We start from the raw sequence: 144179 nt of genomic DNA, 5'->3' as shown, positions 1-144179 counted from the left end.
CTATCCCTAGTCAAATTCTTCCTTTCTAGATGATTATCAATCCTATCTCTTATAATCCTTTCCAAAACTTTGCCCACAACAGAAGTAAGGCTCACTGGTCTATAATTACCAGGGTTGTCTCTACTCCCCTTCTTGAACAAGGGGACAACATTTGCTATCCTCCAGTCTTCTGGCACTATTCCTGTCGACAATGACGACATAAAGATCAAAGCCAAAGGCTCTGCAATCTCCTCCCTCGCTTCCCAGAGAATCCTAGGATAAATCCTATCCGGCCCAGGGGACTTATCTATTTTCACACTTTCCAGAATTGCTAACACCTCCTCCTTATGAACCTCAATCCCGTCTAGTCTAATAGCCTGTATCTCAGTATTCTCTTCGACAACATTGTCTTTTCCTGTGTGAATACTGACGAAAAATATTCATTTAGCGCCTCCCCTATCTCTTCGGACTCCACGCACAACTTCCCACTACTGTCCTTGACTGACCCTAATCTTACCCTAGTCATTCTTTTATTCCTGACATACCTATAGAAAGCTTTAGGGTTTTCCTTGATCCTACCTGCCAAAGACTTCTCATGTCCCCTCCTGGCTCTTCTTAGCTCTCTCTTCAGGTCCTTCCTGGCTAACTTGTAACTCTCAAGCGCCCTAACTGAGCCTTCATGTCTCATCTTTACATAAGTCTCCTTCTTCCTCTTCACAAGAGATTCAACTTCTTTAGTAAACCACGATTCCCTCGCTCGACCACTTCCTCCCTGCCTGACAGGTACATACTTATCAAGGACACACAGTAGCTGTTCCTTGAACAAGCTCCACATTTCAATTGTACCCATCCCCTGCAGATTTCTTCCCCATCCTATGCATCCTAAATCTCACCTAATCGCATCATAATTTCCTTTCCCCCAGCTATAACACTTGCCCTGCGGTATATACATATATATATATATCCCTTTCCATCGCTAAAGTAAATGTAACCGAATTGTGGTCACTATCACCAAAGTGCTCACCTACCTCCAAATCTAACACCTGGCCTGGTTCATTACCCAGTACCAAATCCAATGTGGCCTCGCCTCTTGTTGGCCTATCTACATACTGTGTCAGGAAACCCTCCTGCACACATTGGACAAAAACTGACCCATCTAAAGTACTCGAACTATAGCGTTTCCAGTCAATATTTGTAAAGTTAAAGTACCCCATAACAACTACCCTGTTACTTTCGCTCCTATCCAGAATCATCTTTGCAATCCTTTCCTCTACATCTCTGGAACTTTTCGGAGACCGATAGAAAACTCCCAACAGGGTGACCTCTCCTTTCCTGTTTCTAACCTCAGCCCATACTACCTCAGTAGACGAGTCCTCATCAAACGTCCTTTCTGCCACCGTAATACTGTCCTTGGCTAACAATGCCACACCTCTCCCTCTTTTACCACCTTCCCTGATTTTACTGAAACATCTAAACCCCAGAACCTGCAACAACCATTCCTGTCCCTGCTCTATCCATGTCTCCAAAATGGCCACAACATTAGGCCCTTCCTAATCTGAATGTCACTGTGCAATTGAACTCCGACCTTGGAATGTAGAAATATTGAGGGCAATTCTCCCCAAAAAAAACGAAGTGCCCAATGGGTGGGAAAATGGGAGATTTTCCTGCCTGCTTTTTTGGGTGCGCTTATTTGAACGAATCTCCGCCACTCTGTGCTCCATAGAGTGCCTCAGGGGGATTCATGCCGGTAAGTTGTTTGGGGGGGGGTGGGGGGGGTGCCACATCCCACTGGAGAGGCCAGAATTGGCACACTGAGTGGGCCACTGCATATACACTGATCTGTCAAGATTGCGCATGCGCACTGGTGCCTCCCCACGCCCTCCATCGGCAGCCTCCTGATTGCCAGCCTCCCTTTTTCCCTACTCCCGATCACCGGCTTCCCAATGCCCTCCACCCCCTCCCAATCTCTGGCCTCCCCGAACTCCATGCCCCACCCCCCACCGATCCCAAGCAAACCCCAATTGCTAACCCCCCCATGGCAAACCCCGATTCCCCTCACCATTTGCAGCCCCGATCCCTCCCTCTCCATGTGCAACCCCGATTCCCCCCTATGGCCAGCCCTGATCACCCTCCTTCCTCCCTCACCCACTGATCCCTAATGCAGAGTGCACGGTGGGCCTCCCCACCACCACCACCGATTGCTTCCCCCCCCCCCCCCCACCCAGTAAGCCCCTAGGCCTCACCCTCTTGGCACTGCCCGGTGCCCAGGGGCCGTACTGGTGTGCCTGGTGGGCAGTGCCAGTGTGCCTGGCTGGCACTGCCAAGGTCCCAGGTTGGCAGTGTCAGGCTGGCACTGCCCAAGCAGCACTCCCCCACCCCTGACCTCCCGGGGTGGGGCCCTCAATGGTTTTGATGAGAACCAGCTTTAATCCCCACTGCTGGGAACCTCTCCCGATGGGTGGGGGGGTTGGGGGGGTGGGTGGGGGGGCAGGTGGAAGGGGGAGACATTAGTCAGCCCGGAGTAAATATGAATTTCCATATGCTAATCAGGAACAAAAGAGTTGTCAGGGAGAAAATCAGACCTCTCAGGGACAAAGGAGGGGAATTATGCTTAGAACCCAAGGGAATAGGGGAGATCCTAAATGAATACTTTGCATCGGTATTCACGAAGGAGAGGGGCGTGTTAACCGGGAGTGTCTCGGAGGGAGGTGTTGACCCGTTAGAGAAAATCTCCATTACAAGAGAGGAAGTGTTAGGTTTTTTAGGGAACATTAAAACTGACAAAGCCCCAGGGCCTGATGGCATCTATCCTCGACTGCTCAGGGAGACGAGAGATGAAATTGCTGGGCCTCTGACGGAAATCTTTGTCGCTTCTTTGGACACGGGTGAGGTCCCTGAGGATTGGAGGATAGCGAATGTGGTCCCGTTGTTTAAGAAGGGTAGCAGGGATAACCCAGGAAATTAAAAGCCGGTGAGCTTGACGCCCGTGGTAGGGAAGTTGTTGGAGAGGATTCTTAGAGACAGGATGTATGTGCATTTAGAAGGGAACGATCTCATTAGTGACAGACAGCATGGTTTTGTAAGAGGGAGGTCGTGCCTTACAAATTTGGTGGAGTTTTTTGAGGAAGTGACAAAAACGGTTGATGAAGGAAGGGCCGTGGATGTCGTCTATATGGATTTCAGTAAGGCATTTGACAAAGTCCCACATGGCAGGTTGGTTAAGAAGGTTAAGGCTCATGGGATACAAGGAGAAGTGGCGAGATGGGTGGGGAACTGGCTTGGCCATAGGAGACAGAGGGTAGTGGTCGAAGGGTCTTTTTCCGGCTGGAGGTCTGTGACCAGTGGTGTTCCGCAGGGCTCTGTACTGGGACCTCTGCTATTTGTGATATATATAAATGATTTTGAAGAAGGTGTAACTGGTGTTATCAGCAAGTTTGCGGATGACACGAAGATGGCTGGAATTGCGGATAGCGAAGAGCATTGTCGGGCAATACAGCAGGATATAGATAGGCTGGAAAATTGGGCGGAGAGGTGGCAGATGGAGTTTAATCCGGATAAATGCGAAGTGATGCATTTTGGAAGAAATAATGTAGGGAGGAGTTATACAATAAATGGCAGAGTCATCAGGAGTATAGAAACACAGAGGGACCTAGGTGTGCAAGTCCACAAATCCTTGAAGGTGGCAACACAGGTGGAGAAGGTGGTGAAGAAGGCATATGGTATGCTTGCCTTTATAGGACGGGGTATAGAGTAGAAAAGCTGGAGTCTGATGATGCAGCTGTATAGAACGCTGGTTAGGCCACATTTGGAGTACTGCGTCCAGTTCTGGTCGCCGCACTACCAGAAGGACGTGGAGGCATTAGAGAGAGTGCAGAGAAGGTTTACCAGGATGTTGCCTGGTATGGAGGGTCTTAGCTATGAGGAGAGATTGGGTAGACTGGGGTTGTTCTCCTTGGAAAGACGGAGAATGAGGGGAGATCTAATAGAGGTGTACAAGATTATGAAGGGTATAGATAGGGTGAACAGTGGGAAGCTTTTTCCCAGGTCGGAGGTGACGATCACGAGGGGTCACGTGCTCAAGCTGAGAGGGGCGAAGTATAACTCAGACATCAGAGGGACGTTTTTTACACAGAGGGTGGTGGGGGCCTGGAATGCACTGCCAAGTAGGGTGGTGGAGGCAGGCACGCTGACATCGTTTAAGACTTACCTGGATAGTCACATGAGCAGCCTGGGAATGGAGGGATACAAACGATTGGTCTAGTTGGACCAAGGAACGGCACAGGCTTGGAGGGCCGAAGGGCCTGTTTCCTGTGCTGTACTGTTCTTTGTTTTTTGTTCTTCTTTGTTCTTGTTCTCGTGTTGATTTCCGATACAAGGCTGATTACATCAGAGAAAAGGGCCTTGGAGACTTGAGATCAGCTGGACGCCAATTGCAAGTCCTGCTACAGGTCCCTCTCCCCCATCGATGTCTCCTGGCCCACTGCACTACACGAGTTCTTTCCACATTATTTTAATGGCTTAGTGGCACAGAACTTGAGAATTGCTGAGAAGAAAGACAGGCTGAGAACGTTGTGCATTTTGCATATTCAGGACGGATATGCAAGAATACCAAATCTAAAGGAACGACTTACACTGCATGGGAAAAGGGTGCTGAATGATTGGCCAGTCAGCTCTGATTAGTCAAGGCGTTACCAGAGAGACTGCACCAGGGAGCTTGCATGTTGCTCCCTTTGAAATTTGGTATTCTCCCATCTGTCCTGATAGGATGTCTCTTTTTTTAGAATATCACTCTCCAGCTTTGTCACAATGGTCTGTTGCAGTTTTTTTATTAATTTGTTCATGGGATATGGGAGTCACTGGCTGTGCCAGCATTGATTGGGACATTTAAGAGTCAACCACATTGCGAAGGATCTGGGGTCACATTGAGGCCAGAACAGGTAAGGATAACAGATTTCCTTCTCGAAAGGGAATTGGATGGGTTTTTTAGGACAATAAATTCATGGTCATTGTTATGTATGTTGGGGCATATCCCCTTTAGGGGAATGGATCATGTGACCTTGGGTGTGGGATGATCTGGTTGGGATCCGCCCAGCGTGGGCAGTCAACTTTTGGAGTGCGGAACGAATGGACATAATAAAGGGCTGTGTTCCCTGATGCCAGAGTAATTATTGAGCAGAAGCCTCAGTATAACAGGATTTAACAGTTATCACTAGACTTTTAATTCTAGATTTTTATAGAATTCAAATTTCACCATCTGCCACGGTGGGATTCGAACCTAAGTCATCAGAACCTTGGGGCTCTGGACTATTAGCCTAGCGGCAATACCACTATGACGCTGCTTCCCTGTAAGTGTACACAGTACTGGGATTGACTGCTACTTGTGTAGTATTGTGTTGGATGGGTTTGTTTGATGATCAGTCAGATTTTCAGATGGAATTTGGTTTAGTGTGCTTAAAATCCGTCTCCATCCAATGTTGGCTACAGGCTAGACTGCCAGCCACTGGCTGGCACACATCACTCTTCCTTGGATGACACGGTGGCACTGCTGTCTCACAGCGCCAGGGACACGGGTTCAATTCCCGGCTTGGGTCACTGCCTGTGCGGAGTCTACACATTCTCCCCCGTGACTGCGTGGGTTTCCTCCGGGTGCTCCGGTTTCCTCCCACAGTCTGAAAGACGTGCTGGTTAGGTGCATTGGCTAAATTCTCCCTCAGTGTACACGAACAGGGGATTTTCAGTGTAACTTCATTGCAGTGTTAATGTAAGTCTACTCCTGATGTTAATAAATAAAATTCATACTTCATTTTTGATCTAATTGGAATAACTAGACTGAATCCTGCAGATGAAAGTAGATGCGGGGGTATTCGCAAGCATCTTCAACCTCTCTTTACACCAATCTGAGGTTCCTATCTGCTTCAAGAAGATGACCATCATCCTAAGAAAAACCAAGCAGCCGTGCCTTAATGACTGTCGGCCGGTGGCTCTGACATCCATCATTATGAAGTGCTTTGAAAGGTTAGTCATGGCGCAAATCAATTCCAGCCTCCCAGACTACCTGGATCCACTACAGTTTGCCTATTGCCGCAAGAGGTCCATAGCAGGCGCCATTTCCTTGGCCATGCACTCAACCCTGGAACACCCGGATAACAAGGACCGATGTCAGACTCCTATTTATTGACCACAGCTCTGCCTTCAACACCATTGTTCGTACAAAATTCATCTCCAAACTTAGTGGCCTGGGGCTCGGCTCCTCCCTCGGCGACTAGATCCTAACACACAGGCTGCAATCAGTAAGGATAGGCAACAGCAACACCTCCAAGATCATCCTCAGCACTGGTGCCCCACAAGGCTCTGTCCTTATCCCCTTACAATACTCCTTATACATCTCTGTGTGGCCAAATTCCCCTCCAACTCGATTTTCAAGTTTGCTGAAGATACCAACACAGTGGGTCGGATCTCAAACAATGACAAAGTACAGAAATGAGTTAGAGAATCTGGTCAACTGGTGCGATAACTATACTCTCTCCCTCAATGTCAACAAAATGAAGGAGATAGCCATTGACTTCAGGAAGCATAGTGGAGGGCATGCCCCTGTCTACATCAATGAGGACGAAGTAGAAGTGGTCGAGAGCTTCAAGTTTTTAGGTGTCCACATCACCTACAACCTGTCCTGGTCCCCCCATTCCGACGCTATATTTAAGAAAGCCCACCAACACCTCTACTTTCTCAGGGGGTGAAGGAAATCTGGCATGTCAGCTACGACTCTCACCAACTTTTACAGATGCATCATAGAAAACATTCTTTCTGATTGTATCTCAGCTTGGTATGGTTCCTGCTCTGAACAAGATCATAAAAAACTACAAAGGGTCATGAACGAAGCCCAGTCTATCACACAAACCAGCCTCCCATCCATTGACATTGTCTACACTTCCTGCTGCCTTGGAAAAGCAGCCAACATAATCAAGGACCCCACACACCCTGGACATTCTCTCTTCCACCTTCTTTCGTCAAGATAAAGATACAAAAGTCTGAGGTCACGTACCAACCGACTCAAAAGTAGCTTCTTCCCTGCTGCCGTCAGACTTTTGAATGGATCTACCTTGCATTAAGTTGATCTTTCACTTCACCCTAGCTATGACTGTAGCACTACATTCTGCACCCTCTCCTTTCCTTCTCTATATATATTGCGCTTTGTCTGTATAGCCGCAAGAAACAATACTTTTCACTGTATACCAATACATGTGACAATAATAAATCAAATCAAATCAGATCAAATCAAAATGCAATGTTCCATATCAGTGGCAGAGAAAGAAAGGCACATTGCTATTGCCTAGCTCATTGGCAGCTGGTGGAAGTCCTTCAAGCAATACTGCCTACAAGAGGTACAAGCTATTCCTGACGTACCCTGAAACGAGGGCCAACTCAGTCCCAGCAGCTTCCCAGTGGAAAGCAGCAGCCTGTCATCTCCCATACTATAGAGATGGACCCATGGAGAAGCATAATGGAGCTCATATACTCTGGCACCACAGTCGCAAGAAGCACCAGGCACACACTCAATAGGGCCAACGTACCCGGGTTCCCGTCTAGAAGGTCAAGAGGGGCAATGAAAGACCTGAAGGAAGCTAACTGCATTCTAAACATCAGAGGTAAGGCTTTTTAAATAGGAGCAACATACGAACATACAAACATCTCAACACTCCATTGGTGAAACAATAAGGGCTGAAGCATTTAGGGGCAGCATGGTGGCACAATGGTTCGCACTGCTGCCTCACAGCTCCAGGGACCCGTGTTCAATTTTAGCCTCAGGTCACTGTCTGTGTGGAGTTTGCACGTTCTCCCTGTGTCTGCGTGGGTTTCCTCCGGGTGTTCCGGTTTCCTCCCACAGTCCAAAGACGTGCAGGTTAGGTTGATTGGCCATGCTAAAATGACCCTTAGTGTCAGGGAATTAGCAGGGTAAGTGTGTGGGGTTATGGGAATAGGGCCTGGGTGGGATTGTGGTTGGTGCAGACTCGATGGGCTGAATGGCCTCCTCCTGTACTGTAGGGATTCTATGATTCTATGAAGAAAAGGAGCAAATTTTGCACAGCGGGAAATGTGACCAATACCCAGCACATCTGGGCACCTCTGCAAACATCTGGCATCATGTGGGAAATTCTGCTGTCTGCTGCACTCAGATTCCACCACTATTTCGGGACCTGCACATCTTTCTCACAGTTATGATCGTGCTAAAATTGTTGACCAAGTTTAGAAGTCACTTTGGACAGGTGACATGAATCGACGTGGTTTCTGCCCATTCATTCAACCAATCTGTGCTGTCGCCACCGGCCATGTGGAATGGGCAGCTTCCAGGGTATCACAGTGCCTGAGTGTTGCTGCCATGTCAAGCCAACTGCTGAGCATTGTGGGGAAAGTATTTGCCCGTGTTGCCCGTGAAGACTGGAGGATAGCAAATGTTGTCCCCTTGTTCAAAAAGGGGAGTCGGGACAACCCTGATAATTATAGACCGGTGAGCCTTACTTCTGTTGTGGGCAAAGTATTGGAAAGGATTATAAGAGATAGGATTTATAATCACCTGGAAAGGAATAATTTGATTAGGGATAGTCAGCACGGTTTTGTGAAGGGTCGGTCGTGCCTCACAAATCTTATTGGGTTCTTTGAGAAGGTGACCAAAGAGGTGGATGAGGGTAAAGCAGTTGATGTGGTGTATATGAATTTCAGCAAAGCGTTTGATAAGGTTCCCCATGGTAAGCTTTTGCAGAAAATACGGACACATGGGATTGAGGGTGATTTAGTGGTTTGGATCAGGAATTGGCTAGCTGGAAGAAAACAGTTGATGGGAAATATTCATCCTGGAGTTCAGTTACTAGTGGTGTACCGCAAGGATCTGTTTTAGGGCCACTGCTGTTTGTCATTTTTATTAATGACCTGGATGAGGGCATAGAAGGATGGGTTGGTAAATTTGCGGATGACACTAAAGTCGGTGGAGTTGTAGACAGTACGGAGGGAAGTGGCAGGTTACAGAGGGACACAGATAAACTGCAGAGCTGGGCTGAGAGGTGGCAAATGGAGTTTAATGCGGAAAAGTGCGAAGTGATTCACTTTGGAAGGAGTAACAGGAATACAGAGTACTGGGCTAATGGTAAGATACTTGGTAGTGTGGATGAACGGAGGGATCTGGGTGTCCATGTGCATAGATCCCTGAAAGTTGGCACCCAGGTTGATAGGGTTGTTAAGAAGGCGTACGGTGTGTTAGCTTTTATTGGGAGAGGGATTGAGTTTCGGAGCCAGGAGGTCATGTTGCAACTGTACAAAACTCTGGTGCGGCCGCACTTGGAGTATTGCGTACAGTTCTGGTCGCCGCATTATAGGAAGGATGTGGAAGTGTTGGAAAGGGTGCAGAGGAGATTTACCAGGATGTTGCCTGGTATGGTGGGAAGATCGTATGAGGAAAGGCTGAGGGGCTTGAGGTTTTTTTCGTTAGAGAGAAGAAGGTTAAGAGGTGACTTAATAGAGGCATACAAGATGATCAGAGGATTAGATAGGGTGGATAGTGAGAGCCTTTTTCCTCGGATGGTGATGGCTAACATGAGGGGACATAGCTTTAAATTGATGGGTGATAGATATAGGACAGATGTTAGAGGTAAGTTCTTTACTCAGAGAGTAGTAAGGGCGTGGAATGCCCTGCCTGCAGCAGTAGTAGACTCGTCAACATTAAGAGCATTCAAATGGTTATTGGATAAACATATGGATGATATTGGAATAGTGTAGGTTAGATGGGCTTTAGATTGGTTTCACTGGTCGGCGCAACATCGAGGGCCAAAGGGCCTGTACTGCGCTGTAATGTTCTATGTTCTATGTTCTATGTGTCAGACGGCTGATCCTGGCTGAACACATCTGCCCTGAATCCCAGTCTGGCTTCAGAATTGGAACATCTACAATCGAGGAAAAATTGACATGAGGAAAACATTTTTTACCCAGAGGGTGGTGACGGTCTGGGGAATGCACTGCCTGGGAGGGTTGTGGAGGCGGGATGCCTCACATCCTTTAAAAAGTACTTGGATGAGTACTTGGCACGCCATAGCATTCAAGGCTATGGGCCAAGTGCTGGCAAGTGGGATTAGGTGGACAGGTCAGGGCATTTCATGCAACGGTGCAGACTTGATGAATCGAAGGGCCTCTTCTGCACTGTAGCATTCTGTGATTCTGTGATCTATCGCCCTATTGCCCGCCCACTCTTTGGCAAATCAGACCACAAGGCTATGGGCCAAGTGCTGGTAGATGGGATTTGGTGGGAGTTCAGGTGTTTCTTGCATGTCGGTGCAGACTCGATGGGCCAAAAGGCCTCTTCTGTACATTGTGATTCTTAGTCCAGCAGCTGCAAGAGAAATGCCGTGATCAAAGGAGACAGCTGTGTCTTGCCTTCCTCGATCTCACTAAGGCATTCTGCCAGGTGAGTTGCTGAAGTGAATTGGCTGCCTGCTGAAACTGCTCAATGTAATATCTTTCCATAACATCCTGGTGGGTAAGGCCAGCAATGATAGGGCAACATTGGAGATTCCCAATGGGATCAAGCAGCTCTACGCTGGCAATGCTGCACTAACAGCTCATACTGAGGAACGCCTGCACAGACTGTAAAGTGTTTGGTCTGACCATCAGCATCTGGGACACAAATCTCATGGTCCAAGATGTTGCCATCCCGTCATCTATCAGCATTGACAATACGACACTGGAGCTTAGTGATAGCTCCACATATCTAGACTCCACAATCAGCAACAATCTGTCACAAAGCTGAAATTCACACACAAGGGTCGCTGCTGTTGTGTCCGAGTTGAGTAAGATAGTTTGGAACAACAGCAAGCTGACTGAGAATACCAAACTTCCGGGCTATCATGTCTGCATTATCAATGCACTCCTCTACAATGGTGAGGCCTGGGTACCATATAACACAGTAAGAACTCTAACAACACCAGGTTAAAGTCCAACAGGTTTATTTGGTAGCAAAAGCCAGTGGCTTTTGCTACCAAATAAACCTGTTGGACTTTAACCTGGTGTTGTTAGACTTCTTACTGTGTTTACCCCAGTCCAACGCCGGCATCTCCACATCATGATTACCATATAACAGGCAGGAGAAAAGGCTGAACAGTTTCCACCTTCGCTATCTCAGATGTAACCCTCTTGACAGGACAAGGTCACCAGCTCAGATGTCCTGGAGCATGCTAATACATCAGCTTACACTCATTGCTAAGCCAACATTGTCTGCACTGTCATGTTCATCGGATGAATGATAGCCATATACCCAAAAGCATTCTCAGCAGCGAACTGGTCGCTGGCTCATGGCCTCCTGGGGTCCATACCCTCCACTATAACAACACCAGTAAGTGAGATAGCAAGAAGGTGACATTGACGACTGGAAGACAGTTACTGACAACCATGGTCTCAGGAAGTTGACTGTTTGGAAGGGCTTTGGAAGAGGTGAGTAGAAATGAAAAGCTCAGCTGACCCGGGGTCTGGGGCCCAGAGAAAACAGGGGCCAGTGAATTGTCAGCCCACTGTCTCCCTCTGCAGCCAATGTGGCAGAGACAGCCATACCAGAGAGGGGTTCCTGAGCCACACCAGACAATGCTCAATACAAGAGTTGACCAGTACAACACAAACCATCCTCCTATAAGACAGAAGCCTGACACAACAAGTCAACTTATTCAACCAGATTATTTGACTTTGTTATTTTTGTGCCAATATGAATGGAATTCCGAGCCATGATTTAAGTGTCTCCCTCTTGTTTCTCACACCCTAGATACCCAAGACCGTTAACATGTATGAAAGATGCACAGGGTTAGTCTTAGGGCATCTGTCATTTGGGGCTCCACTATAGATGTCCACATGCTCCAGAATGGACGATTGTGCCACAGGGTCACCTGGTATGGCACAGCTCTCAACCCACCATCCAAACGCTCTGTCTGGCACAGTGCTTGTACACATGCTCTGCAAGAATCCTACTTTTAAAAGCAGACCCAATGGGTTCTGAATCCGCCAGCTCTCCAAAGTGCCACGTACCATGTCAGCAGAGTTGCCGTGCTTATGGTCCATCCGTAACAATGCTGCTCACTCTTGTGGTGTGATTCACTCAGCCATTTACTCAGGATGGATGTCTCAGCAATGGAGAGAGTGGCTCTGTGTTCATACTCCGTCAGGGATAAGAGGCAATGGGCAGGATTTTATGGTCTCGCTCGGGCGAGACCGGAAATTCCCACCCCAGGTCAACGGAGATTTCCGTTGTCGGACGCTCGCCCGTGCCAATGCCGTGGCAAGTGAGGTGGTGAGTTTTGGCCATTGTCTGCATTTGCTTCCTCTGACCCATCCAGAAGAAATGGAAAGGTCTGCTAACGGATAAAATTCACTGAGCACTTTGTGAAAGGAGCTGTTCAAGATGTCGTTTGCTGACAAGTTGAGATGGAGTAGTGAAATGTCGCTACAAATCTGCAACTGAAACGTGTTCTCCTACTTCCCTTTCTCCAACATCTCCTGTGGCTGCTTGCCCCACAGTTTTCCCCTTGTGGGAGATGGAACATAGAAACTAGAAGCAGGAGTAGGCCATTCAGCCCTTCGAGCCGACTCCTCCATTCATTTTGATTGTGGCTGATCATCTAATTCAATATCCTGATCTCTCTATCCCCTCAGATCCCTTGATCCCTTTAGCTCCAAGAGCTGTATCTAATTTCTTCTTGAAATCACACAACATTTTGGCCTCAACTACTTTCTGTGGTAGTGAATTCCACACATTCACCACCACAGAAGATGAAAAAATTTCTCATCACCTCAGTCCTAAAAGGTTTATCCCTTATCCTCAAACTATGACCCCCAGTTCTCATAGAATCATAGAAACCCTACAGTGCAGAAGGAGGCCATTCGGCCCATCGAGTCTGCACCGACCACAATCCCACCCAGGCCCTACCCCCACATATTTACCCGCTAATCCCTCTAACCTACGCATCCCAGGACTCTAAGGGGCAATTTTTAACCTGGCCAATCAACCTAACCCGCACATCTTTGGACTGTGGGAGGAAACCGGAGCACCCGGAGGAAACCCACACAGACACGAGGACAATGTGCAAACTCCACACAGATAGAAGTTCTGGACTCCCCCACCATCGGGAGCATCCTTTCTGAATCCACTCTGTCCAATCCTGTTAGAATTTTATGTTTCACCTCTCAGTCTTCTAAACTCCAATGAATATAATCCTAAACGATATAGTGTGAAGGATAGCCATTGCCACAAATCTGTCTCTGTTATGAGTTGTCTAAGAAAGAAATGTTAATAAATGAAAACTACTTTTGGTTAGCTTGCCAGAATTGTCTCTGCCCTGGGGTGCAATGCATAGGCAAACAGATCAAAGAAGCCCAAAATTTGTGGAAGCAGGAATCACCGGCTCTCTGTTCAGTAGAAGGAACAATCCCAATTCCTATTGGACCCAGAAAGAGGGGAAAATCCATCCATGATGTCAGAAGGAGACAGGCCTGGTAGAATGGTGTCCCATGCAAAATTTCACACATTCCACCTTCCTTTTGCACCCAATTACCTGGAGACTGGAGAAAAAACAGCAACCAAATCATTGGGAGGACATAATTGGTGGGGCAGTTCACTCCCAGCCTGATCATGAATACTCTGATGGGGGCATGATGAGAGGACAAGAAAGCAGCAAGTTCGAGGGATTTCATCTCCTACAACATGCAGTACATTCCATAGTGAGTTTGGTGACAAGTACACACACCAAACAACTAGATGCCATGTGAGGCAGCTAAACCCAGGGGTCAGAGTCTGAGGATTCAGGGTAGACCATTTAGGATGGAGATGAGGAGACATTCCTTCACCCAAAGAGTGGTGAGCCTGTGGAATTCATTACCACAGGAAGTAGTTGATGCCAAAATATTGAATGTATTCAAGAGGTGGCCAGATATAGTACTTGGGGTGAATGGGATCAAAGGTTATGGGGAGAAAGCAGGATTATGCTATTGAATTGAATGATCAGCGATGATCGAGATGTATGGCAGCGAAGCAGGCTCGAAGGGCCAAATGGTCTCCTCTTGCTCCTATCTTCTATGTTTCTATGTTTAAACTGCAATGAATAAATCCTAAGAAATTAAGTCAATTGGAATTTAGAAGAGTGAGAGGGGATCGCATAGAAACTTTTTACAGGGTTAGACAATGTAGATTCAGAAAGAATGTCCCCAATGGTGGGAGAGTCCAGAACTAGGGGTCATAGTTTGAGGATAAGGGATAAACCTTTTAGAACTGAGGTGAGGAGAAATTTCTTCACCCAGAGAGTGATGAATCTGTAGAATTCATTACCACAGAAAATAATTGAGGCCAAAACATTGTGTTCTTTCAAGAAAAAAATAGACATGGCTCTTGGGGCTAAAGGGATCAAGGGATATGGGGGGGAAGACGGGATCAGGATATTGAGTTTGATGACCAGCCATGATCAAAATGAATGGCAGAGTCGGCTCGAAGGGCTGAATGGCCTCCTCCTGCTTCTGTTCTCTATGTTTCTATGTTAGTGGGTAATTGTAAGATTGAGTGAAAGAATGCTTCTAAATGAAGGCAGGATTATGTAGAGTACTTAGCACTTACTGCTGAGCTTTGATAGTAAGGACTTTAACAGAGTGTGAGAGAAGGGCGTTTTAAAAGGTGATCGTACTCAGTACAGAGCGTTCTTGGAAGTTATTTTATCCTTTATTTTTTTTCGTTTCATGGAATGTGCAGGTGTCGCAGGTAAGGCCAACATTTGTTGACTATTCCTAATTGCCCTTGAACTGAGTGTGTTACTGGGCTATTTCTCAAGGGCAACTAGGGATGGACAATAAATCCTGGCCAGCCAGCAACGCTCATGTCCCACGAATGAATTAAAACATAAAATGAAATTAAGAGTCCACTACATTGCTCTGGGGCTGGAGTCACATGTAGGCCAGCCCGGATAAGGATAGTCAATTTCCTTCCCTAAAAGGACATTAGTGAACCAGATGGGTTTTTACAACAATCAGTGATAGTTGTCACAGTCAATATTACTGTGACCAGCTTTATATTTGAACTTTTTAATTAATTGAATTGAAATTCTACGAGATATTAGAGTCATGGAATCATAGAGGTTTACAGGATGGAAGCAGGCCCTCCAGCCCAACTTGTCCATGCCGCCCAGTTTTTAACACTAAGCTAGTCGCAATTTCCCGCATTTGGCCCATATCCCTCTATACCCATCTAACCCATGTAACTGTCTAAACGCTTTTCAAAAGACAAAATTGTACCCGCCTCTACTACTGTCTCTGGCAGCTCGTTCCAGACACTCACCGCCCTCTGTATGAAAAAATTTCCCTTCTGGATCCTTTTGTATCTCTCCCCTCTCACCTTAAACCTATGCCCTCCTGTTCTACTTTCCCCTACCTTTGGGAAAAGATGTTGACTAACTAGCTGATCTGTGCCCCTCATTATTTTATAGACCTCTATAAGATCACCCCATGCCACTAAAGAGAATGAGTTCAGGCCTCTGGAGTCCTAAACTAGTACATTACCACTACGCTACCGTCTCTCCATATATAGCAGGGTCTTCTTACCATGACCTGATAACGTTCACAATTCTTTCTCTGGCACCTCACTGCCACGCATCAGTGTTGGTATTGGCCTGAACTGCTCTGGCCTGCTCTTTCTACACTCCCTGATGAAAACTCTCCTTGGCAGGGTGGTGGGTTGGGAGAAGGTTGGGGGCGGCGGGGGTGGGATAGTGGTAGGGAGGAAGTGGGACTCATGGGAGACGAGTGACTTTTTAAAAATTCACTCGTGGGACATGGGCGTCGTTGGCTGGCCAGCATTTATTGCCCATCCCTAGTTGCCCTTGGAGGACAGTTGAGAGTTAACCACATTGCTGTGGCTCTGGAGTCACATGTAGGCCAGACCAGGTAAGGACGGCAGATTTCCTCCCTAAAAGGACATCAGTGAACCAGATGGGTTTTTCCGACAATGGTTTCATTGTCATCAGTCGATTCTTATTTCCAGATATTTTTTATTGACTTCAAATTCCACCATCTGCCATGGCGGGATTCGAACTCAAGTCCCCAGAACATTAGTTGAGTTTTTGGGTTAGTAGTTTAGCAATAATACCATTAGGCCATTGTCTTCCTGACTGCATCATGACGGCATCATTCTATTCTAAATGAACCCTTTCACCTCTGCATGACTTTACTAACTTCACATTGCTTCACCGGACCAAAGATCTCTCTCTCTCTTCCTGCTGACTCTGAAGTATATTTGTCAATAAAACTTTCTGCTCTTCTGCTAATCAGGGTTCCTGGATACTCATGCCTCTGAGCTCCTGCAAGCGTTTAAATCTTGTAGATTCCTGTCACCCCCTCCCCATTACTGATATTCCTGAAGTCCAGTGAATATTGAATTAGGATGCCCTCGCCTCACATTAGATGAAAATTAAAAGATGGTCAGTCTGAAACATATTCCATTCGCACCCCTGGAAGAAAAAACGTGGTGCTCCTTTTGGGTGGCACTGTGGCACAGCGGTTAGCACTGCTGCCTCACAGCGCCAGGGATCCGGGTTCGATCCCCAGCTTGGGTCACTGTCTGTGTGGAGTCTGCACGTTCTCCTCGTATCAGCGTGGCTTTCCTACGGGTGCTCCGGTTTCCTCCCACACCCCAAAGATGTGCGGGTTAGGTGGATTGGCCATGCTTAAATTGACCTTTAATGTCAGGGGGACTAGCTAGAGTAAATGCATCAGGTTATGGGGATAGAGGCTGGGTGGGATTGTAGTTGGTGCAGACTCAATGGGCCGAAGGGCCTCTTTCTGCACTGTCGGATTCTATGATTCTCATGAGGCCAAAGCTTATTGAAAATCTGACTGAACTGCATTTTTAGCAATGAAATGAAAGACAGGCAGCTCCTTAAAATATAGAAAGGGCGACTGCTGTCATTCACTGATACCGTGGTTCAGATCTATTTATATTCATGGTAACACTCAGAGGGGGTTTCCAACAGGATTGAAGGTTATAAAGAGACTTAGGTGATCAAACAGTCGACTCTGGTTGTAGTCCCATTGGAACCATGAAAACATCATCGTAGAGGAAGCTGTGGAATGTATTGGTCAGTGCTGAATAATGTGAGCTGGAGATACCTTAATTACCTCTGTGGGTCAAAGAGAAACTTCACAGAGCTTTCTCTCCTTACAGTCCTTGCCATGCCTAATAGATTACATAAGCTGGGAGAAGCACGTGGGGTTGGATCAGCTCAATGACCTTCTTCATTGCTCCTTTATACATCAGACAACAGAAATGATGTTTTGGGGTGGGTTTGTAATGAGCGTGGGTCCTACTGGTGAGTCCCCATATCTGGTCTGCTTCTCACAGGTGGTACATGTGTGTTGGGTGACAGGGGATGGGGGGGGGTGGGGGTGGGCGGTTTACCAAAAGCAGGCAACAGGCTGCTATTGTACCTCTTTCATTTCGGGTGAGGTCTCAAGTTGCTAACTTCTTATCATCTTTTTTATTTTTTAATTGACACGGCAATGAAGTCACTGTGGAAATCCTCCAGTCGCCACACTCTAGCGCCTGTTCGGGTACACTGAGGGAGAATTTAGCATGGCCAATGCACCTAACCAGCACGTCTTTCGGACTATGGGAGGAAACCAACACAGACACGGGGAGAACATGCAGACTCCGCACAGACAGTGATCCAAGCCGGAAATCAAATCCGGGTCCCTGGCGCTGTGAGGCAGCAGTGCTAACCACTGTGCCATCGTGTCTCCCCAACTCAGGGCAAGTATCAAGAAAGTTGTGAATGCATCAATGCGCTCCTCCCACAAATGATCAAGAAATATAACTGTCATCCAGACCGTACCCTGTAATAGATCCGTATGATGTTTTGCGGGAAGTTAACTTGGCACCAGAAATGCCACATTGATTTTTATCATGAGGAAACCATCCTGGCTCACCTGACCTTGGTTAGAAAAATGGACAATAACAGGGACAGTTTTAAAGTTTATTTAGTAGTGTCACAAGTAGGCTTACATTAACACGGCAATGAAGTTACTGTGAAAATCCCCGAGTCGCCGCACTCCTGCGCCTGTTCGGGTACACTGAGGGAGAATTTAGCACAGCCAATGCACCTAACCAGCACGTCTTTCGGACTGTGGGAGGAAACTGGAGCACCCAGAGGAAACCCACGTAGACACAGGGAGAATGTGCAGACTCCGCACAGAAGTGACCCAAGCCAGGAATCGAACCTGGGTCCCTGGCGCTTTGAGGTAGCAGTGCTAACCACTGTGCCACCATGCCGCTGGACAAATATGGAGAACCCCACTCAGCCTCAAAGGACCTAGACAAGCAGGGCATGTGAGGAGTGGGGGGTGTGGAATCATAAGTGAAAACCTAAAATGCTGGAATGTGACATCGATGAGTGAAGGTCTTTTCTGATGACAAAAGCAGGGACCAAAAAACCATAACTGATACCTTGATCTATATAAGGGCAAAATACTGCGGATGCTGGAATCTGAAACAAAAACAGAAAATGCTGGGAAATTTCAACAGGTCTGACAGCATCTGTGGAGAGACAATAGGGCCAACGTTTCAAGTCAGGATGAGAAACGTTGGCTCAAAATATTGTGGATGCTGGAATCTGATACAAAGATTGGAGGTGTAGTGGACAGTGAGGTGATGATACAAAGACTGGAGGTGTAGTGGACAGTGAGGAAGGTTTTCAAAGCTTGCAGAGGGATTTGGACCAACTAGAAAAATGGGCTGAAAAATGGCAAATGGGATTTAGCGCAGACAAGTGTGAGATATTGCACTTTGGAAGGACAAACCAAAGAAGAACGTACAGGGTAAATGGTAGGACTCTGAAGAGTGCAGTTGAACAGAGGGATCTGGGAATACAGGTACAGAATTCCCTAAAAGTGACGTCACAGGTGGATAGGGTCGTAAAGAGTGCCTTTGGTACATTGGCCTTTATAAATCGGAGTATCGAGTATAAAAGTTGGAGTGTTATGGTAAGGTTATATAAGGCATTGGTGAGGCCGAATTTGGAGTATTGTGTACAGTTTTGGTCACCTAGTTACAGGAAGGATGTAAATAAGGTTGAAAGAGTGCAGAGAAGGTTCACAAAGATGTTGCCGGGACTTGAGAAGCTGAGTTACAGAGAGAGATTGAATAGGTTGGGACTTTATTCCCTGGAGCGTAGAAGATTGAGGGGAGATTTGATAGAGGTGTATAAGATTTTGATGGGTATAGATAGAGTGAATGCAAGCAGGCTTTTTCCGCTGAGGCTAGGGGAGAAAAAAACCAGAGGGCATGGGTTAAGGGTGAAAGGAGAAAAGTTTAAAGGGAATATTAGGGGGGGTTTCTTCATGCAGAGAGTGGTGGGAGTGTGGAATGAGCTGCCGGATAAAGTGGTAAATGCGGGGTCACTTTTAACATTTAAGAAAAACTTGGACGAGTTCATGGATGAGAGGGGTGTGGAGGGATATGGTCCAAGTGCAGGCCAGTGGGACTAGGCAAAAAATGGTTCGGCACAGACAAGAAGGGCCAAAAGGCCTGTTTCTGAGCTGTAATTTTCTATGGTTCTATGGTTCTATGGAACAAAAACAGAAAATGCTGTGGAAACTCTGAAGAAGCTCTGGCAAAGTGTCATCCTGACTCGAAACATTAGCTTTATTCTCTCTCTCCACAGATGCTGCCCTGATCTATGTATCTAGGTAGTGCGGTACCTGGACAGAGGTGTGGGCCTCAGGAACACAGAGGTGCACAATCCTGATTCTTTGTATCATCAGGTGTCCACAATCCTGGGGCATGGGTAGTCACAGAGACAGGAGCAGGGGAGCTACAAGGCGCTTTTTATGGTGAGAGAGTAGGGAGAAGCAGAATGGTAGTTGCATCCTGGCACCTTTTCTTGTATTTTTCAAGCCTGATTCAGTGACTGATCTTGGGACCAAAGGAAGTGCAGGGTCCTGGGAGTGGTTGGAATGCAAGAGTTCACCTTTAATAAATCACCAAGTCCTCATGGCGGCAAGCATTCCTGTAACCATAGCTGATGCCACGTGATCAAGATAATAATGCCATTGATGTAAGAGTAGAAACTCTTCCAAGTGACCATTGTGTATAGAATCATACAGTACAAAAGGAGGCTATTTGGCCCATCGAGGCTGCACCGACAACAATCCCACCCCGGCCCGACCCCATAACTACACATATTTATCCTAGCTAGTCCCCCTGACAGGAGAGTCAATTTAGCACGGCCAATCCACCTAACCCGCACATCTTTGGACTGGGAGGAAACCAGAGCACCCGGAGGAAACCCACGCAGACAACGTGCAGACTCCACAGAGACAGTGACCCAAGCCAGGAATCGAACCCGGGTCCCTGGCGCTGTGAGGTAGCAGTGCTAACCACTGTGCCACCTTGCCACACGATAAAGGGGATTGGGCAATTTATGTTGAAATGCCCACAGTCACTCTGCATTTTGAGTTACACGGTTCCTTGTCACGGTGATGTATGATTTCTATCGGCTCACTTCCTTTTCCCTCCTTTGCTCCTTGCTGAAGCTTGGCGGGGCTGATTGCCTCAGACGTCCTCTAACACAGTCCGTTATTGGTTTAATTCCCCGTGGCTGCAACCCTACTCAGCCAGGGAAGGAGAGTATCAAAGAACCTGCCATGAATTAACTGACAGGAGAAAGTATATGCTGCCATGTAGCACAGTTTAACAGGGCAAGGTTTTGTTTCTCTCAGCTAGCATGATAAAACTTTAACAAGACTCACAGGGAAGCGGCTCTCTTCAGGACCCCACATCATGTGTTTACGGTGTAAACAAACATGGAAGGTTGGTGACCCAGAGAATGTTTTTTTTTATTTCACTCTACAATATGCGGTTGGCTTTTATTACCCTCTTCCTCTGCCATTTCCTCCCGCCTCTTAACTCTTGATCTTAGCAGTTTCTGCAAGCCATCAACATAAAGTGATCCCTCGTCAAGACCTCCCTCGCCACCCCTACCTTTTAATGTGTGCATCGGAACGCAAGACTGTTCAGTTGCTGAAGAGTTGAGCTCAGCTGGCCATGAAATCTTACAGATTTCGGATTCTTCTTTCATAACCCTCCAGGCCAAATCCGCTGCTAATGGTTCGGCGCACTTTGTGTGGCATATTCTGGCAAAAAAAGATAGAAAGAGACGGGCTTATCATTGTTGCCTCCTCAAGATGTACAGTGATGGTGAGGTGTAGCAGACAGAGGGTGTATCAGAGTCTTAGAGTGAGACTTGCAGATATAACACTCAATTCATTGAAGACTATAGGGCGAGATTTTATGGCCTCTCTCATCCCAAAACTGTAAAATCCCCCCCCCCCGAGGTCAACGGGCTTTCCCATTGCCTGCCCCTCACCCACTACGATTCCCGTGGCGGACGGGGTGGTAAAATTCCGGCCTATCATTTCCAGCACCCTCTTGTATCCCACTCTCATTATGGGCTCTCAGTTATAACACCAGAGGGGGTGTTATAACTGAGAGCCCCATAATGAGGGTGGGATACAGCTATTAGCTCTTTCGAGTTTTGCGTGGCCAATCTAGACAGCTGGTTGGCACACAAGCTTGAAGCCAAAGACCGTACTATAGCGAGGACAGAATGCACATTTCTAAAAGGCTGAATTTTAAAATATCATGAAGGAGATTAGTTACATGCAGCCAACAGCACTCTTGGCTTTTCCTACCCCACATTTCCTCGGGCTAATGAACAGCCACAGGTCTTTACCAATGATTTATCAAGCGTTGAGTGTAAACTGTAAGGTACTAATTTGCTGTGTTTGTCAGTGCGGTGTTCAAATGTAAACCCAGAGTGCTAAGCATTGCCTGCCAGTGTCAACATTCAAAATGTTGCTTGGCTAAAACAGCTTACACAAGAAGGCACCTTCATAACTGACTCACAAGGGCAGTAATTAAGGAAACTGGAGACCAAGGAGGCAGGGTTGTACTCTGATTTGTCAACACTGCAGCAAATAAGCACTTAAAAGCAGTTTTCCTTAAAGCAAACAGCAAAAATATAAGTCAAACCAGAAGATCCTGGAAGCACTCAGCAAGCCAGGCGGCGCCTGCAGAGAGGGAGAGTTAATGTTTCAGGTCGATGGTGACCCCTCAAGAGCAAAAATAGATTCCACGTGGTTCAGTTGGTGAAATGTCATGCACAATGTGGGTGGGTTATGATTTCCTTGTATGGATAAAGCATTTGGTTCGAACCCATAGCTCAACAATAGGGCATACCTTGGTGGGCGAATTCAGGTTAAATATCATCTGATGTATTTTCTGTCATTAACCTGTTGGCAATGCTCCATGCTATCTTGCTGATACTCGGTGCAGCAGGGTGGCGCAGTGGTTAGCACTGCTGCCTCACAGCGCCAGGGACCCGGGTTCGATTTCTGGCTTGGGTCACTGTGTGTGCAGAGTCTGCATGTTCTCCCCATGTCTGCGTGGGTTTCCTCCGGGGGCTCCGGGTTCCTCCCACAGTCTGAAAGATGTGCTGGTTAGGTGCATTGACCCAAACAGGCGCCGGAGTGTGGCGACTAGGAGATTTTCACAGTAACTTCATTGCATTGTGAATGTAAGCCTATTTGTGACACTAATAAATAAACTTTTTAAAAAAACAGTATTACCAAGGTGATATTAGACCATTTAAAAAGTTTATTTATTAGTCACAAGTCAGGCTTACATTAACACTGCAATGAAGTTGCTGCGAAATTCCCCCAGTCGCCACATCCCAGCGCCTGTTTGGGTCAATGCACCTTACCAGCACATCTTTCAGACTTTAGGAGGAAACCGGAGCACCTGGAGGAAACCCATGCAGACATGGGGAGAATGTGCAAACTCCACACAGACAGTGACCCAAGCAGGAATCGAACCCAGGTCCCTGACGCTGTGAGGTGGCAGTGCTAACCACTGTGCCACCATGCTACTCCTAACTTTAAAGAGTTGCATTTCAGAGTACAATGGATCATCAGGCCCTGAGGTAATATCTTGGTTATGACCAGCACTATGAGCAACCCTTTTTCTGAGGCATGTGCCACAATTATTTCCTTCCCCCTGACCACGCACTCACTCACTCCACCCCATCCCAACACCATCAGCTGAGACAGGCAGCATGGTGGAACCTCGGAGCCGGTCACTAATTTATAATTAGCCTGAGCCTTGAGAGATCTGTTGGGATCAGAACAGTGGGACAAGAAAGAAAAATATTATTCCTAGCATCCCCCATCCTGTAGAATTTCCCTCTGAACGTCCAAAACTCTGTGAAAAGAAACCTTCCTGGAAATCAGTCATTAACTTAATCCTTTGCCAGTTTGTACCCAGTATCCCCTTGTCCTACAGTCATGTAGAATAGTACCCAGGAATTCATGTATCTTTACAAGTTCCCTTTCCCACTTACCCCCCATTCAGGGCATACCCATCTTTCCAATCTTTCCTTTAAAATAACAACAACTTATACTTATATGAGATTTTAATGTATTAAACCATTCACAGGTGCTTCACAAGTATATTAGGCGGCATGGTGGCACAGTGGTTAGCACTGCTGCCTCACAGCATCAGGCAACTGGATTTGATTCCCAGCTTGGGTCACTGTCTGTGTGGAGTCTGCACGTTCTTCCCATGGATTGCCTCCGGCTGCTCCGGTTTCCTCCCACAGTCAGAAAGACGTGCTGGTTAGGGTGCATTGGCCATGCTAAATTCTCCCTCAGTGTACCCGAACAGGCGCCGGAGTGTGGCGACTAGGGGGTTTTCACAGTAACTTCATTGCAGTGTTAATGTAAGCCTACTTGTGACACTAATAAATAAACATATTATCAGACAGAACTTGATACTGAACCACAAAAAGAAATATTAGGACAGATAAGCAAAAGCTCTGTCATAGAGGTCAGTTCTGTTAAAGGAAGGAGGAGGGGATCGGGGAAGGAATTCCAGAGTTTTGGGCCCAGGAAGCTGCAGCCACAGTTGCCAATGACAGAGGGAAGAAAATTGGGGATGGGCAGGAATTGGAGGACTGGAGAGGTGACAGAGGGATTTAGGACTGGAAGGAGGCTAATCATTCACAATCAGCCTCGTAGCTCACCACTGTGCCACTTCCAGGCTGTGGATGTTAACCTAGTGACTCCCTTAGGTGAATAAAATGGAACTCACATCCAAGGTTGTGTGAAGAAACAAGTAGGAAAACAAATAAGCAGCATTGCTCACGTAATGGGGTGGCACAGTGGTTAGCACTGCTGCCTCACAGTGCTGAGACCCAGGTTCGATTCCCAGCTTGGGTGACTGTCTGTGTGGAGTTTGCACATTCTCCCCATGTCTGCATGGGTTTCTTCCGGGTGCTCTAGTTTCGTCCCACATTCCAAAGATGTGCGGATTAGGTTGATTGGCCATGCCAAATTGTCCCTTAGTGTCAGGGGGATTAGGAGGATGAATATGTGGGGTTACGGGGATGGGGGCCCGGGTAGGATTGTTGTTGGTGCAGGCTCGATGGACCAAATGGCCTGCTTCTGCACTATGACTCGGGTTCAATTCCGGACTCAGGTGACTGTGTGGAGATTGCACGTTCTCCCCATGTCTGTGTGGGTTTCCTCTGGGTGCTCCCATTTACTGCTACAGTCCAAAGATGTGCAGGTTAGGTAGATTGACAATGCTAAATTGCCCCTTAGTGTCAGGGAGATTAGTGAGGTAAATACATGGGGTTACGGGGAAAGGGCTTGGGTGAGATTGTTGTCGCTGCAGGCTTGATGGGCCGAATGGCCTCCTTCTGCACAGGAGGGATTCTGTGATTCTATGCTAAAGCACCCATCACACTCCAAAATGCTATTCATTGTGTGAAAGGTTTTGAAACATCTTCAATTAATTAGGCACTGTAAGGGTCAGTTTTACAGTTTAGCACTGCTGGAACCTACATCAACTGAATAGGAAACTATCTCAGCCATACCATCTTCCGGTTATTTGCAATGCAAGGCACCAAAGAGCATTTTCCACCTGCCTAGTTGAGACCAACTTCTCGCTAAACATATGTGTCTGAATATGTCACACTGCATGTAGATGAAACAACATGGTTGAGTATAAATCGTTAACATAACTGGAAAGATATGGCATTCTCAAGAGGATCCATTGTCTCAAATACATAGAGACAGCGACAAAAGATTTTTTTCAGCATCGCCTTCTGGGTCAGCATTTATTGCCCATCCCTCAGGCATTTACGAGTTAACCACATTGCTGTGGCTCTGGAGTCACATGTAGGCCAGACCAGGTAAGGACAGCAAATTTTCTTCCCTAAAAGACATTAGTGAACCAGATGGGTTTTTACAATAATCGACAATGATTTCATGGTCATCAGCAGATTCTTAATTCCAGATTTTTTTTGTTGAATTCAAATTCCACCATCTGCCGCGGCGGGATTTGAACCCGGGTCCCCAGAGCGTTGGTTGAGTTTCTGGATTAATAGTCTAGTGATAATCACTAGGCCATATTAAGCATTGGATAAGTTCTTTCATCCATTGGACAGCACAGGTTTATTCATATTTAGCACAGTTTTCTTACATCATGGAACAGTAAGTGTCAAATCATTTTCGTTAAAACAATTGCCAAAATCGGCAGCGAGGAGTGTAGCTAGTTTCTGTGTCTGAGTACGTGACTCGGTGTGTGGTGAGGAGGGGGATGGGAGAGGGATAGTTCGAATGTCCTGTTGTGGGGTCGTAGCAGTGAATTAGTTTCTGCTAACTTGTACCTAATGATCAAATCTGTCCCGAGGCAAGACTTCAGAGGGAACTGGGTGCGGTCCATTAGGAGATCACTGGTATGTAGTGTTTCATTGTTGATATGCGGCTTGGACTGGCGATGGAGTACCTTTGTTTTGGTTTTACATTGTTTAGGCACCTGGATAGTCCAATTTATTAACCTGCTATTGAGGTTGGGAGATGGGAGAACTGTCCTGTGTTGCTGCTTTCATCAGATCTGATTACTGTTGTCAGAATAGAAAAGCTATCAGCTAGCGAAGATCTGCCTGTCTAGTAAGTTGGGATAGGTCTGCATTAACAACCATCCAACATCACACTCCTCCGTCTGGCTGAACTTGTTTTCTTGCTGAACAATTTCTCCTTTAACTTATCTCATCTCCTCTAAATAAAATATGGGTACACGCATGGGCCCTAGTTTTGCCTGTCCTTTGGGAGGGTATATGGAACATTCCTTATCCCAGTCTGACTCAGGCTCCTTCTCTTTTTCTAGCAGATCGATGATTACAATAAGTCTCACAACACCAGGTTAAAGTCCAACAGGTTTATTTGGAATCACGAGCTTTCGGAGCGCTGCTCCTCCATCAGGTGAGTGGAGTAGCGCTCTGAAAGCTCGTGATTCCAAATAAACCTGTTGGACTTTAACCTGGTGTTGTGAGACTTCTTACTCTGCCCATCCCAGTCCAACGCCGGCATTTCCCCATCATCAATGCTGCTTCCTGATTTTGCTTGGAACTAGAAAATGTTCTCAAATTTGCTTCCAATTCCCAACCTTCTCTCAGCTTCGCATGGTCCATCTTTGGTACTTCCTTCCCCTCCTTGACTTCTCTGTCTTCATTCCTGGGCACAATAAGAAGTCTCATAACACCAGATTAAAATTCAACAGGTTTATTTGGAACCACGAGCTTTCGGAGTGCTGCTCTTTCATCAGCTGAGTGGAGAGGTAGGTTTCACAAACATGGCATATATAGACAAAGTCACAACTGCAAGATAATCATTGGAATGTGAGTCTTTTCGGGTAATCAAGTCTTTACAGGTACAGACAGTGCGAGTGGAGAGAGGGATAATCACAGGTTAAAAAGGTGTGAATTGTTTCAAGCCAGGACAGTTAGGAGGATTTTGCAACCCCAGGCCAAATGATGGGGATTACAGATAGTGTGACGTGAACCCAAGATCCCGGTTGAGGCTGTCCTCATACGTTCGGAACTGGGCTATCAGTTTCTGCTCGGCGATTCTGCCAACTCTTCATTTCTGGAGGTAGACTGTCTACAATATTGATTATAAGCCCACCAACTCCACAGCTACCTGGAACGTACTTCCTCACACCATGCTCCCTGTAAGGGCTCAATCCATTTTCCCAGTTTCTCTGTCACATCAGTTCCAATGATGCGACCTTCCACAATGACATTTCTGACGTGTCTTTCTTTTCCCTCAACCAAAGGTACACCACCACCTCTCCCACCCTCATTGACAGGGCCCTCAATGGTGCCTGACCCATTTCCCGCACTTCTGCCCTCACCCCTTCCCTTCCCTCCCAGAACCACAATAGGGTTCCCCTTGGCCTCACTTTCAACCTCCATATTCAAAGGATCATCCTCAACCATTTCTGTCACCTCCAACCTGATGCCACTGCCAAACACATCCTCACCTTCCCCACACCTATCAGTATTCCAAAAGGAGTCGTTTCCTCCATCACATGCTGGTCAACTTCCCCGAATCCCCTTCCCACAGCATCTACCAATGCAATCACAGGCGATGTAACACCATCCCCCCCTTCCTCTCTCCCCACTTTCCAAGGCTCCAATCATTCCTTCCAGGTGAAACAATGAATTATCATAAAATCATAGAATCCTTACACTACAGAAGGAGGCCATTTGGCCCATCGAGCCATCAACCACAATTCCACCCAGGCCCTATCTCCGGAACCCCATGTTGGAAATTACCCTACTAATCCCCCTGACACTAAGGGTCAAGTTTTTAGCACGGCCAATCAACCTAACCCATACATCATTGTTTTTTTTAAAGTTTATTTATTAGTGTCACAAGTAGGCTTACATTAACACTGCAATGAAGTTATTATGAAAATCCCCGAGTCGCCACACTCCGGCACCTGTTCGGGTACACTGAGGGAGAATTTAGCATGGCCAATGCACCTAACCAGCACGCCTTTCGGACTGTGGGAGGAAACCGGAGCACCCAGAGGAAACCCACGTAGACACAGGGAGACTTCGCACAGACAGTGACCCAAGCCAGGAATCGAACCCGGGTCTTTGGCACTGTGAGGCAGCAGCGCTAACCACTGTGCCACCGTGCCACCCATTTACTTGCACTTCCATCAATTAACTGAACTGCATTTGCTGCTCACAAAGCAGTCTCCTCAACAGTGGAGAGGCCAAAGACTGAGGGCCCGATTTTACCACGGACGCAAAATTGTGGTAAAGTTGGGCGTCGGGCCTATACAGCGATCTGCGCCCGATTCCGAGCAGATCGCGGCTTTACCGACACCCGATTCAGGCGTGGGTCCGGCCTGCGCCCGAATCAGGCGGCCCGATGATTTAAATGCATTAGCATGCATTTAAATCGACTTAATGAACCGCGCGCCCAACCCTACCGCCAAATCCCACTTTACCGTCTTCTGGCCCATTCCGAATCCGCGCTTTTAGCGACCTGCAGAATAAAAGTCTGAAGCGGATTTCTATTCTGCAGGGGAACCTCCGAAGCCCTCTCTGCCCTTGTGAAGTCACCATCCTCCTCGACCATCCTTCGCGGACCCCCCCGCTAACCACCCCGGCAGACCCCGCCCCCCCTCCCGCCCCCCCCCCCCCCCCCCCACCCCCCGGATCAGACCCCCCTGGGAGGCAGGCCCCCCTCGGCAGAGCACACCCCCAACCTACCTCGATCGCTGGTCTCCCTCCACCATCCTTCCGTTAGCAAGATAAGCTGCACGTTCCTTAGCTCGATCCATTTTGGTCAACACAAAGATGGTCCTTCTGCCTTGTGGGTCCATCTGGCTCACCCAGTCAGTTACAATACTGCGTTCAGCATCTACTGAACCATCTTGGATACAAAGGATAATGAATGGTACTGGTCGATCTTCCTGGTGTTATCAGTCTGTAACACCAGGAATGGCTGCCGACACCAAGGATATAATTTTTAGCATAAGCAAGGCTTACCTGCAGAACCCTAATGCCATTATCCTTTGTATCCAAGATGGTTCAGTAGATGCTGAACGCAGTATTGTAACTGACTTGGTGAGCCAGATGGACCCGTCACACCCCCTCTCCTCCTCCTCCCACCAGCCCCCCCCCCCGCCCCGCCCAGGAGCGTGATCTGGGTGTGTCCCCCGCCCCCCCCAGATGATCTTGGTCAGAGAGCTGCTCTCTCTGCTTTTTTCTCCCCGCCCGGGCGCGCTGCTTCGGATTTTTTTTCGAACTGCGCATGCGCAGTTCAGAGCTCCGATCGTTCCGGCAGCGCTAAGCCCCGCCCACTGCGCGAATCGAACCGGAGCTGGCAAAACGCGTATGGGCGCGCTGGGAAGAGGATTCCAGGCTCGGATCTATTTGACGCCCAGATTCAGCACTTAGACTCAAAATGGTAAAATCAGGCCCTGAGTGACTGCTTTGCAGAACACCTCTGCTCAGTCCACAAGCATGGCCTCACCTTCCGGTTGCATGCCATTACCTTCATGGCTCTCATGCTTACATTTCTGTTTTGGCTAATTTTCCTGTGAAGCCCAATGCAAGTGTGAGGAACAGCAATTCTTCCAATTAGACACTCACAGCCTCCTGGAGTCAACATCGAGATTTAAAATCGAGGCCATGCACTCTGTCCCTCAGTGCACCTGAACAGGTGCTGGAGTGTGGCGACTAGGGGATTTTCACAGTAACTTCATTGCAGTGTTAATGTAACCCTACTTGTAACACTAATAAGTAAACTTTATTACAAAATTAGACAGGGAGAGGTAGGCCATGGAAATATTTGAACACAAAGAGCCAATGTAAGTCAGTGAGAACAGGAGGGATGGGAGCACTGGATTTTGTGCAAGTGAAGATCGGTGCAGCGGAGTTTTGGATAGGCACAAGGTCAAAGACCTGCCAGGAGAGCAAGTAACAAGAAACTTGGAGACTGCCTACTCATTGTCAGCACCAATACTCTTGCCATTGTCTGCAGGTTTAAGTGAGTGGGCGAGGGTCTGGCAGATGGAGTACAATGTTGGTAAATGTGAGGTCACCCATTTTGGTAGGAATAACAGCAAAATGGACTATTATTTAAATGATAAAAATTGCAGCATGCTGCTATGCAGAAGGACCTGGGGGGTGTCCTTGTACATGAATCGTAAAAAGTTGGTTTGCAGGTGCAGCAGGTAATTAAGAAGGCAGATGGAATTTTGTCCTTCATTGCTACAGGGATGGAGTTTAAAAACAGCGAGGTTGTAGTGCAGCTGTATAAGATGCTGGTGAGGCCACATTTGGAGTACTGTGTACAGTTTTAGTCTCCTTATTTGAGAAAGGATATACTGGCACTGGAGGAGGTGCAGAGGAGATTCATTAGGTTGACTCCGGAGTTGAGAAGGTTGGCTTATGAGGAGGGAGCGAGTAGACTGGGACTATACTCACTGGAATTCAGAAGAATGATCTTATAGAAACATGTAAGATTCTGAAGGGAATAGATATGATCGAAGCAGGGAGGTTGTTTCCACGGCCGGGTGAAACTAGAACTAGGGGGCATGGCCTCAAAATAAGGGGGAGCAGATTTAGGACTGGGATTACCCCCCCCCCCCCCCCACCCCACCCCCACCCCCCCCCCCCTTCCATTTTATCCTAAATTAAAGAGACAGTCCAAAACATAACAATCTTACAAATGTCAGATTGGTAACATGTGCAATAAATATTGGCCTTGCAAGCACACCCACAACTTTTGAATCAATTAAAAAAAACCTTCTGTCAGTGGTCTCTCTTGTTTCTTCTGGGGCTCTGTATTTCCACAGAGTTCATGCTATCTGTCCATCATAACCTGAGTAAAAGGGCTGCAGAAACCCTGGAAAAAAGGCATAAGTGATATTTACACCATTTTCTTCGATGTTGGCATTTCCAGGCTACAAGAGAGAAAGGGGAAAACCCGTCCATAAATTACCTACCTCTATATCTTATTGATACTGCTACCATCATTGTTCCTTTGAATGCTTCTCTTGCACTATCTCAGCTCCATGTGTGCCACCCATACCTGTTCATTCTTCTCCCATTATCTTCAGTGTGTTTGCATTGAAACCTATTGCAGCAACTCGGACTCTAACTCATTCTTGAGCTTGCAAAGGATGTTAACTAAACACAGCATCAGTTTCATCAGGCACGGTGGCACTGCTGCCTCACAGCGCCAGGGACCCAGGTTCAATTCCGGCCTTGGGTCACTGTCTGTGTGGAGTTTGCACATTCTCCCCATGTCCGCGTGGGCTTCCTCCGGGTGCTCTGGTTTCCTCCCACAGTCCAAAGATGTGCTGGTTAGGTGGATTGGCCATGCTAAATTGCCCCTTTGTGTCCCAAGATGTGTAGATTGGGTGGATTGGCCATGCTAATTCACCCCTTTGTGTTCCAAGATGTGTAGGTTGGGTGGATTGGCCATGCTAATTCACCCCTTTGTGTCCCAAGATGTGTAGGTTGGGTGGATTGGCCATGCTAATTCACCCCTTTGTGTCCCAAGATGTGTAGGTTGAGTGGATTGGTCATGCTAATTCGCTCCTTAGCGTCCTAAGATATGTAGGTTGGGTGGATTGGTCATGCTAATTCGCCCCTTAGTGTCCTAAAATGAGTAGGTTGGGTGGATTGGCCATGCTAATTCACCCCTTTGTGTCCCAAGATGTGTGGGTTGGGTGGATTGGCCATGCTAATTCACCCCTTTGTGTCCCAAGATGTGTAGGTTGAGTGGATTGGTCATGCTAATTCGCTCCTTAGCGTCCTAAGATATGTAGGTTGGGTGGATTGGTCATGCTAATTCGCCCCTTAGTGTCCTAAAATGAGTAGGTTAGGTGGATTAGTGGGGTAAATACATGGGGTTATGGGGATAGGGCCTGGGTAAGATGCTCTGTCAGAGAGTTGGTACAGACTCGATGGGCCAAATGGCCTCCTTCTGCACAGTCAGGAATCTATGATTTTGATACCCAGAATGCTAACATTCATCAAGCGGGCTTACACATGAAGAATGAGTATTTTAGTATTTTGTGTAAGGTGCCAGAGATTCGCTGAACCCAATCCCACGTCTGCACGAAAGCTCTCGAGAACGAGGAGAGCAAAGGAAAGAAAAGACAAGGGTGACAATACAAGATATCATTCACAAGCATTTGAAGCAGATGAGGAGTTTTGAATACCAATCAAATACTGCTTGAATGTAGCTCGAATCCTCCAATTCCTTCGGAACAGATGCTTTTTACATGGTTTAGTCAGAAGTGTCCAACAACAGGTAGGGAAAGCTTCAGTTCTGGCTACTGTGTAAAATGCCCTCTGTTTTCCCCTTACAGTGGAGCCGACTGTTTTGTAGGAATGTTTAATGAGGGATCAGGCTGTTAATTGAAAAATAAAATCCTCCTGAAAAGGTTTTACAAGTGCCGAGGGAGGCTCGAATGCAGTTTCCTTCAGCACCAAGAGCTTGGAAAGAGCCACAGAGATTCTGTATAGCAGAATAAGCCAAGACCAAACACAAGCAGAAAGCTAAGAGCCAACTTTGTGTCACAAAATGAAAATGGTTTTCTGTCAGATATATTTGGGTGTATTATTTCGAAGTTTCTGGGTAGACTAGGTCGAGTAGGCCTGGTATGTTCAGCGATGTGGTGTGAATAGGCCTGAGTTTCAACTTGAGCCCTGTGCTAAATTAGCTGACCTCTGACAGGGTAGCAGGAGAGATGGTGGCGGGGGGGGGGGGGAAACAGCCAGGGACCCTGCTTCTGATCTTGAGCCTGGGTAACATGCTCTTTGGAATTTGGTGCAGACCCAATGGGCCAAATGGCCTCTTTCTGCACTGAAGGGATTCTATAATTCTAAGATGGCAGCACAGTGGCACAGTGCTGCCTCCCGGCACCAGGGACCCAGGTTCGATTCCCGGCTTGGGTCACTGTCTGTGCCAAGTCCTCACATTCTCCCCGTTTCCAAATACTGTTGAATAAAGTGCATTGGGAAAATAAATCAAAAGATAACATTGTAAATAACTATAGCAAACACGGAAGGATTATATTTCATGATTCTCAATAAAGATATATTCCATTGAAAAAGAAAAACTAGAAGGACGAATCATCCATGGCTAAGCTAAGGATGCTATCAAATTGGAAGAAAAGGCATACAACGTTGCAAAGATCAATGGTAGGTCAGAAGATTGGGCGGCACGGTGGCATAGTGGTTACCACTGCTGCCTCACAGCGCCAGGGACCCGGGTTCGATTCCAGCCTTGGGTGACGGTCTGTGCGGCGTCTGCACATTCTCCCCACGTCTGCGTGGGTTTCCTCCGGGTGCTCCAGTTTCCTCCCACAGTCCAAAGATGTATGGATTAGGTGGATTGGCCATGCTAAATTGCCCCTTAGTGTCAGGGAGATCAGCAGGGTAAATGCATGGGGTTATGGGGATGGGGCCTGGGTGGGATTGTGGTTGGTGCAGACTCGATAGACCGAATGGGCTCTTTCTGCACCGTAGCGATTCTATGGTTCTACGATGGCGGGTGGCATAACTCAGGTCAGAAATGTGCAGACCCACTTCCTGCCCAGCCATACTGGAGTTTTAGTAGGCTGGTTAATGTGTGGTAAATGTGTGTGGCCTAGTTTGAAGAGTTCAGTCCCTCTGGGGGAAAACCAGTCCATGTATGTCAACATCGTTAACACGTGCTTCTTGAATGTGTTTACGGTGGCACAGCACATCCTGAGTGGAACAGCTCTTGCCCCCCCCCCGGGGCCTGATATTGAGAGCTCTCAGTTTGGAAACACTAAGGGCAGTGGAGAATTTCAATCTACTTGGAGTGCACTGTGTCCTACACTGAGGAGCAGTTTATCATGTGGCACAACCCTCACATTCACACAGCAGACTCCTGAAAGAACATTGGCACTCATCATCCAGTGAGAATTCCTATCTCCCTATAAAAGCACTTTAAGGAACAAGCAGTTCTGGAGATCAGATATTTGCTTCATCATTGCTCCAATGACTGGAGTAATTATCCCACCATCCCAAATCCTCATTGTCCATGTAGACCCAGTGGTCATATGGGAACCTGATGACGTGGCTATAAAAGAGGTCACGAGGCAAGAGCATGAGCAGAGTACAAGTATTGTGTGTAGCTGTCGAGCTCAGGAGTAAACTTCCTTTGTTTGAAGTCCTTGATGTCTGTGATTTATGGAGCCCACAGCATTCTACAGTCCATTTGAAAACAAGTACACACACACACAAACACAGACACACACACACACACACACACACACGTCTACATGTATACACACAAACACATTAGGCGATGGTCTATTGGTATTATCACGGGACTATTAATCCAGTAACTCAGCTAATGTCCTGGGGACCCGGGTTCGAACCCTGTCATGACAGACGGTGGAATTTGAATTCAACAAAAAACCTGGAATTAAAAATCTACTGATGACCATGAAACAATTGTCCGAAAAACCCACATGGTTCATTAATGCCCTTTAGGGAAGGAAATCTGCCTTCTTTACCTGGTCTGGCCTACATGTGACTCCAAAGTCACAGCAATGTGGCTGACTCTCAGCTGCCCTCTGAACAAGGGCAACTAGGAATGGGCAATAAATGCTGGCCAGCCAACGATGCCCATGTCCCACGAATGATTAAAAAAAACACAAACATAGAATCAACAGTGGAGAAGGAGGCCATTTGGCCCATCGATCCTGCACCAACAACAATCCCACCCACATCCTATCCACATAACCTCACATATTTACCCTCCTAGTCCCCCTGACGCTAAGGCGCAATTTAGCATAGACAACCCACACACCTTTGGACTGTGGGAGGAAACTTGAGCATGCGAAGGAAACCCACGCAGACACGGGGAGAATGTGCAAATTCCACACAGGCAGCGACCCAAGCCGGGAATCGAACCTGGGTCCCTGGCACTGTAAGGCAGCAGTGCTAACCATTGTACCACCGTGCACATGTACACACATGCACAAACATCTACATACACATACACTGGCATGTGCACATAAACACACACACATACATACACATGTACACACAAATACATACACATGTACACACAAACATGTACACACATACACAAACACACACATATACACACATGTACACACAAACACGCATTTGTAGAGGCATGTATACAGAAACACATGCACATGCAAACACACACATGCACACACGCTCACATAATCATGCAAAAACACACATGTATACACACATACAAATTCCCCCCCCCACTCAACCCCCACGCTACCCAAAAAGGTTGAACACTTTGGATGGTCTCCTTCATCAGGATATCGAATTCTGCTAAATGATCCCACCTAAAATATTGGCTTTTCATTCAGGATCCCGATTGATTATCCATATCCTTCCCATAGTTTCCAGAATTTAAAGTTGGGGTTTTCCATTCTCGGACTGAGTCCTGTGGTGGGGCCAGGAATCAGGAGAGATTCCCACTGCAGAGGCCAGTGGGAATTCATGCCATATCGTTAGAGGGTGATCTAGTTAATTATCCAAAAAATCTAGAATAGGAGTCCACTGATGACCATGAAACCATTGTCGATTGTCAGAAAAACCCATCTGGTTCACTAATGTCCTTTAGGGAAGGAAATCTGCTGTTGTTGCCTGGTCTGGCCTACATGTGACTCCAGAGCCACAGCAATGTGGTTGACTCTCAACCGCCCTGAACAAGCGCAATTAGGGATGGGCAATAAATGCTGGCCCAGCCAGCGACACCCTTGTCCCACGAATGAATAAAAAAAAGTCAGGAGTTTCCCAGGGCTTTGCGCTGCTGGGTGGGCTGGATAGCTCATGCCCTGCCATCTTATCCGGGTGCCATATTTAAAAGGCACCGGACATCAACTTGGACATCACTGCTAAAGGAGCAGATCCATCTCCTGCAGTTGGAAGATTCATGTCAAAGATGCTGCGCCCACCCACTCACTCACTGCTGCACGTGGTGTTCCAGGGTCCCATCACTGAAACCTCCATCTTCCTTTCCCATCTCCCCAGGCCTCCCCAAGCTGCCCCAGGCCTTCTTGCAGCTAAGTCCAACATTTGCACAACACGTTGGCACAGACATGCTCTGAACTGGCATCAAAACCCGTTGCCGGTGCCAATGATTGAGTTCGGGGGAGGGATAATTCCGGTTGGGCCTTCACCTGCATCCTATTAATGGGAGGCAAAATGGTTTCACTCTGGCCTCTGGAGAGAATGGCGATTTGCCATGATGGACAAGGGTACACGTTCCCATCGTCATTTAACACCAGTGGGAAGCCAACTCTTCGGCTCCAGTCACATTCTCCCCCCCACCCACCCCCCAGCGCCATTAAACCCACCATACGGGGGGTCTGGGAAACTCCACAATGAGCACCATCACTAAGACCACCTATTTCCATAACACCATTGCCCCTGCCTCAGCTCAATGAATGTTGAAACCCTCATCCGCACCTTTGTTAACCCTCGACTCAACTACTCCAATGCACCCTTGGCTGGCCTCCCATGTCCTACTCTCTATAAACCTGACATTAAACAAAATTCTGCTACCCACGTCCAAAACTGGCAGCCAGTTCCATTCACCCATTGCCCCTCTCCTCACTCAACAATATTAGCTCCCGGTTAAGCTACACCTCTATTTGCAAGCTCTCATCTGCACGGTGGCACAGTGGTTAGCACTGCTGCCCTACAGTGCCAGGGATCCGGTTCGATTCTTGGATTGGGTCACTGTCTGTGCGGAGTCTGTACTTTCTCCCCGTGTCTGCGTGGGTTTCCTCCGGGTGCTCCGGTTTTCTCCCACAGTCTGAAAGATGTGCTGGTTAGGTGCATTGGCCACGCTAAATTCTCCCTCAGTGTACCCGAACAGGCGCCGGAGTGTGGCGACTAGGGGATTTTCACAGTAACTTCATTGCAGTGTTAATGCAAGCCTACTTGCGATACTAATAAATAAACTTAAAACTCATCTCTCTCAATTCCCTCCCGATCTCATGAATCTCTTCCAAAACTACAAACCTCTGAGATATCTGCGCTCATATAAATCTGGCCTCATGGGCATCCCTGATTTTAATAATTCCACCATTGGAGCCTTGCCCTAAGCTCTGGAATAGCCTCTCTATACATTTCTGCCTCTCTACTTCACTCTTCTCCATTGAGATACTCCTTAAAACCTACCTCTTTTGGTCATCTGCCCTAATATCACAGAATAGAATCCCGACAGTGCAGAAAGAGGCATTCAGCCCATCGTGTTTGCACCGACCACAATCCCACCCATGCTCTATTCCCATAACCTCACATAGTTACCCTCTTAATCCCCCTGACACTAGGGTCAATTTATCCTGGTCAATCAACCTAACCCGCACATTTTTGGGAGGAAACCGGAGCACCCGGAGGAAACCCATGCAGACATGGGGAGAATGTGCAAACTCCACACAGACAGTGACCCGAGGCCGGAATCGAACCCGGGTCCCTAGCGCTGTAAGGCAGCAGTGCTAACCACTGTGCCACCGTGCCGTCCTATCTCCTGATGTGACTTGGCATCATCCCTTGCTTCATAACACTTTATAAAGGATGCTCTATTGCATTAAAGGAAGCTGTTGTGGTTACATATGCTTCTGCTGTCTTCCCCGGAGCCTCAACCCATTTGACAGAATGAATTACACCGTGGAGAACTGAACTGCCTTGATGTGAGCCACATTACCCCAGTAAGCCCAATAAAATAAATCAGATTCACAAACTACCAAACTATATCTGAAGGGGAGTCTCCAACTCCCTCATCTGTAGGATCAGCCAGCCTCTAACCGCTCAGAGACTGAATCCAATTACTTGACAATGAAACTAAGACTGGCTGAAGGATCACAGTAAGCAAAATGTAACCGAGCTCGCACTTAATCAGATTAGGAGCTTGGAACACAGGGCTGGAATTAACATCTTAGTGGAGATGTCCAGTTCCTGTCAAAGGCCAAAGGAAGTACAAACCTCATGAAAACTATCCCAGCGCTACAAGTGCTGTGGAACAAGCGGGGGGAGTTAATCCTGTCGCTATTCCAGAGGTACTTTGTATGCTGAGATGGCCTGTTGTAGAATGAGATGAGCAGGAAGCAGCCCCGAGCTATAGGGAGAGGGTCAGTAGGGGCTGCAGGTGCAAATGGGCAACAGGCGGCTCGCAAAATCGGGGGAGTGGGCTCAGTGCTATTTCTTACAGGGCTGTAATTCATCAGCCTGTGTGTCTAGTTTTCACACCATAGTTTCATTATTATTTTAGATTTGACACAAGGCTGTATAAGTCAACTTTGCACTTTCTTGCACCAGGATTTCTGTGTGTTATCTTAGCTTGGGAGCAACAGAAACTCTGTGCTGAGCGCCACAAGAGGAATGTGTATTTTTTTGGGATTACACTGCACGCACTCTCTCTTTAGTACTTTGTTTCTATGAGAGATTTTGTATATTTCCAGCATCTCTATTAATAACATATTGATAGAAGGAAAAGGAAGAACTTTGGTTTGCTCACAGTGTTCTCAAGATGTTGTATGAGGATCAGGCATTAAAAGGAGGTCTTGTGGCGCAGTGGGTAGTGTCCCTGCCTCTGGACCAGAAGCTGCGGGTTCGAGTCCAATGCCAGGGCTTGTTGGCCACGGAAGGAGTGTTCAAATTGTGATTTAATGGGCTGATAATCAACTCAGGAATCCTTGTATCACTTCCCCAGCCTCCTCCCCCCATTCAGGAATCGCAGACTATTACCATTATTCCACAATGGGCAAATAAAACATTGTGGGTACTCAAGAGAGAGCTATGTTAAAAAGAAAGACTTCATTTATATAGCGCCTTTCATGACCTGAAGATGCCTCGAAGGCTTTAGAGTCAATGGAGTATCTTCCCAAAGCAGGCACGTTTGGGATGCTGAAAATGAGGCAGCTGACTGGTGCACAGGAAGATCCCACAAACAGCAATGAGATAGCGACCAGCTCGTTTGCTTTTAGGGATGTTGGATGAGGAACAAATATTGGCTTGCCACAATCTCCACCAGAATCTGGAAACCAAAAGAACCAGGTTTACCAAACTATCCCTTGGTAAATGAAACTAGCAAACAAAGTGTAACTTTTACTTCAACACGAATCAAATCAACATAAATTAAATGTAAATTGACAGATACAACAATGCTGCCCCTCAGGAAATTACAAGCACTCATTCACACTGCTCCCTGTATAAATGTGAAACCCTGTACAACCTCTGCCTGCACTATATTGGATCTCTTACTTTCCCCACTCAATGGATTTGATCCTCAAGTCACCTGCAACATTCGCCAGAGAGCGCCATCACCCAAAGGGCACACGCTCCTCCAGCTAGTTTTGAGACTATAAATAAAGAGGAATGATTTTGAGAAGCTACAGACTTGAACAGCCCACTTCAGGAGAATTGACAATCCCCAAACCCTATTTAGATACTGAGTACAAAACAAAACATGGTGGCAGCGCGTAAAAGACCCAGTGAACATTAGGCTGTGTTAGCTATGTTCACAGCGGCCTCGATGGCACAGAATTCCCAGAGACTTCTTCGTCTAACCACTTTAATAAAGCCTGTTAAATAGTCTGGGATACTCTGGCTAAAAGCTGAAGCAGTAGCTCCAGAATTGTGTAATTCATAATCTCTTTGTCTGACCTTGTCTTCAGCTTTTGATTCTCTTTAACTCTGTAACAAACACACACACACGCAAGCACAGACACACACACACAAATAAGAATTAAAAGCTTGGAGCATGGGGCAACACGGTGGCACAGTGGTTAGCACTGCTGCCTCACAGCGCCAGGAACCAAGGGTTCAATTCCGGCCTTGGGTGACTGTCTGTGTGGAGTTGGCACATTTTCCCCATGTCTACGTGGGTTTCTTCCGGGTGCTCCGGTTTCCTCCCACAGTCCAAAGATGTGTGGGTTAGGTTGACTGGCCACGCTAAATTGCCCCATAGTGTTCCAAGATGTGTAGGTTAGGGGGGTTAGCAGGGTAAATACGTGGGGTTACGGGGATAGGGGCTGGGTGTGATAGTTGCCGGTGTAGGCTCAAAACCTAAAAAAAACCTATCAACCTTTATCTTGAATACACTTTACGGCTAAGCATCCACACTTTTTTTATTCATTCATGGGATGTGGGTGTCACTGGCTAGGCCAGCATTCATTATCCATCCCTCACTGCCCTTGAGGAGCTGGTGGTGAGCTGCCTTCTTGAATCACTGCAGTCCCTGTGACATAAGTCCACCCACTGTGCTGTTAGAGAGGGAGTCCCAGGGTTTTGACCCAGCGACAGTGAAGGAACAGTGATATATTTCCAAGTCAGGATGGTGAGTGGCTTGGAGAGGAACTTGCTTGGAGAGTGGCTTGGAGAGGTGGTGTTCCCATGTATCTGCTGCCCTTGTCCTTCTAGATGTTAACAGTCGTGTGTTTGGAAGGTGCTGTCTCAGGAGCTTGGTTAGTTCCTACAGTGCATCTGCTGCTGCTGCTGTGCATTGGTAGTGGAAGGAGTGAATGTATGTGGATGGGGAGTGGGTTGCTTTGTCCTGGATGGTGTCGAGCTTCATGAATGTTGTTGGAACTGCACTCACCCATGCAAATGGAGAGTATTCTGTCACACTCCTGACTTGCACCTTGTTGATGGTGGACAGGCTTTGGGGAGTCAAGAAGTGAGTTACTCACTGCAGGATTCCTAGCCTCTGAGCCGCTCTTGTAGCCACACTATTTATATGGCTGGTCCAGTTCAGTTTATGATCAACCCCAACCCGCAGGATGTTTATAGTAGGGGAATTCAATGATAGTAATACCATTGAATGTCAAGGGGTGATGGTTAGATTCTCTCTTGTTGGAGATAGAATCCTGAAGTTCATAGAATCCTACAGTGCAGAAGGAGGCCATTCGCCCATCGTGTCTGCACTGACTTCAATCCCACCCAGGCCCTATCCCCACAACCCCATGCATTTATCCTAGCTAGTCCCTCTGACACTAAGGAGCAATTTAGCATGGCCAATCCACCTAACCCACACATCTTTGGAGTGTGCGAGGAAACCGGAGCACCCGGAGGAAGCCCACGCAGACACAGGGAGAATGTGCAAACTCACACAGATAGCGACCCAAGCCGGGAATCGAACCTGGGTCCCTGGTGCTGTGAGGCAGCAGTGCTAACCACTGTGCCACCATACTGCCCCGGTACGTGGTGGTCATTGCCTGGGCACTTGTGTGGCGTGAATGTTATTTGCCTCTTGTCAGCTCAAGCCTGGATATTGTCCAGGTCTTGCTGCATTTGGACATAGACTGCTTCAGTATCTGAGGAGTCACGAATGATGCTGAACATTATGCAATCATCAGCGAACATCCTCACTTCTGACCTTTGTGATAGAAAATTGTAAAGATTCCCAAGTTTTAAATAAAGAAAGCTCTCCTCATCTCAATCCTAAAATGGCTGAATCCTTATTTTGAGACTGTGATCACTAGCTGTGGCGCCCCAGACAGGTAAAGCATCCTCTCAGCATCTACTTTGATAAGAATTTTATATGTTTTAGTTAGCTTATCGTTCATTCTTTGCACTATTTTTTAAAAATACAAGTTTCCTTCTTGTTCCCAGACTAAAAAAATAAAAATTAATGTGAGTTCCCATTCCTTTCTTGTTCTAAAGCATGCATGCATGTCCATGTCTTGAAACATAGCAAATAGGAGCAGGAGTAGGCCATTCAGCCCTTTGAGCCTGCTCCGTCATTCATAATGATCGTGGCTGATCACCAAACTCAACAGCCTGATCCTGCCTTCCCCTTCATATCCTTTGATCCCCTTCACCCCAAGAGCTGTATCTAACTCCTTCTTGAAAATCTTTCAGTCATTCGTGCCGGTGGGATTTTCTGGTCCCGCTGCAGTGAACAGAGACTTGTCCGAGTGCCAAATTTCCCATCCTCGCTTGCAACAGCAGCGGGGCACGAACGGCCAGTAAGATCGTGCCTACAATGTTTTGCCTCAGCTGCTTTCTGTGGTAGTAAATTCCACGGGTTCACCTCTCTCTGGTTGAAGAAATTTCTCCTTATCTCAGTCTTAAATGGTCTATCCCTTATCCTTAGACTGTAACCCTTTATTCTGGACCCCCCCACACTGTATACATGTTTGGTATTATTGCATATGTCATGTATGGATAGGACCAGGTCTCATGTTGAACAGACTTTAGACACACAGTGGAATTGCTCACACGTGTCGAATAGGCACTGGGATGAGGTATCAGCGGGCAGCTAGCAACTTTGGAATGCCTCCAGGAGACAAGATAAATGGGAGGAGAAGTGGGAAGAAGAATTGCAGAGAGGTCAGCAGCTAGTTATTATACAACATGACACATGACATACGTTAAGTAGGCAACCATCACAAAGATACTCCTTCCCTTACAGTCATTGCCACTCATTCCGTGGATGTTAGAACCATAGAACCATAGAAAATTACAGCTCAGAAACAGGCCTTTTGGCCCTTCTTGTCTGAACCATTTTTTGCCTAGTCCCACTGACCTGCACTTCGACCATATCCCTCTATACCCCTCTCATCCATGAACCCGTCCAAGTTTTTCTTAAATGTTAAAAGTGACTCCGCATTTACCACTTTATCCGGCAGCTCATTCCACACTCCCACCACTCTCTGTGTGAAGAAGCCCCCCCTAATATTCCCTTTAAACTTTTCTCCTTTCACCCTTAACCCATGCCCTCTGGTTTTTTTCTACCCTTGCCTCAGTGGAAAAAGCCTGCTTGCATTCACTCTATCTATACCCATCAAAATCTTATACACCTCTATCAAATCTCCCCTCATTCTTCTACGCTCCAGGGAATAAAGTCCCAACCTATTCAATCTCTCTCTGTAACTCAGCTTCTCAAGTCCCGGCAACATCCTTGTGAACCTTCTCTGCACTCTTTCAACCTTATTTACATCCTTCCTGTAACGAGGTGACCAAAACTGTATACAATACTCTAAATTCGGCCTCACCAATGCCTTATATAACCTTACCATAACACTCCAACTTTTATGCTCGATACTCCAATTTATGAAGGCACTCTTTACGACCCTATCCACCTGTGACGTCACTTTTAGGGAATTATGTACCTGTATTCCCAGATCCCTCTGTTCAACTGCACTCTTCAGAGTCCTACCATTTACCTTGTACGTTCTACTTTGGTTTGTCCTTCCAAAGTGCAATATCGCACACTTGTCTGCGTTAAATGTTCCTAAGTCAATTGGACAATGTCCTGCATTGAATTTCATTTTGCGAATTGAAGAGGAATTATAGAAGCAATTAAACATAGAGTATTGGGAAAAACTAAGATTAATATGAAACACTGCAAATGTTCATTTAAATAATTTCCAAGGTTTCATACTGGTCAAATATTTGCACATTTCACTTGAAAGTAACTTAAAGAAGTACCCAAGTAAAATATGTGCATTGTATAATCATACACACTGATCAAGATAGGAAAACCCACAGGGGTGCCTAGCATTGGTGCACAGAAATTTTCCGACCCTGTCTAAAAAGTCACTGGGTTGAGTTACTGTTTCTGTGGTGCCTGGGCAAAGTGGTGGTGGACGTAATCCAAAATTCCTCTTGTAATCTTGAGTAACTGCAAAGAAACTTCAAACAAACTACAAAAGGTTGTGAACGAAGCCCAGTCCATCACGCAAACCAGCCTCCCATCCATTGAATCCAAAGAACAAAGAACAGTACAGCACAGGAAACAGGCCCTTCGGCCCTCCAAGCCTGTGCCGCTCCTTGGTCCAACTAGACCAATCGTTTGTATCCCTCCATTCCCAGGCTGCTCATGTGACTATCCAGGTAAGTCTTAAACGATGTCAGCGTGCCTGCCTCCACCACCCTACTTGGCAGCGCATTCCAGGCCCCCACCACCCTCTGTGTAAAAAACGTCCCTCTGATATCTGAGTTATACTTCGCCCCTCTCAGCTTGAGCCCGTGACCCCTCGTGATCGTCACCTCCGACCTGGGAAAAAGCTTCCCACTGTTCACCCTATCTATACCCTTCATAATCTTGTACACCTCTATTAGATCTCCCCTCATTCTCCGTCTTTCCAAGGAGAACAACCCCAGTCTACCCAATCTCTCCTCATAGCTAAGACCCTCCATACCAGGCAACATCCTGGTAAACCTTCTCTGCACTCTCTCTAACGCCTCCACGTCCTTCTGGTAGTGCGGCGACCAGAACTGGATGCAGTACTCCAAATGTGGCCTAACCAGCGTTCTATACAGCTGCATCATCAGACTCCAGCTTTTCTACTCTATACCCCGTCCTATAAAGGCAAGCATACCATATGCCTTCTTCACCACCTTCTCCACCTGTGTTGCCACCTTCAAGGATTTGTGGACTTGCACACCTAGGTCCCTCTGTGTTTCTATACTCCTGATGACTCTGCCATTTATTGTATAACTCCTCCCTACATTATTTCTTCCAAAATGCATCACTTCGCATTTATCCGGATTAAACTCCATCTGCCACCTCTCCGCCCAATTTTCCAGCCTATCTATATCCTGCTGTATTGCCCGACAATGCTCTTCGCTATCCGCAAGTCCAGCCATCTTCGTGTCATCCGCAAACTTGCTGATTACACCATCCATCTACGCTTCCCGCTGCCTCGGAAAAGCAGCCAGCATAATCAATGACCCCACGCACCCCAGACATTCTCTCTTCCATCTTCTTCCGTCGGGAAAAAGATACAAAAGTCTGAGGTCACGTACCAACCGACTCAAGAACAGCTTCTTCCCTGCTGCCATCAGACTTTTGAATGGACCTACCTCGTATTAAGTTGATCTTTCTCTACACCCTGGCTATGACTGTAACTACATTCTGCACCCTCTCCTTTCCTTCTCTCCTATGTACTTGATGAACGGTATGTTTTGTCTATATAGCGCGCAAGGAACAATACTTTTCACCACTAATACATGTGATGATAATGAATCAAATCAAATCAAATCAAACTTTCACAAGCATCATGATCTACATTGTGACTCCATCACTCATACTCTTTTTACTTGCTAAGCTGACTCCCATGCAAAGTGACAGCTTCCCCCTGTTTAATTGCCCCCTGTGGCTCAGAGTCCTTGGTCCATATGCATTTAATGTTCTGGGAAGTCTACCTAATTTTTCCGGGAGTTTTAAACCCGTAGGGCCAACACAATGCTGGATTAGAACAAACTACACCAGGGTGTTCCTTGACAAGTGAACCAATCCTGAGTAAGTAGCAGAACCCATTGGGCTCTTATTCAAAGATGGGGTCCATTTACGCAATAGGACATCAGAAAACTGGGGAAGCACTCCTTTCGAATGCAGTCAGTTGGCTCTTGGTACCAGATGATGACAACATATTTTATCTGTGTCCTTAGATCTGTGTCTCTGTATCAAAATATCCATTTGTGAAGTTGGCTTGGAACAGCATCAGTCAGTAGGGTTTTGGCGTGCATTTGACACTGGTAATTTTCTTCAAGACAGTTTTGGAGTATTTATGCTGTTGCTCTTGTGTCTTTGATACAGCAGTACCTGCATCTCAAAGAGTTCTAAACCAGCAAAGGAAACCATGTATCATCTGGGAGTACACTGGATCAAAGATCACAAAGAGTAGAAAATGTTCATCTCGGATGTTTACTAGGAATACTGTCAGGATTTAGTTATTTGAAGTTTCCTCAAAGCGGTTAGCACCAGCCCTGTATTATCAAAAGAAACGGCAGACAAGATGATTAACTGGTCAACCATTTTTGGACATTAAAGAAATGATCGTAAATCATGGAGTTCATAATGTACTGGCTTTGCTCCTTCACTTCTTCAAAAGTTACATGAACAAGATGGGGGTAAGGAAATATTCAGATAAAAAATCTGTAAGATTATGCTTGTAACACCCTCCATTCAGTTACATTTACCGTATCTTTTAATCGCACCGATCACAACAGCCCTGCATTTATATAGCACCTTTAATGTAGTAAAACATCCCAAGGTGCTTCACGGACAGAATTTGATAACAAGCCATGTAAAGAGACACCAGGACAGGTAACCAAAACCTTAGCCTCTTTCCTTAATGCGTTCCAATCCTGCTCAAATTCACCTTTGAAATGGGGCACTCTGATGTGCCCCCTGTCTCGACATGCTGGCTGAGAAATCAATGCCTTCTTGACTACTGTCTACCGCAAGCCTACCTTCGCTGTTTGATACGTGTTGGGATCCTCCACGTGCTACAACACTGGCCTTGTCAGTAATCTCATTCATAGGACCCAAGCCATTTGCTCATGAACAAGCTTGATGGCAAAATAGAATGCATCTAAGCTACCGTGGAGGATAATGGCTAACCCCAACATTCTTCTACCACCCACCACCCCCTGCCATCCCAAAAGGAAGAAACAATTTGGACAAATATCCTTATTTCCCAGATTTTACTGGTGTTCCATTTTAAGGTATACAAAGCCAGCTGGGAGCATAGATCATTGAAGGTGGCAGGACAGGTGGAGAGAGCAGTTCATAAAGCATATCGGGGACGATTCTCCCGGCCCACTGCGTTGCTCTAGTAGTGCAGCAGGCCAGGAGATATCAGTGGGTTTCGTGGGATTCACACAGGGCGCCATGGCCTCTGCGCATCTCCCAAGGTACGTTTTTTGGCATCAGGCGCGGAGCTGATTATCGTATGGAAATGCCATGGAAATTGACATTTCAATACGATTAGCCAGCCCGGGACAGTATACTTCAGGCCTGCTCGCGGCTCCTCCTCCCCACCGGGAGTGGTTCCCTCCAGTGGCATTTATGACTGCTCCCCATCAATGGGGAACAAGCGCCGACCCCACTGGAGGAAACTAGAGGCTATTGATGCCCTCCCAGGAGGTCGAGGGTAAAGGTGGGGATGCCCCTTGGGAAATGCCAGCCTAGCACTCTGGCACTGGGCATTGGGCAGTGCCAAGGAGGTGGGGCCAGAAGAGGGGCAGGGCCTAGTGTGGGGTGGGGGCCTATTGGGTACCACTTTGCAAAAGGATCGGTGGGGAAGAGAGGGAGTGAGGGCGATCGGGGCTTGACATCGGGGTGGGGGCATTGGGGCTGGTCATCGGGAGCTGTGTCAGGACTGTTGGGAGGGTCAGGACTGTCGAGGGGGAAATCAGGACTGACCGCAGGCCGGGGAGGGGGGGGGGGGGGGGCGGTAGCTGGCATGACTGGTCAAGGGGATCAGGATGGGGCGTCTCAGGGAGATTAGAGCTGGCTGGAGCATGGGAAAACATAAGGGCTGGCCCGGGGAGGATCAGGAGACCAGCAATCAGAGTGTGTGGGGGAGGGAATCGGAAGGCCAGCAATGGGGGGGGGGGGGGGGGGCGGGGGTTGTGGGATGGCCAGCGATCGGGGCCCACTGCGCATGCGCCAATCCCGGCCCTAACAGGTCAGCGTATGCGCGCTGGCCCACTCAGCACTATGCTGCCGGCCTCTCGGGTGTGAATAGGCCACCTACTTACCAGCGTGAATCCCGCTGAGGCACTCTGCAATGCACAGAGTGCCGGAGATTTGCTCTGGTCAGTACGCCCAAAAAACTGGCAGGGATCATTCCCGTTTTCCCGCAAGTTTGGAACTTAGAATTTTTTTGGGAGAATCCCAGCCACAGTATTCTGTTCTTTATTAATAGGGGCATAGAATACAGGAGCAAGGTTATGTTGAACATATACAAGACACTGGTTAGACCTTAGAGGGAATATTGTGTACATTTCTGGGCCTCATGAAAGAATTGTGGGTGGCACGGTGGCACAGTGGTTAGCACTGATGCCTCACAGTGCTAGGGTCCCAGGTTCAATTCCAGCTTCGGTTCACTGTCTGTGTGGAGTTTGCACGTTCTCCCCGTGTCTGCGTGGGTATCCTCCGGGTGCTCCGGTTTCCTCCCACAGTCCAAAGATGTGCGGGTTAGGTGGATTGGCCATGCTAAATTGCCCCTTAGTGTCAGGGGGATTAGCAGGGAATAGGGCCTGGGTGGGATTGTGGTTGGTGCAGACTCAATGGGCTGAATGGCCTCCTTCTGCACTGTAGGGATTCTATGATTCTAGGAATAAAGGGAACATTCCACATCCTGACTGACACAGTAGAGAGCGTAATCAGAAGATACGTGCTTGTTTCTGGATGACACAAAACTTTGAAGTATTATAAACTACGAAGAGGACAGTGGAGAACTTCAAAAGGACATAGACACATGGACAGATAGATTGCAATGAAGTTCAATGCGGAGAAGTGTGAGGTGATGCATTTTGGGAGGAAGAATATGGAAAGACAATCTAAAATAAGGGTTAAAATTCTTAAAAAGGGATGCAGGAACAGAGGTACCTGGGTGTATATGTGCATTGATCATTGAAGGGGGAGAAAGCAGTTAATAAAGCGTATAGTATTCCAGCCTTTATCAATAGAGGCATAGTATACAAGAGCAATGAGGTTACAATGAACTTACACAAGACACTAGTTGGAGCTCAGCTGGAATATTGTGTATAGTTCTTGGTGCCACACTATAGGAAGGATGTGAACGCATTGGAGAGAGTGCAGAAAAGGTTTACAGGCATGGTTCCAGGGATGAGAAACTTCAGTGATGAGGATAGATTGGAGGGGTTCGGACTGTTCTCTTGGAGAGAAGAAGGCTAAGAGGAGATTTGATAGAGATGTTGAAAATCATGAGGGGGCTGGACAGAATAGATAGGAGAAACTGTTCCCCCTTGTAAAAGGATCAAGAACGAAGCCCTTTCAAAGTGATTTGCAAACGAAGCAAGTGCGATGCGAGAAAAAACTTTTCCACACAGCGAGTGGTTGGGGTCTGGGATGCACTGTCTGGGAGTCTGGTGGAGGCAGGTTCAATCGAGGCATTCAAGAGGGCATTAGATGATTACTTGAATAGAAACAATGTTCAGGGGTACGGGGAAAAGGCAGGGCAATAGCACTAAGTCATGATGCTCGTTTGGAGAGCTGGTGTAGACATGATGGGCCAAATGGCCTCCTTCTGCACCATAACAATTCTGTGATTCTGTGAGTATTCTTATTTCCCTGGTTTTACTGTTTTTCCCTTCTGAGTCAATCGATGTATACTCACAATTGGGCCTCAGACCATGATGTTCGGACCTGAAAAGTACCCAGTCAACCTTAAGTTACCCTGGAAGCGCAAGGTATCTCAACAACAGGTGAAGCTAGCTGTTTCACACTGTTACTATACAGTAGCAACATGAGTGTATCCGTCATTAACAGAATGCTGCCGTCAAGCCAAAAAAACATTCTATCTTCATAGGAGGCATAGAAACTCTACAGTGCAGAAGGAGGCCATTCAGCCCATCAAGTCTGCACCAACACCAGTCTCACCCAGGCCCTATTCATGCAATCCCACATAGTTACCCTGCTAATCCCTCTAACCTACGATCCCAAAGAGGACACGGTGGAAGAACTTATCATGGCCAATGCACCTAACCTGCACATCTTTGGACTGTGGGAGGAAACCGGAGCACCCGGAGGAAACCCACGCAGACACGGGGAGAATGTGCAAACTCCACACAGACAGTGACCCAAGCCAGGAATCGAACCTGCGTCCCTGGAGCTGTGAGGCAGCATCGCTAACCACTGTGCTACCGTGCCACCCACCTTCTACAATCGAGTAATCTGGTGTATGAGTTTTAGTGTAGGTGTGACCCAAAAGGCTATCCTATCTCTCCAAAAGAGTGCCCTACCTCTCCAATTAACTCTGCTAATTTTAGACTTTCTCAAACTGGGCCTAAAGTGCACAATTCATGTTTTGAACATCCCATGAGCCAAATCAATCAGCTGCTGCACATTTAATGGCCAGACTTCTCTGGTCGTTCACGGGGTTCTCCGGGGAATTCCCATTGACAGCAGCGGGACCAGAGAATCCTGTCGCTAGCAAACAAGGCGCCGTCATGCGGCTGAGAGGCTGGAAAAGTCCAGCCAACATGTTCAGACAGAGCCTCTCTGCGGGAAAATTCAGGCCATCATGTCTAACATTAGATGTGATTCCGCATTTGGGCAGAATTTGCTGTATAATCCCAAGTGTGTTAGGAATTACACCAACAAACAATTTAAGATTATCAGTCGAGCTTGCAATGTAGCTCATTTACACTTGCCAGAAACAATTCATCTTCTTATGCAATGGCATTTCCTCTGCAGGCAAAAGGAATACATCCAGGCTTTACACCTTTTGTGAATAAACAAAAGATAACCAATAGACAATAGCTCCCTGGTGTATTCGCCATGGCAACATTTTGACCAATCAGAGTGACTTGCCAACCAATCAGTAGCCAATTTAGAATCATAGAATCCCTACAGTGCAGAAGGAGGCCATCGAGTCTCTGACAGAGCATCTTACCTACCCTATCCCAGTAACCTCAGGTATTTACCCCATTAATGTCTCTAGCCTACACATCTTGGGACAATTTAGCATGACCAATCCACCTAACCTGCACATCTTTGGACTGTGGGAGGAATCCGGAGCAGCCAGATGAAACCCAAGCAGACATGGGGAGAATGTGCAGACTTCATACAGACAGTCACCCGAGGCCGGAATCGAACCTGGGTCCCTGGCACTGTAAAGCAGCAGTGCTAACCACTGTACCACTGTGCCACCCTGCACATGTACTAACCACTGTGCCATCGTGCCACCCATGCCAGCCAATCAGCATCCCTATTCTCACGCAGCATAAATTGCTGTTCCTTTTGAGATTTGGGAAATTAGAGTTTACAGAGAGAGAGGCCAGACTGTGAAAGCATTAAATATCGACAAAAAAGGTCATTTTGTCCATTTAGCCCACCTTTCAATAGAAGCCTATAAAATCCAGCATCCACTTGAAGTAATCCAGAAATGCTTCATTCTTCACCACCATTCGAGTTATTGATCACTCTTTGAGTGAAGAACTGTTTCCTGAAATGGAAACCAGGTTAGTGTTTCCAAGATTCCACCGAGTCCAAATGTCCCGTCACCACAGCCTTCTAAACATCACAACAAAGGATTCCCCGTGGAAAGAGATAACTCCACTCCTTTATCTTCATTTAAAATAGAACTAAATGTGCACGTTGTAAACAATATGAGAAAGTCCTCAGAGTGGACTGGGATGATAAAGCACAGCCTGACAATTCAGTTGTCTTTGACAAATTACTGGAGATTATCTCCCACGATTTATCCTTTTTCAATGGATTTGCATTTTGGTGTTCTTTCTCCATTAGGGATTTTGGTGTCAGGGAATTGAAAATTATCCACGTTGCATCAACTCTCGGCTCAGTCATAGTTCTGATTAGATGCGGAGTAAAGTTTTCTGTACTTGCCACCAGCAGACATTCTCAGCTTAGCTGCTGACACAAGGCATATGCAGAACATGCAAAAGTACGAATTAGGAGCAGGAGTTGGCCACTCAGCCCTTCAAGGCTGCTCCACCACTCAATAAGATCATGGCTGATGTGATTTTAACCCAACTCCCCATTCTTGCCTGCCCCCTATAACCTTTCACCCCCACTCCCCACGCGACCCCCCCCCCCCCCCCCCCCCGACCCCCGGCGATCAACAACAACTCCTAGTCCCTCCACGACGCTATAGTTAAGAAAGCCCACCAACGCTCCTACTTTCTCAGGAGGCGAAGGAAATTCGGCATGTCGCACCATTTTTTAGAGATGCACCATAGAAAGCATTCTTCCTGGTTGTATCACAGCTTGGTATGTCTCCTGCTCTGCCCAAGACCGCAAGAAACTACAAAGGGTTGTGAACGGAGCTCAGTCCATCACTCAAACCAGCCTCCCATCCATTGACTCCGTCTACACTTCCTACTGCCATGGAAAAGCAGCCAGCAAAATTAAGGACCTCACACACCCCGGACATACTCTCTTCCATCTTCTTCCGTCGGGACAAATATACAAAAGTCTGAGAACACGTACCAACCAACTCAAGAACAGCTTCTTCCCTGCTGCCATCAGACTTTTGAATGGACCTACCTTATATTAAATTGATTTTTCTCTATTCTGTGACTGTAACACTATATTCTGCACTCTCTATTTTCCTTCTCCCCTATGTACTCTATGAACAGTATGCTTTGTCTGTATAACGCGCAAGAAACAATACTTTTCACTGTATCCCAATAAATGTGACAGGAATAAAATCAAATTAAATCAAATCAAAAAGAATCTATCTTCCTCTACATAAAAATATTCAAAGTCTCTGCTTCTCCCACCTTTTGAGGAAGAGAGTTCTAAAGACACGTTACCCATTAAGAAATAACATTTCTCCTCATCTCTGTCCTGAACCCCGTTTTTTAAACAGTGACCCTTAGTTCTATATTCTCCCACAGGAGGGAACGTCCTTTTCACATTTAGCCTGTCAATACCCCTCAGGATTGTTTCAATCAAGTCACCTCTTACTCTTCTAAAAAAAGCTTCCTCAATTCTGCCTCAGCACTCTATTGTAACCTCAACTTCAGAAGAGTTTTATATATTGGTGAATCACCAAGTTGCAGCTAGGTTTCAACACTTCAAGCCTGTTTTCAATTGCTTTTTAAATACAGGAAGAGTTTCAGCCTCCACTATCCTTTTAGACAATGAGATTCAGACCCTTTGGGTGAAGATATTTCTCCTCAACCCTTCTCTAATCCTACCACTTATTTTAATCCATTCCACATGGTTATTGACCTCTCTGCTAAGGGAAATTGATGTTTCCTTTCCACTCTAACCAGGCTCCTCATACTTGTACGCAACTCAATTAAAATTCCTATCGTCTTCCTTTATTCCAAGTAGAAGACAACCCCAGTCTATCCAATCTTTCCTCATTGTTAACATTTTCCATTCCCCCAACATCCTTGTAAATCTTCCCTCTACCATGTTGAGTGTGATCGCACCTTTCCTGTAAGGTAGAGATCATGACAGTACAGAGTACACCATAGAATCATAGAATCCTACAGTGCAGAAGGAGGCCATTCAGCCCATCGCATCTGCACCGACCACAATCCCACCCAGGCCCTATCCCCATAACCCCATTCTTTTACCCTACTAATCTCCCTGACGATAAGGGGCAATTTAGCATGGCCAATCCACCTTTCCTGCACATCTTTGGGCTGTGGGAGGAAACTGGAGCACCCGGAGGAAACCCACGCAGACATGGGGAGAACGTGCAAACTCCACACAGACAGTGACCCAAGCCGGGAATCGAACCCAGGTCCCTGGCGCTGTGAGGCAACAGTGCTAACAACTGTGCCACCATGCCGCCCAATGTTGGTTTGAATAGTGTTTCATACAGTTCTAGCATAACGTTTTATATTCTAAGTCCCGACTAATCAAAGGAAAATATCCCACATGGACCTGACCCTTGTGAAGCTGGGGTTATAGTCCAGATATCTCAATACTTTTTGCCCTTACTTTTCTTCTCTGCAGGTTTGCCTCGTTTAAATTTAGGGCTTGAAGATTGGAAAGGACATTTACTGCCATTGCTTCACAAGTAGATAAGTACGAATTCAGAACAAGTGTAAGCATAAAGAACCTGAGACACTGTAGATGAGAGTTAATGGGATCATGGTTTTAAACTTATATATGGGTCGTACTTCATTGTATACATCTACTGAATATATCACATGAATATAAAAGCTTACCTACAGCAACAGTGTGATTTATTCTCTTTCTTAATCCATATATCATTTAACATCAATGACAAACTGCCGACAGTTTTCCGGTGTATGCTAATACCCTTTAAGAATTAGTTGGTACTCTGCAAATTCATGTTGAATCTTTGGAACGAAATGAGTGATATTCATGACATCTGTCTTGACTGTATTTGAACACATGCTCCAAAGACTGAAGAACATCATTCTACCCGTTGCATCATCATGATTAAGTAACATAGAAACTAGGAGCAGGAGTAGACCATTCGGCCCTCAAGCCTGTTCCGCCATTCAATTTGATCAGGGCTGAACCTCCATCTCAATGCCATATTCCAGCTTTCTCCCCATGTCCCTTGATGCCATTAAATTCTTTAAAAAGCTATGTCTTTCTTGAATATATTCAGTGACTTGGCCTCCACAGCCTTCTGAGGTAGAGAATTCCACGGGTTCACCACCCTCTGAGTGAAGAAATATTTCCTCATCTCTGTCTTAAATGTTCTACCCTGTATCCTGAGACTGTGACCGCAGTTCTAGATTTCCAAAACCAGGGAAAACATCCTCCCTGCAGCTAGTCTGTCCAGTTCTGTTGGAATTTTATACATTTTTATCAGATTTCCTCTCACCCTTCTAAACTCTAGTGAATACAGGCCCAGTCGAACCACTCTCTCCTTATAGTCCTTCTAACCCTGCTCTCAGTCTAGTGAATCTCCGCTGCACTCCCTCTAGTATATCCTTTCTTAGGTAGGGTGACCAAAACTGCACAGAGTACGCAATAATCAGAGTAAATTGTATACGATCTGAAAAATGAATGGCCTTTTCTCAGTCCTCACTTTCCCATTTTCTGATTGGGGCGGCACTGCGGCACAGTGGTTGGCACTGCTGCCTTACAGAGCCAGGGACCCGGGTTCAATTCCGGCCTTGGATGACTGTCTGTGTGGAGTTTGCGCGTTCTTCCCGTGTCTGCGTGGGTTTCCTCCGGCTGTTCTGGTTTCCTTCCACGATCCAAAGATGTGTGGGTTAGGTGGATTGTCCAGAGTAAATTGCCCCTTGGTGTCCAAATGATCGAGAGCTTCAAGTTTCTAGGTGTCCAGATCACCAACAACCTGCCCTGGTCCCTCCACGCCAATGCTAACGTTAAGAAAGCCCACTTTCTCAGGAGGCTAAGGAAATTTGACATGTCTGATACGACTCTCACCAACTTTTACAGATGCACCATAGAAAGCATTCTTTCCAGATATATCTCAGCTTGGTATGGCTCCTACTCTGCCCAAGACTGCAAGAAACTACAAAGGGTCATGAACAAAGCCCAATCCAGAACTCAAACCGCCTCCCATCCATTGACTCTGTCTACACTTCCTGCCTCGGAAAAGCAGCCAGCATAATCAAGGGACCCCACGCACCCTGGATATTCTCTCTTTCACCTTCTTCCGTCAGGAAAAAGATACAAAAGTCTAAGGTCACGTACCAACCGACCCAAGAACAGCTTCCTTCCTGCTGAAATCGGACTTTTGAATGGACCTACCTCGCATTAAGTTGATCTTTCTCTACACCCTAGCTATGACTGTAACACTACATCCTGCACCCTCTCCTTTCCTTCTCTATGTACGCTATGCTTTGTCTGTATAGTGCACAAGAAACAATACTTTTCACTGTATACTAATATGTGTGACAATAATAAATCAAATCAAATCAAACAAAAGTCTGAGATCACATACCAAGTGACTCAAGAACAGTTTCTTCCCTGCTGCTGTCAGACTTTTGAATGGACCTACCTCGTATTAAGTTAATCTTTCTCAACAGCCTAGCTATGACTGTAACACTACATTCTGCGCCATCTCCTTTCCTTCTCCATGAACGGTATGCTTTGTCTGTATAGTATGCAAGAAAATACATTACACTGTATACTAACCCATGTGACAATAATAAATCAAGTCAAATCAAAGATGGGTAGGTTACGTGGATCAGCCATGGTGAATGCACAAGGTTACGGGAATAGATACTGTGTCAGCAAGTCATTGCAGATTCAATGGGCTGAATGGCCTCATTCTGCACTGGAGAGACTGTATGATACACATACTCAGTCTATGTGAAGTCTGCCTCAGACTTCTGTTTCTCCTTACTGACTTTCACAAAATTCTAAGTGATGTGCAACTATGTCTCCAGCCCGTACTGCTGAAAGATATTTTCACCGCAAAAAAAAGTCATAACGTGACCACCATTGACCAGGTTAGATACCTACTGAAACCTGCCCTGCCTCCTCGACACGTCAGGTTTTGTCTCGAAGGACATTCTTATTCAGTGAAATGGCCCCTTTAATTTGACTGAAAATTACTAATTTTGCTGGGTCTGGCAAGGCTTGTTGGACAATTGCCCAAAAAATATACCTGTGAGACAAGGAAAACCTTGCCAAGTTCTGTTACTTCCAAAAAAACATTACCACAGGAAACACTGAGTCCTAATGTTTGGCCCCAAAAGATCAAATGTGCAGAAGTAATATGGTCTTCAGAGACAGCCCTGTCATACACAGCATGGTGATAAGTTGCAGTTTAGAAGAGTTGTGGCTAAGGGGTGCAGAAGTCACCAAAATAAACAACGTTCAAACTGTGCAATGTTTATCTGCACTGAATAATGATTAAATATTAAATTACTGATATTGTCCTGGGGAATTCTTGAACTTGGAGGCCAAAAAAATAAATTGTTGCATCCAAGTAGCAGTCTGTTCAGAAGTTGTACGGGCACCCCATCACACTTTATGCAATCACTGTGCAAACTTCGGATTGTTTCAGAGGCTACAGAATTTCTTTTGTTCCAATTGTCTTTCACCCGAGAGTGCTGATTCACTACCGGGATCTGTAGGTTTTTTGCCAGGTAAGGTTATCAAAGTATTTTTTTATTTATCAGTGCCACAAGTAGACTTACATTAACACTGCAATGAAGCTACTGTGAAACTCCCCAAGTTGGCACACTCCAGCGCCTGTTCGGGTACACTGAGGGAGAATTTAGCTGGCCAATGCACCTAACAAGCACGTCTTTCGGACTGTGGGGGGAAACCAGAGCACTCGGGGGAAACCGCCGCAGACACAGGGAGAACGTGCAGACTCCGCACAGACAGTGACCCAAGCCAGAAATCGAACCCGAGTCCCTGGCGCTGTGAGGCAGCAGTGCTAACCACTGTGCCACCACGCAGATGAGAGCTTGCAAATAGAGGTGTTGCTTTGCTGGGAGCTAATGTGGGTGAGTGAGCAGAGGGGCGAAGGGTGAATGGAACTTGCTGCCTGTTTTGGACGTGGGTAGCAGAGTTTTGTTTAATGTCAGGTTTATAGAGAGTAGGACATGGGAGGCCAGCCAAGGGTGCATTGGAATAGTCGAATTGAGGGTTAACAAAGGTGAGGATGAGGGTTTCAACTGTGGGAGGAAACCGGAGCACACGGAGGAAACCCATGCAGACACGGGGAGAACGTGCAGACTCCGCGCAGACAGTGACCCGAACCGGTAATCGAACCTGAGTCCCTGGCACTGTGAGGCAGCGGTGCTAACCACTGTGCCACCGTGCCGCCAATATCAAGGGATATGGAGCAAAGGTAGATAAGCGAATTTGAGATTCAGATTAGCTATGATCTAATGTAATAGTATAGCAGACTAATTAGCTTACTCCTGTTTGTATATTCCATGGCCATCCTGAAGTATCTCATGCATGAACCCAGAACACTGAATATCAGCAAGGTTTCACATTTAGGATGAAGAGAAGCAACAAATCACATCCATACTTGTAACGATTTCAATGAGACACATGAGGTTGACTTCTTGGAGTATGAGCTCCCTGATTGAGATCATAACTGCCTGCCCAAATAGGGAGCTACATCTGTATATAAAAATGGGAGTGTCAGGTCTTCTGGCACTCCAGATTCTGACTGTGTACCAGAGGCACACTCGGAGTGAAATATGGTTTGTAAATAAAGGGAATTTGATCAAGGGACACCGGCCTCTGAGGAGTTATTTCAATATTCAATCACGCCCTCATCCTACACCCACATGCGCACACTGTCCAGAAATTGTCATAATTGGAACAGAAACTGGATCTTTTGACTAATTCTCCCTCTTCCTGCTTTAGGTCATCTCAGCCATGTGCCGCACTCGATAGTAAAAGTCAGCTTAACCCACAACAGACTGGGGATTTAACCTCAGACTTCCATATAATCCAATTCCACAATGGATACTGAACCACTGAGGGAGCCCCATGCGAGCTTTTTAAATAAAAACAACAATTCTCTAAAGCACCCATCGCAACAAGGGACCTGTATTTCTACTTGCACACAACTCAACAAGCCAGCACATTCTGAAGCAACAACCTCTGCCACCGAGAAGGACAAGGATGGCAGACACGTGGGGACACCACCAAGTTCCCCTCCAAGTTGGACACCATTCTGACTTGAGAGTATATTGCCCACTGTTCCTTCACTGTCGCATTGAACTCGCTTCCTAACAGCACCGATGGTGTGCCTGCACCACATGGGCTGCAAGTGACTCATTACCACCTTCTCAAAAGCAATGAGAGATGAGCAACAAATGCTGGCCTTGCCAGCAACACCCATGAACCATAAAAACATTTTTAAACTAATGAGTGCCAACGTTTCCAAGGAACCAACGCTTATCCTGTGACTTCCTCATGTCCATGAGAGTAAGGAATGGTCGCATGAGGAATGTTGTCACAGTTACCATGAGTGCTTCATGAAACGTTATCAGACAAAGGCCCCAGGATGTTAGGACAGAGGACCAAAAGCTTGGTGAAGGATGTTGGTTATATGAAATTTCACAAACGTGGAGAGGGAGGTAGAGAAGTGGAAAGGTTTAGTCAGGAAATTCCAGATGGGCGGCATGGTGGCACAGTGGTTAGCACTGCTCCCTCACAGTGCCAGGGCCCCGGGTTCAATTCTGGCCTCTGGTTACTGTTTTTGTGAAGTCTGCACATTCTCCCCGTGTCTGCATGGGTTTCCTCTGGGTGCTCTGGTTTCCTCCCACAGACTGAAAGACGTGCTGGTTAGGTACATTGGCCATGCTAAATTCCCCCTCAGTGTGCCCGAACGGGTGCTGGAATGTGGTGACTAGGGGGTTTTCACGGTAACTTCATTGCAGTGTTTAATGTAAGTCTACTTGCGACACTAATAAATAAACCTGAAAAGTACCATAGAATCACTACAGTGCAGAAGGAGGCCATTCGGCCCATCGAGTCCGCACCGACCACAATCCCACCCACGCCCTATCCCCATAAACAATGTATTTACCCTAGCTAGTCCCCCTGACACTAAGGGGCAATTTAGCGTGGCCAACCCACCTAACCTGCACATCTTTGGACTGTGGGAGGAAACCGGAGCGCCCGAAGGAAACCCACGCAGACACGTTGAGAATGTGCGAAGTCCACACAGACAGTGACCCAAAGCCAGGTCCCTGGCACCGTGAGGCAGCAGTGCTAACCACAGTGCCACCATACCACCCAGTACTCAGGGCCGAGGAAGCTAAAGGCAAGGCCGCCAATGGTGGAGCAATTAAAATCAGAGACAGTCAAGAGATCAGATTGGAGGAGCGCAGAGATCGGAGCATTGTAGGGCTGGAGGAAAATACAGAGATAGGGAGGGATGAGTAATTAGAAGAAGAGTTAGGCAAATTGCGTGCACACATCTATAAGTTGATTCACTGGAGTATCAGTGCTGGTCACTGGTACTGAAATCTCCCCTCCCCATAATTCTCCTCTCAAACAAAATCAACAGGGCATCGTGACCAGACTGCACAGATAACCAGATAGGAAACATATGAATCTCAAGGGGAAATTGCTTTTACTTTGTGCATAACAAAAACAATATGAAAGAATGTTAGAAAAGCCCCAAGAATATGAAATGGAACTCAAAGATGTTTCCAATTATAAATGAACAGAAAGCTGAAATGAAGTGGAAGAAGCAGATATTGAGCAGCCGAAACATTAACGCATCAAATCAGCGCAATTCTACACCGGCCATCGGCCATGTTGTCCTTGGTCACATTGTCCACCTTTGTCCAGTTGTCTTGGCCATTTTCACCAGAGTCGAGAATGGCGCCACACAAACTGTTTCCAAGCGTCTCAGCCGTTCAAGCGACTTACTTGCGGGTTGTAAGCTCATGGGAAAGCAGTTGTGTGTAACACAACTCCAATACTCTTATGACTATGTGACCTTATTGATGTAATCTTATAATAGGATTTACAGAGCCAGCCAAGATGGCTGTTGAGTGATGTTCGCCTGCAGAATAAAAAGGCTGTATGACTTCAATTGCACAGTGTTGTGTATGATTCCACAACAGGTATTACACTGTAATGCGGTATGTTGGCTCATACAAGATAAAGTTAGTGTTGCAAACGACACATTACTTGCTGATGCAGTCCAAAGTCTAAAAACTCAGGTCTAAATCATATGAAATTATGGAACTATGCAAATAGATGCCAAGCTTCCTTCCCTACAATTTGGATACTGGCAATTAGGGACATGCTGGATAGGATAGGTAATCCTACAAGTTATTCATACAAATCATTGCTAATAGCAGTTAATATTTGGTCTACTTTCTGTTGTGGCAACAACTCTGGTTGGCAATAAGAACAAAGGACAATACAGCACAGGAACATGCCCTTCGGCCCTCCAAGCCTGTGCCGATCTTGACCAACCGCCTCTCTCCCTCTACTCCCCTTATGTTCATGTGTCTATCCAGATAAGCCTTAAATGTTGCTAACGTATCTGCCTCAACCACCTCACTTGGCAGTGCATTCCAGGCCAAAATAATGTACAATGTACAAAATAAAAGAACAATTCACAATCTTGTAGATGCTACCCAATAACATTTAAGTCATAACAATCTCACCTTCTGAAGATAGAGTGGGCTCAATGCACCTTGGGAGCAGTTGGGGCATGCCACGGTCTAATTTGCTGAAATGTCTCTCTATGCTCCAATTTCATTGCCCACAGTAACTCTTACTCATTCACCTTTTTGCCCCATCTTCTATCTTAAAATAATCTTTTTTTAAATCTTTAAAGTTTGACTGTGCAATCCTTCATTGATCTTTCTTAATTTCTGAGGGATTATTTTTAAATTTAGTCTTGTTCTCTAGTTTTCCCTTTTCTGTTCCGTCTGAATTCACTCTCTGATGTTCAAGCTCTGCCTTAACCATATTGCCCATCAATTCTACATGTCTGATAGGACCCGGGAGACATTTTACTGTAGTCCATATTAATCTATTCAAGAAACAAATGGTGAGGCTCCTGCTGTATATTTCCAATGGAGCTTTATGGATTACCCCTACAGTGCAGAAGCAGGCCATTCAGCCCATCGAGTCTGCACCGATCACAATCCTACCCAGGCCCTATTCCCATAACCCAACACATTTACCCTGTTAATCCCCTGGTACTAGGGTCAATTTAGCATGGCCAATCAACCTAGCCTGCACATCTTTGGGGTGTGGAAGGAAACCGGAGCACCCGGAGGAAACCCACGCAGACACAGGGAGAATGTGCAAACTCCACGCAGACAGTGACCCGAGGCCAGAATCAAACCCAGGTCCCTGGCACTGTGAGGCAGCAATGCTAACCACTGTGCTACCGTGCCACCCTTAACCGCACTGTGCAGATGGATCTTGGTCTTTGGGTATAAGTATAATCATGTTTAAGTCTATGGTAAAACAGGTCTGAAACTATCAGGCCTCATCTGTACACCATCAATTCTATTTTCCACTAAATCTCTTGCTAATTTCGACATTGTTCTTTGGCAAGCAAATAGTTCCAGTTTTGTTTAACATCATTCTGTTTACGACTTTGGACTTGCCATTTTTTTTCCAGAGTTTACACTGCGTCACATGTTAGTGGAGCAAAGCAAGCAAAGAAAGAAAGTCATCCACTTATTAAATATCTTCATCCTCAGTATCTCAAAATGCTTAACTATCAATGAAGTACTTGTGAAGAGAAGTCATTGTTGTTTCATAGGAGAATGCAACAGCAAATTCCACTCAGTGAAGCCTCATAAAGAGCAAACTAATGAATAGCCAAATTGTTTTGTTTCTCTTCGTTTGTAATGTTGGATGAGGGATGAATGTTGGCCTAGACTCCAAGATCTTTGGTTCACCTGAACAAGTTTCCCTGCTGCCTTCAGACTTTTGAATGGACCTACCATACATTAAGCTGATCTCTCTCTACACCCTATCTGTAATTGCAACACTATATTCTGCACCCTCTCCTTTCCTTCACTCCTGTGTACTCTATGACCAGTATGTGTTGTCTATATAGCACGCAAAAAACAATACTTTTCACTCTATCCCAATACAGTTTAAAGTTTATTTATTAGTGTCACAAGAAGGCTTACATTAACACTGCAATGAAGTTACTGTGAAAATCCCCTAGTTGCCACACTCCAGCACCTATTCGGGTACACTGAGGGAGAATTTAGCATGGCCAATGCACCTAACCAGCACGTCTTTCAGACTGTGGGAGGAGACCAGAGCATCTAGAGGAAACCCACACAGACAGGGGGAGAATGTGCAGATTCCACACAGACAGTGACCCAAATCGGGAATCAAACCTGGGTTCCTGGCGCTGTGAGGCAGCAGTGCTAACCACTGTGCCATATGTGACAATAATAAATCAAACTAAATCAAATCAAATGGATGAGGTCGAGCTTCAGCCTTTCATCAGAAAGACAGCACCCCTGAAATTAGAGTCCACACTCAGTACTGACCTGAAATATGTACTGAAACTCATGGCTGGAGCTTAAATTCAAAAACTTATTACATGAAATGACCAACGAGGTAAATTAAACAAAAGGGTAGAAAGATAAAAGAAAGATAATAGAGAAAGAGGAAAAGAGGCACAAAGGAGGAAAAAGGAGAAAATTTGAACGAGAAGCAAAGATAATTTGAATATCCAAGGTTTCTTTGTCTCCTAATCCTCACAATAAAGCCAATTTATAGAAAAACTCTTTTCTCTTTTATTCATTCGTGGGACATGGGTGTCACTGGCTGGTCAAAATTTATTGCCCATCCCTAGTTGCTCGAGGGCAGTTGAGAGTCAACCACATTGCTGTGGCTCTGGAATCACAGGTAGACCAGACCAAGTAAGGATGGCAGATTTCCTTCCCTAAAGGGCATCAGTGAATCAGATGGATTTTTCCGACAATCGACAATGGTTTCATGGTCACCGGTAGATTCTTAGTTCAAGATATTTTTTATTCAAATTCAAATTCCAGCATCTGTTGTGCGGGATTCGAATCTGGGTCCCCAGAACGTTAACTGAGTTTCCTGGATTAATAGTCTAGTGACAATACCACTAGACCATCTTCACCACCCCCCCCCACCACCACGATCCCCCCCCCCCCGTCCCCCCCCCACCGTACTGTCACCCTTAAATGAATCTTCCTAATGATGTGGCAATGTGCTGTTTGCACAGTGTTAATTCATCACCTCATATTATTCAGCCACGCTGGCGTTATGCACAGAAGCCGGATTCTTCAACTCAACTCATACACCGGAAAACCGGAACACCTAGAGGAAATGGGGAGGAAACCGGAGCAACGCGATGAAATGGGGAGATTGTGCAAACTCCACACAGTCACCCGGAATTGAACCTGGGTCGCTGGCATTGTGAGGCAGCAGTGCTAACCACTCTGCTACCCAATATTATTTGAATTCTGCTTGCTAATAGGTTCCTTGTTAAAATTAAAACTTAAAAGGTTCAAGGTCCCGAATCTACTGAGTACTTTATCTGCCAAAACTACATTGCCCCATTTTCTCACACTAACCGTTACATGTGAAAAAGATGCTGTTCAGTCATTTTGTTACATCTTGTGGGTGAAATTCTGGCACTTTATGTTCCTTCTGGAATTCTGTCAGCTGTTTGGCAATATTAGCTGAACAATGAAATGCCTCCAGATGTTCCATATGATGGTAATAAAATGACCACTAATACCTGATCCTTGAGGGTATTAAACACAACTGAATACATTACGTGGGTTAAATTAAAAAATGGTTCCATATTCCTGCAGTGCCCTTTATAAAGTGCGCGATCGTCCAAACAATGACTAAACCATGTGCGTGGTTTCAGCTGTAGGACTCCAAAGGATTGGGGATGTTGAGAGCTCCTGTGCCCCGATACTATGATACTGGTATTCAAGACCACCAACTCAGATATTTGTCACCTTTCAACATGCAATGGAATGCACCCAGATGGCAACCCACTCTGCCATGGGGGATGATATTGCTGAGCTGGGTGTAGATCTGCCTGTGTTAGTAATGTGTCTATCAGCTCTGTCCACACCAAGACCAATTTTGTAAAGTAAAAGGGAGAGGTGGACTAGAAACCAGTGATGTAATTTTGGAAACATTGTGCTTTTGACCATTGGGAATGATTGGAGGTGGTCCCGTTATTTGACAAATGGGTAATTGTGATCCTGAAGGGATACTTAGACGAGAATGTATTCTTTAATGCTCGGTATCATTGGTTCATGTTAATTACATCGGGAGCTCTAAAGTAACATTAAAAACATATATATCAGTACAATGTTGCACGGAAATGATTGACCAGCAATATAATTTTGCAAATTAGTCCGGTTTCTTGTTCCTCAAATGCATGTGCATGAGTACGTGCACACATACACACACACGTGCACACACATGCACATGTACACTTGCACACACATCCATGCACACTCACGCACGCATGAATACACACACACTCACACGCACATGTACACACACACATGCACACACATGCACACATACACGCACACACACATGCATGCACACACACATGCACACACACATGCACACACACACACAGTCACGCGCGCACACACACACACGGAAACACACAAGCACACAAACGCACACAGAAGGATAGGAAGGGTAGGATTCGAGAACCGTGGATAACCAGGGAAATTGAGGGACTGGTCAAAAAGAAAAGAGAGGCGTATGGTAGGTCCAGGCAGCTAAAAACGGAGGGAGCTCTGGGGGAGTACAAAGAAAGTAGGAAAGAACTTAAACGGGGAATTAGAAGAGCAAAAAGGGGTCACGAAATGTTCTTGGCAGACAGGATTAAGGAGAATCCCAAGGCATTTTATTCATACGTTAGGAACAAAAGGGTTGTCAGGGAAAAAATCGGACCTCTCAGGGACAAAAGTGGGGAATTATGCTTGGAGCCCAAAGAAGTAGGGGAGATCCTAAATGAATACTTTGCGTCGGTATTCACAAAGGAGAGGGATGTGTTGACTGGGAGTGTCTCGGAGGGGAGTGTTGAACCGTTGGAGAAAATCTCCATTACAAAGGAGGAAGTGTTAGGTTTGTTAGAGAATTTAAAGACTGACAAATCCCCAGGGCCTGATGGAATCTATCCAAGGCTGCTCAGGGAGACGAGAGATGAAATCGCTGGGCCTCTGACGCAAATCTTTGTCTCGTCACTGGACGCAGGTGAGGTCCCAGAGGATTGGAGGATAGCTAATGTGGTCCCGTTATTTAAGAAGGGTAGGAAGGATAACCCGGGTAATTATAGGCCGGTGAGCTTGACGTCCGTGGTGGGGAAGTTGTTGGAGAAGATTCTTAGAGATAGGATGTATGCGCATTTAGAAAGGAATAAACTCATTAACGATAGTCAGCATGGTTTTGTGAGAGGGAGGTCATGCCTCACTAACCTGGTGGAGTTTTTTGAAGAAGTGACCAAAATGGTTGACGAGGGAAGGGCCGTGGATGTCGTCTATATGGACTTTAGTAAAGCGTTTGACAAAGTCCCTCATGGTAGGCTGGTGAAAAAGGTTGGATCTCATGGGATAAAGGGGGAGGTGGCTAGATGGGTGGAGAACTGGCTTGGTCACAGAAGACAGAGGGTGGTAGTGGAAGGGTCTTTTTCCGGCTGGAGGCCTGTGACTAGTGGTGTTCTGCAGGGCTCTGTATTGGGACCTCTGCTGTTTGTGATTTATATAAATGATCTGGAAGAAGGTGTAACTGGGGTGATCAGTAAGTTTGCGGACGACACAAAATTGGCAGGACTTGCAGATAGTGAGGAGCATTGTCAGAAGCTACAGAAGGATATAGATAGGCTGGAAATTTGGGCAAAGAAATGGCAGATGGAGTTCAATCCTGATAAATGCGAAGTGATGCATTTTGGTAGAAATAATGTAGGGAGGAGCTATATGATAAATGGCAGAACCATAAAGGGTGTAGATACGCAGAGGGACCTGGGTGTGCAAGTCCACAGATCCTTGAAAGTGACGTCACAGGTGGAGAAGGTGGTGAAGAAGGCATATGGCATGCTTGCCTTTATAGGACGGGGCATAGAGTATAAAAGTTGGGGTCTGATGTTGCAGATGTATAGAACGTTGGTTCGGCCGCATTTGGAATACTGCGTCCAGTTCTGGTCGCCACACTACCAGAAGGACGTGGAGGCTTTGGAGAGAGTACAGAGGAGGTTTACCAGGATGTTGCCTTGTATGGAGGGGCTTAGTTATGAGGAGAGATTGGGTAAACTGGGGTTGTTCTCCCTGGAAAGACGGAGGATGAGGGGAGACTTAATAGAGGTGTATAAAATTATGAAAGGCATAGATAGGGTGAACGGTGGGAAGCTTTTCCCCAGGTCGGTGGTGACGTTCACGAGGGGTCATAGGTTCAAGGTGAAGGGGGGGAGGTTTAACACAGATATCAGACGGACATATTTTACACAGAGGGTGGTGGGGGCCTGGAATGCGCTGCCAGGCAAGGTGGTGGAGGCGTACACACTGGGAACGTTTAAGACTTATCTAGACAGCCATATGAACGGAGTGGGAATGGAGGGATACAAAAGAATGGTCTAGTTTGGACCAGGGAGCGGCGCGGGCTTGGAGGGCCGAAGGGCCTGTTCCTGTGCTGTATTGTTCTTTGTTCTTACACGCACACACGCTACCTGTTTTTGGCAAGACTCCCTGGACCACTGGCTTCTCCATTACCTCTGTCAATGCTTTTCCATGATTCACTGACATGGAATCCATTTCTTTTTTATGGCCTTTTATATGCTCATCAAGATGAAAGATGTAAATGGAATACTTTCCATTTTAGGCACCCTCTGTCAGCATCAATCACTCCCGGGCCATGAATAGCACAGTTAGATGCAAAGTAAAGCCGCCTCTTTTGTGCCTCAACAATGATCATTTTCCCCGATTCTCGAGAGAGCAACCTGTGCATGCCTTGGGTCCATACCCTTTGGGGACTGGATGGAAACTTCCCAAAGTCATTTGGGCTTCCTACATTGATGAAGCAGAGAAAACCTCCCCCATCAGTCAGGGGAGGCTGACAAGGCAGAAGATCTAATTCACATCCCACCCAGTCTCCTTCAACATGATAGGCTGGTTCCTAACTCATCTGCCTCCCATTACAGGACCACTGAACACTCGAGAATGATTAGCGTTCAGGTGTATGAACTTGATTGACATCCTTTGGATTATAAACTCATGATCCCTTTGGATTGAGAGCCCAGCATTGTCGCATTCCAGACCATTTGTTCTTATGGGTAGCAAGAAACGCTGAGAAATGATGTGTATTTTTAAAATTAACTCCTAAAACGAACGTGCCATCCTATATTCTATATCTGCTCTATTATTCTGTTAAAAACTGTACTCATCTCACCATTTTCTTCTGTGGTTCCCTCTTTTCTCAGACCTCAACACCATGTACTTCCCTGAATCTTTCTCTCCCTCAACAATATGTAGATTTTAAAATGAGGTCGGGTGTTGTCTAACCAATTCTTCTTGATTCGCCTCACCTGCCCTGACAACCGTTGCAATCCTATCTGTGTCCAATCCTCAACGCATGTCCTTCCCAAGATTTTACAGTCCAAATTGAATCCCAAAAATGAGTGGACGAATGTTCAGAGCAACATGGATAAAAAAAATGATTGGATTCTATTAAGTGGACTATCCTGCTTTTGTTTATTCATTTTGCCTTTTGGGATCTGATGCACCATTGATTACGCAAAGACGTGTTGTTGCGAAATAACAGGCTTTTATTAACAAAGAACTGGAGCACACCCGAACCGATAGCTAATCCGAACTGAGGCAAAAGGGGCGGAGAGCAGTCACCTTTATACCCAGAGAGGGCGGAGCCCCGGATTGAGGCAGCAGGGGCGTGTCCAGGCATATCACATAAACAGACAATACTACAGTGGTTCACCACATTCACCCCCTGTTTAAAAAAAAGTTCAGCGGGGGCAAGGTGGTGGAACGACAGTCACAGAGTTACAAGTTCAGTCTCTCCGGGGGCTTGATCTGCCGCTGCGGCCTGCCGCAGTGTCGGCCGTGATGCTGGTTCAGGAGGCCATGGTGATGAGTCAGACACCAGTCCATAATCAGTGAAGCCGTCCGTAGCGCCTTCAGACTGCCGGGCGTGTGGAGGCTGCTCCTGGGGCTCAGGCGTGCCGTACACGGGGGCTAGATGAGCGTGCTGCGACCCTGGTGCATCATGGGCAATGTTGGGAGCTGGGGGTGAGGGGCCATGGGACGCAGTACCTGCGGGTGCCAGGTCGCGAATGGAGACCGTGCCCTCCCGCCCGTCGTGATACGCCACATAGGTGTATTGGGGGTTGGCGTGGAGGAGTCGGACCATTTCGACCAGGGGATCCGATTTATGGGTCCGCACGTGCTTCCGGAGCAGGCCGGGTGATGGGCTGGGCAGGGAGAGCGATGGGGATGAGTTGGGGGTTTAGTGAGAGGACTGGATTTAAAAAAAAATCCCCATGCGTAACATTGAATCCTGGGGACATCAGCCACGACGATAGTGAGGTCCCCGAGGAGGACGTCCTGGGGAAAACAAACATTCGTTCATGAGGGGTGGCGTTGGTAGCCATGCACAGTAGTGACCTAATTGAGTGTAGCGCATCAGGGAGGACCTCTTGCCAGCAGGAGACTGGAAGACCCTTAGACCGGAGAGCTAATAAAACGGCCTTCCAGACTGTCACATTCTCCCTCTCCACCTGTCCGTTCCCCCTGGGGTTGTAGCTGGTGGTCCTACTCGAGGCTATCCCTTTGGAGAGTAGGTACTGGCGCAGCTTGTCACTCATAAAAGAGGAACCCCGGTCGCTATGAATATAGCTGGGGAAACCAAACAGGATGAAGAAGCTGTGCAGGGCCCTGACGACCGTGGCCGAGGTCATATCTGGGTAGGGAATAGCAAAGGGGAACCGCGAATACTCATCGATGACGTTGAGGAAGTATATGTTGCGGTCAGAAGAGGGTTGGGGGCCTTTGAAGTCAACGCTTAGGCGTTCGAAAGGGCGGGTGGCTTTGATGAGGTGCGCTCTGTCTGGCCGATAGAAGTGCGGTTTGCACTCCGCGCAGACTTGGCAGTGCCTGGTTACAGACCTGACTTCCTCGATGGAATAGGGCAGGTTCCGGGCCTTGATGAAGTGGAAGAACCTGGTCACCCCTGGGTGGCAGAGATCATCGTGGAGAGTCTGTAATCGGTCTAGGTTCGCGCTGGCACAGGTCCCCCGGGACAGACGTCTGGGGATTCATTGAGCTTCCCAGGCTGGTATAAAATGTCGTAGTTGTTGAGAGCTCGATCCTCCACCTCAAAATCTTATCGTTCTTGATTTTGCCCCGCTGCGCGTTACTGAACATAAAGGCGACAGACCGTTGGTCCGTGAGCAGGGTGAACAGTTTGCCAGCTAAGTAGTGGCGCCAGTGTCGCACAGCCTCCACGATGGCTTGTGCCTCTTTTTCGACAGAGAAGTGTCGAATTTCAGGGCCCTGGAGGGTGCGCGAGAAGAAGGCCACGGGTCTGCCCGCCTGGTTAAGAGTGGCGGCTAGGGCAAAGTCAGACGCATCGCTCTCCACCTGGAATGGGGTGGATTCGTCTACAGCGTGCATCGTGGCCTTTGCGATATCCGCTTTGATGCGGTCAAAGGCCAGCCGGGCCTCCGCCGCTAGGGGAAAAGATGTGGATTTGATGAGCGGACGGGCTTTGTCCGCATAATTGGGGACCCACTGGGCGTAGTACGAGATGAAGCCTAGGCATCTCCTCAGTGCTTTGAGGGTGGTGGGGAGGGGAAGTTCCAGGAGGGGACGCATGCGGTCGGGGTCAGGGCCGATGACCCCGTTCTCCACAACACAACCAAGGATGGCGAGGCGGCGTGTGCGGAATACGCACTTCTCCTTATTATAGGTCAGATTGAGGGGTGCTGCGGTGTGGAGGAATTTTTGGAGGTTGGCGTCGTGGTCCTGCTGATCATGGCCGCAGATGGTGACGTTGTCCAGGTACGGGAAGGTGGCCCGCAGCCCGTTCTGGTCCACCATTCGGTCCATCTCACGCTGGAAAACCGAGACCCTGTTGGTGACGCCGAAGGGGACCCGAAGGAAGTGATAGAGATGGCCATCCGCCTCGAAGGCAGTGTATTGGCGGTCTTCCGGGCGGATAGGGAGCTGGTGGTATGCAGACTTCAAATCAATGGTGGAGAACTCCCGATATTGTGCAATCTGATTGACCATGTCAGAGATGCAGGGAAGGGGATACGCGTCCAGCTGCGTGTATCGGTTAATGGTCTGACTGTTGTCGATAACCATGCGATGTTTATCCCCAGTCTTAACAACCACCACTTGGGCTCTCCAGGGACTGTTACTGGCCTCAATGATCCCCTCCCCCAGGAGACGTCGCACCTCGGACTTAATAAACACTCTATCTCCAGTGCTGTACCGTCTGCTTTTGGTGGCAATGGGCTTGCAGTTGGGGGTGAGGTGTTCAAAGAGCGAGGGAGGGGCGACTTTAAGGGTCGAGAGACCACAGGTGGTACGCGGTGACTGGTCTAATAGCTGCGGATTTTGGACGGAGATTGGGGAAAAAGGCCCATTATATACCATGGTGACACTCCCAAGGTGACACATGAAATCTAGCCCCAGTAGTACGGCAGCGCAGAGCTGTGGCAGCATGAGGAGCCTGCACTTCTCGTACACCGTGACCCGTACAGTCAGAGTTGCCACACAGTAGCCGAGGACATTCACCGACTGGGACGTCGAAGCCATGGAGTTTGATTGCTGCATTGGCAGTACTGGCAGTGCGTAGCGCCTCACCGTGTTAGGGTGGATAAAACTCTCCGTACTCCCACTGTCAAATAATCAGTTAGTAGTGTGGCCGTTTACCTTGATGTCCATCATAGACCAGGCGCGTTGGTGAGGCCTGGACTGGTCCAACGCAACCGAGGCCACCGTCGGATTAGGCGAGGAGCCACACGCAGTGGACGGTTCCCAAAATGGCGGCCCCCGTGACTCCTAGGCAGCTGACGTCATCCAAGATGGCGGCTCCCGTGGGTCACACGTGGCTGATGGCGTCCAAGATGGCGGCCTCTGTGGGTCGCACACGGCTGATGGCGTCCAAAATGGCGGCTCCCGTGGATCGCACGCAACCGATGGCATCGAAGACGGTGCCTCCCGTGGATCGCACGCGGCGCTGCTGGGCCTGGAGGCCGATTTTGCCCTGCAAACTTTCAGGTAATGACCCTTCTTACCGCAGCCAGAGCAGATCGCGTCTTTCGCCAGGTAGCGTCGTCGTGGGTGCTTCTCCAGGCTGCAGAAGTAGCACCTCGGGCCTCCGGAGACTGCCGCAGTGGTCAGTTCGGCGTCGGGACGGGGCATGGCATAGTTTTGCGGTCCTCCCGGGTACAGAGGTGGCTGCGGTCGCGGTGTCCACGGTGCGCCCTCGGGGTGTGGGCCTCGAGGTTCCAGAAAGCCACCTCCAGCGAGCCGGCAAGTTCCACAGTTTTCTTCAGGTCCAGCCCACCTTGTTCCAGCAGAAGTTGCCGGATATAGGTCGACCTGATGTCCGCGACAAAGGCATCTCTGATCAGGTCATCGGCGTTTTGGGTGGCTGAAACGGCCTTGCAGTTGCAGGCTCTGCCAAGTGCATGCAGTTCGCGCAAGAATTGTTCAGTCGATTCCCCGGGCTGCTGTCTACGAGTGGCCAGCAGATGTCTGGCGTAGACCTCATTCGGCTGCCGGTTGTACTGGCTCTTTAGGAGATCGATTGCCTCCTGGTAAGTTTCCGCATCTCGGATCATCGTGACGACGTGAGCGCTGACGCGGGCATGGAGCACGTGTAGTTTGTCGATGTTGGTTACGACGATGGCGGAGGAGGAGGCGATGAAGGTCTCGAAGCAGCGCAGCCAGTGATCAAAAGAGTTTGAGGCCCCAACAGCCTGGGGATCCAAGTCCAATTTATCAGGTTTTAAGAGTTGCTCCATCCCAAAAACTTTCGTTAATAAAATTGATGCCCCATTGATTACGCAAAGACTCGTTGTTGCGAAATAACAGGCTTTTATTAACGAAAGAACTGGAGCACTCCCAAACCGATAGCTAATCCGAACTGAGGCAAAAGGGGCGGAGAGCAGTCACCTTTATACCCAGAGAGGGCGGAGCCCCGGATTGAGGCAGCAGGGGCGTGTCCAGGCATATCACATAAACAGACAATGCTACAGTGGTTCACCACAGGATCTCACACGTACCCCTACTATTTTCAGTTTAACAAGGATTTTCGGCTGGTATTTTATGTCTCCCCCCCCCCCTCTTTCCACCAAGTGGGATATTACAGTCCCAATGAAGTAAACAGCAATTTAATTGGCTCCGCATATACACCGGGGCTGGTGGGGGGAGCTGGGTGGGGGGGGGGGGGCGGGGGCGAGGGGTAGACACCATGATGGGGCCATGGAAACCTGGCCCTAGTCTTTTCACAATTCAGAGAGTATTGATTCCATGACCCAGCCTGTCTGCTCCCCCCCACCTCCCTTTTCTTCGCTTGATTCAGCTTCCCAATGGCTAAGATCAGGGACGCACCGGAGGGGCAGGGGGACGGATGGGGGGAATATGGATAAATTCCCATTATCTGCAATCCCACGGACCAATACTATACACTGTACCACAAAGATTCCATTATCTCATGGATTTAAAAAAGAAACCCTGATTAAAAACTTCCTGAAAGTGGCCACACAAGTAAATAGGGTGGTAAAGAAGGCGTATGGCACGCAAGCCTTTATTGGTCGGGGCAATGAATACAAGAGTCAGGATGTCATGTTGCAGCTTTATAAAAAGCTTTGCATTCAATTCTGGTCGCCACATTACAGGAAGGATGTGGAAGCTTTGGAGAGGGTGGTGAAGAGGTTTACCAGGATGTTGCCTGGATTAGAGGATATGAGCTATAAGGAAAGGCTGGACAAACTAGGGTTGTTTTCTCTGGAGCGACAGAGGCTGAGGGGAGTCCTGATAGAAGTCTATAAAAAAATTTTTTTTATAGAAGTCTATAAAATTATGAGAGGCATAGATAGGGTTGACAGTCAGAATCTTTTCCCCTCCCCAGAGTTGAAATGTCTAAAACGAGGGGGCACACACTTAAGGTGAGAGGGGGAAAGTTCGAAGGAAATGCCAGGGACAAGTTTTTTACACAGAGAGTGGTGGGTGTCTGGAACATACTGCTAGGGGTGATGGTGGAGGCAGATACGATAGGGGCGTTTAAGGGGCTTTTCGAAAAGCACATGAATATGCCAAGAATAGAGGGATATGGACCAAGGGCAACCAGAAGTGATTAGTTTAATTTGGCATCATGTTCGACACAACATCGTGGGCCGAAGGGCCTGTCCCTGTGCTGTACTGCTCTATGTTCCATGTTCTATGTTTTAGTCCGTCAATACTTTCTTGTTCAATTCCGAACCATTGGACTTGGAACAAATTGATTGGCTCCTGGACTTGGGTGCTTGGTTCCCATATAGTGTCAACTCATCCAACGAGACCAAGAAGAGGAATGGTGCTATGTCAGGAAGGGTGTAGTTGAATGGGGCAGCAGAATAGCCTTGTTCTGGGCACTGAGTCCTTTTGGAACATGGCCACCAAGTCTGAAGCAAGCTTGTTCATTCATAATTCTTATCGATGTGTCTCAAAAGGTCGAAAACTCTGCAACATTCTGATTTACCAGCAGCAGATAATATTCCTGCAGTATCTATAAGCTAAGAGACCTAGCTCTAACTCACGTAGATAGTCCTCAGGAGAAACTAATATTGCATTGCAGACTTGACACTCTGCTGACAGCCCACAGAATCTGCTCAATGTAGCTTCAACTCTCAGTGATGTTAAACTACAATTCAGAAAAAAAGCAACCGACATGGAATTTGCTGCTGAAAGCATTCGCATCACAAGAACTTACTCCAAATGCCAACCTTTGGATACAAACGGCAGCTCAGCTGGGAGTAGAAGCAACATCTGGAACCAGGGAACTGACCTTCATCTTCCCATTGAAGTTGAGCTTTTTTAAAAAAATATTTAATTCGCGAATAGCAGATGGGTGGGTCTGTGTCACGAGGCTTCGGCACAATCAACGTGTCATGACCAAAAAGCGAAGGTGCTTTATATAGTCTCCACGAGCTCAGGATTACATTACAGCTGTTTGCCACATTTGTAGCCTCCTGGGCTGTACACGCAGTACAGTGCAACTGTGGAAATCTGTGGGTGGCAGGGTGGCACGGTGGTTAGCACCGCTGCCTCACAGCGCCAGGGACCCGAGTTTGCTTCCCAGTTGGGTGCCTGTCTATGCGGAGTCTGCACATTCACCCTGTGTCTATGTGGGTTTCCTCCCACAGTCCGAAAGACATGCTGGTTAGGTGGATTGGCTGTGCTAAATTCTACCTCAGTGTACCCGAACAGGCGCCGGAGTGTGGGGACTGGGGGATTTTCACAGTAACTTAATTGCAGTGTTAATGTAAGCCTATTTATGACACTAATAAATAAACTTTAACTTTAAAAACTGCAGACGCAAAGAATCAAGCTCACAGGATATCATCATATCAGAACTTAACAGGCAATCACTTAAACTAATTCTCTCTTCATCTCAGTCTTTCGTGTTATCACTTTCATTATTGTAACTACTGTCGATGCTGTTTTGATATCCTCCTTCTTCGAAATTTATAAATATTCCATCCTGTATTATTTTCTTCATTCCCCATATCCACAATGTTAAAATCACCCCTTCAGCTCCCGATATCCCCCCAAATCTCAAAACTGTAGAACGCATTCTAACAACCTCGATTTCAAAACCAAGGATTGAACAAAAGGTATACAAGATGATAAAAGGTTGGATAAAGTAGATGTGGAGCGGATGCTTCCTTTTGCGGGACATTCTGGGGCAAGAGATCATGGTCTTAGGATAAGGGGCAGCAAATTTAAAACAGAGTTGAGAAGAAACTACTTCTCCCAAAGGGTTGTGAATCTGTGGAATTCGCTTCCCCAAAGTGTGGTGGATGCTGGGACAGTGAGTAAATGTAAGGAGGAGTTAGACAGATTTTTAATTGGTAATGGGTTGAAGGGTTATGGGGAGAAGGCAGGAAAATGGGGATGAGGAGCCTATCAGCCACGATCGAATGGCGGAGCAAACTTGATGGGCCAAATGGCCTAATTCTGCTCCTTTGTCTTATGAACTTATGAACAAAACTTGTGGTCACTTAAGCTCTACCTCATGCTTTGACGCCCCTTCTTTCCTGATCTTTTTAGCACCTCCACTCGTTAACCATGTATGGGCTCTTTGAGGGTTGCAGTTATCTTTTCCCTCTTCCATTTTGGCATTTATTCACAGCATAACGCTCTCCAGATGAAAGGGCATCAAGCAATCTTCTGACTGGCATCCACCAATGCCCACAAAAGTTGGCCAGGTTGACCTAGCCTAAAAGCACTGGGTACAGTCTATACATTGACCCAACATCCAATCAATTTTGAAGTTTTCACCCATGGGCTCAACCACAAACAAAAAGAACCTCCAACATTGCTTCTTTGAGCTGGGATAGCTGATCAAGCCTGGATCCATCACAGAGCAATGCAGTTGGCCTCAGCACTCCAACTTAGGAGGACAAATATCTCTAAAGTGTGTTCCTCCCGATTGTCATTCAATAACTCCTGTTGGGTGAGAAGATTACATAAGAACATAAGAACAAAAGAAATAGGAGCAGGAGTAGGCCATCTAGCCCCTCGAGCCTGCCCCACCATTCAATAAGATCATGGCTGATCTGAAGTGGATCAGTTCCACTTACCCGCCTGATCCCCATAACCCCTAATTCCCTTACCGATCAGGAATCCATCTATCCGTGATTTAAACATATTCAACGAGGTAGCCTCCACCACTTCAGTGGGCAGAGAATTCCAGAGATTCACCACCCTCTGAGAGAAGAAGTTCCTCCTCAACTCTGTCCTAAACTGACCCCCCTTTATTTTGAGGCTGTGCCCTCTAGTTCTAGTTTCCTTTCTAAGTGGAAAGAATCTCTCCATCTCTACCCTATCCAGCCCCTTCATTATCTTATAGGTCTCTATAAGATCCCCCCTCAGCCTTCTAAATTCCAACGAATACAAACCCAATCTGCTCAGTCTCTCCTCATAGTCAACACCCCTCATCTCTGGTATCAACCTGGTGAACCTTCTCTGCACTCCCTCCAAGGCCAATATATCCTTCCACAAATAAGGGGACCAATACTGCACACAGTATTCCAGCTGCGGCCTCACCAATGCCCTGTACAGATGCAGCAAGACATCTCTGCTTTTACATTCTATCCCCCTTGCGATATAGGCCAACATCCCATTTGCCTTCTTGATCACCTGTTGCACCTGCAGACTGGGTTTTTGCGTCTCATGCACAAGGACCCCCAGGTCCCTCAGCACAGCAGTATGTTGTAATTTCTTTCCATTTAGATAATAATCCAGTTTGCTATTATTTCTTCCAAAGTGAATAACCTCGCATTTGTTAACGTTATACTCCATCTGCCAGATCCTCGCCCATTCACTCAGCCTGTCCAAATCTCTCTGCAGACCTTCTACGCCCTCCACACGATTCACTTTTCCACTTATCTTTGTGTCGTCTGCAAACTTTGTTACCCTACACTCAATCCCCTCCTCCAGATCGTCTATATAATGGTAAATAGTTGAGGCCCCAGTACCGATCCCTGCGGCACGCCACTAGTTACCATCTGCCAACCAGAAAAGCACCCATTTATTCCGACTCTCTGCTTCCTGTCGGATAGCCAATCCCCAATCCACGCTGACACCCTACCCCCAACTCCGTGTGACCCAATCTTCTTCAGCAACCTTTTGTGAGGCACCTTATCAAACGCCTTTTGGAAATCCAAAAACACTGCATCCACCGGTTCCCCTCCGTCTACCGCACTAGTCTAGTGCGATTCAGCCCCATCGTTGAATAGCTCGTTCACACAAATTGAGTGGTCACTAGAATCGAGCTGCCATTGATTGTGGAACTGGACTTGAACAGGAATTGGTGTCCATGGAACTAAGGCCAAATAAAGGTCCTCACCTGTGCAGTGGCCTGAGCCAAGGGATTGTGGGTGTAGAGCTTACTTGGGACCAGACTCAAAGAAAGCTGTTGTTTCTGTAAATGTTGCCTAATTCTTTAGATAGCCACAGGAATATTTGTGTTGATGTTGCAGTTGGATGAATATTCTTTGCAGGTGCTGATTCACGATGTTTCGTGACAGGACAGGAACGGGTACAAGGAAAGCAGTTACTGGGTGTTGTAATTCTCTATATTGTATCTCTGTGGGGAATTCGCAATTAATTTTCTGCAGGATCCTTGAACTTTGCTGGGTTAGAGCTGCAAAAGCTGATTGCCTAACAGCCATCTTTTCTATGCTGCGGGTGCTATGGGTGGCACGACGGCACAGTAGTTAGCACTGCTGCCTCACAGTGTCAGGGACCCAAGCTCAATTCCGGCCTCAGGTGACTGTGTGGAGTTTGCACGTTCTCCCCATGTCTGCATGGGTTTCCTCCGAGCGCTCCGGTTTCCTCCCATGTCAGGTTAGGTAGATTGGCAGTGCCAAATTGCCCCTTAGCATCAGGGGAGCTAGCAGGATAAATACGTGGGGTTAGGCCAGGGTAAGATTGTTGTCGGTGCAGGCTCCATGGGCCGAATGGCCTCCTTCTGCACTGTAGGGATTCTACGTTGGTGTCAAATTGGCATCCGCTCTGGGTGTAGTGTGAGCTGTGCCAGACGCCATCTCAAGCAGAGTGCAAGTGTGGAGCAGGGTGTGTCCACCAGAAGTATATGCACTGTACGTGGATCAAGCTCTCATCAGTGCAATGCTGATTTGATGCCAACAGTGCCATTTTTGACCTAAATGCTCCAGTTAACACCCTCCGATATTCCCATGGAGCTGAACACAGGTGAAGAGGTAGGAAGGAACCCTCTCCTCCCCATCACCACTATATTTTTTTTATTCACTTGTGGGACATGGGCATCGCTGGCTGGCCAGCATATATTGCCCATCCATGGAAAATTTTCAGATTGGAGGCAGGTTGCTAGCAGAGTGCCACAGGGATCAGTGCTTGGTCCTCTGCTCTTTGTGATTTTTATTAATGACTTAGAGGAGGGGGCTGAAGGGTGGATCAGTAAATTTGCTGATGACACCAAGATTGGTGGAGTAGTGGATGAGGTGGAGGGCTGTGTAGGCTGCAAAGAGACATAGATAGGATGCAAAGCTGGGCTGAAAAATGGCAAATGGAGTTTAACCCTGATAAATGTGAGGTGATTCATTTTGGTAGAACTAATTTAAATGTGGATTACAGGGTCAAAGGTAGGGTTCTGAAGACTGTGGAGGAACAGAGAGATCTTGGGGTCCATATCCACAGATCTCTAAAGGTTGCCACTCAAGTGGATAGAGCTGTGAAGAAGGCCTATAGTGTGTTAGCTTTTATTAACAGGGGGTTGGAGTTTAAGAGCTGTGGGGTTATGCTGCAACTGTACAGGACCTTGGTGAGACCACATTTGGAATATTGTGTGCAGTTCTGGTCACCTCACTATAAGAAGAATGTGGAAGCGCTGGAAAGAGTGCAGAGGAGATTTACCAGGATGCTGCCTGGTTTGGAGGGTAGGTCTTATGAGGAAAGGTTGAGGGAGCTAGGGCTGTTCTCTCTGGAGCGGAGGAGGCTGAGGGAAGACTTAATAGAGGTTTATAAAATGATGAAGGGGATAGATAGAGTGAACATTCAAAGACTATTTCCTCGGGTGGATGGAGCTATTACAAGGGGGCATAACTATAGGGTTCATGGTGGGAGATATAGGAAGGATATCAGAGGTAGGTTCTTTACGCAGAGAGTGGTTGGGGTTTGGAATGGACTGCCTGCAGTGATAGTGGAGTCAGACACTTTAGGAACATTTAAGTGGTTATTGGATAGGCACATGGAGCACACCAGGATGATAGGGAGTGGGATAGCTTGATCTTGGTTTCAGATAAAGCTCGGCACAACATCGTGGGCCGAAGGGCCTGTTCTGTGCTGTACTGTTCTATGTTCTATGTTCTATATTCTATCCCTAGTTGCCCAAGGGCAGTTGAGAGTCAACCACATTGCTGTGGGTCTGGAGTCACATGTCGGCCAGACCAGGTAAGGATGGCAGATTTCCTGCCCTAAAGGGCATCAGTGAATCAGATGGGTTTTTCCGACAATCGACAATAGTTTCATGGTCACCGGTAGATTCTTAGTTCAAGATATTTTTTATTCGAATTCAAATTCCAGCATCTGTTGTGCGGGATTCGAATCTGGGTCCCCAGAACATTAACTGAGTTTCCTGGATTAATAGTCTAGTGATAATACCACTAGACCATCTCCACAACACCGCACCCCCCCCCAACCCTGCCCACCGCCCCCCCACCCCCCCACCCCCCCGCACTGTCACCCTTAAATGAATCTTCCTAATGATGTGGCAATGTGCTGTTTGCACGGTGTTAATTCATCACCTCGTATTATTCAGCCACGCTGGCGTTATGCACAGAAGCCGGATTCTTCAACTCGCTTGCAGGTGGGATTCTCCAGTCCCGCTGCTGTGAACGGAGATCTGGCTGAGTGCCAAATTCTCCATTCTCTCCGGCAGTGGGGGTGGGATGTCCGACATCGGAGAATTCTGGCACTTTCTGCCATCATGCAGCAGTTGATACCACAGATAAGATCCAGCCTGCTAATGAAGGATTCCCCCCCACTGCCCCACCACCCCCAACCTCCCTCCCAACTTCCCCTCCACCGCCCCCCCCCCACCCCCCCACCCACCACCCCCCATCCCCAAGGAGACTGCAAACAACTTTGACTAAGTTTGCTTTTTGGGCTTCCCGCATGGCAAATTCCCTGCCTACTGTTGGATCAGTACCCATTTCAGGGCCTCAATTGGTGGCAGGATGGAAAGGCTCCCCACCCCAGGATTAGACCATAAGACCAGAAGACCATAAAACATAGGAGCAGAATTAGGCCACTCGGCCCATCAAGTCTGCTCCGCCATTCAATCATGGCTGATATTTTTCTCATCCCCATTCTCCTGCCTTTTCCCCATAACTCCTGATCCCCTTATTAATCAAGAACCTATCCATCTCTGTCTTAAAGACACTCAATGACCTGGCCTCCACAGCCTTCTGTGGCAAAGAGTTCCACAGATTCACCACCCTCTGGCTGAAGAAATTCCTCCCCATCTCTGTTTTAAAGGATTGTCGCTTTAGCCTGAGGTTGTGCTTAATCAGGGCAGAGGGAAAGCAGTGGGGTCTGCACTCACCACTTTCCTGCCTGATTAAATGTCCCCCCGCTACCAAGCTCACCTCAGGGAAGGGTACTAAATTCAGTGATGGATCTTACTGACACGGATAACAATTTAAAATGAGCTTCACAGACAGGCAGCTAAACAAGTGTTGACACTTGGTATTGTACAGCAACCTGAATCCTCACCAAGGCTGAAATAAAAAGTTATCGGGTGCGATCTTTCCGCCCCGCTGCACTGGTTGATTAACGTAGAGGGTCGGGAAATTTAAGCAGGAGGCTAAAACCATGAATCGTACCATACGTCAGGCTGTTCGCAATCCTCCCAGGCCATTTTTGCTGACATGAAGGAAGAGCAGGAGACTGATTTAAATATTTATAACATAATTATAGATCTGATTAGCAAGCCTGGGACATAATAGTCCCGACTCACTTAGCTTTCGGTCAGTGGAGATCCTCACTGGTGAGGATCACAGATGGTCCCCACCAATGGGGATCTGGTGTAATGGCCTCACCAGTGGGACCGGAGGCCATTGCAGCCCCCCTGGGTGGTCAGGGGCAGGGGCGGGCACTGGCCTTTGAGACTTTTGTGGCACTTTTTGGGGGAAAATTCCACCCATCATCTTTGGAAATATCTCCTCTCAAATATAAAAATACAAGAACCAGCGATACCGCATCACCAATTAATCTCTTAAAATCCATAGAAATCCATAGAATCCCTTCAGTGCAGAAGGAGGCCATTCGGCCCATTGAGTCTGCACCGACCATGCCCCAGTGTACTGAGCCTCTACCTTCAGTATTTTTCTAATCCACTCTGATACCAGTAAAAATGAAAGACATTGTGATTTGACACTGAGCAGAAATCTGCAGTGAAGCAAAAATGCAGCAGCTCCAGAGCTTTGAGTTAATTGCTGGCTCTCTCTTTTCCATAAGCTTCTATTCGTGGTGAGCCTGTTACCTTGAAAACAGTCTGCAAAGTTAGAGCTGATCCTGCAAAATACGGCACAGTGAACAATGTATAATTGTTAAGTTGAATTTTTATAGAGATACGTATTTCTTGTGTTAAGAAAGGTAAGGTGTCCCAGTTTCAATTCAGCTTATTTTATAGACCTTGATGTCTAAAAGTCTGGGTGAATCTGTGGGTGAAAGGTCAGTCTTTTGCGTTTGTTTACATACACATCTGCATTTTAATGAGGTTTTACGACTCCTGAAGTTAAAGAGCTGGCTGAAAAGAGAGTTAGAGGTTTAGTGATTTCGGGGAAACAAAAGCACAAATTGGACTAGCATCTTAGTGCTAAGTGGTCAAATGACATAGAGACACGGGAAAAAACAGCGGAAGAGTTCAATTGTGTGTCAGAGAGTGAAGACAGGGATTTTCAGCTCTCTGAAGTAAGAAATACGACAAGGCTACTGGGAGACTGAGTTTAGGGGGATCATGTGCTTGCTCTGCAGTTGAAACAATAGTGAGTTCCGAGCATGGGTTTGGGTGTCGGGGCGAGGTACGCGTTGGGTAAGAAGCAACTAACCAGAAAAAAATCATTTACATGTGCCAGTCCCAAGCCTCTCTGTCAAGTGATGTGTCTGTAAAGACATAAAGGGTGGCACGGTGGCACATTGGTTAGCACTGCTGACTCACAGCCCCAGGGACCCAGGTTCAATTCCGGCCTTGGGTCACTGTCTGTGCTGAGTCTGCATGTCCTCCCCATGTCTGTGTGGGTTTCCTCCGGGTGCTCCAGTTTCCTCCCACAGTCCAAAGATGTGCGGGTTAGGTGCATTGGCCATGCTAAATTGCCCCTTAATGTCCTGGGGTGTGTAGGTTAGAGGGATTAGTGGGGTAAATATGTGGGGTTACGGTGATAGGGCCTGGGTGGGATTGTTGTCGGTGCAGACTCGATGGGCCGAATGGTCTCCTTCCGCACTGTAGGGATTCTATAATTCTACATTGTGGGTACAGGAATATCGGGAAATCGAATCATCTTCTTGTGCTTGTGTTGAAATCTTTCCAATCGTTTTGTCTGGTGTAATATAGTTCAATTTTTATTATTTTAATAAATATTTCCTTTGTGTTAAAAGATTATCAGCAGACTCCTGTGAATGTGTTCAGTAACTTTCCTCCACAGTTTCTGAAACAAAAGTTAGGATCTTTGTTTCACTCTGGGATCTGGCTTGTCCAGCATTAACATCAGCTGCGAACATAACAAAGGAAGATCAACTACATTTGAATAAAGTCTGATACTTGGTGCAATAGTATACAAAATTGGATATATTTTCAAAAATGGGAGAGGATCATTCAACCAACTTGTAAGGTCGTATCTCCATCCCCTCATATCCTTCTGTCTTTTTTTCTACATAAATTTTTAATTTATTAGAATCACAGTAATCTTACAAAGCAGCCAGCATAATTAAGGACCCCACACACCGCAGACATTCTCTCTTCCACCTTCTTCCATCGGGAAAAAGATATAAAAGTCTGAGATCACGTAGCAACCGACTCAAGAACAGCTTCTTCCCTGCTGCTGTCAGGCTTTTGAATGGACTTACTTCGCATTAAGTTGATCTTTCTCTACACCCTAACAAATGACTCTCTTTTCCTTCCCTATGAAAGGTATGCTCTGCCTGCATAGTGTGCAAGAAACAATACTTTTCACTGTATACTAATACATGCGACAATAATAAATCAAATCAAAAAGGTTACTGTGAAAATCCCCTAGTCGCCACACTCTGGCACCTGTTCGGGTACATTGAGGGAGAATTTAGCATGGCCAATGCACCGAACCAGCACGTCTTTCAGACTGTGGGAGAAAACCGTAGCACCCGGAGGAAACCCAGGCGGACACAGGGAGAATGTGCAGGCTCCACACAGACAGCGACCCAATCCAGGAACCGAACCTGGGTCCCTGGGGCTGTGAGGCGGCAGAAACTTATTCCTCAATTCTAATGCCTTTTTGTTGAAAATATTCTATTAGATTTCCATCCTTTCTCCAACCTTCAAATTTTCAGTTCTGTTCCTTAGAATCCGTTACCAGTGAATAATTATCCAGCGTCAACATACAAAGAAAGAACTTGCACTTCTATCTTAGTTTTCATCACCTCGGGACATTTCAAAATGCTTTACAACCAATCAAACACTTCTGAAGTGAAGTAATGTGGGAATTGATGCACTATCAATTACGACACGAAGACTCCAGTGAGTGAGGGAAACTAATAGGCTTTTATTCACAGAGAACAGGAGCACACCCTTGTAGCTGACCTGGTCTAGACTGAGGCGAGGAGGAGGGACCATCACCTTTATATCCCACTCTGGGTGGAAAGGGAGGAGTCCCAGGTGGAAAGGGAGGAGTCTCGGGCCAGGTGCAGCATGGGTGTGTCCAGGCATATACATGTAGTAACAGTGGTTCACCACAGGAATGACACTCAGTTTATAAAAGGTGCCAAGGGGAGAGTGTGGGAGTATGATATTGAGATAGAGGATCAGCCATGATCATATTGAATGGCGGAGCAGGCTCAAAGGGCTGAATGGCCTGCACCTGCCCCTATTATCTATCTTTCTAAGTGCTGCAGCCAGTTTGTACGCAGCAAGGTCCCACAACCAGCAATGTTATAATAACAAGATAAACACTTTTAATGATATTGGTTAAGGGATCATTATTAATGAGGCACCATGGGAAAAATACCCACACTTGATTCCAAAAAGTGTCATGGCACCTTTTGTGTCCACCTGAAGGGGGCAGGTGGAGCATTGTTATAATTCCTCACACAAAAAATGGCATCTCCAACAGTGCGGCAGTCCCTCAGTTACACACCAGAGTGTCAACCCAAGATTATGTGCTGAAGCATTTAGAGTGAGACTTTATTGGGTGTAAGGTATTTTGGGGCATCCTGAGGTGCTATATAAATGCAAGTTCTTTCTTTGAACTCATATCCTTCATACTCAGGCATGACAATGCGACTGCACAGCCATGGCTGCCACCTCGGCACAATGTAAATTTAACCAATTACCTTCCACATCTTGACACCTTTAACCTGATTGCCTCAAAGTGATTCCAACTTGCTCCTAATTTATATATCTGATTCCTGGAATTAATTCAATTGCTCCCTCTGTAATTTCCCAAGGACAAAGCTGTACACACCTCCGATGTGTTGGAATACATCTTAAAATGGGGAGGTGATGGCCTAGTTGTATTATCATTGCTAGACCATTAATCCAGAAACTCAGCTAATGTCCTGAAACCCTGGTTCGAATCCCACCATGACAGATAGTGGAATTTGAATTCAATTAATAAAAAGGTATCTGGAATTAAGAATCTACTGATGACCATGAAACCACTGTCGATTGTCGGAAAAACCCATCTGGAAATCTGCCGTCCTTACCTGGTCTGGCCTACATGTGACTCCAGAGCCACAGCAACGTGGTTGACTCTCAACTGCCCTCTGAAATGGCCGAGCGAGACACTCAGTTCAAGGGCAACTAGGGATGGGCAATAAATGCTGGCCCAGCCAGCGACGCCCATGCCCCACGAATGAATAAACAAAAATGATAATTTTAGGATACAGTCTATGAGTAAGAATGTTTGCATTTCATACACCTATCCTGCCAATCATTCATACAATAGAATCCCTACAGTGCAGAAGGAGGACATTTGGCCCATCGAGCCTGCACCAAAAACCATCCCACCCAGGCCCTATCCCTGTAACCCCATGTTTTTACCCTGATAATCCCCCTGACACTAATGGTCAATTTAGCATAGCCATTCCAATCAACCTGCACATCTTTGGACTTTGGGAGGAAACCAGAGCACCCGGAGGAACCCCACACAGACACGGGGAGAACGTGCAGAGTCCACAAAGACAGTCATTATTATTCATTATTAACTTATCAACAATTCCTAAACACAATTTGGTTGCAATGTTCTGTTCTTCTGCTTGTATTACTAAATTATTTTCATAAAGTTCCTTTCTGCTCACTTTTTCTCCAACTATCTCTTAATCTGCTCACTTTCCCACCTTATTTTCTTCACTGAATCTGGTGCGATTTTAATTTACCCTCCTTCAGCTTTGTTGGATCCGTTTCTTCCTCTATCCTTATATTTTATTGGTTAAAAAGATAGACTTTTGGGAACAATGATCATGGCTCCCAGATGCCATGCTGATTGGATATCAACTCGCAATTCCAGCAAGATGGAAGGGTATATGAGGAGGGTGGTGAATAAGGCATATGGGATACTCACCTTTATCAGTTGAGGCATATATTACAAAAGCAGGGAAGTCATGTTGGGGTTAGAATCATAGAATAGAATCCCTACAGTACAGAAGGAGGCCATTCGGCCCATCGAGTCTGCACCGACCACAATCCCACCCAGGCCCTATTCCCATATCCCCGCACATTTACCCTGCTAAAAACCCTGACACTAGGGTCATTTTAGCATGGCCAATCAACCTAACCCGCACATCTTTGGACTGTGGGAGGAAACCGGAGCGCCCGGAGGAAACCCACGCAGACACGGGGCAACGTGCAAACTCCACACAGACAGTGACCTGAGGCCGGAATTGAACCTGGGACCCTGGCGCTGTGAGGCAGCAGTGCCACCGTGCCGCCCTTAGAATTTTGGTGAGGCCATGCTGGAGTACTGTGTGCAGTTCTGGTCGCCACATTATGGAAGGATGTGATTGCATTGGAGGGGGTGCAGATGACATTCACCAGAATGCTGCCTGGGATGGAACATTTAAGTAATGAAGAGAGGTTGGATAAGCTTGGGTTGTTTTCTCTAGAGCAGAGAAGACTGAGGGGTGACCTGATCGAGGTGTACAGGATTATGAGGGACGTGGACAGAGTGGATAAGGGGCAGCTGTTCCCCTTAGTTGAAGGGTCAGTCATGAGGGGACATAGGTTCAAAGTGAGGGGCAGGAGGTTTAGGGAGGATGTGAGGAAAATCCTTTTTGCCCAGAGGGTAAAGATCTGGAATGCGCTGCCCGGGAGGGTAGTGGAGACAAGTTACCTCCCATCCTTTAATACCTGGATGAGCACTTGGCACATCATAACATTGAAGCTATGAGCCAAGTGCTGGTAAATGGGATTAGGTGGAGGTCAGGTGTTTCTCACGTGTCGGTGCAGACTCGATGGGCTGAAGGGCCTCTTTGCTCTGTATGATTCTATGATTCTAAGTTGCAGAGCAAACGCAATGTGATCTAAAGGGTGGAGGAAAAGTTCCATTCATATCACACATCAGGAGATGCCCCATACCAACAACTTTGATGCATTCCTCATTCTAATCAAGCCAAAACATCTTTAGCTTTCTGTTGGATGACTATACCCAGGGACAACAACTCATAAAGAATTCCTTGCTTTTATTTCATTGATCTAACATATTGAGTTGTCACCTCAAAGTTAATTTGACGCAGATTTAGTGACTTGCCACTTTTGCAAAAATTGCATTTTAAGCAACTTCCCTTTTCTGGACACTTGACTCAATTCTAATCACCCTGCACCCTGTCAATCATGATGATATCCTTCTGTACATGCAGGGGGGAGATATTATCTGTAGTTTAGATTGAGGTTGACTGAGAATAGGTGGTTGGTGGTTTGCTTGGAAGAAAATGAAGTGAGTGATAGCGTAGTCTTGGTTCATAAAGTCCTTAAGGCTATTTTCTTGTTGATAATAACAGAAAACAGATATTCAATCGCATAAGCCAAGAACGTCCTTGGCTTGTTCATGATTCTCCATCAATAGGACCATAAGACATAGGAGCAGAAGTAGGCCATTTGGCCCATCGAGTCTGCTCCACCATTCAATGAGCTCATCACTTGATCTGATATAATCCTCAACTCCACTTTCCCACCTTATCGCCATAACCCTCGATTCCCTTACTGATGAAAAATCTGTCCATCTCAGCCTTGAACATATTTAATGACCCAGCCTCTACAGCCCTCTGCGGTAAAGAATTCTACAGGTTCGCTACTCTCTGAGAGAAAAAATTCCTCCTCATCTCTGCCTTAAATGGGCAACCCCTTACTCTGAGACTATGCCCTCTTGTCCTAGTCTCTCCCACAAGGGGAAACAACTTCTCAGCATCTACCCTGTCAAGCCCCCTGAGAATCCTATATGTCTCAATAAGGTCACCTCTCATTCTTTTAAACTCCAGTGATCCATCCTATCCAGCCTCTCCTCTTGAGAAAATCCTTCCATACCCGGGATCAACCTAATGAATCTTCTCTGGACTGCCTCCAATGCCAGTAAATCTTTTCATAGACAAGGCAACCAAAATTGTTCACAGTATTCCAGGTGTGGTCAAATCGTCAAGGTTCCAGAGACCGACATTTGGCTTCAGCCCCGACCAGCATAGGAAGAAGATCCCTAGACATCTGCATGGACAGGCCAAAGCCAGCCTGTAGTGCTCTTCATAAATAAATAGAATTTAACTGAAGAAGGAACATTTAGACAACTGCAGATGTGGGAATGAGAGAGTGTTCAGAACCTATGAAATCTCATCCAGACTGAGTCAGTACCTTGAACATAGGAGTGGGGACTAGGGACATGATATCAGTCAAGGTCTGACATAGTTCCTCATACTGCAATAGGATTCCTATTAGGGATGGCGATGGCCTAGTGGTATTATCGCTAGACCATTAATCCAGAAACTCAGCTAATGTTCTGGGGATCCGGGTCCGAATCCCACCATGGCAGCTGGTGGAATTTGAATTCTTAATCTGGAATTAAGAATCTAATGATGACCATGAGACGATTGTCGGAAAAACTCATCTTGTTCACTGACGGCCTTTACCTGGTCTGGCCTACATGTGACTCCAGAGACACAACGGCCAATAAAATCCCACCCGGGGCCAACAGAGAATCCCAGCCAGCAACGTGGTTGATTCTCAATTGCCCTCAGGCAACTAGAGATGGACAATAAATGCTGGCCAACCAGCGACACCCATGTCCCACTAATGAACAATTTGAAAAAATGTGCAACAATGCAACTGACATCAAAAGAGGATGACAGCAAGGTTGATGATGCACAAATGAAGTCATTGTAGTGGGTGATAGTATTAAATAGATCGAGGATGAATAAGTGAGATTCAAGAGGAAGGAACACATGAAGGAAGGGAGGCAGGAGAATGGAAAACAACAAGGCTGAAGGGGGAGCAAGAGGTGGAGAGAAGGAAGGAAAAACATCTGTGAAGAAAATAATTTAATCAGGTTGTAAATCTGAGTTCCTTAATATTACATTACACAGAAACAAAACACAGAAACAAACTGCAAAGTTGGAATTCTATAAAATCCAGATAGAGACGGAGTGGGGGGGGAAAGTAGCAATCATCAAGCTTTTGATTTATTCCACGGGTCTAATAAATCCACAAAAGCCAAGGGTCTATGTGAGAAGTCTCTTTTTTATTAATTTACAGGATGTGGGCATCGCTGGCTAGACCAGCATTTATTGCCCATCCCTAGTTGCGCTACAGAAGATGGTGGTGAGCTGCCTTCTTCAACTGCTGCACTTCCTGAAGGGTAGGTACACCTACAGTGCTGTCAGGGAGGATTTTGACCCAGTGACTGTGAAGGAACAGTGATACATTTCCAATTCAGGATGGTGAGTGACGTGGAGGGGAACCTCCAGGTGGTGTTCCCAGGTATCTGCTGCTCTTGTCCTTCTAGATGGTAGAGGTTGTGGGGTTGGAAGGTGCTGCCTAAGGAACCTTGGTGAGTTCCTGCAATGCATATTGCAGATGGCACACACTGTTGCCACTGTTCGTTGGTGTTGGAGGGATTGAATATTTGTGGAAGGGGCAGCACTCAAACGGGCTATTTTGTCCTGGATGGTGTTGGGCTTCTTGAGTGTTGGTGAAGCTGCATTCATCCAGGCAAGCGGAGAGTATTTCACTACACTCCTGACCTGTGCCTTGTAAATGGTGGACAGGCTTTGGTGGGTCAGGAGGTGAATTACTCGCCGTAGGATTCCTAGCCTTTTACCTGCTCTGGTAGCCACAATATTTATATGGCTGGACCAGTTCAGTTTCTAGTCAATGGTAACCCTCAGGATGTTGACAGTGGGGGATTCAGCGATGATAATGCCATTGAATGTCAAGGGGCGATGGTTAGATTCTCTCTCGCTGGAAATGATCATTGCCTGGCATTTGTGTGGCACATATGTTACTTGCCACTTGTCAGCCCGAGCCTGGATATTGTCCTTTCTGCATTTGAACATGAACTTCTTCAGTAAATGCAATCAGTCACTTAGGTGAGCAGCATCGGGTCTCCTACAGAATTAAGACCCCAATCAGGTGTAAATCTTGCCCCCAAGAGCTATCAGCCAGAGGCTGGCAGCTCTATATTACAGCAGTGTCACTCGGAACTGTGGCCGCTGAAGGTACTTCAGTGAGGCCTTCAACAGGATCGTCACTGGATCTCTGGAGACAGGCGAGTGAGATGGGTCAGAAGTTGTGGGTAAGGGGTTGCCAGTGATGGGAGGGCAGGGGAGCTGGATGCAAGGTTGGGGGATAGGTCTGGGTTCAAGTCCCACTCCAGGACTTTGTACCCATGGAAAATCTGTAAATCTTTTCATTAAGCCTGATGGGAGAGTTTTCTGGAAAGCCGTCCCGCAGAAGGCAATGGCAAAGCACTGCGGTAATTGCTGCATAATCCAATGGAAGTCCATGGTTGCCAACACCCTTGTAGGATATGGTGCCCAAAGGAGGATGAGTGACGTCAGTCTACATCGAACACTTGCAATAGAATAGTTATATCAAAGTAAATTTGCACCAATGAATTTTAGTTAATATACCCAATAATCATAACTCCAGGAGTCAGCTGGAGAGGAACAGTGCTTTATTGCACAAAATAAAGTAAAGCAAAACCATAAGCCTGTGGTAAACACAAAAAGGTCCTAACCGGGACAATGCAACATTGGATCCACTCAGGGGCCTGCTTTATTTGGGCTTGGTATATGAACTCTACCTGGTAAGGTAATTACCAATCACCAGGGAGCCCATATTCTACAAATCCTATAGGGAGGTCAATCAGGGATTCCCTGTGCAAGTCCTGGGGGCAATGATAATAAATCAAATCAAATCAAAATCAAATTGCCCTCAGGACTTGCATAGGTCCATTCAAAAGTCTGATGGCAGCAGGGAAGAAGCTGTTCTTGAGTCGGTCGGTACACGACCTCAGACATCTGGATCTTTTTCCCGACGGAAGAAGGTGGAAGAGAGTAAAGCAAAACACTGTGGATGCTGGGATCTGAAACAAAAACAGAAAATGCTGGAAAATCTCAGCAGGTCTGACAGCATCTGTGAGGAGAGAATAGAGCCAACATTTTGAGTCGAAATGTGTATGGTACAATACCCTCTGCCTCATATTGAAGAACTGTTCATAGGATTGGTAGAAGGCCAACATTTTAGCAAGATCTACCGAAGCCAGGCATACTTACCCAGGATGGACAGCAACCCAATCTGGGCCAGCGGGTCGGGCCAGGTGAATCCCAAATGTGTTCACGCCCAGCAAGATTCCCTTATTAGGCCTGATGGCCCATTCAGCGGATAATCAGGATTCCTGTCAATGGCGAACGGAGCCAGAAAAACCGCCCTCTGCGGTTCTTTTCCCTCAGAAGGAGAAGGCAGAGAGATTATTGGACAGAGATCTCTAAAATGATGAAGCAGTTCGATGCTGCAGATGAGGAGAAGATGTTTTACACTTGCGCAGGAAATCTGTAACCAAGGGCCTTAAGCATAAGATAGTCACGGATAAATCAAATAAGGAATTCACAAGAAACCGTCTGAATCAGACGGGGGTTACAATGTGGAACACCTGGAGTACGTCCATGGAGTAAGGAGAATGGAAAATGGCATGGACACTTTTGAAGGGAAGAAGAGAAAGAAACTGAAGGGAATGTTGGTAGGATGAGATGAAGTAGAGTGGGAGGAGGCTCACATGAAGCATAAATACCAGCAGAGGGCTACTAGGCAAATGGCCTATGTATCTGTGCTCTCAATTCTACCTAATGACATGTAACTTAGTAACAATGGCCAGAATTCTCTAGAATTCTCAAAATTCAACTGCTGCCAGGAAGAACAGAGAATTTGACGCTCAGACAAATCTCCATTTTCTGCAGCGGGACCGGAGAATCCAAGTCGCAGGAGAGGCCGGAGAATTCCAGCCAGTATGTGTTTAGTTATGATGGCCAGAACTCTCCGGCAGTACACGCCGGCGGGATTCTCCAGTCCCGCCGGCAGCGCACCCCCGTCCGCAGGTTTTCCGCCAGCTTGGGGTGACATCAATGGGAATTCCCATTGACAGCGACGAGACCGGAGAATCCCGCCGCTGGCAAACAACACGCCGGGAGGCTGGAGAATCTCACACGGCATTTTTGAACGCAACTGAGTTGAGATCTTCCCTTTTGCAACGGAAATGCTGAACCATAAATGTAGCCATATTCATCCCACTGCTTAAATTAACTTTTGGAAATCATCAGAGGCTACAGGAAGGAATTTTAGGATTTGCATATTTTTAACAAGCCATTACAATTACAACTTATGTAGTTTCGTTGAATGTTCATTCACGGATATTACATAATTGGAAACAGTAAGAAGTCTCACAACACCAGGTTAAAGTCCAACAGGTTTATTTGGGATCACGAGCTTTCGGAGCACTGCTCCTTCATCGTGAAGCACGTGATTCCAAATAAACCTGTCGGGACTTTAACCTGGTGTTGTGAGACTTCTTACGATGCCCACCCCAGTCCAACGCCGGCATCTCCAATTGGAAACGATGTTGAACCACTGGGTGAATTATCCAACAGAAAGCAGGTAACCTTTTACGAATGTAAAGAGGATCCAAGGAAGCACATTTGTCGAAATATTCCAGAAAATGAAAATGTCAGACACAGAGCTACCTCACAGCATTCAATCGACATATTTTAGCTTGAAAAGCAAAGCTGGTTCCTGTGCAGGACCTTGGGACACTTTAACTTCCTCAAGTGTGTTGTTTATGTGCAAGTTGTTGTTATGCAATATTTTTTTAAAAATAAGGTCAGAGTGCAGAAGAATTCAGATAAACAACTTTGTATTTAACAAGTTCGTTGCAGGAAAAGCATATTTTTACTTTTTGAATCAGTGGAGTAAGTTTACAAGTTGCTTTCTCAGTTCAGAGCTTTACTTGTTGGGGATATATGTTTTGAACTCAGGCAGGTTCCCTAATTCCCTATGTGGATAAAGCCTTGCACCAGGAGTCAAATGCCTTACCTCACTGAGGATAACATTTTTTATTTATTCGTGGGACATGGGCGTCGCTGGCTGACCAGTATTTATTGCCCATCCCAAGTTGCCCGAGGGCAGTTGAGAGTCAACCACATTGCTGTGGGTCTGGAGTCACATGTAGGCCAGACCGGATAAGGACGGCATATTTCCTTCCCTAAAGGACATTAGTGAACCAGATGGGTTTTTCCGACAATCGACAATGGTTTCATGGTCATCAATAGATTCTTAATTCCAGATATTTTTATTCAATTCAAATTCCACCATCTGCCATGGTGGGATTTGAACCCGAGTCCCCAGAATAGCAGCTGAGGTTCTGGATTAATAGTCTAGTGATAATACCATTAGGTCATCGCCTCCCCTTAAAGGTGATCACTCCTTGAGGGCAGAGATTGTAGTTTTCCACCGCCGAATTTCACATTAGCATTCCTGGCCAAGAGAGGTTTTCACCAAGGGCACAAATTCATCACATCACCTCTCAGTCGTTAAAAACTTAGCAAGTTTAGTTTGGTTATTAGTGTCACAAGTAGGCTTACATTAACACTGCAATGAAGTTACTATGAAAATCCCCTAATCGCCACACTCTGGCATTTGTTCGGATACATTGAGGGAGAATTTAGCTTGGCCAATGCACCCAACCAGCATGTCTTTTGGACTGTGAGAGGAAACCGGAGCACCCGGAGGAAACCCACACAGACACGGGGAGAATGTGCAGACTCCATGCAGATCCAAGGCAGGAATCGAACCTGGGTACCTGACACTGTGAGGCAGCAGTGCAACCACTGAGGCTGAGGTTTTCTTCTCCAGAAAATAGAAAATTGACCAAGAGGCCCTTCAAAATGATGAAGGGGTTCAATAGGTTGGACCTGCAGAAGATGTTTCCACATCTGAGGGGGGATTGGGTAGTCCAAAACAAGAGGCCAGAGCTATAAATTATCAAATGAATCCAGGAAGGAATTCGAGAGAAAATTCTTTACTCAGTGTGCTGAGACTGTGGAACTCAGTGCCCTAGGGAATAGTTAAGGCGAATTAACATAGATGTATTAAAGATGCATTATGGGAGGCACAGTGGCACAGTGGTTAGCACTGCTGTCTCACAGTGCCAGGGATCCGGGTTCAATCCACAGCTTGGGTCACTGTCTGTGTGGAGTCTGCACGTTCGCCCCGTGTCTGTGTGGGTTTCCTCCAGGTGCTCCAGTTTCCTCCCACAGTCTGAAAGACATGCTGGTTAGATGCATTGGCCATGCTAAATTCTCCCTCAGTGTACCTGAACAGGCGCCGGAGTGTGGAGACTGGGGATTTTCACAGTAACTTCATTGCTGTGCTAATGTAAGCCTATTTGTGACACTAATAAATAAAGAGGAAGCTTCATACATGAGGAAGAAAGGATTCGAAGAGAGTGATGGGCCGAGATGTGGTAAGGTGAGGGCAGACTCGTATGGAGCGTAAACACTGGCATCGAACTGTTGGGCTGAATGGCCTGTTTTGTGCTCGCCATTCCATAAAATTTGATCTTTTTCTTTGTGGAAACATTCTAAACATGACTGATGTACAATGTTGAAAAGAATCAGTAATACTAGGATCCTCCACAACATCAGGCACTGCGAGGAGTGGTGATTCTGCGGCAATGATACTTGAGGCCGGCAAACACAGCCATACTGATTGATGGAAAGGCTGACTGGCATAGTTTCTCAGTTGCTTGGTAAGTGCTGGCAGGTGGCAGACTAGTGCAGTCAGCAAGCTGACAGGAGAGCTAATCTGCCAAGTAAACTGTGCCCGGCCAACAGTCAGAAATGCGATGCGAGGAAGCCAGTCTGCATACCAAAACAAACTGGGTGCCTGAGCTCCGCACATACTTCCTGCCGAGGGCAGAAAGATTAAAAACACAACCCCTTGGAGAGGAAGAAGAATTGTTTGGTTATTACGAGGGGGCCAGTTTTGACCTCCATCAACAACTCTGCAGCAAAGCTCTGCGGTCCACACCTTAGCTCGCACCAAGTCCCATTCACCCACCACCCCTGCACTCGCTGACCTGCACTGGCTCCCACTCAAACAATGCCGTGAATTTAAAATTCTCACCCTTGTGTTCAAACCTCTCCACATTCCTCACCTCCATCTATCTTTGTAATCTCATCAAGGGTCACAATCCTCCAAGATATCTGCACAATATTTTTTCTCCTGTTTTGCTCCCCGCGGCTTAGCTTTTCACACACAGACACACATTCACGCTCACACCGGCAATTGTGCTGCCTTTACGCAGAGAGGATAAAGAAAATCCTCACAGCAGTATAGGCAGCACGGTGGCACAGTGGTTAGCACTGCTACCTCACAGCGCCAGGGGACCCGGGTTCAATTCCCGGCCTGGGTCACTGTCTGTGTGGAGTCTGCACGTTCCCTCCATGTCTGCATGGGTTTCCTCCGGGTGCTCCAGTTTTCACCCACACTCTAACGATGTGCAGGTTAGGTTGATTGGTCATGCTAAGTTACCCCTTGGTGTCCAAAGATGTGTAGGTTAGGAAGATTAGCCATGGTAAAATGTGGGTTGCAGGGATAGGTTCTGGGGAAGATACTCTGTCAGAGAGTCAGTGCAGACTCATAGAAACCCTACAGTGCAGAAGGAGGCCATTCGGCCCATCGAGCCTGCACCGACAACAATCCCACCCAGGCCCTATCCCGTTACCCCACATATTTACCCTGCTAGTCCACCTAACCCGCACATCTTCAGAGTGCGGGAGGAAACAGGAGCACCCGGAGGAAACCCACGCAGACACAGGGAGAGCATGCAAAGTCCACACAGACAGTCACCTCAGGCCGGAATTAGACTCAGGTCCCTGGCGCCGCGAGGCAGCAGTGCTAACCACTGTGCCACCGTGCCACCCAAACCCGATGGACCAAATGACCTCCTTCTGCATTGTAGGGATTCTATGAGGATTGTGAAGACTGGCAAGGGTCAGCCTCGTTAGCAGCTGAAAGGCTTGCCATTTTCAAAGGTGTTGCATTTGTCATGACTACATTCAATCATGCAAAGTACCTTACAAGTGGCATAGTTGATGTGGGTACAGGAATCAGATTTGTCGAGTATGTGAGATTGTCAGGTGAACAAATGAAGCTTACGTGCAATAATATCAAACAGTGGGATATTTTTAACTTTGGGCAGCGGCTTGCCGGATTATCCTATCGAATGACTTCAATGGAACAGAAATCGAGGCCGCACGTCCAATGGGCGACACCATTCATTAGCGCCCCATGATCCCGCTGTAATGTACTCCGCAAAGTGCACAAATTTCAAATTCCTTTGTCTTCTGTTGTAAATGAACAAATTAACGCCCCAGCTCAAACAGAACACAGAGGAGCAAAATAATACATGGTGCAAGAATCTAAATAGAAAATGCTGGAGATACTCAGCAGGTCAGGCAGCATCTGGACTTCAGATCAGAATGGTCTCGCTCTTGACAGATGCTGCCAGACCTGCTTTCTCCAGCATTTCTGTTTTTTATTTCCGATTTCTGCAGTTTTTGTTCAGTCTCGACGATGTTTTGCTCCAAAATTAACATCTGAAATGGAAAAATTGTACATTTGAGAATACATCCAATTATTCATTTTAAATTCTCTGGGTTTCTCTGGCAGGTAGTTGATATTACCATGAAGTTGCAGCGTAAGTGGCTGTTTCTGCAAAGGTTCTGTTGATAGGGTTGACAGCGAAGGTTTACCAGACTGATTCCAGGGATGGCTGGACTGATGTATGAGGAGAGATTGACTAGGTTAGGATTGTTTTCGCTGGAGTTCAGACGAATGATGGGGGGATCTCATAGAGACTTATAAAATTCTAACAGGACTAGATGGGGTAGATGCAGGAAGGATGTTCCTGATGGTGGGGGAGTCCAGAACCAGGGTGGCACAGTCTGAGGATTTGGGGTAGACCATTTAAGATGGAGATGAGGAGACATTTCTCCACCCAAAGAGTGGTGAGCTGTGGAATTCATTACCACAGGAAGTAGTTTAGGCCAAATGAATATATTCAAGAGACGGCTAGATATAACACTTGAGGCAAATGGGACCAAAGGTTATGGGGAGAAAGCAGGATTAGGCTATTGAGTTGGACGATCAGCCATGATAGTAATGAATGGCGGAGCAGGTTCGAAGGGCCTAATGGCCTCTTCCTGCTCCTATCTTCTATGTTTCCATGTTTCTGTGCTACTGAAGTGGTTGCAAAGGTTTAAGAAAACCCACACTAATTTGGATCTAATTTTACGCTCAGGTTCCAATTTAGATACACTTTAGTGCAGGGTCTAGTTGGGTTGTATCTCCACATTCCGACACTACCCTTGAATACGGGCAGAGTTTTACATTGCTCAGGCGGGCACACATCATGAAGCCAATCTAAATCAATTAAACAGCAATTGACTGGGAATTTACGTTGCCCCTCTGCGGGCGGGCCAATTGGCAAGGCGGCCTTTATGTTTAAACTGCAACCTCGATCCAGGGTGGGATCAAATAAAATTAACCAATGTGTCTGGGGACTGAGGTCTGTCTATGATTGTGTTGCCCAACCATTCATGACACAGCTCTGACGAAGGGTCATCCAGACTCAAAACGTTGGCTCTGTTCTCTCTTCGCAGATGCTGTCAGACCTGCTGAGATTTTCCAGCATTTTTCTGTTTTTGACTCATGACACAGTTGTTCCACTGATACTTATTGCTTACAGATCTGCAGCTCCCTTGAACCCCCCCATGCCCCCCCCCCAACCCTCCCCCCCCCCCATCCTTTCCTCCACCCCTCCCTCCCCTCTCCGAGGAAGCACATTGCCAGCGTCAGCCCAGAGTCTCCCTTTTCTCGCTGCCCGCCCTCTCCCATCCTCCCCCCAGCGCTCAACCTTTCACAGACTGTGTTTCACACCTGATGCCCGTTAACGCGACCTCCGAGGCGGGCGGGTTTCACATCAACTCCCGCCCGTGGCAACTTCGAGGGTGTCAAACACGTCAGATCACTAAACGTTTCAGAACAAAGTGAAAAAACTTGATGGAAAGGAAATATAAAATGGAAATCAGCCCAAATGTGCGTACAGTTGGAACCATCGCTGCCCCAATTCAAACTTTAATCTCTTGGTTAGTTATCTCGAACTATCCTAAAAAATGTTTATTTTCTCACCAGCAGTTTTCTCAACTGCCACAAGATTAGATTAGTCCAGGATAAACCTCCATCATAGAATCACTACAGTGCAGAAGGAGACCATTCGGCCCATCGAGTCTGCACCAACAACAATCCCACCCAGGCCCTATCCCCATAATCCCAGATATTTATCCTGCTAATCCCTCTAACCTACACATCCCGGAACACTAAGGGGCAATTTGGCATGGCCAATGCACCTAACCCGCACATCTTTGGTCTATGGGAGGAAACTAGAGCACCTGGAGGAATCCCATGCAGACACAGGGAGAACATGCAAACTCCACACAGACAGTGACGCAAGCCAGGAATTGAATTCCCTGATCCTTTCCATGTAGCATGTTAACATTTATCTTCATCCATTTCTCTTTTGACGATCTATTTTAGGTTCCGCTTCAACCACTGTTCCTGAATGGGAATTCCATGTGCGAACATAGAAACATAGAAGATAGGAGCAGGAGGAGGCCATTTGGCCCTTTGAACCTGCTCTGCCATTCATTACGATCATGGCTGATTATCCAACTCAATGGCCTAATCCTGCTTCCTCCCCATAACCTTTGAGCCCATTTGCCCCAAATGCTATATCCAGCCGCCTCTTGAATGCACAACAATGCTACATTACAAAATAAAGATTTCTGCACAGCCCTTCTTTTGTTAAAATTTATGCACTGGACAGAATTTTCCGTTCTGAAGTCTAGATTCAGTGACGGGCGAGGAAGTGAGAGTGATTCTCGCTTTGGGGGAACAGGATGGCTGACCGCGTTCGATTTTGCACTGTTCCACTCATTAAATATCTAACAGTGAGGAAATCTTCAATTCTTGAGGCAGGGGCAGGCAAGAAGTCGCTGTCCCTGGCATTTCCTCATGGGGAGGTGAGTGAAGGTGTGGGCACCATATTTAACCAGCCAGCATCTCGACAACCTGCACTATCCGTTCCACCCTTGTTTGGCCATTGCTCCATGCTAACCTTTCCTCCTTTCCTTGATCACCTTCCACGCATCTTGCGCTGCCACCAACCCCACTCGGTCTCAAGCATTGGGTGGCATTTAAGGAGGGTCTCTTAAGACATTGCCATGGCAACTCACCATTAATCTTGGAAGATGTCAACTTCGCCGGCACAAGCCACTTATATACAGACATGAAAGTGAATCTTCTCCTTTCTTATTGGTGGGCGTCTTAATTTGGCAGGGGAAATTAATTCCGATGAGGTGACATTTCAACGAGTATGTGTGACATGCGATTGCAAGCAAAAGGGCTTCCCAACATTATCCGTCAGGAAGCTCCATGTATCTCTAACCCCCCATAAAGCCCCAAGAACAAAATTCCTACAGTTCGCCCCAATGTCAGATTGACTTAGCCTTGTGTCAATTAAGTTCCTCCACCTGCCACACCTCTTGCTGCTAGTGTGATGGCAAGATTCTACCCTGAGAACAAAACTCAGCAGCCCATGGAAACAACTTAATCTCACCAGTTCACTTCATCAGATCCTTTCATAATGTTGAATACCTCCATCAAATCTCCTCTTAAACTATTCCGGTCTAATGAGGATAATCTCTCTTTCTAACTAAAGTTGCACCTTAAGGCATCTTTTCTTCATCCTCTCCATTGTCTGGGCATCCTTCCTGATGTAGGATATCCAAAACTGTGCACAATATTCTAAATACAGCCTGTGTAATGATTTATATATGTTTAGCATTGATCTCATTGCATTTGTACTAAGTGGCCCAAATTATTCAAACTAAGATACCGTGTACTTTTTAAAAATAGCTTTATTCATACGTATTCCCATTTTTAAAGATTTATGTATCTGAACCCCTACATCTTTCTGTTCCTCTCCTCATTATAAGTTTTACCGTAAAATATAAATTTTCAAAGTACATTAGATTTAACATCTCCATGAGGAGATTCTCCGGCCTCCCAGACACGTGTTTCCCGCCAGTGAGAGGTGGTGTGTTATTTGTTAGCGGCGGGATTCTCTGGTCCCGCCCCGTCAATGGAAATTCCCGTTGATGTCACTCCACACCGGCGGGACTGGAGAACCCCACCGGCGTGAATGGCCAGAGAATTCCAGTCGATTAACCTGCCCATGTCCTCAAGTGCACTCAATCCTCTCCATACGATTTCCCAGTTTTATATGAAGATTATAATCTATAATCTTTATCCAAATTCAGGAGAAACAACAATGCTCCCAATGCTGACGCCTAGTGACACCACTAATCCCTCCATTTTGCAAAAAGCCCTTGAACAGTCACTCTGTGTGTTTTAACTGAATTCCTATCCATACTGCTAGATTCCCTCTCATGTGCTTATATTGTGCCAAAAAAGTCCCCTTTACACTTTTAGATTTCCTCCATCAGTATAATCTCATATCTTCTCAAAAGCTCTTCTTAAATTTAATAAGACTTGGCTTGTCTTTTACAGGTTCATGTTGGCCGCTTTTCGTTAATCTGCATCTTTTTGAATGATCATCGATGTTATCCCATGTCATGGCAACTACAACCTACCCACCGTCAATGTTGGACTAACAGGTGTATAGTTGTCTGGTTTATCCCTTTCTCTCTTTTGGAACATTCTTCGAACATTAGCAACCTTCCTGTCCTCCAGCATAATTTCCTCACGAAAGGAATGCATTGATCAGTTATATGTACCAAGAATACTATTCTCCTTAATTTATGACACATACCAAACGCTGTCTACTTTATGCTTTCTGTAAGTTGACACTTAATAACTTGCTTTCTCACGGCCAATATTGTGAATTCATAATGCTTGAGTACTGATATTTTCCTTACTGTATTGTCAGCACCGATGCTGGAAAATTATTGCAGACTCCCTGGATAGATTTTAAAAAGGCGGCCCATTTGGCCCATGTAAGTTCATCCAGAATACTACACCAACAGCAACTATGAGAACACAAAATAGAGTTGGATAAAGAAAGATTCAAACAATGGAGCTGACATCAATCATATGAATTGTCAAAATCACAGCAGAGACTTGTGTACAATGCACAAAGAGTTTGAGGTCTATATGTGCACCAATACCTCTTTTCCTTATCATCCTTTCATCTCTTCCTTACTTAATGCAACATGCCCTCTGTACTGTAGTTCTCTATAATATGTATTATAGTCGGTTCTGCCTTGTATGATATACACAATGACTCTCTCCTGTGATTCCCAATATAAAATCAATTATCATTCTTATTTATTTATTATTAGTGTCACAAGTAGGCTTACATTAAAACTGCATTGAAGTTACTGTGAAAATCCCCTAGTCGCCACACTCTGGCGCCAGTTCGGGTACACTGAGGGAGAATTTAGCATGGCCAATGCACCTAACCAGCACGTCTTTCGGACTGTGGGACGAAACTGGAGCACCCGGAGGAAACCAATGCAGATCCGGTGAGAACGTGCAGACTCCGCACAGACAGTGACCCAAGCCAGGAATCGAACCCGGGTCCCTGGCACTGTGGGGCAGCAGTGCTGACCACTGTGCCATTGTGCTGCCCCCTTCGACCCCAATCCCTTCAGTATTTTCCGATATGATGCGTGGTGTTACCTCTTCAGCCATTCTCCAATTAATATGCACTCTCCTTCACTTCTATTGTTCCTATATAATTTATATGGACTGATGTGCATTTCAGTTTTTCCTATATTGTATATACTATTGCTCTTGTTTTCCACATATATCAATCAAGAAAATATATATTGGTGTTTAATGTTCATCTTTGCATCAAAGGTCAGATTTAACTTTATTTCCCTTCGACCAATGCCTCAACCTCTGGGCGCAATAACTCACACCTGGGTGTCCAGTATTCACTGGCTGTCCTGTCTAGAGACAATACACATCTCTTTAACCTGTGCTTAATGCTCCCTCCACTCACATTATCTGTATCTTTAAGACCTGGTCGGTTGTAGAGATTCGCATTCTAATCAGTATTCTGTAATTCGATTTTGTGTCTCTGTGCCCTGTTTGAGAGCAGATTTCCACTCCATCTGACCACGGAGCAGCGCTCCGAAAGCTGATGGCATTTGCTCCCAAATAAACCTGTTGGACTTTAACCTGGTGTTGTTAAAACTCTTACTGTATTTACCCCAGTCCAACGCCGGCATCTCCACATCATGTCCAGTATTCAGCAGACAAGCCCTTCAAAGCCCTCAATAAGATTCTAGCCCCCTGTCCACTGCCAGGTATCCATTTTGTCTGTGAACAAAGTTCGGCGAGATTGCAATCTGGAACAATTTTGGAGATTTTCGCTTTGCTGCGTCTTTAGGTGACACTTCACCAAGGGGGGAAAGAAATGGAGAGAGGAGGGAAAAAATCCTCCCATGAAACAGGTCTGCGTTGCAATTGTGAATATAATTCCTGATATGAATATGTATTGTGCCGACACAATGAGCAGGTCAGTGCGAGCCCTGCATTTTTCAGAGACGCCCAGCATGCGAGGATTAAAGAGGGAATCAGCAACAGCCTGGCTCTGTCGCCAGGGGCATTGCCATTCATTTAGTGCCATACCATCTACGTGAAGCAGCGAGACAATGTCTTCTAATTTTAAATCGGGATTAGGGTGTAAATCCTGCTATAGTTGGACGGGGCTTTTGTCAGCAAAGCCAATTGATTTTTTTTCGTATACTTTTTTTCCATGTTCTGAGGTCAGGCTGCAGAAATAGACTTTACAAACCTCGCCTAATATAACTCTGCACAGTCCGTATAGAATCACTGTCTAACACGGACTATATTCAGAATGGTGCGACAGTCGCTCTGCTGACTCACCTATATATTTAAAGAGGACGTCGACATAAAACATACAATCCCTTATAGGTACACACCGCTGTCCCCTGCAGAATGTGAAGGCTGTTATGCGCAGCCACTGTAATCCAGCCGTAGGTTCCCGTTATCTGCCAGTACCCACCAAAAAATGAACAGGCAAGCCAGCAAGACTGTGGGTGGGATGTCTGACTCCAACAAAAATACATTTTAGCATGCTGTATACTACAGTACAAACTGTCTCAGTCAATTGCCCAGTTGTACAGGTATCAGCAGCAGCTTAACTTGTGAGTGGGTTTGCAGTGGTGATGATACCATGGACTGGTCCATTGTTAAGCACTAACATTTCCAAGGGTATCTTGCAGTTGATTTCTTTCCTCACTTGCCCCGAACACTTTTGGGAAATTGCTCTGGTAGCAAGAGTGGTGAGCAAGCATCCCACTGAGATGCTCTAACATTGGGCACTTGGATTTAGGTACATGAGGACATCACGTAGTGCTTCTATGGAACCGAGATTAGGAAGCTGGCACATGGATGAAGTGTTCGCACAAACATACATCCAGCCACAATGAGGGGTGGCGCCCAACCAGCCTGGCAGATTGACCCTTACTGTGGCGATGCAAATGGACTTGCCCTATCTTTGGGCTTTTTAGTATGCGAGTAAATGTGCCAGTGCATCAGTACCCTGAACTCACACAGGTATCACACTGGGAATGGGCAAATGTGTACCGAGAGAGAGGCAAAACATAAGTAATCCTTGAGTGCTTGGACACTTTTATCAAAGAATAGCCCATGGAAATCCTAGAATCCGTACCCACAAAATAAAAATTCTGTAGACACCCAACATTGGAAGCAGAGGTAAAGAAGCGAATAGACAAATTTCTTAATGATCTCTATTTTCCAATATTTTCAGGCAGGCTAATGCACTGGAAAATTCAGGAAAAATCCACTTGAAGCTGCCACTAACAATCTAGATAAATTCAAATCCCATCCAGTTTTGTACTTTGTTCCTGACGAGGGCTGTTGGTATCGGCAAAGCGTGCTTGCTCTCTGTAATGGTAGCATGCTTTTTGTGACAAAGGCATCACTAGGCAGCACCATGACACAGTGGTTAGCACTGCTGCCTCATAGTGCCAGGGACCCGCGTTTGATTCCCGGCTTGGGTCACTGTCCGTGCGGAGTCTGCACGTTCTCCCTGTGTCTGCGTGGGTTTCCTCCGGGTGCTCCAGTTTCCTCCCACAGTCTGAAAGATGTGCTGGTTAGGTGCATTGGCCATACTAAATTCTCCCTCAGTGTACCCAAACAGGCACCAGAGTGTGGCGATTCGGGGATTTTCACAATAACTTCATTGCAGTGTTAATGTAAGCCTACTTGTGACGAATAAATAAACTTTAAAAAACGATTATTTAATGCCATAAGACTCCCTTCAGTGACAATGCATTAATGTAGGGAGAATCTCTCGCATGGTTGTTTAATTTAATTTAAAATGCTCCCAAATAATATCCTTGCAAGTTTACAACATAAACAGATTGTAGGGCATATTTCCCACTATGTACACAATATCCTTAAGGCAAAATATCAGAGGCAATCTTTCCAATATCGCACGATAATTATTCTTTTAATAAATTGCACCCACATTAGTGCTGAAACACTTACTGACCTAAAAGGGTTAAAAGATCCTTAATCTACACAAACAACAAAAAGGCCAGGGGAACCATTTCATTGAATGTCAAGAGACTGTCTCTTACACAATCTCACAGGTATAGCCATCCCCACCAACATCCCCCCCCCCCAATTCTTTTGGCCATCTTCAAGTCATAACCCTATGGATGACCACTGTCCAGGACAAAATCCCTTTAACCCTCTTTACCATGCTTTGAGATGCCAAACTTCTCTCCTCCCCTTCAGATGCAATTGTGTCTTATTCAGGCCCCGAGGACAAAGACCCCCGAGCGTTTCTGTCTCCTCCTCCCTGCTATAGATAAATAAATGATCAGCTCACCCCTGTCAGAGAGGAGCTGAATGGTGCCTCTGAATCCCCAGACTATAGCCCAGTGTGAGGCAAGCACCACATCAATGCTGTCTCTTGGTGCTAATTATTACAAGCCTAATCCTGTATTTCCATCCAGTTGCGCCGCGATAAAAGCCAATTAATTCAAAGCTAATGGGATTTCAATTCAAAACAATCAACAAAGATTTCAGGAGGTGAAAGTATTTTAATACCTTTTGAGACAGCATTGAGGTGGGATTCAGCAGAACTCACAGAAGCTCTCTCTTTAAGTTAAAGTGTATCTTGGGCTCATGGAGAGGCGAAATGGAGATTAGTTGATTTTGAATGTGAAGTTCCCGCTCCGAGACCCTTTTCTTAACTTGAACAATAACAAAAGAAACATTGAATAGATTCCCTTTGCAGGCCATTGTTAAACCAACTCTGTTGCTCTTCACTCACTAGGTGTCTTCGCTTTGTGTTCTGCAATTCAAATACCACCAGTTGGGTCGCTTTGTGTCCACTAAATACCCCAGCTGCTCAATTCTGTGCCTTGTATCCCTCAATTCTTTGACTAATTATCCACTGGCATCCCTCTAACCTACTGCAGGAGAAAAGCTGTGCCATTCATCCTTAGAACTCGTACTGCGTGCCTTCTCTGCCAACCCAAACCATTGACATTAAAATGGGAATAAGTGAATTTAGAAAATGGACCTTGAATATTTGTCAGCTCCACGGCAAAGCTCCCTCCACGAGGCTGTGTCTCTCTGTGGAGCTATGCAAACAGTTAGCCAGGCTGAGCAGAGTTTCCCAGAGAACTCTTGCTATGGATCCTGTACACGCTAAGAGATTTAAAATAATATTATATCAAAGGTTTTTTTTTTCTTAATTGAGAGTGGGAGGCCCATTGTGACGGATACCACCAAGCTTGATAAAGTAAGGCTGGATAACTTACGTTCGACCGAAATTGAATTTGGAAAATCTGTGGCTGGAGGATGGAGGAAAGATTGAGAGAGTTCTCCAGTATTGAAACCCAGAAATTTATCTCTTTCTTATATCATTTGAATGAGTCTTCATCAGAACTGAAGGAGAATTTCACAAGTTAATTGAACTGAGCATTTTTTTTAACTTCGCTGTTGTGGCTTCGTATAAAATAGAACACAGTGGTACTGATATCTTAAGTTTATTTTATTAGTGTCACAAGTATGCTTACATTAACACTGCAGTGAAGTTACTGTGAAATCCCCTAGTCGCCACACTCCTGCGCCTGTTCGGGTACACTGAGGAAGAATTTAGCACGGCCAATGCACCTAACCAGCACGTCTTTCAGACTGTGGGAGGAGACTGGAGCACCCGGAGGAAACCCATGCAGACATGGTGAGAACATGCAGACTCTGCACAGACAGTGACCCAAGCCGGGAATCGAACCCAGGTTCCTGGCGCTGTGAGGCAGCAGTGCTAACCATTGTGCCACCATGCCGTGATATGAAGGATATTTCATTGCCATGTCTGATGGAAACACTAAACATTGCTAAAGAACACAAAACTACAAAGAAGCCGAGTGTGTGAATGTGCAATGCTCACCGTTAGATGTGTCCAGTGTCACTGATTAAAGTTGGACGGGTCAATGTTAATCGTAAGGTACAAGCTGCACCTTAAAGTCCTCTTGATTCTCCATTTGCTTAACTAAACCCCGAAACTGTGACATTCTGGTGCATTCAGCTAACGTGCTCCTTTTGATCATATTAATTTCTCTCAGCCATGCCAGTTCCCTGCTTTCTGATCAATTCTGAAGCATCCGTTCTTCTCTAATACCCAGTTCGATTTTATCCCAGATTTCAGGGACGTAGGGAGGGTCAGTAATGCAGCAGGATGGCACAGTGGTTAGCACTGCTGCCTCACAGCATCAGGGATACGGGTTCGATTCCGGCCTTTGGTGACTGTCTGTGTGGAGTTTGCACATTCTCCCCGCGTCTGTGTGGCTTCCAGGTGCTTCGGTTTCCTCCCACAGTCTAAAGATGTGCAGGTTAGGTGGATTGGCCATGCTAAATTACCCGTTAGTGTACCAAGATGTGTGGATTAGGGGGATTAGTGGGGTGAATATATGACGTTACGGGGATAGGTAGGGGGATGGACCTGAGTAAGATATTCTGTCAGTGAGTCGTGGCAGACTCGATGGGCCGAATGGCCTCCTTCCGCACTGTCAGGATTCGATGACTCTATGAATGGCATCTGCTGGTCAGCATTTTGGAATATTTTCACTCCCAGGTCTTATTTAAATTTGTCTGGTCTCTTTTGTAACTGATTACTTTGGGAATGCAAAGACTGGCCATTTTCAGGATGTAATTTACAGCAAGCCTATTTGAAACAAAAGGGTTGTATTCCCTTCTGTAAGATTGCTCCATGTGATTGCTGCAAGGTTTTCCACAGCAGTGGGGCTGGAATAAGCCGTCCAGGTTTTCTGAAGCCCCCAGGGTGACCCAGCTGGAAGAAAGGGGGCAAGTCCTCATTACTGAGCAATGGTGAAAAGATGCCAAAAATGGCCATTGACCTAGCCTGCAGAAAGATGGCTAAGAGCATGTGCTCCAGGAGACTCACCCCTACCGCAAGGGCCTAATAAAGTTTCAATAACCTGAGAAGAGCAGCCGGAGTGAGTACAACCACCTCTCCCAGTAACTCCTGGTAACAATCTTTCTCCCCCGCCAACACACTGAACTGCTCCCTCCCCTGCATCACTTCCTTCATCACCCATCATATGCGATGGGTCAAGATTTATCAGCCATTCCTGCCAAAGAATCTTCCAGTCCTGCTGAAGGATCTTCCAGTCCCGTCAAACGATCTTCCAGTCCCGCCGGGGGATCTTCCAGTCCTGCCAAAGGATCTTCCAATCCCACTGAAGGTGACCCCCAGCGGCGGGACGAGTGAGCCCCGCAAAACATAAACATTGGCTGGACCGGAAGATCCCATCGCAGGCCAATGGTGAGCCAGCTTCACCGCAGGAAAGCACCCCACGGAGGAGCTGGAAAATCGCACCCGACAGCTCTACTTGTTCTCAGTCTGAACACATCCTCACCTCCTGTCTGTTGCCTTCATAACATTAGCACTCGGTTCCCACTTGAAAGCTATTGCAAAATGAAGAACTCATCTGAAACGCCTTTCCTTACTTGACCATTCATCCACTTAACACCTCCCCAACCTATTGCTTACACTTGGGTTCCTCTGCTTCTTAGCGTATGTGCAACAAGAGGCTGTCGCACACACACAAGAGCTGTCCTTTTCAGTACGCATTCACTGATGCTCACCCTCTCTTTCTCCAAGAGCACAAGGGAAAGGAATAAGATGCTCCTATAATAAATTATAACAAACGCTAATTGAACTTTACTATAACCAGGAGAAGATGATGGTGTAGTGATTCAGCAGCCCAGGTTAATCATAGAATTATACATTGCTGAAGAGGCCCTTCAGCCCATCAAGTCTGCACCAGCACACGGGAAACATCTGAACTCCCACCTAATCCCATCCACCAGCACTTGGCCCATAGCCTTGAATGTTCTGATGCGCCAAGTGCTCATCCAAGTACTTTTTAAAGAACGTGAGGCAACCCGCTTCTACCACCCTCCCGGGCAGTGCATTCCAGACCATCACCACCCTCTGGATAAAAATGTTTTTCCTCACATCCCCCCTAAACCTCCTACCCCTCACCTTGAACCTATGTCCCCTCATGACTGACCCTTCAACTAAGGGGAAAGGCTGCTCCTTATCCACTCTGTCTATGCCCCTCATAATCTTGAACACCTTGATCAGGTCACCCCTCAGTCTTCTCTGCTCCAATGAAAACAACCCAAGCCTATCCAATATCTCTTCATAACTTAAATGTTCCTTCCCAGGCAGCATCCTGGTGAATCTCCTCTGCACTTCTTCTAGTACTCTTTTGGGAGTATGGGTTCGAATCTCACCATGGCAGCTGGTAGAAGTTAAATTCAATTGATAAATCTGGAATATAAAGCTAAGTGAAGTAATGATAAGCATGAAATAATTATCAGTGTTAATATCTTTCAGGGAAGGCTGAAAGTTAACCAAAAAAACAACTAATCCTAATGTAAGCAGAATGAAATTATCAGTGTAACTTTATGGTAAAACTAATGTAAATATATACACCCTTAAAACACTCATGTGCGTACCAAATCAGAACATAATGCAGCTCAGTGACTCCCTGAGTTATCCACTGCTAGTTAAAATGTCATACAAGAATATAGGGGGCAGCACAGTGGCACAGTCATTAGCACTGCTGCCTCACAGCACCAGGGACCCAGGTTTGATTCCCAGCTTGGGCCACTGTCTGTGTAAAGTTTGCACATTCTCCCCATGTCTGCGTGGGTTTCCTCCGGGTGTTCTGGTTTCCTCCCACAGTCTAAAGGTGTGCGGGTTAGGTAGATTGGTCATGTTAAATTGCCCCTTAGTGTCAGGGGGACTAGCTAGGGTAAATGCATGGAGTTACGGGGATAGGGCCTGGGCGGGATTGTGGTCGGTGCAGAGTCAATGGGCCGAATGGCCTCCTTCTGCACTGTAGAATTCTATGATTCTGTGATTCAGGACAGAGTGTGTGCCCAAACCAAATTCATCATTGCATTACTTTAACCCAGTCGCACTTGAAAAGTGTTGAGAGATGAATTTGGCAGTAGCACAGTCAGTATTCGCACAGTTAGCGCTGGTTATAATTTCCTCACTCTGTGAAGTATACGAAGCTTCATACTAGGTCTAGTTGCCTGTTCTGTCATGAGACCAAGGACTTTCGCTTTTACAGGGGTTCACTTCCTTCCATGTATGGAGCCAATCGCTTCGGAACATCCCCTGCTATCAAACTTCAAAGGACGGATGTCTCAATGAAATGCCTTAAACAAAATGAGACGGTTCACCACAAGAACAGTTGGGTTTCTGACGCTGGGCTCTGTGGCTTTTGTGGTAGGCACCAAACAGTGCTGGCATGCACTTCCAAACAACGTTCAGAAAATAATTGAACTTGGGTAGGTAGGAATTAGTCAGCAGTGAATAAAGGAGAAATGTCGCTCCTTTCAAAAATAGTAAAACTTTGCCCTCATTGCTAATTCTGTCATCAGCACTTGAACTCCATTTTACCTTGATATAAATGGCAGTTCAACTGTTAATGGTCTGTATTATTATGTTAGGTTGTAAGTATCTACATACACAAACATATCTTAGGGAGAGACAGTGGTGTAGTGGCAATGTCAGTGGATCCAAAGGCCCAGGTTAATACTCTGCGGACATAAGTTCAAATCCTGTCGAAATAGCTGGTGGAATTTAACTTCAAATAATAAACCTGGTATTTAAAACTAGTCTCAGTAATACTAACCGCGAAACTATCAGTAATTATTGCTATTAACCCATCTGGTTCAGTGTAGGGGGAAAAAATGTGCCATCTTTACCTTGCCTGGCCTACTTGTGAGTCCAGCCCACAGAAATGTGGTTGACTCTTAATTGCCCTCTAAAATGGGCTAGCAAGCCATTCAGTTCAAGGACAATTAGGGATGGGCAACAAATGAAGCCCACATCAATAAAAGAATAAAGGGGAAAAAAGGTTATGGTTTACACCGTCTCCTTTAATTCAAGGTAAGATGGCATAGATCAGTTAGATAGTTAACATCTTTTCCCAAAGGTAGGGGAGTCTAAAACTAGAGGATATAGGTTTAAGGTGAAAGGGAAGAGATACAAAAGGGCGCAGAGAGGCAATTTTTTCACTCGGAGGGTGGTGAGTGTCTGGAACAAGCTGCCAGAGGCAGTAGTAGAGTCTTTTAAAAAGCACTTAGACAGTTACATGGCTAAGATGGGTATAGAGGGATATAGACCAAGTGCGAGCAATTGGGACTAGCTTAGTGGTTAGAACTGGGCAGCATGGACAAGTTGGGCTGAAGGGCCTGTTTCCATGCTGTAAACCTCAATGACTATGGAGTGGTTTGAGAGGGAGATATTACATTGTATGGAATCTGCCCGGAGACAAGACCATGTGATCTGGTTAGCATGGGGACAGGGACCATGGTCAGAACATCTTTAACATAAGTTGCGAGTCTTAACACCTGGACACAATGGATGCTTGCTGCGCACAGATTCATGGGCTCTCAGAGTCAGCCACATAAAAAGATTTGAGGAGGAAGATTCATAATGGGTGCTGCTACCCTTAAAGTTTATTTATTAGTGTCACAAGTAGACTTACATTAACACTGCAATGAAGTTACTGTGAAAATCCCTCAGTCACCACACTCCGGCTCTGTTCGGGTAAACTGAGGGTGGATTTAGCATGGCCAATGCACTTAACCTAACCCCGAGCAGAAGAGGATTGTTCTTGGGTTAATCACTAAGCAGGGTGATTTTTAAAATTTATTCTTTGTTTCTGGGTGTCATTGGAGAGGTTAGCATTTATTGCAAATCCCTAACGGTGCTTGAGAAGGTGGTGAACAGCCATCTTAAACCACTGCAGCCCATGTAGTGTAGGTGCACCCACAATGCTGTTAGGAAGGGAGTTCCAGCATTTTTCCTCCAGCGACAGCAAAAGAACGATGATATATTTCCAAGTCAGGATCATGAGTGACCTCATAGGGAACTTGCAGGTGGTGGTGCCCTTGTCCTTCTAGATCAGAGATATTCGCTACAGAACTAGTGAGGGCCATGCAGGATTTTGGAAATTTTTAATTGGCCGTAAGTAGAAATTTTAAAATGCTTACATATTTATTGCAATGTCATTCTTTAAAAAAGTATCTTGTTATGAAAGACACAAAACATTATTACAAAAGATAAACACAGAAGTAATTACAGACTATGCCAAGTGTGCAGTTACTAATATGTTTAATAACTTATTAAATCTTAATAACTTATTAACACTTAATAACTGACTAACTCTTTCTAATTAACCCCTGCCCACCAACCAAAATGGGAGCACCTGGAATAGGATGGAAGCGATTGACATTGATAGAGAGATGTGCCGGAATTTTATCGCCTCACCCGCCCAAGGCTCGTAAGATCCCACCCACGGCCAACGGAGAATGCCGTTCTGCGAGTTTCGCCCACCCCCGGAATCGGGGCGGGTGTTCCGGTAACATTCCGGCATTGGTTTCAGAGATAGAAGACAGAGGGCGGTATCTTGACCCCCGCACTCTCTGTGCCCAAGATGGCCGACGGGGGCTGAAGATCCGGCGAAACCCGGAAATGGCGAATCTTGCCGGCGAGTTTGCGATCTCCGATTTTCGCTGCCCCTCAATGGCGGCGTAATGAGGTTCGCGCCCATAATGAGTGAGAACCTGATTTCCATTCATTTAAATAAAGGTGATTAAACACCCACCTCGCCAAATCCCCCCCCCCCCCCCCTCCGCCCACTGGATTTTCGTACCATCAGTGAGGTTTAGAATAAATTCACCCAGACGTGAATTCTGCCCAAGGGGACGTGACCTGGAAATGATGGCTATTCCATTCGGGGTGATGTCAGGGATCACTTCCTTTGATAAAGGGTGGTGGAAATCTCCCCCAAGCTGCTGAGGCTTGTGGGGGCGAGGGGGGGGTGTCAATTGAGTAATTCAAAACTGCGATTGATAGATTTTTGTAGGGCAAAGGTACTGAAGCCAAAATAGGTGAGTGCAGTTAAGATACAGATCAGCCAATGATCTAATTAAGTGGCAGAACAGGCTCAAGAGACTGAATGGCCTTCTCCTGTTCCTATGCATGTATAAATAGGTCCTGATATAAGGAGAACAAAAGGGGAAACTGTACCTCCAATGCTAATACCTCCAATGCTCCAGTGCATTCAAATCTGAGCTGATTGCCCTTGTGTCAATCAGACGAGGCTTATATCAAATGTGAAACCACTAGTTCACATCCCCCTTCTTGATGACAAACTGTCCCTCAGGACTGAAGTGCCAAATTGCTGGACCGTAGTGCTTTTAAACTGACGTAGAAACCATTCGCGAGCTCAATTTTGCTTTTTCTTTTCTCTTCTCCCTTATACCAGGCAAAATATTCTGGGGACCATTGAAGCATTTCTAGCTTAAGTGTTTGCTTTGGAATCAAAATTTCAAAGCAGATGGATTGAAGCGGCAGCATCAGAAAGGACACAATTCCTCCTCAGCACTTTAGAAGGAGATTTCATAGAATCCCTACAGTGCAGAAGGAGGCCGTTCGGCCCATCGGGTCTGCACCGACCACAATCTCACCCAGGCCCTAGTCCCATAACCCCACATATTTATCCTGCTAGTCCCCCTGACACTATGGGGCAATTTACCATGGTCAATCAACCTAACCGACACATCTTTGGACTGTGGGAAGAAACCAGAGGAAACCCACGCAGACACGGGGAGAACATGCAGACTCCACACAGACAGTCACCCAAGGCAGGAATTGAACCCCGGTCCCTGGCACTGTGGGGCAGCAGTGCTAACCACTGTGCCACCATGCCACCCCTATTGTGATGGAGATGGTGGGGTGTTGCTAATGTAACTAAGGGTGAACTAGGGTTCAGTTGCTTGGGAAATTGGGAAGTCAAAGTTAAAGGTAGGAGTGCAGATTAGTGGTCAGTCGGAGTATCAACAGAAAACTACAGGTAGGGACGGATTATATGAACATATTACACCAAGCACTCATACAAGAGTACTAACTAGGGACGTGGAGGATTTAAAAAATCAGGGGTGTTTGAAGGAGTGGTGGCAAAGGATAGTGAGGGGGAACTTGATTGTCATAGTGTGATAGGCTGGGGCAGGAAATGTAAACAAACAGGTGTAACACAGAGGAAATCTGGAGTTGTAAACTACTGTAAAAAAAATCAAAGCTGAATGTACTTTATCCAACTGCACAAAACATTTGCAACAAGATAGATGAGCTGATAGCACAGATTGCATCATCTAAGTATGATATAATAGATATTACAGAAACGTGGTTGCAGGGTGACCAGGACTGGGTCATCAACATTTCAGGGTATATGATGTTCCAAAAGAACAGACCAAAGGGTAAGGAGGTGGGGTAGCGTTGTTAATCAAGGAAGGTTTCAGAGCATTGCTGAGTCGTGATATAAAGGCAGTGGATAGTGATGTAGAATCGGTTTGGGTTGAAATCATGAATAGAAGGGGAAGGAAGACAAGGTGGGAGTAGTCTATAGACACCCGAAATGTGACCTCTCAAGAGGTCAGAGCATTAATGGGGAAATATGAAGTGCATGTTTGAAGGGAACTGCAATTATCATGGGAGATTTTAATCTGCACTTTGATTTGGACAAACCAAACTGACAAGGGTAGTGGAGATGAAGAATTTGTGCAGTGCATCAGGGGTTGCTCTTTAGAGCAGTACATTGTGGAACCTACCCAGGAACAGGCTGTTGTAGGTTTGGTTTTGTGTAATGAAGAAGGATTAATAAGGGATGTTCTGGTTTAGGATCCCCTAGGGGGTAATGATCACAATATCAGAGAATTCCAGATATGGTTTGAGGGTGAATGCCATAAATCCATAATTACATTTGGCCCCCTCATTCAAATCATTGATGTACATTGTGAATAGCTGGGGCCCAAATCCTGACCCCTGTGGGATCCCATTAGTCACTGCCTGTCACTTCAGAAAAGTCCCATTCATTCATGCTCTCTGTTTCTTGTCTGCTTCCCAATTCTCAATCCATGCCAATACCCCCAATCCCATGTGCTTTAATTTTCCACACTAACCTCTTATGTGTTATTTGTCAAAAGCTTTCTAAAAATCGAAATACACCACATCCACTGGTTCTCCCTTATCAATTCTACTAGCTACATCCTAAAAACTCCAGTAGTCTTTCCAAACATGATTTCCCTTTGATAAATCCATGTTGATTTTGTCTAATCTCATATCAAGTGTCCTGTTATCACATCCTTTATAATAGACTCTAGTATTTTCTCTGCTTGTGATGTTAGGCTAACCGATCTGTAATTCCCCATTTTCTCCCTCCCTCCTTTCTTAAATTACAGGGTTACATTTGCTACCCTCCAATCTGCCAGGACTGTTCCAGAATCTACGGAATTTTGGAAGATGACAACTAATGCATCTAATATTTCCATGAACGCCTCCTTTAGTACCCTGGAATGTAGATTATCAGGCCTTGGGGATTTATTGGACTTCAGTGTCATTCATTTCTCCAGCATTTTTTTTGTGATACTAAGTTACTAAGTGCTTCAATTCCTCCTTCTCACTAGACCCTAGGTTCTCGAGCATTTCTGAGAGGTTATTTGTGTCTTGCTCTGTGAAGGCAAAACTAAACTAATTGATCAATTGTTCTGCCACTTCCTTGTTCTTTATTATAAATTCTCCAACTTCAGACTGTAAGCTTGTCTTCACTAATCTTTTTTTTACATAATCATAGAAACTTTTATAGTCCACTTCTTTGTTACTTCCCAGTTTACTCTCATGCTCTATTTTCCCCCTCTGAATTAATCTCTTGGTCCTCCTTTGCTGAATTCTGAACTGTTCCCAATCTTGCTACTTTTTCCAGCAACTTTCTGTGATTCCTCTTTGGATTTAACGCAATAATTAATTTATTTTGTCTGCCATGGTTGGACTACTTTTCTTGTTGTTGTGTTTTTGCACTGGAAAGGAATGTATAACAGTTGCAACCACATACATTTGTTCCTTAAATATTAACCATTGCCCATCCACCATCATGCCTTTTAATGAAGCTTCCCAATCTATCTAAGCCAACTCATACCTCATAGCTCTGTCGTTCCCTTTGTTTAGATTTAGGACCCCAGTTTCAGATTTGACTTCTTCACTTTCCATTCTAATAAAGAATTCTATCATGTTATAGTCACTGTTCCCTAAAAGACCTTGCATTACAAAATTATTAATTAACCCCTTCTCATTGCATAATACTAAATCCAGGATAGCGTGTTCCCCGTTGGTTCCTCAACATACTGATCCAAAAAACCATCATGTACACATTGAAGGAATTCATCCATCACATTATTATTGCTAATTTGTTTTGCCCAATCTATGTGTAGATTAAAGTCGCCCATGCTTAATGTAGCACCCTTGTTACATGCACCTCTAATTTCCTCTTTAATGCCATCCCCTAACTTACCATGACAGTTTGGAGGCCCATGGACAACTCCCACTAATGTTTTCTGCCCCTTGTTGCTTCTTAATTCCACCCAGACTGAATCTACATCTAGATTTTCTGAGTTAATATCCTCCCACAATGGCACTGATTTCATCTTTAACTAATACCACCACCTTTCCCTTCTTGCCTGTCCTTCCGAAATATTGAACACTCTTGGACATTCGCTTCCCAGCCTCGGTGACCCTTCAGGCGTGTCTCCGTAATTGTAATCATAGCGTAGCCATTTATATCAATTTATGCTGTTAATTTGTCTACCTTATTCTGAATGCTCCATACATTCAGAAGCAGCGCCTTTAGACTTGTCCTTTTTATCATTTTATCATTTACACAGTTTTTTGTTTGCCCTGTCTGCTACAAGCCCTCATTTCCTCTCCCTTCCACGTTTGCTTCCCACTTTCCTGTTTTTCATTTCTATCTTTTTTCTCTCCCTTGTTTCTCCCTGCCCAGTTCCCATCCGCCTGCCGTTCTAGTTTCAACCCTTGCCAATAGCCCGAGCAAATACCCCTGCAAATATATTGGCCCCAGTCCTGCTGGGGTGCAATCTGTCCAGCTCCTGTCTTATATTCTTTCCTTTTTTATATAAAAAAAGCTTATTTATTAATGTCACAAGTAGGCTTGCATTAACACTGCAATGAAGTTACTGTGAAAATCCTCCAGTCGCCACACTCTGACGCCTGTTTGGGTACACTGAGGAAGAATTTAGCATGGCCAATGCACCTAACCAGCATATCTTTGGACTGTGGGAGGAAACTGGAGCACCCGGAGGAAACCCACGCAGACACGGGGAGAACATGCAGACTCTGCACGGACAGTGACCCAAGCTGGGAATTGAACCCGGGTCCCCAATGCTGTGAGACAGCAGTGCTAACCACTGTGCCACCCCCCCCCCCCTCCTCTAATGCCAGACTTTTTACCAGGTCCCCCCTTCACTCCATCATTGATGATCCATTGTTCTGTCTTGCTGCCCTCTGGAATTCCTTACCAGGTGTCCTGCACTTCATGACTCCTACCCCACCCCATTTAAAGAACTTTCTCAATCCTTTCTCTTTGATAGTGTTGTCAATTCTCTGTTCTAGCCTTTCAATCGTCCCCCATTCCCCTGTGCTCCACCGTATTCTATTCTTACTGTTGTAAACCACGAGCATGCCTTCCCACAGCTGAGGAGGAGCGACGGCACAGTGACACGAGACAAACAATAAAATGAAGAAACTCATATTTGTAGTGAAGGCAGGTGCATTTTGGAAATGGAATTGCAATTAATTTCAAACAAATGGGATGTTAAATGTCTTTGTATTTTGGGAATGTTTTGTATGACCCTGACGCAACTTATCATAAAGTCACAGCATCCCTACAGTGCAGAAGGTTTCCTCCCACAGTCTCAAAGACGCGCTGGTTAGGGTGCATTGACCCGAACAGGTGCCGGACTGTGGCGACTCAGGGAATTTCACAGTAATTTCATTACAGTGTTAACGTAGGCCTTACCTGTGACGCTAATAAATAAACTTTTACAGTACAATGAAAACAATGTACCACATTGCATAGTACTAAGCTCCCAAAATCTGTGCTGTGATTGTTGTGAAAATTGGTCTCAGTTCCCCCTAAGGCAGATCTTTAAAATAAAAGCATGCCTCCTGACTGTTATCCAGTAATTCCCGGATGGAAGTTGTTCACGCACTGATCAATTCACTGAATTGAACATTGGTCACTTAGTTGAAGTACCAGAGAGCGAGAGGTACTGCACCCAAGGAAATATTCGGGTCTTCAAGAGAGAAAGGGATATTGGAAGCCCCGTCACCCTCAACGCCAAACTCATTATATAAACTGCATCATCCGCATGGTGCTCTGGGACACATGACCTGCTTGTTGAGGCTGCATTATCTCTATCTTTTTTCAAGATCATCTCCTGGTTGTCTCTATCTTTCTTGCCATCAGCAATCTATTTTTATGGCCTCCCAGAGGAAATTAGAGGTTGCCATTCATTAGATTGACAGGGCAGATAAGTATGCACTGCCCGGTCACTGTACTTGCAAACGCTGAGAGTTCGGACAGTTTGGAACCTGCAGCTCAACTGATAAGATAGCCAATCCCTATTTCTATGATAAGAAAATAGCTGCTGACGTCTTGTGCACAGGCTCAACATTACACGCAGCATTAAATCATTCAGTCCCTGATTCCGGCTTTCTACCTTCCGCATCAATCCTGACCTGATAATTCCACTCGAGATAGGTCTGCGGCCAGGCTGGTCAACTGGGGTTAGTTTTTGAGGTACTACAATTGCACTCAGGTTCCCTGCCTGAGGGAATGAAGCTTAAAGTCTATTAGTGTCACACTTATATTAACACTGCAATGAAGTTACTGTGAAAATCCCCTAGTCGCCACACTCCGGCACCTGTTAGGGTACACTGAGGGAGAATTTAGCATGGCCAATGCACCCAACCAGCACGGCTTTCCGACTTATGGGAGGAAACCAGAGCACCCGGGGGAAACCCACGCAGACACGGGAGAATGTGCAAACTCCACACAGACAGTGATCCAAGCCGGGAATCGAACCCAGGTCCCTGGCACTCTGAGGCAGCAGTGCTAACCACTGTGCCACCGTGCCACCCTGAAGGTCAGTCAAAGATTTCTGCTCCCAATGGTTATCATGACCTTTGTTTTACATGTCCAAGAATGGACATGTAAAGGCTTGCCAAGGCTGCCCTCCATAGTCAAACAGCCTCCCACATTCACTGTCTAGGCCTGCCTCAAGTACAGAATGGAAGGACTGCTGATTCCGTGGACGACATTCCACTTTAATAGAATCTAAGCCAGTTGATGAAGAGGAAACCAAGACACAGGTCCTGGCAGCAAATATGGATAATTTGGCGCTCAGCTAAATCTTCATTCACTGCAACAGGACTGGAAAATCCCAATCATGGGGCGAGGTCGGAGGATCCAGCCCTTTTTCTTTATTGAGGGAGTTTATTGACATATTCAGTCTCACAGCTCTCCTCCCACTCAACCCAGTGTCCCAGCTATCCCCTATTTACACTCTTCTTCAAATTGAAATGAAAATCAATAAATTAAATACAAATGAGAGGGGTGACAGGCCCTGGTGGGGATCCCCTATTTATCCTCTTGTAATAAAATAATAATCAACAAATTAAACAATAAGACAGGAGCGACAGCCCCGAGTGGGGCAAAATGTCAAAAAGAAGCTTTGCTAATTGAGTCGAAGTGTCATTACCAGAGGTGATGATGCACCCCTGCCTCCGCGGCGCACACCAGTTGTGGAAGACCTGAAGCAATCCGCCATTTACAAGTTTCTTTTAACTGTGACAATTTTAATTCACTAAACATTAACAAAACCTCAAGAATGTAGCTGACAAGACATTCTTACTCCATTGTGAGTTAGTGCCCTCAAGGAATAAAGGGAAGACAACTGGAAGAAGTGCTTGGCACAAGTCCAAAGGTGTGCGGGTTAAGTGGATTGGCCATGCTAAATTGACTCTTATGTCAGGAGGACTAGTAGGGTAAATGCATGGGGTAATGGGGATCGGGCCTGGGTGGGATTGTGGCTGGTGCAGACTCGATGGGCCAAATGGCCTCCTTCTGCACTGTCGGGATTCTCTGATTCTATGATCTATGGTAAGAAATTAAAGAGCACCACTCTTTAGTAGTGCACCCGTATGAAATGAGAGTGTACATCTCTCCGACTTGGCCCTCTATCCCAAGTATTATTAATGAAGATTTCTCCCTTGCCTTTTGGATTTAAGTTTTGAAACATGAGACTAAAACATGAGAGTTCTTGGAAGAGAGATTTTGTGCTGAGTTCCCCTTCCCCTACAACGTGAGAGATATGTGAACCTTCCACTACAATGTTGTCGTGAACAGGGCTGAACCATATTAAAGAAATTTCCTGTGCCTGGGCTGGATTTTCTGGTCAGCAGAGAAGGAATGGCACTCGCTACTGACCTTGAAGAAAGCGGTGGCCCAAAGATCTAGGCCGGAGTTCTCCGAGCGTTCACGCCAAAGGGATTGTCCGGTCCTGCCAGCAGCGCAGCTCCCCCCCCCTGTGGGTTTCCCACCGGCATGGGGTGACGTCAATGGGAATTCCCATTGATGCAGCGGGACCAGAGAATCCCGTTGCTAGCAAACAACACGCCACCTCCCGCCAGCGGGAAACACGCGACTGGGAGGCCGGAGAATCTCACCCCTAGTGATCTCTGAGGTGCAGGTTTCCCCTTTCCTGATTGAAGTTTGAATCTGGCACCAAGTCAACCGGATCTCCAGGCATCCAGCAATGGCGATGTCCTCAAGCAGCTTAAGCAATCAATCACAAGGAATAAAGAACAGTACAGCACAGGAACAGGCCCTTCGGCCCACCAAGCTTGCACTGATACATGGTTTCTATCCGTCTGTTTGCCTCCCATTCATGTGTCTATCAAGATACACCATGAACATTGTTCATGTGCCTGCTTCCAGCACCTCCACTGGCAATGCGTTCCAGGCACACACCACCCTCTGTGTGAAAAACGTTCTCCACACGTCTCCCCCAAACTTACCCCTTCTCACCTTAACCTGTGCCCTCTTGTAGTCAACCTTTCCGCCCTGGGAAAAAACCTCTGACTATCCACCCTATCTATGCCTCTCATAATTTTGTAGACTTCTATCAGGTCGCCCCTCAGTCTCTGTCTTTCCAGTGAAAAGAATCCAAGTTTTATCCAACCTCTCTTCATGCCTAAAAGCCTCCAGACTCCTGGTAAACCTTCTTTGCTCCTTCTCCAAAGCATCCATGTACTTCTGGTAGGGTGGCGGCCAGAACTGCACGCAATATTCCAAATGCGGCCCAAGTAAAGTTTTATACAGCTGTATCGCCGTTGGAGTATTCTCAGAGACAGCAAAAAGGCTTTATTTATTAGTCACAAGTAGGCTTACGTTAACACTGCAATGAAGTTACTGTGAAAATCCCCTAGTCGCCTGTTCGGGTACACTGATGGAGAATTTTAGCAGGCAAATGCACCTAACCAGCACGTTTTTCGGACTGTGGGAGGAAACCAGAGCACCCGGAGGAAACCCACGCAGACACGGGGAGAACGTGCAAACTCCGCACAGTCACCCAAGCCGGGAATCGAACCCGGGTCCCTGGCACTGTGAGGCGGCAGTGCTAACCATCGTGCCACTGTGCCTTTTAACGCTTAACTGTAACAGATAGCAAAATAAATGATTAGGACATACATATTCAGGTGTTCAAGTGTTTCTAATATGTCGGTGCAGATCGATGGGCCGAGGGGCCGCTTCTGGGCTCTGTGATTCGATGATTCTATATGAGATTAACTTAGGAGCTAAAATATCAAAAACTTCAAATATTGTGGGATTTCTTCTAATTTTATCTTTATCTCCTCCTGCTGTGCATTTTTTAATAGGGATTTCCCAGAATGGAGCTGCAGTTATGTCATCAAGTCACCCAAGCAGCCAATTACATTGAAGAATTTTCATAGCCAACAAACCAGAAATAAAAGTACTAAGATATTTCATCTTTATCATAATCTTCAAACTTGACAAAAAGTTATATGGAGCAAAATAACAATTGGGAAGCCTTCCTGGGCTGAAATATCATGAGAAAATTATTTGAAAATTTTGGTTCAAAAGATCTAACAATTAATCTCAATCGGGATACCTAACAACTTTCCTCAAATGTAAGATTGTTTTTCAGGCCAGAACTGTTGCTCAGCAATAATTTCATAGAATCCCTTCAGTGCGGAAGGAGGCCAATCGGCCCATCGGGTCTGCACCGACCACAATCCCACCCAGGCTCTATCCCCGTAACCCCACATATTTACCCTGTCAATTCCCCTGACACTAAGGGGCAATTTAGCATGGCCAATCCACCTAACCCACACATCTTTGGACTGTGGGAAGAAACCGGAGCGCCCGAAGGAAAACCATACAGACACGGGGAGAACGTGCAAACTCCACACAGTGACCTGAGGCTGGAATCGAACCCGGGTCCCTGACACTATGAGGCAGCAGTGCTAACCACTGTGCCACCGTGCCGCCCAACATTACCAACATCACTGTTAAAAATTCAGATCAACCTGATTGAGGAAGGTCTAACTTTTTTACGGCATTTCTAACTACGATGTGAGAGTGAGAAGGGAAAGTTCTCACCACGTCAATGAATTTTAATCGTTGTTGGCTCTAGTGGGTGTGTTATGTGTGTTGGGGCATAGCCCCTTTAAGGGAATGGGTCAGGTGACCTGGGGTGTGGGGTGAGCTAGTTGAGAACCACCCTGAGTGGGCAGTCAACGTTTGGAGTGTGGAGCGAGCAGATCGATTAAAGAGCTGTGTTCCCTGACGCCTGGCTGTGGAGTAGTTCTTGAGGTGATACCTCAGTACTCAGAGATTTAACAGAGTGGGGGTGGAGGGAGCTGGGTAAGGGGGTGAGTTGGACAGGGGGGAATGCACAGCACAGTCTATGGCGGAGGAGTGAATGACAGACTGCAATCTTGGGGACTTTTGGGTTAATCTGTGCCTGTGCTAAAGTTCTGGTTAGTTTTAGAGGAGTAATGGTGATGAATGCTAAAGGTTCCCCATCAAAACCCCACAAAGTCCAGACCAATGTGTTTGCAGGATAGTTCCTCAGCGCAGGTTTTAATCCACTTGAAAAATAATTGGGTCAACACATGCGTTAAAATAATTCATGAAGGAAACTTGCATGAGAAAATCTTAAATGTTCATCCATTAATATCTCTATCTATCTATATATTCTAGGCTTATAGTTCAGTGGACGGTACAGTTAGGCACATAACCATTGTTATCACCATTATATTCCAGAAAGTCAGATGGTGAGAGAAAGAACCAGAACCAATCTTTACACACACCATACACATTTATTTATGGAGATACAAGTTACAAACATGTTCCTCCCAGCCAGCAACCACAGTTTCATATTGTTTACTTTTATAGTAAATGAATCACAGTTAATGCCTACATAGAAACATAGAAAACAGAAGCAGGAGTAGGCCATTCGGCCCTTCAAGTCTGCTCCACCATTCATTATGATCATCAAATTCAATATCCTGATCCCGCCTTCCCCCACATTCCTTGATTCCTTTAGCCCCAAGAGCTATATCTAATTTTTTCTTGAACTCAGACAAAGTTTTGGCCTCAACTACTTTCTGTGGTAGTGAATTCCATACATTCACCACTCTCTGAAAGTTCTCACCTGAGGTTTACCCCTTATCATCAAACTATGACCCCCTAGTTCTGGACTCCCCCACCATCGGGAACATTCTTTCTGAATCTACCCTGTCTCACCCTGTTAGAATGTTATAAGTTTCTATGGGTTCCCCTCTCACTTCTCTAAACTCCAGTGAATATAATCCTAACCGACTTACTCTTTCCTCATATGACGAACCTGCCTTTCCAGGAATCAGCCTGGTAAACCTTTGCTGCACTCCCTTTATGGCAAGGACATCCTTTCTTAGATAAGGATCACCAAAACTGCACACAAGACTCCAGGCGTGGCCTCACCAATGCCCTACAAAATTGCAGTAAATTTAATATACAATTAATGTCAATCACCCAAGGCAGATATTTCAATTAGAATAAATGATGTGTGCTCTCTACCTGGAACTGGGAAAATTCCAGGCAGGCTTGAGCCTGTTTATGGAGTCCCACTCAACATAGTCCCATCTTCAATACTCAAAATATCTCCCAGGAGACAAAAGGCCAATACAGAGGGTGGAATGAACTAACAGCACCAACTCACTGTAAAGCCAGACAGGGAAATAAACAGAAGCCAAAAGGACCACTAACTGTAATAGACAGAATTCCTTTTGACAAGTAGCCCAGTTGAAGCACAGATCAAGAGTAACTTTTTCAACCATTACTTAAAAGTTTATTTATTATTGTCACAAGTAGGCTTACATTAACACTGCAATGAAGTTACTGTGAAAATCCCCGAGTCGCCACGCTTGGGCGTCTGTTCGGGCACGCTGACACTTGCACACCACCCCTAGTTCACAGCATCATAAAACAATAAACCCAATCATTCTATACAAGGGATATTAATAGCGCTACAAGGTGATTCAGGATTTATGCTGAATTTGTATTACAGAACTTCCACTAAAGGACTGGATCAGATATGGGCGGCACGGTGGCACAGTGGTTAGCACTGCTGCCTCACAGCACCAGGGGCCCGGGTTCGATTCCCGGCTTGGGCCACTGTCTGTGTGGAGTTTGCAAGCTCTCCCCGTGTCTGCGTGGGGTTTCCTCCGGGTGCTCCGGTTTCCTCCCACAGTCTGAAAGACGTGCTGGTTAGGGTGCATTGACCTGAACAGGCACTGGAATGTGGCGACACAGGGGATTTTCACAGTAACTTCATTGCAGTGTTAATGTAAGCCTTACTTGTGACTAATTAATAAATAATAAAATGTTCGTGCCCAAGCTGTTAAGTCACGTGCCTCATTTACCCTGTGGAGTGAATTGCACAGCACCGTCTGCCAAATCAAACCACCAGTGCAACCTCTCGGGCCAACTATATAGTGCAGACCAGAGCCAGCTCAGGTAGGCGGTAGCAGGTTCCTGAAGGATATTAGTGAGCCAATTGAGCTTTTGTGGCATTCTGACAGTTTGTGTGGCCACTTGTTTTCTGGTGTCGGTTCACATGTGACCAGGCTGATTATAATCAATCCCACAGCTTTTATTTGATTTATTATTGTCACAGTGAAAAGCATTATTTCTTGCACACTATACAGATAAAACATACCATTCATAGGGTACATAGGGGAGAAGGAAAGGAATGAGTGCAGAATATAGTGTCACAGTCATAGCCAGGGTGTTGAGAAAGATCAGCTTAATATATGATAGGACCATTCAAAAGTCTGACAGCAGCAGGGAAGAAGCTGTTCTTGAGTCATTGGTACATGATCTCAGACTTTTATATCTTTTTCCCGATGGAAGAAGATGGAAGAGAGTCTGTCCGGGGTGCGCGGGGTCCTTGATTGTGCTGGCTCCTTTTCCAAGGCAGCAGGAAGTGGAGACAGTGTCAATGGATGGGAGGTTGGATTGCATAATAGTCTGGGCTACGTTCACAACCCTTTGTAGTTTCTTGCAGTCTTGGGCAGAGCAGGAGCCATACCAAGCTGTATTACATCCAGAGGGCTTTCTATGGAACATCTGTAAAAATGGGTGAGAGACGCAGTGGACATGTCAAACTTGCCACGATTGTCTGATCTCTGGGTTGCGAGTCCCATCAAGCACTACATCACTACATCTAGTTAATCCTAACTTTAGCTGATGCCTGTGGAAATTCTATACAATTTAGCAGCTGGGAAGTCAAATTGCTGGCTTGGTGTGGTGGACTTAACCCCACCTGCGTCTTCCAGGCAAGTGAGCCTGGGGCTGTCACCAGTTACCTCAGGAGCCTTTGCAAAAACATCCTGTTGGAGATCTCCTTCCACTGTTCCTTTGGACGCAGCAGGAGTGGCAGCACCTCTTCCCTGTCTTAGCTGCCGGAGTCAGGGCTGTGTTCAGCAGTAGAAGCTGAATGGTGGATATAATGACTTCAATCAGGCCATTGAGGTTGGCCGATTGGAATATGAACTCCCTGATTAAGGAGTTAATCACATTATGTTTTAAGTTTCCTTTCGACTTTGTTTTTTGTTCAAGCTGTTCCCCCTCCTTTTGGGGAGCTGCCCCTTTTAATTTGTCCCTAGGTTAATTTGAGTTTGTTTATTTGGTTGGGGAGAAAAAGAGTTCCCTGATTAAGGAGTCAATTGATGGGCCAATCAGGGAGTCTTTGCCTTGTATTTAACTGGGAGTATCAGTTCCTCTGGGACTCCCAAAGGTAGACTGTTGGCTGATAGTATTCTGTGTGCTGCTGTTGCACTCTGTGTACTGCTGTTGCACTCTGTGTACTGCTGTTGCACTCTGTGTACTGCTGTTGCACTCTGTGTACTGCTGTCGCACTCTGTGTATTGCTGTTGGAATTGTAAATAAAGGGATTTTGATGAAGGGACTTCCGCCTCCGAAAGTGTATTGCAGTGGAGAAGCATTTAGATCATCGTGCTAGCGTTAAAAAAAGGGAATTGTTCCTTTTTTGCAAAATGCAAAGGAAGGGAAATACGGGATAAAGCTTTGACAAAGGGTCATCTGGACTCGAAATGGCAGCTCTTTTCTCTTCTTTCAGATGCTGCCGGACCTGCTGAGATTTTCCAGCATTTTCTCTTTTGGAGGGAAATATGGGCCAGGTTATTAAAATAATGAGAGAGGATTGGGGAAGAAAATGGAAGTTGATCGAAGTTTTAGAATTCAATCTGGACCTGAGCTTACTCCTGAACTTATCATCAGATGGCTGAGAGTTTGAAAGAATCTTCTGACCGGTGTGGAAATTCCATCCAGTTTGTTAACTTGTGGAAAAAGCTGCCACCTAGTGCAGTGAGCACGGATTCGGGATTCTTTCAAAAGAGAACTTAATAAATTTCTGCTGCAGAAGGGTGCAGATGGGATCTGGAAATTGGTCAAAATATGGTTAAGTGTGGTGCATTTCTGAGGTAAAACTATCACGGGTACTCCACAGCCATTCGAATCCTTGCACTGCTATTTAAAGGTAATGGAATACAAGTTATTAAACGTACAATACATAACCAGCGGTTTATTAGCATCATTATGAATGGACTGTTAGTGCAGGTATTGAAATGGTAGCAGGGATTATATAGATGAATCATTGCGCTGGCTTTTTTTTTGCATCGGTGTTTTATGGTCCAAGAAATGTTGGGGAATGGAACACTTGCTATTTCAGGCATCTGCTGGAGCTTTATCAAGCTGTGAGGTTAAATGTGTGAGGTGATGCAATTTGGGAAGACTAACAAGGCAAGGGATACACAATGAACAGCAGGAAGCAAGGAAGTATACAGCGGACCAGAGGGGCCTTGGGGTGCATGTCCAAAGATCTAGTCCAAAGAACCAAAAGCAGTTTTGGTCCCCTTATTTGCGAAAGGATATATTGGTCTTGGAGGGAGTGCAGAGAAGGTTCTCCAGGTTGATACCGGAGATGAGGGGTGTGGCTTATGAGGAGAGATTAAACAGATTGGGTCTGTACTCGTTGGAGTTTAGAAAGATGAGGGGTGATCTTATAGAGACATATAAGATAATGAAGGGGCTGGATAGGGTAGAGGTGGAGAGATTCTTTCCACTTAGAAGGGAAACCAGAACTAGAGGGCACAGCCTCAAAATAAGGGGGGGCCGGTTCAGAACAGAGTTGAGGGGGAACTTCTTCTCTCAGAGGGTAGTGAATCTCTGGAATTCTCTGCCCATTGAAGTGGTGGAGGCTTCCTCGTTGAATATGTTTAAATCACGGGTAGATAGTTTTCTGATCGATAAGGGAATTAGGAGTTATGGGGAGCAGGCGGGTAAGTGGAACTGATTCACTTCAGATCAGCCATGATCTTGTTGAATGGCGGGGCAGGCTCGAAGGGCCAGATGGCCTACTCCTGCTCCTATTTCTTATGTTCTTATGTTCTTATCCCTGAAGGCAGCAGGACAGGTAGCTAAGGCAGTTAAGAAGACATATGGGATACGTCCCTTTATTAGCTGAAGCACAGAATATAAGAGCAAGGAGGTTATGATGGAGCCGTATAAAACGCTCATTAGGTCACAGCTAGAGTACTGTGTGCAGTTCTGGCCATCACAGTATAGGAAGGATGAGATTGCATTTGGAAGGGTGCGGAGGAGATCTACCAGGATGCTGCCTGGGCTGGAGTGTTCCAGCTATGAAGAGAGGCTGGATAGACCTGGGGTTGTTTTCCTCGGAGCAGAGAAGGCTGAGAGGGAACCTGATCGAGGTGTACAGAATTATAAGGGACATAGATAGGGTAGATATGAAGAAACATTTCCCCTTGGTAGAGGAGTCAATAACCAAGATTTACGGTAAGAAGCAGGAGATTTAAAGAGGGTTTGGGGAAAAACCTTTTCACCCAGAAGGTGGTGGGAATCTGGAACTCATTGCATAAGAGGGAAAGAGTAGAGGCAGAAACCCTCACGACATTTAAGAAGCATTTAGATGAGCACTTGAAATGCCATAGCATACAAGACTATGGACCAAGTGCTGGAAAATGGGATGAGAATAGATAGGTGTTTGATGGCCAGCAGATACATGATGGGCCGAAGGGCCTCTTCCTGTGCTGTAAAACTCTGTGATGCCATGACACTCCCAGTTAACTATGATAGAATCTAACAAGGAGTAGCTCTCCCTCTGCTGTGTCGTAACAACGTGGCTAAATCTAACCTCAGAAGAGCACCTCCTAAGCTCCATTATTGACACTTTTGTGTCACATACCAGCCATCCAGTGCCCATTAAGAGTAAAATTGTCAAACGTGGTGCCAACAAATGCCAGGCTAGAAGCTGCCATGCCCACTGAGAACTGGCTTGAAACTACCCAAAATCATTTCACATAAAACCCTGCAGAGTGAAGGACATTTCAGACAATCATATTGTATTAGGATCACCGGGCAGTATTAAAAGGAATGAGTTAGTATTACAGATAAAAGGGTGAGATCACAGGCAATTAGTGTAGGTAAAGAACTAGTTTGTGTAATGGCTTAGTGGCACAGGAACAGGTTAGTAACAAGTGATGGATTTTTGTCTAATAATGAATAGGTAATGCTGCCAGTCAGCCACTATACCAGACTATTATAACAGGTAATGTGTTTGCACCACAGGTAATGTATCTGTATCATTGATAATGAACTTGCATTACAGGTAATGGATTTGCATTATAGGTATTACATTCCTATCGCGGGTAATAAGCTGCGTCACAGGTAATTTATTTGTGCCTCAGGTAGTTGGAGAAGATTTTAAGGATTAATTTTCGCCCAACAGAGTATTTTTCAAGAAATCACACACGGAGATCAGGGCGCCTCATACACATTTTCATCAGTGACTTTTAATGCATAGAAACTCGTGTGAGGCATGCTAACCTCCAGATCTGAAGCCTGCCATGTACTCCTGCTAAAGCACAACAGAAATATATATCTTTTCATTTGTTCTTGGGATTTGAGCAATCCGTTGCAATGCCAGCCTTTATAGTCCATTGCCTTGAGATAGTGGCAGTTTTATTATTGTTCTGTTTGTCTTGGAATTCCTTAGTTTCTTTCTCCATAAGGGATCTTTCTGGAGACAATGGTCTTTCATTCAAGGTGCCATTATTTACATCACTATTTACAAGGCTACAGAAAATCAGGATGCAGCAATAGCTCCTCTCTAAGGTATTTCTCACTCATCTTTTCTCAGTGAGTGACATCGCTCTGGCACAGTCCCTTAATCACACATGCTCAGTAACTATCATTAGTTAACACTTCACATTTCCCCCTGTGTCTTTATCTCCATTTTATTTTAGACACACCCACATACACGTTCCCTAAAGGTATTTTTAAGTTTATTAAAGTTTTAAAGTTTCTTTATTATTGTTACAAGTAGGCTTACATTAACACTGCAATGAAGTTACTGTGTCCTAGTTGCCCCTAGTTGCCACACTCCAGCGCCTGTTCGGGTACACTGAGGGAGAATTTAGCATGGCCAATGCACCTAACCAGCGTGTCTTTCAGACTGTGGGAGGAAACCGGAGCAACTGGAGGAAACCCACGCAGACACGGGAAGAACGTGCAAACTCCGCACAGACAATGAAACAAGCCAGGAATCGAGCCTGGGTCCCCGGCACTGAGACAGCAGTGCTAACCACTGTGCCACCGTGCCACCCTTAAAAGTGTCTGCTCTTAAAGGGATATTTTCCTTGGTGATTTCAACAGTCTTCCCGAACATGTGCAGCGCTCCTTCTGAGGTAGCTGGGTGTCTATTCTGTCCGAAGTCAGTTCCTAGGGGTTGTTACACCTGGTTTCCCTCATTTGTGGTTCTGCGGGTGTCACATTCGGCTGAGGATCAGGATATGTAGCCTATCCTGCGAATGGCTTTATGTCCATTCAAATCAAGGCAGTTCTGTTCCTTCACATGATGCCTGATTGTGTCTGGACCAGGTCCAACCTCAGTTGCTGTAACTTCGAGGAATAGACCATACAGCCCATCGAACCTGCTCTGCCACTCAATAGGGATCCTGGGCTTCAGCTCCATTTTCCTGTCCACTCCCCATATCCTTTAATTCTCAGAGAGCAAGGGTGGAATTTTCCGGCCGCACTCATCCCAAAACCGGATAATCCTGCCCAAGTCAACGGACCTTTGCATGGTCCGCCCCACGCCCGCTATGATTCCCGTGGTGGGGGTGGGATAGGAAAATATCCCCCCAAATCTCCGTCTATCCCAGCCTTCAATCTATTCAAAGATGGAGCATCCCTCTGGTGTAGAGAATCCCAAATATTCACAACTCTTTAAGTGAAGTCATTTCTCCTCATTTCAAACCTAAATAATGGGCTCCTTATCTTGAGACTGTGCCCCTGTGTTTTAGACTTGCCGCCCAGTGGAAAGATTGTTTCAGAGCCTACCTTATCAAGCACCATCAGTATTTTGTAGATTTCAAAGAGGTTGCCTCTCATTCTTCGAAACTCCAGAGAACATAATATATGCCTTGTTCTCACAATGGGCCAAAGGGTCTCTGTGCCATAAAACTCTCTGCTCTAAGACTCTGTGTGACTCCAATATAAGCCCAATTTACTTAGTCTCTCATCATAGGACAAGCCTATCATTCCAGAGACCAATTCAGTGAACCTTCACTATACAGCCCCCAATGCCAGCATATCTTTTCTTAAATAAACAGTCCAAAACAGCTCACAATACTCCCGATACGCTCTCACCTAAACCCTGCACATCTCTATTCTTATACTCCAATCCCATTACACTAAAGACCAACATGTCATTTGCCTTCCTAATTGTACCTGCATACTAGCATCTTGCGTTCCTAGTGTGAGCAGACCCGAGTTTCTTTGGACATCAATACTTACAAGTTTTGCATTTCTTTTTAAAATCTTTTTTCTATTCTTGCGATCAAAGTGAATAACTTCACACTTCGCCACATTATACTCCATCTGCCATCTTGTTGCCCACTCACTTAACCTGTCTATAACTCTTTGCACACTCTGTGTATCCTCCCCACAGCTTACCTTCCTAACTAGCTTAGTATCATCAGCAAACTTGCATATTCTTTAGTCTTTCCTTCTTCGTCTCAGTTACTAATATGGATTGTAAATACCTGAGACTCCAGCACAGTTTCTTGCAGCACCTTCACTATTCACTGTCTGCTAACATGAAAAAACCCTGTTGATGCCCACTCTTTGCTTTCAATCCACTAACCAATCCTCTACCAATGTTAAAATATTACCCTCAGCTCCATAAGCCCTTATCTTGCCTATTACCCTTTTGTGTTTCACCTGAACTAATGCCTTTTGGAAATCTAGCTACACTACATCTACTGGTTCCCCTTTATCTCCTCGACCCCTCAAAGAATTCTAATAAATATGTCATTCAGGACTCCTCTTAGTAAAACCATGTTGACTTGATCGAATTATGTTGCGTTTTTCTAAGTGCAACTGTCATATTTACTTTTATATTCCATTCCCCTTGCAATAAACAACAGCATTCTATTTGCCTTCCTATCACCTGCTGTACCTGCATACTAACGTTTTGTGATTCATGTAAAAGAACATAAGAACTAGGAGCAGGAGTAGGCCATCTGACCCCTTGAGCCTGCTCCGCCATTCAATAAGATCATGGTTGATCTTTTCATGGACTCAGATCCACTTACCCGCCCGCTCACCGTAACCCTTAATTCCTTTACTGTTCAAAAACTTACTTATCCTTGCCTTAAAAACATTCAGTGAGGTAGCCTTAACTGCTTCACTGGGCAGGGAATTCCACAGATCCACAACCCTTTGGGTGAAGAAGTTCCTCCTCAACTCAGTCCTAAATCTGCTCCCCCTTATTTTGAGGCCATACCCCCTAGTTTTAATTTCACCCGCCAGTGAAAACAACCTCCCTGCTTCTAACTTATCTATTTCCTTCATAATCTTATATGTTTCTATAAGATCGCCCCTCATTCTTCTGAATTCCAATGAGTATAGTCCCAGTCTACTCAGACTCTCCTCATAAGCCAACCCTCTGGGTGTACCAGGACACCCAACTCCCTCATCCAAATCCCTCGGTGCCTGAGATTTCTGCAATCTCTCTCCATTTAAATAATACATTGTTTTTTTTCCTGTTCTTCCTGTCAAGTGGACAAGTTCACATTTTCCCATGTTATATTCCATCTGCCAAATTTCTACTTACTTACTTAACCTCCATATACTTACTTTCCTACCCTATCCTGGTGTCAGCAGCAAGTTTAGCATCCATACCTTCAGTCCCTTCATCCAGGTCATTGATATAAATTGTAAATATTGGATGCCCCAATACTGACCCTTGTGCCATTAATCACATCTTGTCAATCAAAAGATGATGCGTTTATGCTTGCTCTTTGTTTACTGTTGGGTAACCAACTTTATCCATACTAATATGTTACCCTCTACACCATAAGCACTTATTGACATTTGACATGGCACCTTGCCGAATACCTTCTGGAAATCTAAGGGCAACACATCCACAGGTCCCCCTTTATCCAGGTTACTTCCTCAAAGGACTCCAATAAATTAGTCAAACATGAGGCCCTATTTTACCATTGCGCCGCGCCCATTTTTGGGTCGTCATAGTAAAGTCAGGTGTGAGGCCATTAATGCGATCTGTACCCGCATCCGCGCAGATGGTTTGGGGGGGGAGGGCCGATCGTTGCCTGGTGGGGGGGAGGGCCGATCATTGTCTGGTGATGGGGGAGGGGGAGGGCTGATCGTTGTCTGGAGGGCCAATGATTGTCTGGTGGTGGGGGAGAGGGAGGGCTGATCGTTGTCTGGTGGGGAGGTAGGGGGAGGGACGCCAGATCATTCTCTGGGGAACGGGAGGGGAGTGAGGCCAGATCATTCTGTGGGGGGGTTGGGGGGGGGTGGAGGAGTGAGGCCAGATCATTCTGTGGGGGGGGTTGGGGGGGTGGGGGTGTGAGGCCAGAGCATTCTCTTGGCCGGGGGGGGAATGAGGCCAGATCATTCTCTGGGGTGGGGGGGGGGGGGGGGGGGGGAGTGAGGCCAGATCATTCTCCGGGGAGGGGGAGTGAGGCCACATCGCTCTCTGGGGGAGGGGGGGGGGAGGGAGGCAGGTAAGATGCATCTCTGGTGCGGGGGGGGGGGGAGGCCCGATCGCTCACTGGTGGAGGGGGGGGCGCAGAATGATCTCTGGTGGGGGTGGGAGGGCCGCTGCCACTCTGCGGGCGATCGGTGGCGGGGAGGGAACAGGGAGTCGCGATCAGTCTGGGTAGTGGGGGGGGTGAGGGGATAAGGAGGACAGTGATGTCGGTGGGGGCCATCGCTCCCGCTTTTTGCTCCCGCTTTCTCCACTTTCTGCAGCCCGGGAGCGATCTGACACGGGCGTGCTTTTTCAAATTTTTTCTAACTGCGCATGCACAGTTCAGAGCTCCGATCGTTTCGGGCGTGCTAAGCCCCGTCCACAGCGCGATTCAGACCCGTGATTTTTTTTCCAGGCTGAGTGCGTATGGGGGCGCCTGAAAGTAGATTTCCAAGCCGGATCTGAATTGCACCCAGATTCAGCACTTAGAATGAAAATGGTAAAATCAGGCCCATGATTTCCCTTTCATAAAATCACGTTGACTCTGTCTGATTGCATTGAGATTTTCACTATAGCCTCCTTAACAATAGATTCCAGCATTTTCTGTATGACAAATGTTAAGATCTCCAGCCTATACTTTCCTTCTTACTGTCTCCCTCCTTCCTTGAATCGAGGAGTCACATTTGTTATTTTTGTTATTTGTTATAGATCCTTGAAGGTGACGTCACAGGTGGAGAAGGTGGTGAAGAAGGCATATGGCATGCTTGCCTTTATAGGACGGGGCATAGAGTATAAAAGTTGGGGTCTGATGTTGCAAATGTATAGAACGTTGGTTCGGCCGCATTTGGAATACTGCGTCCAGTTCTGGTCGCCATACTACCAGAAGGACGTGGAGGCTTTGGAGAGAGTACAGAGGAGGTTTACCAGGATGTTGCCTGGTATGGAGGGGCTTAGTTATGAGGAGAGATTGGGTAAACTGGGGTTGTTCTCCCTGGAAAGACGGAGGATGAGGGGAGACTTAATAGAGGTGTATAAAATTATGAAAGGCATAGATAGGGTGAACGGTGGGAAGCTTTTCCCCAGGTCGGTGGTGACGTTCACGAGGGGTCATAGGTTCAAGGTGAAGGGGGGGAGGTTTAACACAGACATCAGAAGGACATATTTTACACAGAGGGTGGTGGGGGCCTGGAATGCGCTGCCAGGCAAGGTGGTGGAGGCGGACACACTGGGAACGTTTAAGACTTATCTAGATAGCCACATGAACGGAGTGGGAATGGAGGGATACAAAAGGATGGTCTAGTTTGGACCAGGGAGCGGCACGGGCTTGGAGGGCCAAAGGGCCTGTTCCTGTGCTGTATTGTTCTTTGTTTTCATTCTGATGGGATCTTTCCAGAATCTAGCAAATTTTGGAAGTTAAGATGCATTTCCTATCTCAGCTGCACCTATTTTAAGGCAATGGATGAAGTCCAACAGGACCTGTGGACTTGTCAACTTTTAGCTCTAACACTTTTCTCAATATTCTTTTCCTGGAGATCATAATTTTTAAAGTTCCTCCCTCCCTTTCACCTCCTGATACACTGTTATTACTGGGATGTTATTTGTATCCTCCATAGCGAATACAGCTGCAAAATGTGTGTTCAGTCATAGAATGATAGAATCGTAGAATCCCTACAGTGCAGAAGGAGGCCATTTGTCCCATCGATCCTGCACCGACAACAATCCCACCCAGGCCCTATCCCTGTGACCCCATGGATTTACCCTGCTAGTTCCCCTGACACTAAGGGGAAATTTAGCATGACCCATCAACCTAATCCGCACATCTTTGGATCCAGTCCATCCACCATTTCCTTATTTTCCATTATTAATTCCCCAGACACTTTCTCTAGAGGACCAAAGTTAACTTTACTTACTCTTCTCCTTTCAAAATACCCGTAGAAACTCTTATTATCTGTTTTTATATTCCTAGCCAGCTTTCTCTCATACTCTAATTTCTCCCTCCTAGTTAATCTTTCAGACATTAATTTCTGTTCTTTATATTTTTTTCAGTCTTCTAACCTACCACTCGTCTTTGTGGTTTTGTAGATTTTTTTTTGTCAATGTGATACTCTATTTTCCTTACTTAGCCACGGATGGGGTGTCCTTCTCTTAGAGTCTTTCTTTCTCACTGGAATGTATCTTTTCTGAGTATTCTGAAATATCACCTTATATGTCTGCCATTTCACTTTTACTGAACTATCCCCCAACCTGATTTCCCAATTCACTTTCGCCAGCTTGGCCTTCATGTGTGCCCTCATTTACATTTGAAACAATAGTCTTAGATCTACTCTTCTTCCCCTCGAACTGAATGTGAAATTCAATCATGATCACTAATATGACGGCACAGTGGCACAATGGTTAGCACTGCTGCCTCACAGTGCCAAGGACCTGGATTCAAATCTGGCCTTGGGTGACCGTCTGCATGGGTTTCCTCCGGGTGTTCTGGTTCCTCCCCCCACAGTCCAAAAATATGAAGGTTAGGTGGATTGGCCACGCTCGATTGCCCTTTAGTGTCAGGGGGATTAGCAGCGTAAATACATGGGGTTACAGGGATAGGGCCTGGGTAGGATTGCTGTTGGTGCAGGCTCAATGGGCTGAATGGCCTCCTTCTGCACTGTAGAGATTCTATGAATATCTAGAAGCACCTTCACTATGAGTGTGGTGAACCATAGATGGTTACCACTATGGGTACTTGTCCATATGTTACTCTTGTTACTGTTGGGGTTAGGGTTGGGGTGTTCCACCTGTTAGCATTGTTCTGTGGTACATTCAGTTTGGCTCCGCCTTCTTATAGGAGTATAAAGGTCACTGCTACTTCCTAGTGGCCCTTAGTCTGGGATAGTATTGTTAAGCAGTATGCTCTATTCTTGTTGCGAATAAAAGCCTTTATTCCCGGGTACGATCTAGCCTCCCGAGTGAATTAATCGCGCATCAATTTTATTCGCAACAAATTTTGTTCAAAAAAAAAATGGAGCAGATGCTGAAACCCGATCGGCTAACCTTGGATCCGCGTGCCGCGGGAGCGTCGAACACTTTCGACCATTGGTTGAAGTGTTTCCAGGATTACATCGACGCCTCGACAGCAGTCCAGACCGACGCCGACAGATTGCGGGTCCTCCACGCAAGGGTGAGCGACACTGTGTATGCAACAATCCGTGATTCCCAAGATTACAAAGAGGCCATCGAATTACTCAAGAAGTTGTACCATAAACCGCCAAACGAAATTCATGCTCGTCACCTATTAGCCACTCGACGGCGGCAGCCCGGCGAAACGACGGAACAGTACCTGCGCGTACTTCAACAGCTAGCCAGAGCCTGCAATTGCAAGGAGGTGTCGGCTACTCAATACACCAACGATCTTATCCGAGACGCGTTCGTGGCGGGAATCGGCTCATCCTATATTCGCCTGCGGCTGCTAGAGCAGGGTAACTTGGACCTGGCTAAGACAGTGGAATTGGCCGATGTGATGGAAACGGCCTCCAGAAGTCTTGAAACCTACCCCACCGACCACGTGGGAACAGCGTGGCAAGCAGAGCCACCGCCTCAACTGTACCCGGTGGCTCCTCGGAACTGCGTGATAATGCTCTCAACTTCAGACCTGACGGCTGCGGCAGCTCCTGGAGGCCCACGGTGCTATTTCTGCGGATTGGCGAAGCACCCTCGTCCGAGATGTCCGGCCAGGTGGGTGTTTTGCTCTGCCTGTGGGAAGAAAGGGCACTATGCAAAAGTGTGCCGAGCAAAGACCCCTTCCAAGCCCAGCAGTGCTGCGTGTGACTCCCCAGGATCCATCTCCTCGTCTCCGGCCTCATCGATGTCTTCAACCACGTGCGATTCATGGGCGTCGCCATTTCTGATGACGACGACGCAAGCCACGTGCGACCTGCGGGTGCCGCCGATTTCAACACCATCGACCACGTGCGATTCGTGGGCGCAGCCATTTTGGTCGACACCGGCTGCAGAAGACCAGCAGGGGTCCTCGTCGTCGACTATCTCAGCTGCCTGCAGTTACACTCGGGATCCAACAGTGGCGGCAATCATCCTGGACCAGGCCAAGCCTCACAGACTCGACAAGTCCATGATGGACATAGAGGTAAACGGGCGCCTGACACATTGCCTGTTTGACAGCGGGAGCACGGAGAGTTTCATCCATCCGGATACAGTGAAACGGTGCGCTTTCCGCGTGCAAACTGTCAGGCAGACAATCCCCATGGCATCGAGGTCCCGATCTGTTATTGTTCCTGGGAGCTGTGTGGTAACCTTAACGGTGCGGGGCACAGTTTACGAGAACCTCAGGCTCCTCGTGTTACCGCACCTTTGCGCTCCGGTATTCCTGGGGCTAGACTTTATGGTCCACCTGAAGAGTGTGACCCTGCAGTACGATGGGCCACTCCCTCCACTTTCAGTGGGAGAACAGCAGCCTCCAAATTGTCCAGCGCGCTCCACATGCAGTCTCTCGACACTCAAAATTACCCCGCCTTCATTATTTGAAAATCTCGTGCCAGGCTGCAAGCCCATCGTGACTAAGAGCAGGCATTACAGCGCTGAGGATCGGATCTTTCTTCGATCTGAGGTTCAGCGGCTCCTCAGGGAAGGGGTCATTCAACCTAGCACTAGCCCATGGAGAGCACAAGTCGTGGTGGTCAAGACTGGAGACAAGCCCCGGATGGTCATAGACTATAGTCAGACCATTAATAGGTACACGCAGCTGGACGCGTATCCTCTCCCGCGCATATCTGACATGGTCAACCAGATTGCGCAGTACCGCGTGTTCTCCACCATCGACTTGAAGTCAGCCTACCACCAGCTCCCCATTCGCCCAGAGGACCGAAAATACACGGCCTTTGAGGCAGATGGCCGTCTCTACCACTTCTTAAGTGTCCCTTTTGGCGTCACTAATGGGGTCTCGGTCTTCCAGCGTGAGATGGACCGAATGGTGGACCAAAACGGGCTACGGGCTACCTTCCCGTACCTGGACAACGTCACTATCTGCGGCCATGACTAGCAGGACCACGACGCCAACCTCCAGAAGTTTTTACGCACTGCGAATCTCCTGAACCTGACCTATAACAGGGAGAAGTGCGTATTTAACAAGCATCACCTAGCAATCCTCGGATACGTGGTGGAAAACGGGGTCATTGGCCCCGATTGAGACCGTATACGTCCCCTCCTTGAACTTCCCCTACCCACTAGGATCAAAGCACTGAGAAGATGCTTAGGCTTCTTCTCGTACTATGCACAGTGGGTTCCCAATTACGCGGACAAAGCCCGTCCGCTCATAAAGTCTACCTCTTTTCCCCTGACAACAGAGGCTCGCCTAGCCTTTGAAGGGATAAAAGCCGACATCGCGAAAGCCACGATGCACGCTGTCGATGAGTCCATCCCCTTTCAGGTGGAGAGTGATGCATCTGATTCCCCCTGGCCGCCACACTTAACCAGGCGGGCAGGCCCGTCGCCGTTTTCTCTCGCACCCTCCAAGGCCCTGAAATTCGGCACTCCTCTGTGGAAAAAGAGGCTCAGGCCATTGTGGAGGCCGTACGGCATTGGCGCCATTATTTGGCTGGCAAACGATTTACCCTGCTCACGGACCAGCGGTCCGTGGCCTTCATGTTCAACAACACGTTAAGGGGAAAAATTAAGAATGATAAAATCTTGAGGTGGAGAATCGAACTCTCCACCTACAACTATGATATCATGTACCGTCCGGGGAAGCTCAATGAGCCCTCAGGTGCCCTGTCGCGTGGAACATGTGCCAGTGTGCAGGAGGACCGGCTACAGGCCCTCCACAATTATCTCTGCCATCCAGGGGTCACTCAGCTCTTCCATTTTGTAAAGGCCCGGAATCTGCCCTACTCCATCGAAGATGTCAGGTCGATAACTCGAAGCTGCCAGGTATGTGCAGAGTGCAAGCCGCACTTCTACCGGCCTGACAGGGCACACCTCATTAAGGCCACTCGCCCCTTTGAATGACTGAGTGTCGATTTCAAGGGCCCCCTTCCTTCGACAGATCGGAATGTGTATTTCCTCAACGTGGTTGATGAGTACTCCCGATTCCCTTTTGCCATCCCCTGTTCTGACATGTCCTCTGCCACGGTTATCAAAGCCCTGCGGAGTCTTTTTACCCTGTTCAGCTACCCCAGTTATATCCACAGTGATAGGGGTTCGTCGTTTATGAGCGACGACTTGAGGCAATACCTGCTCTCTAAAGGAATTGCCTCAAGTAGGACTACGAGTTACAACCCCAGGGGTAACGGACAGGTCGAGAGAGAAAACGCTACAGTCTGGAAGGCTGTCTTACTGGCGTTAAGGTCTAGGGGTCTTCCAGTCTCCCGTTGGCAAGAGGTACTTTCTGATGCGCTCCATTCAATCCGGTCCCTCCTGTGTACGCCAACCAACGCTACCCCACATGAGCGGATGTTTACCTTCCCTAGGAAGTCTTCCTCTGGGACCTCACTGCCGTCTTGGTTGACGTACTCAGGACCTGTCCTCCTGCGGCGGCATGTTAGGGCCCGCAAGTCCGACCCTTTGGTTGAACAGGTCCATCTCCTCCACACCAACCCTCAATATGCCTATGTGGCATATCCTGACGGGCGAGAGGACACGGTCTCTATCAGAGATCTGGCGCCTGCAGGGGACCTGGAAACCCCCGTCACTCCCGCACCCCTGGTTAGGATTCCTTTGCCCATTCTCTCCCCTCCTGACACGGCGCGGGCAGCATCGGGACCTCCACTTAATCCTCTTACTCCCGTGTACAGCTTGCCTGAGTCCAGGAGATTGTCGCCACCTCGAGGTCCACAGGTGCAAGAGGAACTGGAGGAGTCACTGGACACCACCTTGGAGAGAGGGACACCACGGTCACCAGAACCGGCACTGGAGCCAGTGCTGCGGAGGTCGCAGAGACGGTGCGGACCTCCGATACGACTGAACTTGTGAACATATGGACAGTTCGTATTGTCTTTTTACCCCACCGGCCTTTGTTTTTAAAGGAGGGGTGAATGTGGTGAACCATAGATGGTTACCACTATGGGTACTTGTACATATGTTACTCTTGTTACTGTTGGGGTTAGGGTTTGGGTGTTCCACCTGTTAGCATTGTTCTGTGGTACACTCCGTTTGGCTCCGCCTTCTTATAGCAGTATAAAGGTCACTGCTACTTCCTAGTGGCCCTTAGTCTGGGATAGTATTGTTAAGCAGTGTGCACTATTCTTGTTGCGAATAAAAGCCTTTATTCCCGGGTACGATCTCGCCTCCCGAGTGAATCAATCGCGCATCAATGAGGTCATTAATTAATCTTGTTTCATTGCACATTAGCAGATCTAGTATAGCCTTCTCTGGTTGGCTCTGGAACATGCTACTCTAAGAAACTTTCTGAAACACACACTATGAACACATCTTTCAGGCTATCTTTGCCAATCTGATTTGCCCAATCAATACGTAGATTGAAATCATGCGCGATTATCGCTGTACCTTTCTCACAGGTTCCAGTTATTTCTTCCTGCATACCGCATCCTACAGTGTGGTTACTATTGGGGGCCCATAAAACACTTTCGCAAGTGATGTCTTACTTTTACTATTTCTCATCTCGACTCAAACTGATTCTACATCTTGGTCTCCAGACGAAGGTAATCTCTCTCTATTGTATCAATGTCATCCTGAATTAACAGAGCCATCCCTCCACCTTTTCCTAGCTTCCTATCAAATCAGTCATGGTAATATTATTGCAAGTCAGGATATGGTGTATGGCTTAGAACGGAACTTGCAGGGAGTGGCTTTCCCACATTTTGATTTGGTTTGATTTGATTTATTATTGTCATATGTATTAGTACACAGTGAAAAGTATTATTTCTTGTGCGCTTTACAGAAAAAGCATACCGTTCATAAAGAAGGAAAGGAGAGAGTGCAGAATGTAGTGTTACAGTCATAGCTAGGGTGTAGGGAAAGATCAACTTAATATAAGGTAGGTCCATTCAAAAGTTTGACAGCAGTCTGTGTGGAGTTTGCACATTCTCCTCGTGTCTGCGTGGGTTTCCTCCGGGTGCTCCGGTTTCCTCCCACAGTCCAAAGATGTGCGGGTTAGGTTGATTGGCCGTGCTAAAATTGCCCCTTAGTGTCTTGAGATGGGTAGGTTAGAGGGATTAGCGGGTAAAAATGTCGGGATATGGGGGTAGGGCCTGGGTGGGATTGTGGTCGGTGTAGACTCGATGGGCCGAATGGCCTCCTTCTACATTGTAGGGTTTCTATGGTTTCTATGGTTTCATAGCAGTTGGAAAGAAGCTGTTCTTGAGTCGGTTGGTACATGTTCTCAGACTTTTGTATTTTTTCCCCAATGGGAGAAGGTGGAAGAGCGAAACCAAAAGAGAAAATACTGGAAAATCTCAGCAGGTTTGGCAGCATCTGTAAGGAGAGAGAAGAGCTGACATTTCGAGTCCAGACGACCCTTTGTCAAATCTGGAAGAGAGTCTCCAAGGTGGAAGAGAGTATGTCCGGGGTGCATCAGTTCCTTGATTATGCTGGCTGCTTTTCCGAGGCAGCGGGAAGTGTAGACAGTGTCAATGGATGGGAGGCTGGTTTGTGTGATGGACTGGGCTTTGCTTACAACCTTTGTATTTCTTGCGGTCTTGGTCAGAGCAGGAGCCATACCAAGCTGTGATACATCTGGAAAGGATGCTTTTTATGCATCTGTAGAAATTGGTGAGAGTTGTAGTGGACATGCTGAATTTCCTTAGCCTTTGAGAAAGTAGAGGCATTGATGGGCTTACTTAACTACAGCGTTGGTGTGGTGGGGCCAAGACAGGTTGTTGGTGATCCGGACACCTAGAAACTTGAAGTTCTCGGCCATTTCCACTCCATCCCTGTTGATGTATACATAATGTGGAGATGCCGGCGTTGGATTGGGGTAAACACAGTAAGAAGTCTCACAACACCAGGTTAAAGTCCAACAGGTTTATTTGGTAGCAAATACCATAAGCTTTCGGAGCACTGCTCCTTCAAAGGAGCAGTACTCCAAAAGCTTATGGTATTTGCTACCAAATAAACCTGTTGGACTTTAACCTGGTGTTGTGAGACTTCTTACGATGTATACATAGGCATGTCCTCCCTACGCTTACTGTTGAGTGGAATTTTCTCCTTACTTGGCAGAGTGGCGCAGCAGGAGCGAAAAATGGGTTAGAAGCCGGTGGTCCCAAGGGTAGATATTTTTAACCTGATTGGAGAAAAGGTAAGGAGTGGGTCCCATGACATGACGCTGGAGGGCAGACTCTGATTGACTCCTTCCTGCCAGCAATCTGGCTTTTTGAAAGATCGCAGCACCATTTTAAAAAGACATCGTGATGTCAAGAAAAGTAGAAACACCCCCACCCCCTGGAAATTCCCCCATGGAACCTCTACCCACAGAACCACCCCCCCATGCCCATTGAATACTCCCCCCTCCGGCACTGCCCCGTGGCACTGCCACTGAGTGGAAAATCCCCTAATTGCCATTTTCTTCTTGGTGATAAGAGGTTGCAAGTTAGGAAGAAACTGTCAAAGGAGCCCTGATGAATTGCTACAGTGCAAACTATAGATGGCACAGACTGCTGCCAGTGTGTGCCAATGGTGGAGGGAGCAAATGGGGTTGGTAGGGGCGTAAATTAAATGGCTTGTTTTTCCCTGGATGGCATTGAGCTTCTTGCTTGTTGTTAGAGCTGTATGTATCCAGGCAAATAGGAAATATTCCAATACACTTCTGACTTGTGCCTTGTAAATGGTAGACAGTATTTGAGGAGTCGGAAGGTGAGTTATTCGCCATAGAATTCCAAGCCTTTTACCCACTCTTATTGCTATAATATTTATGTGGCTGGCGCAGTTAAGTTTCTGCTCAATGGTCACTCCCCCACCCCAGGATGTTGATGGTATTGGATTCAGCAATGGTAATACTGTTGAATGTCAAGGGGAGATGATTAGATGCTTTCTTGGAGATTGCCATTGCCTGGCACTTGTGTGAGCAAATGTTCATTGCCACTTATCAGCCCAAGTCTGAATGGTGTCTGAATGTTGCAGGCACAATTGCTTCTGTATCTGAAGAGCTGTCAATGCATTGTGCAATCAACAGCGCACATTCCTACTTCACACCTCATGATGGAGAGAAGGTCATTGATGAAGCAGCTGAAGATGTCTGAACCTAGGACACTACCCTCAGGAACTCCTGCAGGGCTGCTTCATTTATTTATTCATCACAAGTAGGCTTACATTGACACTGCAATGAAGTTACTGTGAAAATCCCCTCGTCGCCACACTCCGGCGCCTGTTCGGGTACACTGAGGGACAATTTAGCATGGACAATGCACTAAATCAGCACAGTCTTTCGGACTGTGGGAGGAAACTGGAACACCCGGAAGAAACCCACACAGACACGGGAAGAATGTGCAGACTCCGCACAGACAGTGACCCAAGCCGAGAATCGAACCCAGGTTTCTGGTGCTGTGAGGCAGCAGTGCTAACCATTGTGCCAGCATGCTGCCCTGTCCTGGAGCCAAACTGATTGGCTAACAACTAAAACTATCTTCCTCTGTGCTAGGTATCCAAGTTTTCCTCCAGATTCACATTGGCTGCAATTTTACGAAGGATCCTTGATTTGACTCAGCCAAATGCTGCCTGGACAATCACTCTCACCTCACCTCAGGATTTGAGTTCTTTTATTCATGTCTGGCAGCACCAAGGCCGACCATCGATGACCAGATTATTGCTGTGTAAATGCCACTACTTTGCACTGTCAATGATACCTTGCATCACTTTGCTGACAATTAGGATAGGTTAACTGTAGAATCCCTACAGTGCAGAAGGAGGCCATTCAGTCTATCAAGTCTGCACCGAACTTGGCCCTATCCCCATAATGTTATGGGGAGGTGACGGCCTCAGGGTATTATCGCTAAACTATTAATCTCGAACCTCAGCTAATATTCTGGGGACCCGGCTTCGAATCCCGCCATGGCAGATGGTGGAATTTGAATTCAATAAAAAATATCTGGAATTAAGAATCTACTGATGACCATGAAACCATTGTCGATGGTCGGAAAAACCCATCTGGTTCACTAATGTCCTTCAGGGAAGGAAATCTGCCGTCCTTACCTAGTCTGGACTACATGTGACTCCTGAGCCACAGCAATGTGGTTGACTCTCAACTATCCTCAGGGAACTAGGGATGGACTATAAATGCTGGCCAGCCAGCAATGCCCATGTTCCACGAATGAATTTTTAAAAAAACACATATTTATCCCACTAATCCCCCTAGCCTACACATCTTGGGATATTGAGAGGCAATTTAGCATGGCCAATCCACTAACTTTCACATCTTTGGAGCATGGGAGGCAACCGGAGCACTTGGAGGAAACCCACGCAGACACGGGGAGAACGTGCAAACACCACACAGACAAGTCACCCAAGGCCAGAATCGAACCCGGGTCCCTGGCACTGTGAGGCAGCAGTGCTAACCACTGTGCCACCTTGCCGCCTGTTAGGCGATACCTAACCACATTGAATTCATCCTGCTTTTTTGGACAGGTAATGACTGGGCATCGTTTCAGCTTTGCTGGGTAATT

This window comes from Mustelus asterias, chromosome 22, assembly GCF_964213995.1.
Source record: "Mustelus asterias chromosome 22, sMusAst1.hap1.1, whole genome shotgun sequence".
In the NCBI taxonomy this organism is placed as follows: Eukaryota; Metazoa; Chordata; class Chondrichthyes; order Carcharhiniformes; family Triakidae; genus Mustelus; species Mustelus asterias.
This window is presented reverse-complemented; position numbering follows the sequence as displayed.